Below are 142,878 nucleotides of genomic sequence, written 5' to 3' on the forward strand. Positions count from 1 at the left end.
GTCTCGCTTCGCCTTTTCTTCTAAAAGCCGCAGTTCCCAGCACCATCATCCCGGCTTTGACAGTTTTTATGTCTCGGTTGCAGGGGAATTCCTAGGGCAAGTCTAAATGATGGATCGTTATCCAGGTGGCACTGCATCTACAGTGGAATCCTGCGGGGGGGACAGCGCCTATGAGCAAGAGACAGCTTGGCCTGAAAACAGCAAAGAAAATCAAGAGCAAGAACATGCTCTGCTTAAAAGGTGGGGAGCTGGCCCCTTGGGTATTTCAGGGGCACAGACAGGCACAGAGGGGGAGATGGTCTCTGCTGAGGCGAAGCGTAGAGTGACCCAGGAGCCCGTCTTTCTAACGCTGTCCTTGCACTGTGTAAACCCTGCCCGTGCCGCCCTGGGAGAGAGGAAGGGGGGCGGGGGGGAGGAGGTTGTGAATGACTGATGGGCAGTGCGAACACTTGTTCACACACTGGATCGCTGGCACTGGGCGGGAGGCAGGCCACCAAACAAACGCGCCGGTGGGAAGGTATGAATGGGCAGGGGAGCGGACATCCCTACTGAGCCAGCCGCTTGTCCCAGCTTTGGAAAGGCCCAGGGTCCAGCGTGACTGCCGTAGGTGAGCGGGTCTGGGCAGCACAACTGTCAGCCGGCGGTTCGGACGCAGCCAGGCTGCGACCGGACCTGATGTAACCGTGGGGCCCAGGCTGACAGGGCAGGTAATAGGCAGGAAAGGCCGGGGAAGGAGGGCTAGTTTCACACTGCCCAGGCCTCCTAGTTAGCTCCTCTGGCCCACAGTTCTGGGCAAAGAGCAGGCCTGACGCTGGGAATAGCCGGCTGGCTGCTGCGCTGAACATGCCAGCAGGTTGTCATCAAACAGCACGTCCATCGCCGCCCGCCCCCACCTCAGGACATTGCTTCTCTGACTTGCTGCAGGTGCCAAAATCCTGAGCGCGCAGGCTTCAGGGAGCGGCACCCGGGGCCCTTTGCCATGGTGCTCCGCCATTGCCCTGCCTGCCCCCCCCCCCCCGCCCCGCCGAAGGGCTGAAATGATCCAGAGAGGCCACAGCCCGCAAACAAAATTCAGAGCACACAGCCGGTGATATCCTGGTTTTACTTTGGGAAAACAACATTCGCACACACAGCTTGTGGGTTTGGTTTGTTTTGTTTTTCCCCGTTTCCTCTCATTTGTAACACAATATAGTGCAGCCGGCACTTCTCACAGTAGAATAGAATGGTCAATTTTAGTATAAAAAACATTCACAGAGATTTGTAAATGCACTTAGTGCTTCAACAGGCCTTTTAAGGATACAGTACCTCTTTTCTGAGCACAATCACATTGGCTTTCCTTGGGGTTTTTTTTCCTTTAAACATCAAAAAACGTATTTTCTGTAATGCGGAACCTCTTTTGTCTTTTTTTTTTTTAAATGAATAAATCTATTCAACACAATTACACATACGGAGTAACAGACCATAATGAACATTTCCGAACTGTTTAAAAAAGAAAATAAAGTATGCAGGTTACAGCCCGGTCCACTGGCTACATGCATTCAACGTGATTCTACGTCAAGTCAAGTAGCCGCTACGACAGGACAAAGGGAACAAAAAAACAAATCTCGGAAATCTTCGCATTCACCACGGCCCTGGGATGGGACCTGGGCAGAGGGCAGGGTGGGGATGGGTGCGTGCGTGGAGACAGACCACCCCTCTGAGCAAGGTTCCCCGAGCTTGGAGACACGGGAGTGGCTCTCCAGTCACCTCCTGCTGCTAAAAGGGAAATTGCTTCCTGGGTGGCTCACCTAGATTTTACCTTTGTGCACAGCTGGATTAGCAACCAGCTGTTGAGAGCAATGAAGGGAGACCCCAAGGGAGGGAGAAGGCCAGTGGTGGGGGTGAGGGGTGGATTTGTGAAGCGGGGGTGGATTCTTTTGCCTCGGGTCTGTCAGAGGTAAGTCACGTTTTGCTTCTATCCTCTCAGACTCTCTCGTTATCACGGGGGCTAGGGAACTACTTGGAAAACTGCCAGAATGATGAGGAGGGTAAAATATCCTTAACTTCGTGCCCCTTGCGCTCGCACAAGTCCCTGGCGCCTTCGCTGCATGTCGCTCTCCCCACAGCGCGGACAAGCGGGCCAGGAAACCATTTCACTGAGAAAGCATCAGAACTGATGGTTTAATTAAAGTAAGAGACTAGGCCCAAGCGCTGGGGGCGGGCGGGGGAGGGAGTGGAGCAGGAGACGCTCTGTAGCAGCCAACACATAAATGTACAGTATATTCAACTAAAAAAAATCCGTTCAAGTTTTCAAGTGTTTTTCTTTTTCTTAAATAGCCTCCAGCCTGTCCCCAGTTATTAGCTTTAATCAAAGCAGTGCAAGTTACCGACTTCAACTAGAAATTAGGCCTTAACTCTTTCGGTCATGCCCAAGCTGCACCGGCATGGAATTAGCAGGGGTTGGAGCTGCTCTTTTATTGAAAACGCAGCGCGCTCGGCGCAGGATAGAATGCGGGGTTCTCCCACACGCAGATCCACACACACGCACGCACACACACACACACACGCACACGCAGGCGCACACACACGCACGCACACATGCACACACGCGCGCAGAGCGAAACCTTCTCTCCCTGGATAGCAGCAACTTGTAGCGATTCCCTGTTCACATTCGTGGAACTGAAACCATCGTTTGAGCGGCAGAAAGAAGCATTCCTTCGTCCTTGGCTTCCCAGCGGGTTTCAGGTGCAGCCAGTTCAACAACCCCACTTAATTCCAGCGTCTTTGGGGCCCCACACCCCCCCCGTTAACCAACCCCTCCAGCCCTCACTTTGTTTCGCCACAGACCCTTCCGGTGCTGGAGAGACTGGACGCCAGGCAAGTTCTCAGCGCGGCCCTTGGTTTGCAAAGCAGCGTCCGCCTCTTATCTGTAGACGGGCAGACGGATGTGGGCATGTTGATGGTCCAAGAGCCTTGGCACAGACACCGTCTCGTAGCCCTTGCCCAGCATCTGCTCTTTGATGCAGGGCGGGTGGATGTCGTTGATGAGATATTCCAGGGACTGGAGGCTGCTGCTGAGGATGGAGGTATTGCAGAGCGTTTTGCTGGACAGGCCGTCAGACGGGTGCACGCCGAGTTCGCGGTGCCCGTTGGCGAGCTCCTGAGGGTTATAACAGTCGCTGTTGGGGGTGACCAAGATGCTGTTCCAAGGAGGGGCAAAGTACTGGCCTACCGAGAAGTTGCCGTGCATGCTCACGCAGTTCAAAGGGGAGGAGCTCACCTTCTCTACCGCGCCCGTCAGGGCGTAGGGGCGTGAGACCCCTGCGCACGTCTCCGGGGACTTGCTGACGGCGCCCCCGCCCCCGCTGCCCCCGCTGTACATTCTGAGCTGCTGCTGTTTCTGCTGCCAGACCAGGTAGTCCATGCCGTCCGGGTAGAGGCCGGCCTTGGGGCCGATGGTCATGGCTGGGTTGGCGCCCATGGCGAGGTCGGCCCCTTTGCGGCAGTCCGGCAGCACGGCGCCGGCGTAGGCCACGGCGGCGCCCGCCGTCGCCACGCTCGCGAAGCCGCTGGCCGCGCCGTGTTTGGCTGGGCTGGGGTTGGTCAACACCACCCCCGGGCAGGCCTGCTGGGAGCTCTGGGCCTGGCACTGCTGATTGATCTGGTAGATGATACTCTGGATGGAGGGCAAATTGGACTGCTGCAGGCTCAGGCTGCGGCCCGCGAGCGGGATCACGGACGTCGCCACGGTGACGTTGGGGGGGACCGGAGCCTCCAGCTGCTTCTGAGTACTGTGGTAATTCAACTGTCCGGCACACGAGGGGCCGTGAGCTAAAGTGCTTGACGCTGGGTAGGGGGCGATGCCCACCTGCGCTGGAGACATCTTCGTCCGCTTGCCCTCCGAGTTCTTCACCACACTCTTGCTGGAGGCCTTGACGATGGCCAGGAGGCCCTGGTAGCCACCGGCGTGCAGGGGGTAAGGGCTGTAGCGCTGCCCCGTCGTGTCGTACCCATTGACTGTCCGGTTAAGGTGCTTGTGCTGGGGGACCCTGATATTGGTGGGAAAGATCTTGATGGTGAGGGGGTTGTTGGCGACTTTCTGTGCATAGGCGTCCAGTTCGGCCGGGCTGGGGTAGCGTGGGGAATGCATGGAGGCCGCAGTTTCACCTAGGAGACACAAGCAAGAGCATGGCATTAGGCGGGGCAAGGAACAGCCCCAAGAAGCGGGGGCCAGAAGACGCTAGAGGCCCTGGCAGCGGAGGTTGGCGCATGGCACAGGCACTAGAACGCCCGGGCTGTGTTCCTGGCTCAGGGAGGGGATGCAGACCAAAAGGGGGAAGAAAAGGGCTAGAAACTAGGACTCCTGGTTCCCTTCCCAGCTCAGGGACGGGACGCGGCTAGAGCCAGGCACTCAAGGCTCAGACTCAGCCCGCTCCTGCTGTTGGCTCCCTGGACAAGTCACCCCCCTCCCGCCCCAGCGTCAGTCAGTGGTCCCCTATGAAAGGGGGACCTAGCAGGCCCTCGTTAGTGGCTGTGTACCGAGGTTTGGGATGTGCAGATGAGGGGGTTTGGGAGCATGCAGGAGTATTTACAAGAAGATCCTTCATTTCGGCATCCTTCTGCTGTTAAACACACCAGCACGGACGGGGCCTCTCCTGCCGCCGGTACTCGTGCGAAAGCTCCATTCCCATGGGCTCAGCCCTGGCAACGCAGCCCACCCCAACGGCGAGCTGACTCCCCCCCTGCCCCGCCTCGGCTCAGGGTCGGCTGCCGGCCGCTGGATCATCCAGCCCTGCTGTTCCTCGCGGCGCGGCTGCAGAGAAGCATCCCGCCCTGTGCACCGCGCTCCCTGTACACGGGCGAGCGGCACGGCACCCACTTAACACGGCTGCCCCAGCGCTGCCGCCTCCCAGGGCCACTCCCCGCACGGCCCGTTTGGGACCGGCACGGCACTCATCGACAGAGAGCAAGATGTTTGCAACGCAGCAGGGAGGCGCTGCCATCACGTGCCCAGCCTCTGCAAAAAGCAGGGGAGCCGGGGCTCAGTGTCTGCCCGGGACAGGGACAGATTCACAAGGCTCTGCCGTGCTGGAGCTGCAGCAGCTTCCAGCCCTGCATGTTCAGTGCACGTATTTATGCCTCTGCCCCTCGCCCATCCTCTGGCAGCCCCCTCTGCAGCTGGCTACTTCGGGCTTAGTCAGTTACTCGGGCACGTGTGGCCTGTCACCCACGGCGGTCGCCTCTGCTCATCTTACTGCCTGATCGCTGCCCAGCCAATCACCTCTTCTTCTTGGGCAATTTTAGGCTCCTCACTTGAAAGTTCTTCCGCGTCAATCTGGGAAAAAACTGGCACAGCCCCTACGCCCGGCGGCAGGCTGCAAGGAGCTCGGAGCCCTCGCGCAAGCAATTTGCATTGAGTGCTCTTTGTACCTGATCCTGGCAGAAACGAGGTCACAGCACAAACCTGCCCCCCTTTTCTCTTATAAAGTCACTTCTAAGTGGCCTAAAATAAACTCAGTGTGGAGAATGGAAATGTCACTTTACCCAACGGGAGAATCTTTCTCTGAGATTGGATTTAAACTACATTATACAAGCAATTTCATGGGTGCTTTGCGCTGCTACGAGAACCTCACCAAAAACGGCAAAGCATTCCATTTACTAGCTATAAATCAGCAGTTCCTATAATGAGCACAAAAATGTCACTTTTATGCAATTTTACAGATGAACAAAACTGGTGAAATTAACTGTGGTAACCTACTATAGTCAGCAAAAGCCACTGCAGGGAAAAAAATTATATATGTATATATTTTTGTTCCTCTCAAACTCTTTCCCAAGCAAGTTTCTGCCATTCTGGTGTGAAAACTCATTTGTCGTACCCATTATACTTTCATTTGGAGTTTATCTTGAGTATCCAATGAGCCACCAACTGTGAAAATGATTAAATCTACAAAATCTATCTAATAGATGGAATAAATTAGGTGTTTAAAATCTCCACGCACACAAGAAGGCAGAAAAGGATGGTTGCTACTGAGTCATTCATAAAACAAACCCTTTCAGGCTTAGGTACCTGCCAGCCTTCTCCTGAGATACAAGGGTCACCCAACAACTCCAACCTCTGAGTGAGTTACACAAAACACCAAGCGCCATCCTCGGGGCAAACGTTTTGCTCATTATATTTCCAAAGGGAAATTTCCTCTCGGGCGTCGGGCAGAGAATTACAAGGCTCTGGAGCAGACACCTGACTCCTGGCAGGATACGCTGTGCTCTCAGGGTACAGGGAGGCATCCTAGGTCTCTACGCCCCTTCCTCATGGATGGCTGGGGCACGGGGCCTTTTGCCATCCCCAGGCACCAGTGGGACGCAAACCCAGGTTGGCAGAGATTGAACGAGAGCCCGCACGTGACGGCCAGGTGGCAACCTGTTTGATGCGAAAGGGAGGAGGTGTCAGTTGGACCCGTTCCTCATGGAACCGGTGTCAACCTCACACAAGCCCCGGGGGTAACTCAGAGGGGTTAAGGACCATGTATTCTGAACTCCCCGTCACCCTCCTCAGGGCAGGGGCCAGGGTGGTGTGCTGGGGGGCCATACTGGGAACCAGGCGTTTCCCCTCTCGTGGGTGTTGTCTGCAGGCTGTCTCTTACTGTGTGCACGTACCGCACACGAGATGCGACTGCAACACAAACACACAATGCTCGTGTTCCGGAGACCCGGGGGCCACGTTTGCACCCCGGCTGCACTAGCTTGCACTGAGCCTGAATCCGACGCTCAGCCTCCCCACAGATCACAGGAGATGCAGGTCGGAGCAGAACGAGCTGCGGTGCAGGCTCACACGATCTTCCCTGCATCAAGGCGCAGGGAGACTCGGGGGAAGCCCGTCTAGAGCACGGCAGCCATCTCCCAGGAGCTCATGTGGATTGCAAAGCCAGCAGGAGCTTCCCTGGGTAGTGCCAGAGGAATCAAACCAGCTTTACAAGCAGCTTAACTATCGTGTTCCCGCGACTCAAGCTGGGGGCAGAGACCGGCAGCGCGAGCAGTGGGCGAAAGAGGAAGACACCGGAGCAAAACGCCAAGCGGCCAAGATCTCCAAGTCACAGAGGTTGGGGAACGCGCCCTGCTTCAGGCAAAAGGCAATGCAAACCTTCAAGTGATCCTGCACCTAACACACATGGCTCAGACTGGCCAGCAATCTGAAAGGGCCTAGGGCCCCTTCCCCCCAGGAGATGTAGCAGAGACAACTCATCTGTTATTTAGGCGTTTCAAAGTAGCTGCAGTTGCCGGGGGAGTGGGGTGTGATCTGACACCCCAGGAGACTAATTGCCAGCTTCCCACCTGCTGCAGTGCTGGGTTAATAACAGAAATAAGAGACAGTTCAAAGCCAAAACCAGGAGACGCTGATGTCCCGTCTAGCTGCCCCCGTTTTCCATCAGGGCCTGGGTCCGGGCTCATCTCTGAGGAGAAGCAGGCTGGACATAGCATTAGCAGGGGTCACAGACCCAGCCATCCAGGAAACCGTGGTGTCAAACGCAAAGCAGTCTCCTCTGAAAGTCTCTAACCGCAGCTTCTTCCCCCAGGTCTGAGTTTCTCTTCAGAACCGGAAGGGTCAAAATGCCGCAAGGACCATGGCTCTGCTGAGATTTCCAACACGCTTTTGCAGATGCAAGCGGCCCAGCGGAGGCTCCGTGCCCAGTGCTGATGTTCTGGGTGCGTCAGCTCTCTCTACTCCGCTGTCACCAACAGCCTGGTCACCTCCACGCACGGGCTCGGAAATGCCAGGACAGGGCTCTGCTTTCCAGTTACAACGCACGCGCTGTCTGTGTTTCTTCCCATCCCGGCATGCAGGGTGCTGGGCCGCAGCACGCGCTCCAGGTTGCCGTTTTCCTTTCACTGTCACTGGTAATGGTACGAACTGCAGAGCAAAGGACTGTTACAATAGTCTTACAAAACATAAAGACGAGGCGTTGGGCGGAAGTGGAACAGCAGCTCCACATAAACGGAGACGTTAACGGGAACGTGGTTTCACGAAAGCTCTTTTCTGAACGTGCTGAGAAACGCGTTTTTTTAAAGCCCGTGGGGCCCTTTTTTGAACGAGCACAGCAGCACACGGCGAAGGCCCTGGAGAACACGTCCCTGGGCAGCACCGTTATCTCTGCCCTGGACCATCCAAACAACAGGAGCTGGCCAGAACCCCAGCCAGCGCTCACCCATCTGGGGCAGGCAGAGCAGAGCCTGCGACGGGCTCGAAACGCAATTGCACACGCTCGGTTCCAGGAGAAGTAATGGGATGGAAAAAAGACATCGTCTAAGCATTTCACACATACTTTATGAAGCTGGGAAAATCATTCCACATGACTGGGAAGTGTCCGTGCGGCTCAGTTCCCAAATGGCCGGGCTGCCCTAGCAGCTGTGGGGCTCTACCGGCAGGTGGGGGAAGTTACCTGGCTAACAAGTGGGAAGGCTCCTTTCCCTTTAACCCAGTGGGTGAGGCAGGGTAGCCCACGCCCTGCACAACATTCACTTGGGGCTGGAGGGAGGCCGGGGGGGGCCACCCTCACCTCCCTAGGTGGATAACAGAGATGGGGACTGTCACGTGGGCTGGCATTTAGTAGAGTGTGTGACATCAGTATGTCAGAATCATGATCATTCGTGTGAGCTGTATCATGTCAGGTACTGTTAGCGTGCTGAGTAAGATAATAATACTTATGTTCATGTATTATATGTCAAGTGAAAGTTACAGAAATATCAAATACATCCGTATGTCAATTTGGGCAGGCTGGGACACATCCCAGACAGAGGCGGCAAGACAATAGCCTGCTTAATGGCCCTTTAAGACACTCTCAGAGGCAAGGGGCCCAGGAAGAAACCCCAGGCACACCTGAAGAGTCACCAGGATTGGCCCATGTGACTCTGGACTCCATTTTAGTTCTTGTGACTTTCCACAGGCCGCATGGCCCGGGACAGAGGGTATATAAGATCAAACCACAGAATCCATTTTGTCTATGTTCCTGTCCAGCTGCAGACACACACCTACCTCTGGATCAATTCATTGTGCAACTGAACTGAAGGGCTTAGACCCATCCAAGTACTGGATGTGAACCAGAGGGAACTATACAAGCCTGCAACTCCACATTTCTTTCAGAAACCTGAGGTATATGGACTGTCAATCATTTGTATGCATGTGATTTGCTCTAACCCTTTAACATTTCTCTCATGGTTTATTTCTTTCTTTTTACAATAAACCTTTAGTTTTAGTTACTAAAGGATTGGCTGGCAGCGTGGTATTTTAGGTAAGATCCAAACTTACATTGATCTGGTGCTGTGGCTGACCCCTTGGCTGACCCCTTTTTAGTAAAGAGCACAGAGTTTAAGTAACTGGTCTCTTTACTGGACCGAGTGCTGATTTGGGAGCCAGGAACTGGAATGCAGTAAAGGGGCTGTGGACATTTGTGGACTGGCTTCTTGATAACCAGTGTGGGGAAATCAGAAGCAGTTCATGGCTGGTTGGGAAGTCTGGCTTCAGTGTCACCCACCAGCGCTGGGAAAATCTGCTCTCCTTTTGTAACCTGCACTGACCTTGGCATTCTCAGATGGCTACCTTGGGCACGGACGGGTCACAGGGACATAAACAGGCCCGTCGTGCAAAAACTCTCCCTGTGCAACAAGGCATGCCCAGCCAAGCCAGACAGCGGTGTGGCCCCCCACTGCTGCTGTACGACCAGAGGACACCCTGGGAAGCTGGGAGGCTGCTAGTCCTGGGAGCAGAGCATGGACGGCGTAAGAGGAGCCCTGATTGCACGTGAGCCCGTCTCTGCAGCGTTGCTGAACTCAGACTGTTCCCTAGGGAGCTGCTGCAGTGATCTACAGATCGCTTCCTTGGGGAAGGGCAATGGCGGAGGTCAGTTGTCAAGGCCTTGATAGCTGGATTCCCACCACAGGACCCGGAAGATATCAAGTTTGTTCCAAAATCTGCCTGACGCCCGGTCCCCTTGCTGTGGCCATTTGCCTTCCAAAATAAAAAAGGAGACGATTTATCTGGTTAACACCAACTGGTCTGTGATACGTTCAGGTCACGTAGAGGGGTGTCCTATATCCCAGCTGGGCAGCTATTAAGCTGGGCATGGAAGTCTCCTATTTTTGTGCCCGAGTCCATGAGCCATTGGGGGGAGGGAGTAGAGGGAGTTCCACACGGAGCCGGGAAAGCAGAATTGACCGAATGAGCGACGGGACAAAGCGATGTGCCGCAGAGTAAATTCCAGCGAGCGAATGTGAATTACACGCGCCAGAGAAACACAACACGGGATCTAACCCAGTCCTCCAGCTGTCCTCTCCGTTCGCGTGAGAACAGTAATTATTGAATACACGCGCTCTGCAAAACCTAAGAGAACTGTAAACTGTTCAGAATCCACCACTCTATTAAACGTCACCTTTAATTTCAGCTAATTAGCGCCTATCTAGACAATCTGAAATTCTTTGGGCAGCCATCCCTCTTTGCAAGGCGGAAACGACAGACAATTAGAACGCCCAGCGATGGGCAAAGCCCCCCTCCGTATTTATCAGAACCCAGACAGCCTGGTGCTAGGAAGAGGCTGTGGGTAGCCAGCAGAGGCATCTCACCCACTGTTCAGCAGGTGGGGCCTCTCCGATTGCCCAAACGGAGAGTTTCCCGGCCTGATGCAGGACTCCGGGTGCCGGCTGACCCCTGCTTAAATCTGCAGCAAGATGTCAGCAAGGATCCTGCACCTGGCATCTCATTGCTGAGAAACACCAGAACTCTTTGGCCACTTAACCAGCATCTGGGTCCCCCTGTGAAGACATCGGGTGGCTGCCTTGCGGTAAGAAACATTCCCGTGCAAAGTGCCCGTCAGTGCTGGTGGAGAGGGAGGTGACCGGCCCTGCCGAGCCTACAGGTCTCAGCACGGGACGCTCCAGAGGGAGATTGCTTGGATTGTTACTGCTGATGTCAACAGGGTCAGGATCAGGCCCAACGGTTGCATGGCGGGGCACAGTGAGATCGCCTGCGAAATGCCCATCTGCACGTATGAGGAAGGCAGCTGCCGTTTGCTTCTATTTATGCACCTTGAGCTGCGCTCTGCACCATCTCCCGTGCTGCGTGACCTCCCACGAGCCACTGGGATTGCAGGTGATGTTGGGGGGGGCGCACTCTGCTGACTAACTGGGAACCTCCGGGGTCAGCTACGGTGCGAATGCTGCCCGTGGAGGGGCTGAAATTGGCTCCCTTTGGTTTATCACTGCTTGAGAAAGACACCCCCTGCTCTTGAGGTCAACGATGTAATTGGGGTCTGGGCCCCATGCTGCCCTGGGATTCCCTCAGCACCTCCATGGGGAAGGGAGTTCTGCGTGCAGACGGCTGGCAGCAACGAGTCCTCTACCATCTGTGCCATGAGACGCTCTGTCTACGTCACACGTGGCGCGCACCTGCCCCGCGGCGGCAGAGATTGCAACATGGGGCTTTTCTGTCTCTCCCAGCAGCACTGAGTGTTGGGTGGTTTCAGTTTTTTTCCAGGCTGCGCCAGTTTTTCCAAAAGGGCCCGTCTCAATCAGCCACTACAAAGAGCCAGAAACTGGCCTCTTGGTTTAGCTTCAACTCCTCTGGTTCCTGCTTGTGTGCGTGCAGACGTACACCCACACACCAACACACACACCGGGATGGCCCATTTCCTTGCCTGTTCCATTCAACCCCGGAATGACTGATACAGAAGGCAGGATGGACGAATTCACCGGCCATTTCTCCCATTAAATTAATGTTATGGGCTTTTTACAGGTGTCTTAAACAGACATGGTTATTAATGAATACATTAAGGCAATTAAAATCAGGCCTTTTGAGCAGGATTAAATGTAGCTGCTGGGAGACATGAGAAAGACACTCTGGATCAATGGACACCTTCTGGCAGAATGTGCCCAGCAACCGGATGCCAACGTTAGAGAGTGGGGGAGCAGAGAGAAACTGGGATTGGGAGGGGGAGGATAATAAACCCTTCCCAGAGGGCTTGCCCAGTCCACTTCCCTGCTGCTCCTAGGTGTAATGAATATTATTGCCAGTCTCCATCAGAGATTTAAGCTCCATAATGCCAGTGGTTCCTACCCAGAGAACAAGAAGGGCCACATTCTGCCCCGATTTTATGAGATTCAATGCACCTGATCTTAACCCTGCTCAGTGCTCAAGGGAAAGGAGGAATCTAATCTTCTTGCTAGCATCATTGCTTGGGAAAATGATCAGTCATATCTGGCCCTCCTTGCTAATCACACCAGGCAAGAGAGCCAGACCGGCAGGTCCCTTCTCAAGAGAGAAGGTTTTAACAAAGCTGCTTGGGTGAAATTCACCCGTGCTGAGGATGGGCATGACGCCCGAGACATCACTTCAGTTCTGCTTGGCCCAGAGACCTCACGCTGTCATGTGAATGTCACTTGACAGGAATGGGAAGTTTTTACAAAGCTGTGTAAGTTTCTTCCTTTACATTTAAATACCCCTGCAGGGCCATGAATGCAACAGCAGGGCCCCTGTGAAAGGGAAACTAACCCGGCTGGTCTCTGTGGCTAAGGAAAAGGAATTGCAAAGGGAAATAAAAAGAGAGCAAAAGGGGTTATTTTTAAAAATACCCTGAGCCTAGACCCTTACTACAACACAGGAAAGGAGCAACGCCCTCTCCCAGTAGCGCCGCCTAGTAAGGTTGCCTGACACTTCCCATTATAAGACCTTGTCTTCAGTTGCTTATAACTTTGCCAAACTTTAACCCTGGGGTCTGCCTCAGGCTGATCTTTTTCCTTTTGACAATTTCAGTCAGAACGGTTCAGCTGTTTCTGAGAAGGAAGCTAGAGGAAAGCATGTTGTTTGGCCCGTATTAAAAAAAATTCTGGTGAGCGTTTCTTTGAAAAGCGCTAGCGCCTCCATGCTCTGGAGTAGGGACTTGACGTCTGGCAGGTGAGTGGCCCTGTGCCGTGCATGTACCATTTACCTCCCCTGCAAACACACACACAAAGATAACCAAGTTATAAGCCTCTGAAAAACTGCAGCTCACACAAGCCTAGCAGAGACGTGCTAGACCTCTGCAGCTACGGTCCCCCAAAATTCTGTCCACACTGGGCATGCTGCAGCTCAGGGCTGGTGAGAATTTTCCCTGCAGCTCTCGAGTGCTGGGGTCTGGGACAGGACGGGTCTGGGCACCTGAACTGAGATCAGGGGGACTCTCTTCTGTGCTCCCCGTACCTCCCTGCTGGGCCAAAGGCTAAGTAGTCTGAAAAATCAGATCCTAGGTGTCTCAAATTGGGCATCCAAAATCACTAGACGTTTTCGACTCTCTGTGACTCAGATCATCATAGCTAAAATAGGAATAATAATACCCCTCCCCCCATGTCACGGGGAAGAGTTTGAAAATAAATGCACTAATATTTATTTTTCCTTTTCTGCAGTGGACATGAAGCTGGATATGAGTCAGCGAGGGTCTCTCTCTCTCACATGCTACGGCCCCCAACACCGTCTGATCCTCCCCTCTGCAAGCCTGGCATGTAGATGGAGGATTTTCTTTCAGCACCGGCTAGCTAGGAGCTCTTGGGAACCTCGGTGACCGCAGAAATCCACCCCAGCCAGGGCAGGATGGTGGCACCGAGCCTGCCCCACCCCGGCCCCTCACGCCCCAGTCTCTGAAGCTGGTTCATTTCTCTGAGCAGCGTGAGGCGTTTAGTGCCTGTGGCCAGGCCAGCGAGGGGGCAAGCAGGGACGCAGAGGCCTTTGGAGCCCAGCAGGAGGCATGGCAAAGGCGTGGCAGTAACAGCCATGGAAGAGCAAACCTACCGGGAAAAGCCCCCCGGACTGCAATTTGTGCAATATTTAAACCCAGTTGTTTCTCTAGGGGGAAGGGGAATGCGATGCAGTTTGGGATTAGCCTCTGCTGGGGAAAACCCTGCTTTATTCCACCCTGCCGGGCCAGGCGGCGGAGTATTTAAACCGTAAGGAAATGGCAGCAGCACTGGCTTTGCCGGGCCGGGAAAGGCCAAGTCCCTGAAGAGCAGCGCAGGCCAGAGCGAGCCTGATCTCTGCTTTACAGACGCGCCATGGCCGTGGGGCTGCAATCTCCAGGAAAGGAAGAGCAGGAGCTTTACTGGAGACCAGTTCTAATGACCTCCCCGCTGCCACCCCAACCTTATTCTCCTCCTCCCCTGGGGCTTTACATCGCCACTTTAGAAAGGGGATTGTTTGGCGCTGCTTTTCACGCGCAGAGTCTAGACAGTCCCCGGCTGGAAGCCAGCCTCCCCCAGCTGCTGACTCAGCTCCCCGGTAGGCAGCGTTTTGTATGAAGTCTCCGTTAAATGACGATTTCCGACTCTGTGGCCCTGGACGGCGGCTGAGGGCGTAGCTCTCTCTCTGCCCCCAGGGCCCGCAGGCTGGAGGCTTTACGCCAGAGGCAGCTCCCAGGCTGGGGTGTGGCTCGGAGCCCCTTGGTGGGGAGCTTCTGTCCCAGGACATTCAGCAATGCCCTCTGGTCACGCAGCATCCCCAGCATGGCAAGGGCAGGGGCCTGGGGCCCGATGGACACAAGGGAAAGGACTGCGGATGGGGGAACCCAACAAGGGCCCCTTGGTCTCCGGTGCTGATTTGAGGAGAGGACGTGGTTGAGAATACAGCATCCAGGTTGAAGACGAGGCCTACACAACTCCCCAACCACTTCAGTCCAGCACCACAGCGTGTGCCTGGCCCGGGGGAAAGGCTGGACGCGTTTCATACTCCCTGGGAGGCCTGCAGGATTCAATGCCAGCTCGGCTCAGTCAGAATTCCCCACAACGGGTTTTCCTCCTGAGCGCAGGTGGCAGTGCTAGGCTGGTAGCTGAGGAAAGCAACCCCAGCACGAAGACAACAGAGCTGAGACCCCCGGGCCTCTGCCAAGTGCAGAGGCGACGTTACGGGCAATGACTCCGCGGCTGCTTGGGGTTCGATTCCCAGCATGTGCTCATGATGTAAAAGGGCCTCGTCGTCAAACGACAGCACAACCCATGTGCCGACCAGCGCTCCGGCAGATGGGCAATGCCACGTCTGGCTAGGCAGTGCACAGGTCCGAGCGCTGAAGAGCCCGTTACTAGAGTTCAGCTCGTGGGTGCCTCTTCTTTACACTCACGGAGCTAGATCCACCAGTGACCAACGGCCAGGCCAGGCCAATCCTGGAGGACTTTCCAGGCCAATCCTGGAGGTCTCTTGGGTGGCCGAAATCCCCCACCGAGCCACCGTCCATCTGAGAAGCCAATTTGACAGCCGCTCCAACCCTCCCAGCAGACAGGCGGGATGAAAGACACACATCTGCATTCCCCTTCATGCCAGCACCGCTGTCCTTGGAGGTGGCCGCCTTGTGAATACTCAATTAACGTGAACTAATTAGCTGGTGACACTCACAGAATCCCTAATGAAACTGTTCCAGGGAGCGAGGGAGAAGAACCCGCCGTTCCCAGGAAAAGCGCGGTCCTGCTAGCGGGAGGAAGGATGCAGACGGTGCCTGTGACTGAAAACCCGGCGGCGACGAGCAGATGCTGGGCTTGCCACGCTCCTCGCAACCTGAGGGCCAGGCCAGTTGTAAGAGACCCTGCCCTGGCGGTCGGTGGATGGAGCCAAGAGCCAAAGGAATTTGCTAACTTAGCGGAGGCAGGAGCAGAAGCACCACAGGATCCGCAGCACCAAGTCCCCCACGGAGCTCTCAGAAGAGGGATGCGGTGCCGAGGGAAGTGCTTCCTCCGGGGAGGGCTGCCTAGGAGCTGACAGACTTAGCGGGAGTGCGTGTGTGCGTGTGTGGGGGGGGGAAGATATCCCTTTGGATCGCAGCCCGGACAGGCGGTGTCAGGGCAGCTGAAGTTTGCTCCTGTCTCTGCCTCGCGCAGAGTCAATGCAGGCAAATTTACCAGCCCAGCTAAACCGCTCTCGTTATAAGGGCACAACTCCCACAAGGCAGGCTGGGATAACGGGGTCCACGCGGGCATCCTGCTGGCAGAACCGCTGTGGCAGGAGCATAGCGGCACGTTTCCCCATGCAGCCAAGCCCCAAGTCTCTCCTCACAACGGCGGCAGAGCGGGCCGCAAGAGACAGCAATTCTCCGGAGCGAAGGACGCTGGGGCAGCTGTAGGGTCCCGCTGCAGGGGTCGCTACGTGGCTCCGCCCGGGCTCCATGACGCACGTGGGCTAGGTGGATACGGAGGAGTCCATGGAAAGAAGCACCTGAGCATTGCCGGGGGCTCTCTGGATAACGGGATGGGTGATGAATCTTGCACGCACTCCCAGGCAGACGTGGACAGGACCTTCCTTGAAGGCTGGAGCTGAGAAGGGCTGCGATGCTGCCAGCGGGATCGGAAGCACAAAGAGGAGGCTGGAAGGGCCGTGATCACCCTGGAGCGCTCATTTCCAGGCGTCCCGAGGGGAGGGGCTGCTGGGTCCCACGCAGGTCGGGAAGAGGATAGCAGGCTATTGGCACCAGCATGGCATTGGCTTCTCTCTGCAGCCGGGCACCCAGCCCCGCAGCCACCTGCGCCTGCCCCCCCGCCAGCACTTCATACCAGGATAAAAAGGGAGCAGTAGACACAGGGAGCAAAGAAAGACTTTCGAAGCACACGAGGACGGTGTCCTGGAAGGCACAGAAAGGCTTCATTAAAAGCTTATTTAAGGAGAGAAGAAAGAGCCCTGCTTTGTCGCCTGCTACACACCAGCTGGGTTGGCTATGACAAGTCACAAATTCAGTGTGTTGTCACATATCAGGGTGACGCACCAAACCCCCACTGGGAAAATTACAGAGCTACCAATTTCCAAGAGGTTCCTGGCATGCTCTTGCGCTCCACTGGTAAGCGGCTCCCCCTCTCTGGAATAATTACTGCTTTCTAACGGGCTGTAATTACTGTGAGATGCAAACTCTTCCAAATCAGCGCCATCACCCGTCACGTACAGACAGCCTGCCTGACACTCAGCCAGTCGCCAGCATTTCTTCCCCTCCTCTTCAACTTGAACTGTCAAAGGCATTACAGCACGCCCCCATCTCAGCTCGCAGAACATGCCACAAACTAGGTTCCCTTATGGGGCCCGGTCAGCGGGGAAGACCGAGAATCTGTTCTGTTTAAAAGTTAATCTGTCCTGGAACAATGCACGGCAGGGCTAGATCCCCTGTCAGCTACGCTGCTGTCAATCCAAGTAATTCCACTGACAACGGGGAGGCCATGCGGGAGGCACAGCAGTGTCGCGGAAAGCACAATCGCTGTGCATTAGGCCTGCCCGCAGACAGCCCCCTCAGCCCTCGCCTTCACCACCACTCAATTCACACACAGAGAGAAAGTTAGCGCATGAAAATTCAAACACGGCTGGGTACAAGCGTGGCCCAGTATCTATCTGTCTCATGTCACATTCTGACATCGGCACTTGTAGGGGGAAGAGAAGATCCTGCACATTTTTCTTGAACTACACAACCAAAAGGTAGCATCTCTGTCTCAAGATCACGGTCCGTACTGGAAGGGCCCCAAATAGGACCTATCTTCTTAGATCTGCCTGCAGAACCCATGTAATTCCGGCTGTGTGTGTGTGTGTGTGTTTGTGGGCAAGGCTTGCTCTGCAAAAACAAATCACTTAAAGCTCCTTTTCCAAGAACAAAGCCATGCCAGCAATCCAGCTCCCAGGAGCAACCCTACAACACACCAGTGGGTCCGCTCCCCGTGCTCATTAATCATAGAAATGTGGCGCTGCAAGGGACCTCGAGAGGTTATCAAATCCGGCCCCCTGCACTGAGGCAGGATTAAGAAAAACGAAAGCAACTGACAGGTGTTTTTAAATCCTCCAGTGATGGGGAGTCCACAACCTGGAACTTTACTCCCGAGTTTAACTACCATAAAGTTAGAAAAAAATCTTTCTATCACCTAACCTCAATGTCCCTTGCTGCAAATTAAGCCCATTTCTTCTTGTTCTCCCTTCAGTGGACACGGAGAACAATGATCACACTCCTCTTTAGAACAACAGCCCTTCACATATTTGAAGACTCTTCTCAGGTCCCCCCCCTCAATCTTCTCTTCTCAAGATTAAACGTGGCCCGTTGGTTTAAACTTTCATCATAGGCCAGGTTTTCTAAATATTTTGTCATTTTTGTTGCTCTCCTCTGGACTGTCTCAGTCTCCACTTTGTCCAGACCTTTCCTAAAGTGTGGTTCCCAGAGTGGGACAAAATACACCAGCTGATGCCTCACCAGTGCCGAGTACAGCAGGACAATTACCTCCCATGTCTTACACACAACGCTCTTCATACGCCGCAGAACGAGATTAGCCTTTTTTTTTGCAACTGCACCACACTGTGGACTCAGATTCGATTTGTGATCCACTAGAACACTCAGCCCCTTTTCAGCCATGCTACCACCTAACCAGTTATTCCCCATTTTCTAGTTGTGCATCTGATTTTTTCCTTCCTAAGTGAAGTACTCTGCACTGGTCTTTACTGAATTTCATCTTGTTTAATTCAGATCAATTGTCCGATTTGTCAGTGTCATTTTGAATTCTAATCCTGCCCTCCAAAGTGCTTACAACCCCGCCGACTTGGTGTCATCCGCACATTCTCCAAGCATATTCTCCATTTTATTATCCAAGTCATTAATGCAAATATTGAATAGTACAGGAACCAGGACTGACCCTGTGGGACTCTCCCATTCTGACAGTGAACCACTCATGTCTACTCTTTGAGCACGGTCTTTCAGCCAGTTGTGCACCCACCTTACTGTGATTTCACCTAGACCACATTTCCCTAGCTTGCTTATGAGAATGTCACACGGGCTGTGTCAAAAGCCTCACTAAAATCAAGATACATCACGCCTACTGATTTCCCCGCATCCACGAGGCCAGTAACCCTGTCAAAGAAGGAAATTCGGTTGGTGTGAAGTGATATGTTCTTGACAAATCCTTGCTGGCTATTCCTTACAACCCCGTTATCCTCTAGGTGCTTACAAATTGATTGCTTAATTATTTGCTCTAGTATCTTTCCAGGTGTGGAAGTTAAGCTGACTGGTCTATAAATCCCTGGGCTCTCTTTGTTTCCCTTTTTAAATACATGCTTGCCCTTCGCCAGTCCTCTGGGACCTCACCCATCCTCCATGAGTTCTAATAACTGCTAACTGTTCGGAGATTGCTTCAGCTAATTCCTTAAGTACCCCAAGAAGAATTTCATCAGACCCTGCTGACTTGAATGCTCCTATCTTCTCTAAATACTCTTTCAAATGTTTTCCCTATTTTGGCTTGCATTCCTTTTCCCTTGTTGTTGATATTAATTGTGTTGAGTAACTGGTCACCAGTCAGCTTTTTAAATGAAAACTCAAGGACAATAGGCATTAAATACCTCAGCCTTCTTGATGTCATCAGTTATTAGCTCTTCTTCCTTGCCAAGTAGAGGTCCGACATTTTCCTTGGTCTTTCTCTTGCTCCTAACGCATTTAAAGAAACTCGTATTGCCTTTTATGTCCCTTGCCAACTGTAACTCATTCTGTGCCTTAGCTTTTCTGAGTTTGTCCTTATGTCCCTTTGTGCAATTCTTTTGTCCCCCTCCTCAGCAATTTGTACACGTTTCCACCGTTTGTAAGATTCCGTTTTGATTCTGAGATCATTAAAAAGCCCCTGATGGAGCCAGGCTGGCCTCTTCCTATCTTCCAGGGCATCGGGATAGTTTGCAAATACAATACAAAGGTACTTCACAAACGTAAGTGTAATGACTTTACAGGAACAAACTGTGGGGACTGTCCCAGTGCTGACATACGACGCTACAATAATAAACTAGTGTTCACATGGAGAGGGAAAAATCAATGTTGTTGGGGTAGAACAGACTCTGGTTTCACCCTCGCAAGTGGGGTCTTCTTTTAATTCCCCTTATCCAGTCAATTGGGATCAGTCCATTGTGCAAGCATCCTCCATCTTCATCTGTCCAAGGGGGCGCACAGGTCCACCTGCTTAGTGTCTCCTTGGACGCAATCCATCCATCACTGCCTCAGGGGTGTCTCTTTCCTACCACCTTTTCCTGCCATGCTAAGTGAGCTTATTTTCAGTACCATGACAGCAGCCTTTCTGCGTGAGTGCAGGGATGGGATGGAGCCCTGGGAGGAGATGGACGGTTTACTGGCTCCCACTACCCTTTACTGCCCTTCTCTTTTATAGCTCAGAGGTGGACCGACAGCCGGGGAGTTAACACGCGAGCAGTAAAACAAGGCTGCACAAGCCTAGACGCAGAGTGCACGACTCGAAGGGCAGTGAGGTGCTGCAGTGCCCCAGGCCGTCTCCAGGGGCACTGCAGAGCTCCCGGGCACTCAGGGAGAGCGCATACACGGTAGCCACCCTTAGCCACCCCTGGCTACCACCTCTCCCCCTTTGGGGTGGCTAAGAGGGACCAACCCCAGTGCTCCAGGAATGCTTGCTCTACCCTAACCCCCTCATTGCACAAGATGGCCCATGTACCTTTAACGGGCTGGTAGTTTTCTTGCTGCAATCGGGGCGGGGTGTCCTTTATTTGATACTGACCTGGGACTAGGCCAGATCTTCCATACAGGCACTCAGCGATTGTCCGTGGGAGCCGACCAGCTGTTCAAACTCTTCAGGGCCTGGCCCACACCTTCCCATGTTTGTACAGCACCTGGCACAACCTCGCTTAGAACCTCTGGGCATTACAGTAATATCGATCCTAACCAACAGCAACCTTGGGGATCTCGCTCAACAGAGCCAGCAAGAGGGATGTTCACAACGCAATTCCTGGCCTCCCTTGGTACACGTCAACAATGGCTTCCCCCATAAGACACTCTGGCCCTCCGTGAGCAATCTCTCCCCTCTGGCTTGTTTCTGACTGGATAACAGTGCCGAGCCATCAGCTTCGGATTTCTCCCCGCCTCCCCTGACCCGTGCTATTTTTCCTAGGTTGCACTCAATAACAGCTAAATAATTGAATCTGCTCAGCCGCCACAGATTTGTTTTGAATTTTATTGGAATTTTAAATTGTTTTGTTTCTTCAGTATTTTATTACTGTAAATGGAAAATGCATTGCCCGCAGTAATAATCCGACGGTTTTTTATATTACTGCAAGCTCCTGCTCAAAGCGTTATTGGAAAGCTAGGCAGAAATGAGAAGCCATTATAATGGGCCGCATAGGCTTATAAGATTACGCCTCCAGCGAAACAACTTTTTACTTTAGCAAATTGGCCACCAAACTCAGTTCAAGATACAGATTTAACTCTAGACCCAAGGATATTGCAATATAAAATAAATCTTCATTTCTGGATTGGGGGCACGTCAACCCGATTCTGTTCTGAGCCGTGCAGGCATTTCAAAATGTCTGGCTTTGACGGCAAGTAACATTTGGTAGCCACGGGCAAGAGAAACTTGGGTGCGGTTGATTCTGCCCTGCAGATACCAAGCAGACAAGCTGCCCTGGAGCTATCCCGGCCCCCTGTGGAAGGCTGGGTCCCTACAAAGAAAGGGCACGGATCTGAGGGGGCAAAGTGGGGACAAACATTCAGTCTGACCTAGGGGACAGAAGACGCTACAGGTCCTGGCTCTTGAATTCCAGACTGATTGGCAAAAGCTTCCTTAAAAAGCCCAGATGGTCTGCAGGCTGTGAAAGCCTCCCAAAACGACTCAATAACGTTTCAAGTTACCAGTAACAACCCTGTGTTCTCTGTTCTCCCCCTGGCGGGATGGGTTCTCTTAGTGGCAGAACTCTGGAAGTCCCCTGAGCTGGTATCTGTGCAAACCTTTAAAGACAAATTATACGAGTTAAGGTTGGGCAAGTTATTTTAACTCTGCGTGCCTCAGCTCCCCATCTTATGCCTGCAGGCTGAAGCACGGCCAATTCCGAGCATTCAGAAATCACGCGGCAGGATGGGAAAAAAATCACGAGATTGGCTGAAAAATCGTGAGATTTTAAAATAAACGTGGGGTCTTTTTAGTTGTGGTTCTGAGCCTCAGGGGGTCGTGATCTCAAACTTTTCTCCACAATTGGGCGAGCTAGAAGCATAAGGAATAACACGACGCCAGGAGCTAGGAAAACATCAAATATGGCAAAAACTAGCAACACACAATTGTGTTCCTTCCTCCCACCCGCTCTCTGCCTTGTCTGCTTGGAGTGTAAGCTCTTCGGGGCAGGGACTGAGTCCTGCTGGGTGAACATGCAGTGCCGAGCACAGTGGCGGTCTCCACCAGGAGGCACGACTGCAATACAAATAGTGAGGAATGAAGCATTACCACCTTTTAGGTGCAGTGATGGGGGGCGAGAGCGGGCTTTTAGTTCATTAAGAATATACAAGGAGCACTGGGGCAAACCCTCCATCCCCCAAAAAAACCCACTCCACCAGCTTCCCCTGAAAGCAAACTCTCAGATCTGACGCACGACGAAATTAAAAACTAACACACTCCTTCAGCTTCCAGATTTACCCAGTTCTGGCTGCGACGCTAACTCAAAGGAGCCACGTGCTGCCGGACGAGGGGTGCGTTTGAGCCCTGCTGTTCCCAGCCCTAAGCGCAGAGGTTTGCGATAACCTATTGCATGTGCGGTGGGGGGAAGCAAGACGTGCTAAACAAAAACACCCTCCCTGAGGGGGGAGAGGAACCCCGCACTAATTGGCAGGCTGACAATACCTGAGCTTGTCTTATGCTGGAGCCAGCCAGCACAAACCCACAACAGTTCCCAATTAAACCCGGCAGCGCGGCAAACAGTTCCGGTTATGCTCAGAGACACAATAGACCCTGGAAAAGCCCAGCTGCCAGGCCCCTAATTAACCCTGATTTTCACTGTACACTTTGAAATGCGGGAAGGCAGTTACAAAGTGGAGAACAAGGCAGGGTTAATAACAGAGACCTAAATTGCAGGCCCACGGGGCCTAGGCCTCAATTGAAATAACAGACCTGTCCAGGCTGCTCAGCTGTCAGTCAGTCAAACAATCAACACCAAGGAGCTTAGTGACAGGGAAGGAACGGCGGGCGGCATCTGGGCTCTGACAATCAGGCTCCGCTCATTTAAAACAGCTGCAGGATCAAGCCAGCATTCGTAATGAAGCGAGACGGCTCGGCGTTGGGATCGGCGCCGTTTGACTCCCAGAAAAAGGGAGCGCATTACCAGGGTGTCCGACCCCCCCGGGGGGGAGGAAGATCCCTGGCACCCAGGCAAGGGCGAGCGCAGAGCCAACTGACGGCTTTCGTTTTTGGGCCCCGGAGTCAGGGCGCTGCCTGCTGCAGAAGCGGGGCTGGCTGGCATGGCTACCTAGAAAACATCCAACAAGCCACAAGCCTCCGAGAGCGGGTTCCCGTCCGCGGCTGAGCGAGGTGGAAAAGATAAAGCAGCCGCTGCGCCCGGCTCACCCCCCCGGGCCGGGCTGCTGCGGTGTGGTCGTCAGCGCTGCCCTCAAAGAGCCACTTATAAAACAAAGGGAGGAAATCGTAAACTGGGGGGGGCCTGGCCACCCACGAATCAGGGGCTTCTGCGTCCAGGGGAGGACGTGAGCGTCTCAGCTGGAACGTTACTGGGGGGCAGCTCATTTAAGCAGTAGCTCAGCTAAAAAATGGCTCCAAGTCCTAGATCTGGGGGGGACCTTTGGTTTTGTCTCATCTCCGGGGTTCGGTTACTTCCACCTGCAGCAGTTTCCGAGCCGAGGCACCGCCGGGGCAGCATGGCGCTCGGGAAGGGGCTCCTGCTCCAGGAAGTTGAAATCCAATTGGAGCAGGCCTAGGCCTGAGCGGGAACCTCCGCAGGAGAGAAGCCACTCAGCCTGACGAGCCAGCCAACCGGGGCAAGAACGAGCCAAGGGCCACAGCAGGCTCTGCAGGGCACAGCTAATACGGTCAACGGTAGTGCCCAGCCAGAATCCAACGTGAATGCGTGCCTGAGTACGTCGGAGGAGCACGGGTGCGTGGGAGCCTGCTGGTGTTGGGGAGAAGTCAAGAACCAAAGGTCTCAGTCTCTGCACTCCATAGTCCAGGGTGGGGATACCCATGGGCTACCCAGGAAACATCCCTTCCAGAGCCCCATTTCCCCATCACCAGGGATTTCAGTGGCACATTCAGATGCTCAGCAGGTAAGCGTTCCAGCACTAGCCTAAAGGGCTGCTGAATATTCGGGGTACAGCCAACAGGTACTCTCTGTCTGGGGGTACCTGGACTTTCAGCAGCACAGCAGATGCGTTCTACCTGGACACACCCCACGTTCAAGCAGTTAACACTAGGCAAGCAAACGGTGAGATTAGCTCCTGGCCTACGAAAAGACTTTTCCCCCTGATTTCTGCGCTATAAGAGAAGATGGGACAAATCTTTTCATTCATCTACAGCATGAAAATATTTTGTGACAAACAAATCATAATCTTTGGAGTAAATCTTCATAATGCTCCAGAAGGCAGAGGTACAGACAGTTACAAGATACCTGGCCCTGAGTCAGGGCCAGCTTCCTTCATCTATAAATGAGTTTTTTTTTTTTTTTTTTTTTTTTTTTTTTTAAAAGGAAAGTCGTAACGAATGTGATCAGCAGAGCTCATGCAGCTCACCAAGTCCACAATGAGGTGCACGAGAGCTGAGGCCGAAGCATTCTCTATTAAAGGGACCCACCTACAGACAAACATCCAGAGGAGATGGGGCAGCGTCTAACTGTCTCTAGGTCTCTTTGGAAAAGCTTTTCCATCACAGCAAAGCTGGTGCCAAACATACAAACTCTGCTCAAACCAGCTGGAACAACTGAACCTGTTCCTGCGAGGGGCCAAGCACCCCCAACCGTTACAGTCTGCACCCGGGATCAGGCCTCAAGCCATTGCAGACTACTCACCCAGTTCTGTCACCCATACTCCACTGGCATCATTCGCAGAGCATGGTACTCTACTCTACTGCCAGAACCTCAACCTGTAACCTCCCTGCTTTACCCTCTCTATTCCTGGGGCAGCCTGGTGATGAGCCAAGGCCCCAGAACCAGACGCTGTTCTGAACCAGGCCACACCAATCCCTCTTTCTGCTGAAATGATCAGTCGTGAATTAATCAACCATGGCTCCATCACTAGGGTTCAGAGTCAACGGTCTACTGAAATGACTACGGTTTCAGGCTGCCTGCAGACAGTTCTGCACCTTGCTACAATTCGGGAGGTTTCATTTGTAGCCATAAGGAACAAAGACGCTTATTCGTGTGTTTGTTTATTTTAAACGAAAGCTCAGATTCTGCAGGAGTGGCTGATTCCAGCTGAAATTTGCTGGTACACGGGAACAGTCAGCACTGGGCCAGCACGCCCCCCTGCTAGTGCAGGGGTTCAGCGCACTCAGGCAAAAGCAAGAAATGCAAAAATTATTTGTTTTTCAAACCTCAGAAAAGTGCGTGTTTGGGGATGCGGTTTGAGCAGATTTCTCGTGTGCAGCCGGATCCCCTGATGCAGCCAATATTGGTCAGTAACCCCCTTTGGTGAACAGGCCTTTCCAGGACATCGTGTGCGCGCGCTGCCTGCTCCCACGCTTTGTGGCTCTGGCTGGGCAGGGCGCATGGAAGCTGCAGCTGGGAAGCACTGACGAGCCAGCGTCAGAGGAAGGGGTATGACCAGGGTGCTCACTCCGCAGTGGCAATGCTGCAAGAAAGCAACTGTGTTTCCAGAGCTGGGCTCGTGTTCCTCTGCATTGCCCAGCAGGATGTGCCAGGCCCCAGCAAGATGCAGGGGCAAGAGGGCAGTAATTAATTTGAGGTGGGACGGGGTTTATAAGAAGCCACAGGAGGGAGGCAGGTTTTAAAAGCAGCAGGAATTGAGAACCCACAGCTGATCGATACGGCGGTGATCAGTATGCCAATGGTGGTTATTAAGGGATAATAGCAACTCAGCAGCCTCCCTTCCTCTTCCCCTGCTGCCAGCTCACTCTACCAAAGCAGCACCCGGCTGGAGCTGGAGCGGTGATCTGATAACCTCACACGAGCAGGCTCCATCGCCTGGCTACTATCTCTCTGATCTGTAGCACAAACCCAAGTCTTTGTGGCTGTCTCTAAGCACACGTGACCACATTGCATCTAAGGCAGGGGAGCAGAGGACCAGCCCGGAGGTACAGCACCAAACACTGACCTGGCCGGTCTCCAACGTGAACACTAGCTGTAGGGCTTGGGACATTTGAATCAGACACTTACAAGCCAGAGGCCAGTCAGTTAAGTGATGGAAAGGGGAGATCTTAGGGAGGGTCAGAGAGCAACCTCAAAGAGCCCAGCTACCAAGGAAGTTTGGGGTGCTGCTTCCTTCCAGGATGCTGCCCCTAGACCTTCCTTGAATGGGGACCGTCTTCAACATCTGCCTCTGGCTAACAGGGGCCTGATAAAGCAGAAGGCACTTTCTCTCCCTCCATCCCAGAGCCTCCTGATTACTGAGACGAATTAATTCTCTGCTCCTCCAGCCCTCCCCAGCCTCCTTTTCCATCCCACTCCACTGCCTACCTCTGCTATTGCTGGTTGCTTCCCAAGGGGGCAGAAAAGAGAAACTGACCTGATTTTTAGCAGTTTCACTGAGGCCCAGAGGCTTGGAATAGCAGCAGCCAGGCACCCTGTGAGGGGCCCAGTGCACAAACCTGCAGAGGTCAGGTCATGAAATGGTCCAGAGTCCAGTTAACATCAATCTGCTGCTGGTGGGAGAGCCCTGGACAGCCGGGAAGGAGCTCAAGGTGTCTGCCTGCAGATTCAGCCCCGCACAGAGGGATACTGGGCACTTTCCTTCAGAACTAGCATGACTAGAAAACTTTTTTATTTTTTAACTGAACTTTCAAATCTTGCAGTAACGGATGGCTCAAGCCCCGTCCTTGGCCAGAGAAAGTTCTGTGCTCACCAGTACGGGGTGGATTTTCACTGCCAATGTATTAGAACAACCCATTCAACAATCCCCGTTTCTCTGCCCTGCACATAAGGAACAGATTTGGAATATTTAGTTTGCAGAAACCTTTCAAATAAATAAAACGGGCAATTTAAAAAATAAATAAATGAGACCCTGAAGTAGGCTCCGAATTCCATAGATAGGCACCTACGCGCTCACCTACATTAGAAAGATTTACCTCTAACTATAGTCACACTGGAACAAAAAAAAAAAAACACCCCACCAAAAAATCTCCAAAACAAAAACCCAGCTGTGAGGGGCCAATTATTCTCGTATGAAAGGGCTTATACTGGTATCACTTGCCGTGGTTCAGGGACACAAATAAGCGTTGTCCATATAACCGAGTCAACACTAAGGCGTATGTTGGTATAACTATATCCGCTAAAAAAACCCCACCCTCTAACCTGCAGAGTTAGACTCAATGTTTGTAGTATGGACCAATCCTTAGTAAGAGGTTTGATTTCTGAACAGTGGTGGGCAACCAGCAGCTTCTAAAAGTCAGTACAAATTGTATTGGGCCCAGAAAGAGAAAAAAAGTGATCACCGTTTTATTTTGTACAGCACCCAGCCAGAGGTAGGAACCGTACAGACAACATATCCGGGCTGAGAGTTTCAAAGCTGCCCAAGAGATTGGCATGCCCCATTCCCACTCCAAGTAATGTGAACTAGGTTTCCCTCCTGTGCAGGAGGCTTTGAAAATCTGGTCTCATCCCGGCAGACAACATGCAAATGCAGGGGAAGGGAAGGAGGGGTTGGGCATGAAGCAGCTGGACTTTCACCTGGATGGACACCAGCTACCTGCTACTTCACTAGCGAGGTTTTCACTGGCGTGCGAGCCGGATGGCCTGGTTCATCATGTAGGAGAGAGAGATGCAGCACATTGAGTAATCCCTCCCTGCCTCAAAGCAGCAAAGAGTATCCAGCGACTACGTGGCACTTGTATAGCGAGCGCCTTTCCATTCAAGGGCCTCAGAGCACTTTACAACTGTGGATAAATGCCATTAAGCCCATTTTACAGACGAGGAAACTGGCATGGAGACGGGAAGTGACTTGCCCAATGTCACGCAGCAAACCAGCAGAAGAGCCCGGAACTGAACCCAGGAGTCCTGGCAACCAGCCCTCTGGTACTCAGCACCCTGCCCCCTCCGGGATAGACAGGCTGTTTTATGCCATTTATGCTCATTTTCTGTCGGTTTCAGTGTCTTTTCAGCCCCTTTGAAGTACATTAGTTACTATGGAAACAGTGTCACTGGGATGGGTGGAGCATAGGCCACAAGCACTGTGAAAGTCACTTGATAAAATGGGTTGCAATGCATACCCTGCTTCAATAATCACAGCAGTTTATGCCGTGGGTATCATGCAAACATACACAGTGCGTCTGTATGTGCCATCTTGGCCGACAAACTACAGGAGCTACTACCACACCCGGAGCTAAAGAGCAAAGGTTACATGTAAAAATCATCTGCGGATTAGCACAGAGGGAAGCTGTAACACACACTCCCCTGCAGGTTACTCTATATAATGTACACACACACACGCACAATCCACACAAGTTCGTAACATTTCACATCAGTTTTTCTGAAAGCATTCCTGGGATTTGTTGTACCTCAGGAGTGGGGTGGGACTCTACAGCCTATGTACAACAAAATATTTTAGCAAAACATGGCACGGAAAAGCTATTTTTAAGCAGCTGCTGCTGCAGTCACAACATTTCGCTTGAAGCCCCCTAATGTTGGACCCTTTCCCAGACCCCTCTGTGGTGAAGGTCAGCAACATGGCCTAGAAATAACGAATTTGACCTTGCATAGCTGGGACTCCCTCAGAGCGGCTGGTTCAAAATGAGCACCTCTCAGATGTGTCTGCAGCAAAGAGTAAAACTACTTACCTTACTCACGGCAAGTACCACACATTATTGCAACTGATTAGAGGGCCCCAACTTTCAGATCAGCAAGAAAACGAAATACTCTCCCCCCCCCCCACGCCACAAAAAATAATGAAGCGAACCAGAACAAAAGCATCTCTCAGAGCAGGTCAGCTCTAGGAGCCAGGGGAAAATGCACACTCACTTCAAGGTCTTAAATTAAAACCGCCACAAAAACAGCCGGAGAAATCCATCAGAACAAACCCTGGCGGAAAGCCTCGCACAGCGAAAACCCAGAATCCTTAATGTGCAAAGACAACAACATTCATGACAAAGCACAAAGAGAAGAGCACAGACTTTACCATCCCAAGATATCCATCCATTAACACGTCCTCTTTTTAGGCTGACATGTCATTTCAGACGGGCCTTTTTCCTCCCTTTTATTCTCTGTCTTGAAGAAGCAAGAGGCTTTTCTGAAGCGTTTGCTGGATTCGATCACCCCAGGGCGAGCACTTTATTATCTGCAGTCAAAGCGTCACCACAAATGCCATTCTACACATACACACACACGTGTCACTTTCTATTTGTCTCCTCTGGGAGGTATTCACACTGAGCACAGCGCCACTTAGAGAGAGGAAATGAAAACTAAACATTGCAGGGGGCGGGGGGAGAAGGGTGAGGCTGGAAGGGGAGTGTAGGGTGGGCACTTTCCCTTCATGGCCTTACTAGCAAAGAGCTATTTATCCTCAAAGAACACAACACAGCCATCTCCCCTGCTAGCCACTCCCGAGCGTCCAACCACAGCCATCCATATTCCCGGCCCCCCCAAGAAATTCCAGCTGGCTTCAGCAACATGCCCTCCAAGTTACAAGGGTCTAAACTACAGGGAGGCCCTTACACCTCTCCAAGAATGAGCCTGACTGTACAGTAATATTAAGACACCAACTTTTAAAATCAAAATGACCCGAGTCAGCACTCACAGTGACATCTATAATTCAGGTTGCCTGACACTTCCCCTTGTAAGACCCTGTTTTCAGTTGCTTATAAAGTTGCCAAACTTGAACTGTTTGGGCTGAAATTTTCCTTGCCAGGTGTCTGCCTCCAGCAACGTTTTCCTGGAAAGTTTTAGGAAAAATGGTTCCACCATTTCTGAGAGTGAGATTAAGGAAACATACACGGTTTCGCCCATGTCAAAAAATTCCAACAACTGTTTCACGGAGAAGCTCTATCACCTCCACACTTTTGGACCAGGAACTTGACATTTGTCAGGAGCGCTGCCTTGGTGTCAGGGATGTGCCCTGTGAAAAGCTGCACACATCTGGCTGATTTATACAGGCTTCTGAAAACCGCTGGTTGCACATGCTAAGTAAAGGTCGGTTCGATGCTCCACCCACACAGAGGACAGCGAGCTGGCATTTCTCTGAAACAGCCCCTCCCGGCTGCTGGGGCGGGAGGCAGACTGCTGGGGGTGCCAGGTACCTGAACTGAGAACAGGGACACTGTCGTACATGTACTCCCATGCCTCCCCACCTCTGAAACGCAGGGAGGAGGATAGAGGCAGCCACGGGACTGGACTACAGGGGGGCGTGGGGTACAGGACAGGGGCAGGGGCAAGAGAGAGACAGAAGAAGGAAACAGGCGGCACCAAGGGTTTCTAATTATTAGAGACCACTCCCCTTCAGAACCTGGAAATGAACCCAGCATTCCTCTGCTGTCAGCAAATGCCACGGAACCCAAAGTGCACGTCTCAGTCTCATCTCCCTTTAGCGGCTGGCTCGCCAAAGAGGATAACAGCCTACTACTGCTACAGTTACTCCATTAGCTCAAGTATTACAAGCTGCAGATCTAAAGGTTGACGACACATGTGGGAGTTGGTACGGTTCAATTAAATACTACTCAGTAATTGCACAGGCACAAGAGGCTGAATTCAGGTTACACGGAATCTTTCTGCCTTTTCTCACTTCAGTGTTTGACTTTGCAACCGAAATCATGTTCATTTAATGGAGGGGGTTCTGGTATGTGATAAACAGTAACAGAGAGGAACTTCAGAGGATGTCAAAGGGTTTTGCACACCTTTGTTGAGCCTCCTGGCTCCCTGACTTCAGCATCAGAGAGAGAGGGAAAGAAAGGGATGGGGCAAGCTCTGCAGTGCCTGAAATCAGTAACTAGGGACGTCTGGAGAGAAGCTACTGAACTCAGAGAGCAATTTTGCTGAGGCAGCACTCAAAAGAAAGAGACCAAAATAGCGAGCGCTTGCTGCTAACTGGGGACAACTGGTGTGTGCGATGGAGGGTAAGCATTTTAGGACGAAATCCAGGCCCCACTGAAGTCAATGGCAAATCTCCCACTGATTTCAAAGGGGCCAGGTCTTTGCTGATGAAGTTCACACAGCAAGTTCCTGGCAGAGTTGGAAATAGATGCCAGCATCCAGACGGCCAGTTTCCTGCTCTAAACAATATTGTATCCATAGAAGGACCCCCAGAACGCAGCAGCCTTTACACAATTGCTATTTGTTCTTGGTGTATTTACCCTTCAGATATTGTGCACTGATGTTATTACCCTAGTGAAAAGCACACAACGTCTCCAGGTCCAACCCTGCCCACAGACAGCTGACTCTCATTTCCCCAACATATTCGCTAGTCACCTTGGAGTGACTGTTTTTGGTTGTTAACTCGCCATGCAGATTCAGTATTTGCTGTTTAATCACAACTAGCCAGGACAGCTTGAATTTTGGTCCCAATGCCTCATGACCCCTGATGGCATGAGCAGAATTCAGACAGATTAGGAGCTTCTTCAAGCCCTGCTCCGAGGGTTTTGCATCACACAAGGAGAGGGACTAGGTAAACAGACTTAAAGAACTGTAGGAACCTTTGAACCCTGTCCTTTGGGGCCATACGTGCCTTCCCCCAGGCACTGTTGGGGGCAAGGTGGGGTTTGAAACTGGCACAAATACTTGCCCCAAGTTTTGTGTGGCATCTACTCCGCTCTAAGAGAAATTTGGGGCCAGATTCGATGTCGCTGGAAAGTCAGCCCGGCACCTTTGAGTTCACCTCTCCCGCTCTCTGAAGGAGAGCTCCTGTATGTTGTGCCTGGGAGCTCTCTGGGGGGCAGGGACTGTCTCTCGTGTGTCCGCGCACCACAATGGGGCTCTGAATTCGACGGGGGCTGCTAGGTGCTCCCACAGTATAAAGAAGAATAAACTAATGGTACCTCTGCAAGCTGTGCCGAAATTCCATGCTTACAATTACCAGACGCACATTTAGGGCATTGTACAAGCAAACACACTCATCCAGGGAGAATTCCCGGTCACACTTTTAGATGTTATGACCCTAAGGGACTGTGCCTTTGTGGCCCGTTTTGCACAACGCAGTTACAATGCTATCTAAACAATGGTGTATCGTACAACTCCCCACACGACAAATGCACGAGCCAGCAGGGTGCAGGGCAATGGCTGGAAATTCACCGAACTAAAGATTCTCTGTATTTTATACTTACGCACCCCATGGGGTCAGTGAATTGGTTTCGCTGTCCCTGGTGTGGGGGGAGGTTGGACTAGGTGTCATCCATCTCCTGCTCCTAGAACACCGTCCTGAGAGCCATTCTGCCCAAATTCTGGGGTCAGCGGGCCTAGATTGACAACAGATTCGTCTCCTTACGTCTCCCAGGAATGCCTCAGAAGAGGAACGCGGCAGGGCGCGCGCCCCCAGTGCACTGAGATACAGGTGACACCACGAGTGCTGCAAGCGTTCAGGCTTCGGCACCACACCCGGCTCCTAGTTTTAAATATTTAATCCGTGGTAAGAGATGCTCCCGCTCTCTCGTATCTGCAGGGCTCCCTCTCTTTGGGGGCTGAGCTCCCACCGGGTCTATTTCAAACTGAGGAGTCAGAGGGTGAGGGGAGAGGAGAGAATCAGCCCAAGCTGTCCCAGGGCAGGGCACACGCACAGCCTGTTCCCAAAGAGCAGAGCTGGGGCCAGGAGAGACGAGCGGTGGCCAGGCCGGAGGTAGCAGGGCAGCGGAGGGCCGTTCCCCCCAGCACCCCGCCCCCCACCCAAAGGCCTGGGCTCAGCACAAACGGGAGAGACAGCGGTACGAGCCGCGGCTGGCGCACCAGCAACCGTTGTCAGAACTCATTAGGCAGCCGGGGCGGAGAACAAAGTGCCCGGTGCCACGAGGGGGATTTCGCTCGCTCGGAGATTTACACAAATTAACTTCACAGCACGTCTGGAGTGTTAAGATCAACAAGAGCGACAGGAGAGCCAGGCAGAGGAGCAGGCTGCCAGATGGGATACCCGGCCCCCGGCTCCCGCACCCAGCCTGCCCGCGGCCCAGGGCGTGATGGGAAGGCAAGGCTTGTTCCCGGGCTGCATGGAGTCTCTGGGCCTCTCCCCGCAGAGAGAGACCGAGCCTGGCCTCTGCGCTCACACCCATTTCAGACCAGTGCGACCCCACCACCTTCCACGGAGCTCCCGGATTTCCACCAGTGTTGGTGTCAGACAAGCAGGCCCATGGCCCCAGCCCTCCCGCGAGCCTCTCGCCTGGCCCAACAGTAACAGCCCCTGTTCCATAAGGAGCGAAACCATTCTCCGTGCCACGCAGCAGCACAGATGCTCCTGGGCCTGGGGGCACTGGGGTGGGGAAAGGGACCTTCGCAGCACGAGAGCCTCACAGGCCAAGTCAGCCCCAGCTGATGGCTGTGCAGCGTCTGGTTCAGTGAGCCGCAAGGCAGCGCCCCATTGACAGGCACCCACATCAGCATCACAGATCAGCCTCCCAGTTGGCCAAAGACCGGCTGGGCACGGGGCACTAACTGCGCCCCAACTCCTGCCGAGGTTTGCTCTGGCTCTGGGTTTTGGGGATCCCTTCAGGTCCCTCCCACTGCACAGAGGAAGCTTGCGCTGCTGCTGCCTGTGCTGCTGCCTGCAGAGGTGCCAGCCCTCAAATCCATGGGAAGAAGTGACCAGACCACATGGCAGCCATTCTCTCTTCCAATCCCCCCAAACGCCTTCCTGCGCCCGGCTCCTGCTCCAGGCTTGCGGCAGAGCGCCCGAGACGGCTGGCTGCATCCACAGCGGACTGGGAGCTGCTGCTGTCACAAAGCCAGGAGAGACTTCACAGCGGCCGGCGGGTCAAGGAAACCGAAGGGCCCCGCAGCTCGCCTCCGGCGCTTTCCTGCCCCTCTGTTCTGTCACTTAGGAGAGACGCTCTCGCATGAGCTCCGATTAATATTTGATCCGTTTAAAGAGCCTGGCTTTTCATGTCAACGGCTTCCCGCTGGTCAGCGCGGCCGTGCTGCAGCTGGGGCGTTACCGCAAAGCTGCTCTCCTCACCAAACCATCCCTCCCTGCGGGGCTAGGGAACAGAGCCCTTCCCTTACGGCGGGCCAGCTCCTCGGCCTGCGAACCTGGCTCCCACAGCTCTTGGCCCCCGCCACGACAACACGGAGCGAGGCCTGGTGAGCCGGATCCCGCCCAGAACCCGCAGCCGTCGCCAGGTGCGCCAGTTAGCACGGCAAAGCTACGGGAGGCCTGAGAAGACACCTTCCTGGTGTGAGGGAGAGACAAGAGGGCCTGCCAAAATAAACACCAGGAAAAAATAAAGAAAAAGAAACAAGGCAGGAAAGGGCAGTGGGGTAACCACCCCCGGAGGGGCCAATTCTCTAGCTGGGATGTGTGTTAAACGCAAAGGGTGAAATCCTGGCTCCACTTAGGTCAATGAGAGTTTTGCCATTGATGGATTTCACCCCAATATTCCTCATCTTCCTGCTCCAAGCACCCGCTCTGCCCTCAGCACCCAGCCACCAGCTGGCAGGTAGATGCGATCTGGCCGTACAGCCAAGCGCACCGGGAGCTGTGTCCCTGCTAATGCCTGGAGCCGGCTGGCTCCTGGAGGTAATTGGAAAGAGGGGCAGGGATAACGGGCTGTTTTATAGAGGAGAACAGAGGCATGTCAAAGGGGAGGCAAATGAGGTCAGGCACCTTGTTAAGCAGCCTCAATAAAATGAGACTTCATTGGTCTGCTCCCAGGCCAGCTGCCCCCTCCCTGTCCGCTGTCCAGAGCGACAGATCTGCTCCCCCGAACACACCGGGAACGTAATGGATGTGAAAAACCCCAGCAGAGCAGCCAGGTTAGCCTTTCACACACACATTGCACATGCTGGGAGCAGGAGCGTAGCTCCAATGGGTTCCCCTCCTGTGGATACGGGAGGGCTCCAGAAACACAGGCAGACGCTAATGCAGAGCCAGGGCAGATTGCAAATTAGGGGTGTGAGGGTAAAAGAGAATGCCAGGGCTGGCCAGCCCTGTGCTTCTAAGGCAGGCGCTACCATGTCCATGCAGCCGGCTGGCCCAGCACCTGTGCTTCCCTCTCTGCAGGTCCCACAGCCTGGACGCTCACTTGAGGGACTCAGACATCTGCCTTTGCTCCTCGAGTGACCGGCGGGGCTGCGGGACCTGCACAGAGGGGAGCAGAAGCTCCTGGCCCGATCAACCTTGGCACTTTCTGCCTAAATCTCCAGCCAGCTGCCCGGACGCGATGGCATGCCAAGCGTTGCACGCTGCACAGAACGGGGACTTGAACAACTGCCTTACCCGCAGTGAGAGCAGGGGAGCACGCACGGCTGGGAGAGGTGTCAAGTGCCATCTAGTGCACAAAGCCACAGAGGGCCCTATTCTCAGAGTTAACATCAAATACCCATTTCAGGCACCGAAATAGGGATTTAGACACTGAAGTCGGACGCCTGGGCCCTTTATCAGGGACGTATCAAGCAGGGACCTAGGCTGCATGCTCGGACCCGGAACCAAATGTCCCCCACGTTAGAAGGGTTGGCAGGCCCCGGCCCATCTCCACCGGCTGAATGGGCCTCCATCACCCCCCGGCCCTGGCTCGATGTACTGTGCTGGCGTCCCTTATCCATTCCTCTCACACAAGCACACGTGACCCATCAAAAAGTTGTTTTGCCGCATTTCCTGGCAAAGAAAGTGCATGTCAACAGCACATTTTGGGCAAGGCAGTTAATTGAGCTCCTCTTTACAGCCCCTATATAAATATATAGAGGTAGCATTAACCGATCCCTTGCAGAAGCTGAAAATGAAAAAATTAATCTTATTTCACTCTTGTGTAACCCTTCATGAAATTAAAATGATATTTTATGTGTGTACAAAAGCGGGGCTTTGCTGCAGCTCCTTTAATGAAAATGCCCTTGGAATAAGTAGAACTGTGTAATGAGAAGCCATTAAACGTGTTTTTATCCCATATGCAATTAAACAGTTTTATCACTCAGAGGAGAGTTTCCATTGGTGAGTGTCAGAGCAAACACTGCAGCATCCAGGGGACGAGGAGAGAACACAAGCTAAGTTTTTAGGTCCAACTGAATTTTCATGCTTTAATTACTCCTGTACGAGGCCCTGGGCTATCCGTCTCCCGCTGACTTGCAGACTTCCTCTGTCCTAGCTGCTCTTCTCAGAAAGTACTGGCATCACAAATGGTAAAACTGAAGCTAGAAGACAGGATAACGAGTAACGCAAGATGCTGCAGAAGCACAAAGTGCTGTCTTCCTTTTCTCTTTTACACAGAGCCTTTTCTCTAGCAAAGATCCCAAAGCACTTTCACAGAACTAGAAACAACCATTGTTCCAGCTGCAATTGCTTAACACCGCACCAACAATGCTATACCACTGCAGAGTTATCACTGCTCATGGTTTTATTACATTTTTTAAGGCACCAGCTGCTGGAGTCTTGTGATTTGAGAATTTCAGCTTTCGTTTTTAAAAAAGTCACTTTTTAGCCCTACTATTGTGGAGAAAAAAACTCTGATTTTAAGATTGGAAGAGACCACTGTGATCCTTTAGTTTGCCTTCCTGTATACCACAGGCCATAGGGCTTTCCTGAATTAATTCCTGCTTCGCATCCAATAGCTGTGATTGGACGAGGGCATATCTTTTAGAAAAACTTCCACTCCTGATTTTAAAAAAATGTTCAGTGATGGAAAATCCACCACAGTCCTTGGTCAATTGTTCTAACGGTTAATTACCCATTAATTACCCTCACTGGTAAAACTTTGCACTTTATTTCTAGCCTGCATTTGTCTAGCTTCAACTTCCAATCATTGAATCTTGTCATAGCTCTGGCTGATGGACTGAAGAGCCCTGTGTTATCCATCCTCTGTTCCCCACACAGGTAAATACAGACTATGATCAAGTCACTGCTTCACCTTCTCTGTGTGAAGTTAAATAGATCGAGCTCCTTCAGTCGTTCTTGTGGCTCTTTACTGAACCCTCTCCAACTTTTCAACATGCTTCTTGAGCTGTGGACCCCAGAACTGGACACGGACACCCACAGCAGCAGTCACACCAGTGCCAAAGACAGAGGTAAGACAAAATGCCTGCTTCGAGATCCCCATTGATACATCCAAGGTTTGCATTAGCCCTCCTGGCCACAAGCTTTGCACTGGACGCTCATGTTCAACTGATTCTCCACCATAACCCCCAAGTCTTTTTCAGCATCATTGTTTGCCAGGACAGAGTCCCCCCTCCTGTATGCATGGCCTACGGTCTTTGTTCCTAGATGTATCGATTTATATTTGGCTGTATTAAAATGCATACTGGTTGCTTGTGCCCAGCTGACCAAAGCAATCCAGATTACTCTGTATGAGTGACCCGTCATCTTCATTATTTACCACTCTCCCAATCTTCGTACCATCCACAAACTTCAGCAGAGATAACGATGTTTTTTCCAGGTCATAAACAAAAATGTTAAACAGTGTAGGACCAAGAACCAATCCCTGCAGGACCTACTAGAAACACAGCCACTTGATGAGGATTTCCTGTTTACAGTTACATTGTGAGACCTTTCAGTCAGCCAGTTTTTAATCAATTGAATGTGCGCCATGTTGATTTTGTATTCTTCTTCTTTCTTAATCAAAATGTGTGGCACCAAGTTACTTGCCTTACAGAAGTCTATTACTTCGATATTACCACCTTTATCAACCTAACTTCTAATCTCATAAAAATGATATTGAGTTAGACATCTATTTTCCATAAACCCACGTTGATTGGCATTAACTAACTTTTACTCCTTTATTAGAAGAGTCCCTTCTCAGCTGTTCCATTATTTTGCCTGAGCCTGATGTCAGGCTGATAGGTAAATGAGATGACCCAGGTAATAGACTTTTTTTAAAATACAGGAACAATAGCTTTCTTCCAGTCCGCTGGAGCTTCCCCAGTGTTCCAAGACTTGTTAAAAGTCAACATTAATGGTCAGAGGGCTACTTGGCCAGCTCTTTTAAAACTCCTGGATGCAAGTTATCCAGCCTTTTGATTTAAAGATGTCTAACTTTAGGAGCTGCTGTTTAACATCCTCCTTAATTACTTTGGGAATAGTAAGTATTTCTTCACCATCATATGATATGAACCCATCTGACTTTTCCGCAAATACAGAACAGAAATATTTATTGAACCTCTATTGAATACTCTACCTCTTCTGCATTATTACTGACAATACTACCATTTTCATCTAATAATGGACTAATACCATCATTAAGGTTTCTTTTGTTCCTGATAAAATCCTTCTTATTGCCCTGAACTCTTCTGGCCACAGAGCTCTCCTTGTGTTCTTCTGATTCCCTTATCAATTTTCTACAATTTCTAGTGTCTAATTTTATATTCATCACTATCAATTTCCTCTTTTTTCCATTTCTTACTTACCTATTTTTTCAAAAATATTATAGCTGCTTTCACTTCCTCTTTAAACCAGGCTATTTGGTTTTTTAAACCAATGTAGCCTTTTCTCTCATTTGTGGCTTTGTGATCATTCAGTGAAATCTTCTAAGAAGTTCCCAATTATCATTCACATTTTCCAGATTAAGTTCTTTCTCCCAGCTGATTTAGCTAATTGTTTTCAGCTTCGTAAAATTGACCCTGAAAGCTGGAAAAACAACCCCGAAGGCAAAAAAACCAAATGATATGAACCCTGCTTTTTTGTGCGTGGTTAAAGTCTTATATCTTTTGGGCTCTGAATCAGGGTTTTTGACTGCTTGGAAATGGCAATACTGCAGCAGTTTGGGACAGGAAGTGAAGCACCAACTGTATCCTCCTGGATCAATCCGCAAAGCCCCATCCTTTAACCTGCACTCCCTTTCAAGGTCCTTATCTTGTACTGTGTTTGGTGGAAAGTTTGACAGGGAAGCTGAGTGTCAAACAGGTTGAAACCCATCCTATGTAAGAGCCTATGCATATCTTAAACTGAGCACAAACAACTTCTGCAAGATTTCTCCGCTGGGACGCATTCCACTACTGAATAACGAAGCTTTACCCTGGTAGGAGACAGACAGATGCATGCAGGAGCAAAGCACCTTCCGTCTTTATTTTAAAATACAACCGACGAACAGTCTGATCCTCGGTCTCATTTTGTTACTGTTTTGGGGGTTTCATATCTAGTTCCCTCCTCCCCTCAAATGCTATTTCCTGCAAATCAAAATAAACAAACTGTGAGGATCCTCCAACAGAAGCCAGGATGATGGCTCTCATTAGCATTTTAATAACACACTCGGAGCGGTGTTCAGAGCTCAGCACAGGCCAGCATAACCTTTTAAAACGCAGCTCTTACGCCCTCCCCAACAAACTAATGCGCGGCATCCTTAAGAAGGCAGGGAAATGCAAAGTCACCCCCACGGCGAGTCCGGTAGCATTGATGATGCATAGGCCCCCAGCCTGCTAGAAGAGGTGAGCAGGTTCTAGTGGGCCAGCCGTGCAATCCAGTCATGCTACACCAGTGTTGACTGTAAAAGGCGGCGTTTGATGTTAGCACGTCAAACCCCTTTGTTCCTTGGCAGGCTTTGGTAAACAAATGGCGCTTGTTATCTCATCTTTCTAAAAAGCACCTGCGGAAAAAAATAGAACCTCGCTCAGCAAAGCACTTGGCGTGCTGGGAGCAGGTGGGTTTATTCCACAAATCTTTGATGCAGTTTGTTCAAAGCAAGGACACGGAGCATCGCACTCTGAAGACTGCTCTGCCACGTCAATACTTCGAGCTACTCATTTCTTTCTGTTTTTTGCTTCGCTTACCCTTCCTCCGCCCCTTCCAAGCCACAGCGCATGCAGCAGAACCTGCTAGCCACCAGTCTGACAAGACTTCGCACTTATCTAGCGCTTTACATCTTCAAAGCCCTTTGCACACCATTAACTAATGAACCCACACAGAACCTCTGGGAGGTGAGCATTTTATAGCCTCGTTTTTATAGACTGGGGGAAACCGAGGCCAATGGTTAAACAAGCTGCCCCAAGGGTCTTCCCCTCTTAGATCTCCTGGCTCCCAGGACAGTGGTCAGACCAGCCTTCTCTCCTCTCCAGGCTGGGGAGCTGGAAGTCCTACCGAGTGTTTCAAAAGCAGCAAGGTAAAAGTTGCAATTGCAGCTGCAGTTCAATCTCTGCTCAGAGCAGCGAGGCCCTGTGATTGAAGATATGACACCATCTGAGCCTCTACTGGGTTGGCCAGAAAGAATCTGAGTTTTCATTTAATTACAAATGATCAAAGCTGTGACCCACAGTCACCGCTCACACTTTGAAAAAGCCTCTTTCTCATTAACATGCTCCATGTCAGGGGAGCTATGGGCCCAGCTCTGCCCTGGGAGCTGAATGTGGGTGCTGCATTACCTGCGGATGACAATACAGGAGGCTCTCCAAGTTTGCCCCCTCTCCCCAAATTAGCAGCCTGCGCCACTTCTTTTTGCAGTCTGCGTCTTACCAAACTGGGATCCCTTGGGTTTGAATACAGCTAATTTGCTCTGCAGTAAAAGGCGACCTGGCCAAGGGGTCCATCTGGTTAATCAATAATCAATCTTTTCCATGAGGCCTCTTTATTTTTAGACAGCAGTGGATAAATAAAAATATTTAACAGCTCAATAAAAGGGGCATTTCAAACAGGCACAATAATTACTCCCCTGGATGGGCCCTGCATCTCCTGTGCAACCTGCTGATTCTTTCGCCACTTCTCCACATGCAGCTTGACAAGGCTGTGTTTTATGCATGAAACATGCAGCACCAAAGGGAAAAAGAAAAGCTAACAGCCCTTCCCCCCCACAGCCTCTCCAACATGTACCCCATTTGGAGTGCTCAATCTCTGCCGCCACTGATGGAAGTGACCTTTCTGGACAGAGTCACACAGAACTTCAACTTCCCTGCAGCAACAGTGCAGCTGGGAATTACTAGCTGAGACTTCGGCTGTCACAGCGTCCACAAAGAAGCTGAAAGAGAAAAGCACCAGTGGAATAAATCCTGGCAGAAATAGGCTCTTTAATTCCTTCCCTTGACTTCTCTTTTAAGTCAGCGTGCGCTGAAAAAACCCACCCTCAGATCGCCACATGTCCACTTTGCACATCTGTCCCTCTCCTTCCTTCAGGGCTGGAGGTTCTGCTCTTTGGGACAGCGTGACTGCCAGACACCTGGGGTTCTTGGCTTCATACCGTGAGCCGTGCCAACAAAGCATCAAAGCGGCATCAACCGCTGAGCTGAGGACTTCAGAAGACAGACTGAAAACCTGGGCCTGATAAGCAACCAAAATCCTTTAGTAGCTACACAAAGGCAGTTGTGTCAAAACCAGGTGTGCACTGAAATTTCTGAAAAGTCTTTTAACACAGGCATGATCTGTGCACAGCTCCTGTCAGCACGGAGCTAGCTGCCTCCAGGACCCAGCGGAAACGGAACTCGGCCATCAAGCAGACATCAAAAGAAAGAAAGAAAAGAAGAGACCACATTGGGGCAGGAGATGGGCAGAAATAAACGTGCTCCACTGAGAAAAAGTTAGCTGGGCAAGATGTGGCTTCATGGAGCAGCCCAACCGTCTATCCCAGCCAAATGCCTGCTGCAGGTCTTTCCCTGAGCCACGGGAGCTGTTCTGTGATCGGATCCGCCTGGGCCCATTATTATTTATTAGATCAACAGCACCCCGTGCTCTCATGGGCCAGGGCAGGCAGATGCAAGAGGCTCCTGTTGGGACAGACACGCGCAGAGCACTCCTCCAGGCCAGGGCCACCAGAGCAGCAGTGTCCACCGCTGAGAAGTACCGTATCGTCTGTTCAGAGCCCAGGGTGTGCTCGGCTCCAGACACAAATCCAGGAAGGCGCCGTGTGCAGGGAGTCAAGCCGGTGGAGCGGAGAGCACGACGGTCTCCCCGGCAGACCAGCTGCATGTGGGGGAGGCAGCGGGGCCCCCTTCATTTAGGTGATTCCTTGTGACGTATTTTAGCAGGGCTGCGATTCGTCTCCCCTCAGCACGGAGGTGCCAAATCTCCCCAGCCTGGCCCCTAGCGTGACCAAGCCCATCGGTGCCCAGTGCGCTCGGAGGGAATAATACACCACCAGCGGGAAGGGAGCATTTCACTCCCAGTCTGCACAGCAACCAGTGGCAGGGGAGAAACCGGCCCAGTGCCTGGATACTCTCTGCACAGCAATACACAGCACAGTCTCACAAGTGGCCAGTAAAGCCCTAATTGGCCTGGGACCTGTACGTCTGAAAGACCACGTGCCCCTCCCCCCTGGTCGCGGGGCTCCCGGGTCAGGAGACCCGGACCTTCACAGCAGCCTGCAAGACCCACTTGTTTTCCTAGGCTGAAAGGGTGTGGGTGGGAGAACGGAAGATCTGACCTGCTCCTGGACTAGTCTACCTGTAAGTTACTGAACAACCTGTGATCAACCAGTACACCCAGGTCCTTCTCTTCCTCTGTCACTTCCAACTGATGCATCCCCAGCTTATGGGGAAAGTTCTTGTTATTAGCCCCTAAGTCCATGACCTTGCACTTTCCACTATTAAATTTCATCCTGTTTCTATTACTCCAGTTTACAAGGTCATCCAGATCTTCCTGTGTGATATCCCGACCCTGCCTGTATTGGCAATACCTCCCAACTTTGTGTCATCCGCAAACTATATTCGCACACTCCCACTTTTTGTGCCAAGGTCAGAAATAAAAAGGTTAAATAAGATTGGTCCCAAGACCAATCCCTGAGGAACTCCACTAGTAACCTCCCTCCATCCTGACAGTTCACCTTTCAGTATGACCCGTTGTAGTCTCCCCTTTAACCAGTTCCTTTATCCACCTTCCAATTTTCATATTAATCCCCATCTTTTCCAATTTAACTGATAACTCCCCATGTGGAACCGTATCAACCACCTGACTGAAATCTAGGTAAATTAGATCCACTGCATTCCCTTTGTCTAAAAACTCTGTTATCTTCTCAAAAATGGAGCTCAAATAGGTCTGGTACGATCCACCTTTTGTAAAGCCATGTTGTATTTTATCCCAATTACTGTTAACCTCGATGTTCTTAACTAATTTCTCTTTAAAATTTTTTTCCAAGACCTTGCATAGTCCTGAGGTCAAACTAACAGGCCTGTATAGTTACCCGGATCACTTTTTTCCCCCCCCTTTCTTAAAAATAGGATCTATGTTAGCAATTCTCCAGTCATACGGTGCAGCCCCTGAGTTCACAGATTCATTAAAAATCCTTGCTAATGGGCTTGCAGTTTCATGTGCTAGTTCCTTTAATATTCTTGGATGGAGATTATCCAGCCTCTCCCCCCCCCCAGCAATTTAGTCCCATTAAGATGTTTGAGTTTGGCTTCTACCTCGGATGTGGTAATTTCTACCTCCATATCCTCATTCCCATTAGCCACCCTACCACTATCCCCAAGATCATCATTAGCCTCATTAAAAATGGAGGTAAAGTATTTGTTTAGATATTCGGCCATGCCTAGATTATCCTTACCCTCCACCCCATCCTCAGTGCTTAGCCGTCCCACTTCTTCTTTCTTGCTTTTCTTCCTGTTTATATGGCTATAGAACCTTTTACTGTTGGTTTTAATTCCCTTTGCAGGGTCCAACTCTACTTGGCTTTTGGCCTTTCTCACTTTATCTCTACATGTTCTGACCTCCAAGAGGTCGCTTTCCTTGCTGATCCCTCCCATCTTCCACTCCTTGTAGACTTTCTGCTTTCTCTTAATCCCGTCTGAGACACTTACTCATCCAGTTTGGTCTACAACTCTTGCCTATTTGCTCCGATCCCTCAGACAGAGACGAACACCTACAAGATCTCCCTAAAACATTCTTAACACTCCAATACCCACCTGCGGAGGTGAAGAAACAAATTGACAGAGCCAGACGGGTACCCAGAAGTCACCTACTACAGGACAGACCCAACAAAGACAACAACAGAACACCACTGGCCATCACCTACAGCCCCCAGCTAAAATCTCTCCAGCACATCATTAAGGATCTACAACCTATCCTAGCAGATGATCCCTCACTCGCTCCAGCCGTGGGAAGCAGGCCTATCCTTGCTTACAGACAGCCCCCACCTGCAGCAAATTCTCACCAGCAACCATACACCATACAACAAGAACACTAACCCAGGAACCGATCCCTGCAACAAACCCCACTGTCAACTCTGCCCGCACATCGACTCTAGTGACACCACCACAGCAATGCCCCTCTGCCATGTACATTGGCCAAACCGGACTGTCACTATGCAAAAGAATAAATGGACACAAACCAGACATAAAAAATAGAAACATCCATAAACCAGTCAGAGAGCACTTCAATCTCCCAGGACACTCTGTAGTTGACTTGAAAGTTGCTGTACTTCTACAAAAAAAACTACAAAAACGGACTTCAAAAGAGAAACTGCAGAGCTGGAACTGATCTGCAAACTTGACACAATCAAACTGGGTCTGAACAGGGACTTGGAATGGTTCTCTCATTACAAGAAGTAATTGTCACTGTTCATACATTCTCACCTCCTGATCAGTGGTTGTGAATAGGCCTCAACTACTTCCCCATTGTTGTTTCTTAGCCTTGGATACGGATATATAGACCTGCCATTTGATTTCTATTCCTTACATCTGATGAAGTGGGTTGCAGCCCACTTATGCCTGCAGAAATTAAATTTGTTAGTCTTTAAAGTGCTACATGACTCTCCTTGTTTTAATTCTTGCCTCTGAATTTTTTCCCCTTCCTTGGGATACAGGCTTCAGATAGTTCCTGCAACCTTGACTTGAAGGAATTCCAAGCCTCCTCCACCTTTCGATCCACCTCTCCTCTGAGTCACTTGCTGCAGGAAGCCGTGTTGGAGGAGTCAGCAAGTGGTGCCCTGCCCTTTGCATTAGCGCTGGACGAGGGCCCCAGCAGCGCTGCTAAGGGGGTACACGTCAATGGCGTTATTGTCTTTCAGACAACGCGTATCGCCAGCTGACCACCGAAAGCTGCCTGGCGTGCTGTCCCAGTGCAGAGGTGTTAGCCCCAACAGCCTGGCCTAGCTCCAGCTTGGAAATTACACTCAGCCTCTTCTAAAATTACCCAGGCAGCCTCAAGAGGATGTGGGAGGCCCCTCACTCCTTGATGGCTTTTGTGATCTGTTTACTAAATAATGCACTGAGACCACAAGTTCATTTCATCCCGCCCATGAGGCAGCCGGCAGATACTAACAGTGCGCGGTCCTTATCGACCTGGGCAGGAACTGAGCAGCAACCTAGACGTCAGCCATTTACCAGCCTCCGAAGCTGTCCAGATGTCCCCGATTTTATAGGGACAGTCCCGATGTTCAGAGCTTTGTCTTATAGGGGTGCCTATTACCCCCCACCCCGTACTGATTTGCACACTTGCTGTCTGGTCACCCTAGTCCAGCCCCGCCACTTGCTATGGTTCAGGTGTCCCCGACAATCTGTTTCTAATGATTATTGTTATTTTTTTTTAATATAGAAAGCGAGTGCCTTGCTCAGGAAGCACTCCATAACTGAGCTAAATATTGATCCCCACCAATTACAGTTGTGCACTTCCTGCTCACACCACCACAGATGCACTAACAACCCCAGCCTAGCAGCAGATGCAAGAGCATCTAAAAGGAAGGCACATATAAAGTGACATTTAATTAAATATAAGCCATTGCTACATTACTGCAGAAAGCAAGGGAAGAAAAAGGGTTGGCCACGCTGAGAGTGGTATTATTTGATTTATAATTTAAATAAAGCTCAGAGTTCCTGTAATGCACGGAGAATAAAATCAAAGGGGCCCAGCCTGCTGAAGGTAATTGGATGTGATATTTTCCGAGGACGCCTCCTTTTGCAGTGCATCCTGCTCCGGAAAGGGGGAGAGGGGCGATGTGGAAGGCCAAGGCATTTGCTTGCTGAGCTGGCTCCCTGCTGATTGCCTGCACGAAAGCTGGTTGCCCGTTCAGGAATTTTCTCCTGCTGCAAGTGATCGGCCTCGCTCCTCCTCGTTCACCCACTCGAAATCACGATGCTGAGGGCCCTGGCCAGGCAGCCAGAGCAGGCACTAAGTGGGTACAGAGGGAGGCAGGGACAGGTAGGCGACAGCTCCTTCCCACACAACTGCTGCTTTGGCCGAGGAGATGCGCAGGCGCCGTCGGCTCCTGGAGACGCGGATGAGAAGCCAAAGGCCCAAGAAGTTCCGCACGCAGGATCTCGCAGCAGATGAAGCATGGGTCTGGAGCAGACACTTCTCTCTGCTGTGGGAAAGGATGCCTCTGGCCCCCTAGCCCGTCTCTCCAGCCTCATCTCAGCCTGACCCTTCGCGCGCGCTGGGGATCTCAGCCCTCGGAGCCACGCGCTCCAGTGAAGTCCTGCGCAGGGTCTGGGCAGATGTGCACCAAAGGAAAGAGCCCCCTCCCTGAGGCAGCCCAGGGCCCCGAGACGGCACCCACCCAGGCCGCCCTCTGGGTGAAACGAAAGGCCAGAAAGCCTCAACTGAGACGCTCCAGTCAAGCTCCCGGCTGCCCCTCGCCGCCCGTAAGGCATCAGGAAATGGAGACCTTCTGAGCAGACACTTGCTGCCAATTCTAGCCCTGAGAGAGCCCCCTCGCCCCCACCAGCAATTCTCTTCTCCCTTCAAACAGACAGTGCTACAGTCCTCAGCCTCAACCCCTAACTATGCTCCCCCCCACCAAGACGCTTTCAGAAGCAGGCCCCAGCGCCCACAGCCTGGCCGCGGCTCCGTGGCACATCAGGGACATGCCCTGTGGCGGGCAGGCAGACGGCTGCACCAAAGAACCTGCCCACCACCACAGCGGATCAGCGTCAGGGTGGGCTGCCCTGTGGCCGCGGGAGCCCAGGGCTGTCAGCCTGGCACTACCATCCCCAGGAGAGGGAAGAGGGGAAGGCCCCGAGAGCACTGGGGGAATGGGGTTCTCTCTTCCAACCCAAACGCACCCCTCAACCCCCCCCCGCCTCGTTTTATCTCCTTCCCCCTGGCGCTGGGGCTGCCTGCTCGAGACACCCCACTGCGAGCCCCCTGATTTTAAAGGAGAAGAAAATAAATCACCCTGATGAGACAGAGCAGCCGGCAAAGGGAAGCGCTTCCCAGCAGAGGGGCTTCGCTACAGCGGCCTCCCATTCCTCCTCTGTGCACGTAGCATCCCAGGGTGCAGAACCGCCCCGCAGCCCTTGGCCCCCCATCCTCCCCAGTGCCTGCTACGGGCTGAGAGGCAGCTGAAGCCATTTCGCTGCTCAGGGCTGACGGGCTCATGTCAGCAAAAACAGCAACGCTGCTGAGGTGCGGCATTTCAGAGCATTCCCAGCAATGGGACCCCCACCGAGTCCCCCCGTGCACCAGCTACGCAACTCACGGAGCACGGGTCGCTTTCCAGAGGCCATGGGGGAAAGGGACAAAAAGCAATTAACTAGCGAGTGAGAGGGAGGGAAAAACCCAAGGTGGGGCCGGAACAGGGAGGCCAGGGCACCGGGGCCAGAAACGTCAGCGACACACGCAGCTCCCAGCGCAGGCGGGGACATTAGTCAGCTCACCTTTTACGTGAAATTAATACAAAAATTAATCAGAGGCGCAGGCAGGATAATAGGGTTTCACAGTGGTGCTGGGCCAGGCGGCCGCCGTGCCGAGAGCCAGACTCATTTAATATCGACAGAAACAATGCCAGAGGACAGAAATCAGACCCATAAAGATAATTACTGAGATACTCAGGAGCAAATTAAGTAATCAGAGGCACTTCTAAATTGTGGCTCGTTTTAAGAGAAGGCTATCTTTTCCGATTACCTAAGCAGGCGTTTAGCAGGAGGCTCATCTCCCCCACGCGGCACAGGGCTGGGGCTCGCCTTCCGTTCTGCTTTGCAGGGCTTTGCACACCTTTCCCTCCTCGCTCACCACAGGTGCAATACAGGAGGGGAAAATTATATTCAAAACCAGATGCCTGACCCTGGATGTCACCTGCAATTTACTCTGGAATAGCAGGAGGCCAGGAGGAAGAGGGGCGCGCGGTGTTTTCCTATAACGAGTGGAAACATGCCGTCAGCTGAGCTCTGATTCAGGTGACCTGGGCTGGTGGGCGGGCACAGGCAGCAGGCGCACTGCAGGGCAGCAGGCTAGGAGGAGATTGTTGCTGAGAGAGGACACAGGCGCTCCAAAGTGGCGGAACGCGAGGCAGCGGCCCGCAAGTCAATTCTCTCCTGCCCCCCTCAGACCTCGGGGGCCCGGGGCTGCAGGAGGAGGAGGACCCGGATCAATAAAGCGAGCGAAAGGGACAAGCGAGGCCTCTCCCCAGTAAAGAGCTGCGAGCAGAGAGACGGCCCGTCGGCAGATCACACACCTGCCTGTGCCCAGCACGGCTGCCCGAGGATGGGGAGGACACAGAGCAGGCTGCTCATGCAGTTATCGGGCACAGGTGCTGTCCTTGCACTGATCTCTCCCTCCTGGCATCCCCAGGATGCTCCCTCTGTCAGCGCCTCCCGGATTTCCCCCAGAGAGGGCAGAGCTGCACCCCTACGTGGCCAGGGCTATGGCCCCTGACGGGCCCTCTCAGCAGAGCGGTCCAGGACTGGGTGTGCACGGAGGTCACACGGGGCTCTGGCAGAGGGTCGCTCTCTTTCGCACATGGACGCCTGCACCTGCCCCGCGGCGGTCCTACAGAGAGGGCGGGACTTTCGGGAGCCCTCACACCAGCACTGCGCTCCGCAAAGCGGCCAGGCTAACGGGCCTCGCCCCTCGTGCGGCCATGCACGCCGCTGCGCGGGAGGCAGAAAGGAGGCTCTGACTCAGCATCGGTCACACCTGCTCTGCATGTGCACAAGTGAGGTGTGAGCTGATGGAGAAATCAGGCCCAATCACAGCCCTGGGGAGCCAGGGAAGGTCCCATTCAGCTGCGGCTTGGATCTGAAGTTAGGCAGCCACTGCACCTATTCATCCGATCTCTCGCTCTGTGACGGCCTCTTAGCTGGCTCTTATTACACTGAAAACATTTGCAACGCAGCCCACTAACATTGGGCCACCCGGTTCCAGGTACCTGGGTCATCCCGCCATGTGACTTCACTCAGGCCAGGACACCTGGTAGCATCTCACAGAAGACTGGGTGCACAAAGGCCTAATTAACACCCCCACCTTCCAAAGCGCCTTGGTAATTTAGACACATTGTAGATGAGGGCTCATCCCCCAGCCTGGGCACCCGTGAGGCAGAACAGACTAAGGCCCCCCTCGCTTGTGAGCCTTCTAGCCCCCCAAGTGGATTGTGCACGGATCAATCCACTAGAGAGGCCCTGTGATTCCTGGCACAACAAAAACTGCAGCATCACCTCTGCCCTGAATGGGAGGAGGAGGAAGGCGATGTCTTCCCAAACCTTCCTTTCAGCACCCTGAATGGGACTTGCCCACTGGTCCTGCCTAATGCTGCAATCAACGCATTTCCCAGGATCAGCCTCTATGTTTCAGGGCCCCTCTCAAACAAGGCAGCTTGCAGACGCGCCTGCAGTCAATTAATACTGGAGAAGGACGCGCCATCACCAGGCCCGCCCCAGCGCTAGCCCCCACGGCTGTCGAGGAAAGGTACTCCTGAAGCCCTGCACACCCTTTCCCTTGAGCCTGACTCAGGTCTCCTGACTGGCCCAGCAGAAACGTAGCTCATTACCCAGGAGCGACTGATTAGGAATCATTTTACAACAGCAACACTCCATTTCTTTCCGGACACTGATATGGAAAAGACCCGAGAGACGCTATAAACTGACACAGGCTCAGCTCTCGCAGCACGCTGACCCATCAGTGGGCCGGGCAGACACAGCCCTGTGAGAAAGGAGAGGCTCCCACGCTTCCGGGGAGCTGAATCTTCCTGTTTTGGCAGAGAAAGCAGCTAAAATACTCCGTGGGGAGATCCCATGGCAGCCTTCTCCACTGGAGGGCAAGGAAAACACTGCCGGGGTATTTCCCCTGCAACGCAAGAGGAACAACGAGAGACCAACATGAACCGAAAAACAAAAGGGGTCTTCAGAAACACAAAACCAGCTCATGTATTTTGAGGCCAAATGAGCCCACTGCAATCTCGCTTCCCTGAATTAATTCCTGAGTCAAGTCCGATAGCTGTGGTTGAACTAGATCATATCCTTTAGAGAAGCCATCTGATCAGTTCAGATCCCAGCCGCCTCGACTTAAAAAGGCAAGGGAGAGGGAACGCCCGGCACTTTGTCCAGAATATATTTAGTTGTGCTGGGGTGCAGGGGTAGAGGAAAAACGAAAACACAGATCATTAACCAAATACCTTGGGGCTGTCACACTAACAAGCAGAGCTTTAAACAGTTGATTTGTCTTAAAAATCCAACTGAGACCAGTAGAAAAATATCCACTCCCCTCTTTAAAACACACATTCATCACTGGAGCATCTTAATGCGTCTTTCCCAGCCGGAGAGGTCAAACCCGCCTGCTGAAAGCAGGCTCATTAAATATACATTTAATCATGGTTTGGATTGAGACAAAGGCTGCTCGAGACAGGTGCTTTACTGGAGTGACCTTTTGGAACCCATTTTAATGTAACTAGTTTACAGCTTATCTGAAAGGCCAGCTCATCAGCAACAGGCGAGCTAGAGCAAAACTGGGAAAAGTAATTATTGGGAGGGGCAGGGGGAGGATGGGTTAGAGAGATTTTAAGGCGGCTTCAGAGCAGGTGTCTGCCACAGCGCTTTGTAGACATCTGTGTAAAATGTTCTGAAGTTCGACTTATCAACCAAAGCAAGCCAATTTAATTCGCTTATCGCGTCTCTGTCCCGCTGCCCCTCCCGCTTTTCCTGTTCTTTTTAATTATCAGTTAAATACATGTCTTTTTCAATGAGACAAGACGAATCAAAGCAGCAAGCAGGCAAATGCTTCCCATCAGGCAGGAAGGGAGCTGGATGCGGGCTGCCTTCCATCTCCCATAGCGGGTGGGAGATGCACAACACAGAGAGGAACCTCGGGGCGAAGGCGCTCGAGGGCGCGCCACACAACAGGGTGCTGGGAAAAGACAGCTCAAGAGAAAACGCCTGAGCTTCCTAACCCCCGGTTCCTGCTGTCTAAGCATGACGCCTGGCAGCAAAAGGAGGTTGAAAGGTCAATGAATAACCCGGTGCCAGGAAATGAATTGGGGAGAACAGTCAGTGAAACAAGCCCCCTCTCCATGCGCAGCATACACGGGCCCCCTGGCAACCCCCCGACAGGCCGCTGGCACTTACACTTCCGCGGCTCCAGGGTCTTGTTTGGACACGCGAGGTGCTGGGCTGGCGGGTTCTGGGTTCTCTGGAGACAGGCCAACATGGTCCAAGCGGTGGAGGGGGCAGCTGGAGTCACCACTGCAGGCCCTCAGGCTGTAAACAGGCAGAGAGGGAAGGCATCAACAGGTGAACGGGTCGGCCCTGGCGGCTGAACGTCACGCGGCCCGTCGTTTGCCAATGAGCTTAGTGGGCGGCCGGGAAAGCCAGCCTGTGATTTAGAAAGAGGGCGTGAGGGCTGGGCAGCGTTCATCACCAGTCCGGTGCCTACGACTGGCTCAGACATCCCCTGTCCACGCTGCCTTTTCTAACCGCCATGGAAAATCAAACCTTGAGCAACGCGTAGTTTTAAGATCGAAAAAAAATTGTTTTTCATGTCCCTCCCCCCTCCAAAAAGTCCTTCCTACCCCCCCAAAAATGTTTGTTTCTTTCCAACAATTTCCACTTGCTATTTCTGCTGGTGACACACAGCTGGGCAGCACAAGACACAGCCACACGACTTGCACAAGGCAGCTCCAGAAGAGTGGGCTACCCCAGATAACAAAGGGTGAAAGGAAGACAGATACATACTAATGCCATTCCCACCTGCCCCTTAATCTAACCATCATCAGCCAGCCAGCTCCTTGCAGGAACTCTGGCGAAAGCAGAGCTCGAGGAGGGATATAAACGAGAAGCTGGCGTCAGTTCCTGTTCTGCCTTAGAGCTGCAGCCTGCATCCCCAGAACAAGCCGCTGCCATCCCGGCAACATGCAGGTGCCAATGGCAGAGTGTGGGATCCTAGCAGAGATCAAACCCTCCGTTTCAAGAGCGGACTGAGGGGAAGCCCACACTGAAAACCACTTGGGTCCCGGCGTCCGCCAGCGGTGCTCAGGCTGGCCTCGAAATCTAGCTGACAAGAGTCAGAGTGGGCAGGTCAAAGTCAGCTCCGCCAACGGTTTGCACATTTGGAACTAAGTGTGCATCCTTCAGGAGCCTCGACGGATGGCATAAATTGTAACTAATGCCTCCTGATGGGCTTTCCCTGCCTGGAGGGACTCTTGGACTGATGTTTCCTTCACAGACAGGGTAAGTAGAGGTTGACATAAGAAAGCCAGGCTACAGTCTCCGTCCTTCCGAGGCAGAGTCTCTGAGCCATTACTCCCTCTGGTTGAAACGTACTGTCGGCTGGATATCACAGCCCGTACATCACATTGCTCAACTTTTCGTCCTGGAAAGGAAAGTCTGTCCCCGTCGCTGCTATTCCAGGCACAGAGGGGACAGTTCGTACCACCTTGGCATTCCTCCAACCCAGACCTCAGCAGGGCTTCCTCGAGGGAGCGCCACTTGCAAGGGCAAAGGGCTGTGCATGGCTACAGGGAAGAGGTCTCAACCAGCTGTACGTGCATGGGGTTATTCTGTGTATTGTGCATGTACAGATACGCACAGATTCCTCCAGACTGTAGCGCGCATGCAATTCCCCCCGGTACCTGCAATATCTTCCTGGAGAGAGGGCAATGGAGTGCACGCTTTCCGGTTTCCCAGTTTCACTTTCACCCTTCAAAATATTAATCCCAACCATGGCATTTCAACCTGGGTATGCCCCGTTTACACTAAGCAGGTCTCCCTGCTCGCCAGCACCGCGCGCTAACCGGCCAGCGCAAGCTATCCCAGCTCTCTGCGCCAGAGCAGCATTCCCACCGTCTCCAAAGCATGCCAGCTGCTGTACCGACAAATACGATCTACCCACCCCCCGACAAGTTTACAAGGTAACTTGTAATAAAGTAAAATTAACCAACCCCCTCCCCGCGCCAGTCTCCGGTGCCTTCTACCCAGCAAATCAAAGCACTGCACCAGCAGTAACGGACTAGCCCTGTGCCCCGGGAGCAAGGCGAGAGTTAAATGCAATAGGGTGCATTGGTATGCAATTTACAGATGAAGAAAGTGGGGAGAAGGGGACAGACAGTGAGTGGGTTGGGACCAGAACCTGGGAGACTCCCCCCCCTCGCTGTCTCCTGAGGAAGTTGCTAGAGAATTCACTCCCTTTGGCCATGGAAATCCTTATCGTCTGTGCATGTGAAGGGAACCTTTCCTGGACCAGTCTGCAGTGGGTTTCCCTGGCCACGACCCGATGCTCATCTGAACACTGGTGTGCAATGCCAGGGCAGCTGCCAGCGATCCTCCCGGCAGGCTCTGAGCGCATGTTCCCAGAGGAATCCCAGGGACTCTCTGGGCGGGAAGAGGATGATCAGGCAGAGCATCTGAACGGCAGGTAGCAGAAGGCACCAGAAATTCCTCCAGACCAAAGCCTGGCCACACGCTGCCCCTATTCTCTGCTCACGAACTGCACCCCAGCAGGCTTTGCCGACAGACTTGGGAGGCACACCAAATGGCCTGCAATCTGCGCTGGATAGTTCTAGCACTGGGGAACCCCAGGGGCGGCAATGGAAGAACAACAACTCCCCTTTTGGTTATTTCCAAAGCAGCGAGTCATCACAGGGCTAGAGCCGCAAGCCGTGGGAGCCGAGCTGCGACGAAGGAGAACGACCGTCCACCAGCAAGATCACAACAGGGGATAAGAACAATGCCGCCATCACGGACTTCCAGCTACTTCTCCACGGGCCTCAAGACCAGATGGAGGAGGAGGGGCCTGAGAACAGACAAGAAGTGCCCCCAAATCCCACAACACGCACTTAGCAAGCGAGGGAACCCTGTACCACAGACCTCAGCCACTCCCTGCCATTTGGGTCCAGGATTCAGAAACCGGGGGGGCAGGCACGCTAGAAAGACGTAGGACAGACACCGATGTATCCAACTGCCCCCCAAATACGCCCAGTGCTCTGCAATAAAGTTGGCCCTCCACCCATATCGCTTCTGACCACCACGGCTGTCCAGCCAGTAGAGTTCCTTTTCCTAGTGACTGTGCACTACAAAGCTGTTAAATGACCAACATCAGAGAGAGAATGACCAGCCCATCCATGGTCGGTGCAAACTGTTCTCCTCACTGCGTTCTCCAAAGCTTTGCCCAGTCGAGTTTTGTGGCAGGTTCTTGTGCGCTCCCTTTTACGTCCGGCTCAGAGCACACGAAGGACACCAGGCATAAATCCTGCGCAGAACCTGTGCGTGAGATCGACACGTGGGCGGGTGTGCGGGGAGCAGCGGGGCAGATTCACACGAGCACTTTCCTCGGCTGCGCTGATTACTGTTGTTTAGGAAGGCAGAGTCAGCTAGGCTGGGGTCGTCACCTGACAGCATCACACGTTTCTCAACCCTCCCGGTTCCCGACCCAGCAGCCAGAGAGTTGATTTCTCTTTGCAGTCGGGGTCCATCGGTGCGCTCAGCTGCTGGGAATAAAGTGAGCGACCGCCAGAGCGAAGTTCAGCGAAGTATTCCAGGCACAGCCTGGCCCAATGAGCTGCCTGGGAGCAAGGGGGGAAAAAAACCACCTCACAAACTGGCAGATCTCCTCTACCTGGCCGAACAGGCAGGAGCAAATTAGGGCGGATCGGCAGGTTGCTCTCATTTTCAGAGCATTTGTTCCCATTATTTCATCTCCTGCTCGTGGATTCTACTGCAACCCCAGCAACAAACAGACTGAAGACATGGGAGATGCCTACATACAACATACATGCCACGTACATGCGATCCACGCCTGTCCAGACACAGCCTGCCTCATCATGGGGCTGCCCGATTCAGCGGGCATGGCCCTGCGTCCTGCCACGCTGCAGAACACACCAGGCCAGGGTCGTCTTATGACCCCGCCTCAGCCCGTGAGCCTGGTGCTGTGACTTGGCTGCACATCACATCACACGCGCCTGGCCTGCAGGCCGGATGTACTGACAACAGTGGCCCTGCTCGTGTGACTGGGCTCGTCTAGAAGACACAGTGACGGGGGCTGGCAGTGGGAGAGGGAGCCTTTAACCGGTGCGCCATTGCTCCTAGCGCAGCCCGGACAGGGAGCGCCAGAAACGCATCCTCCTCCCATGGCTGCTCAGAGGCCTGCGTGACGTGAGCTGCAGGGTCCGTTTCCCAGCAGACAGCTGCCCGTGTGCCTGGGACAGCACCACAGCCGGCCCCTGGGTTGGTGGCATCAGCGGCGACACCAAGGAATGAAGGGCCCGGAGAGAATCAACTCCCCATTCCCCTCGAGGGACTGGACCGGAGACAAATCCTGGAAGGCAGCGTGCAGGGAATGGACCCCCAGGGCGGCCGTGCTCACCAAACGTGCTCTCGCAGATGCACTGGAAAGAAGGTGCAATAACTAACGAGGCCCCCAAACTGCCACCCAGGCTTTTCCAAGCCCTGGCTTTATTCCTGCGCTGTCTGTTCATGAAGACATCCACGGGCCAAGGACAGACTCAACATGGAGCATGTCCTGGCTGGACAGGGACCCTGTCGGCGCAGGAAATGGCTCCTAGATATCTGCTGTTGTACACAGATGTCTCCCAGCTCTCTGTTGGCGTTGTCTGCTCCGAGGGGGCCAACCAGGCAAATCCCAGTCAGTCAATCTCCTGTTGAGAGAATCATCTGTCCAGCGGGGATACAAAGGGCAGGCCCTTCCTCTGCAGAGCACCAGGGACAGGCACCTCTATCCTTGCAGTTCCTCCTGCAACAGGGATTTCTCTCCTCCCGCGCCCCGTGTAGACACTTTCCCCATCACAGCTGAATAGCCGCTCAGTCTGCTTTGGCAACAACGAACTGGTTAATGGTTGTGTCGGAGTAATCACAGAAATCTTTTCCTGAGCACAATGAGCAGACGTTCTTGCAAACTGCTTGCTTTCGTCTCTGCACTGACAAATGATCCTGGACCCACGTGGATTGCTCCACTCCCCCCCACCCCTGACGCGCTCTCCCCTCTGCATCGGGAAGGCAGGTTGCCGAGCAGCCTCAGGGTAACCTCCCTGCCCTCTAAGCCAAGAGCAGATCAGACGGGGCTGCTGAGAAGGGGAAACTGGTTCTCGGGGACACGCGCCTGCAGATCTGTCCGTCAGAATCAGCCCCACCTCCTGAGTGAGGCAGTGACACAGAGAAGGGAAATCACCACCTGGGAGTGTCGTGTCACTGAAGGAAAACCTTCCCAAAGGCCGCCCGGCACGGGGCTAACCCAGCCAGCTCTGGCTTCACTCAGGGACAGATTCAACAGCCGGCCCAGGCAGAGGCGCCGAACTGCTTGGCCCACGGGCTTGGGACGGGACGCGCCGCACTCCTGCTGAGGGTTCCCAGTGGTGCATGAACGAGAGCACTGTCCTGCCAGCTGCTCTGTCGGCCCGTCCGGAGCACGGCAGAACGGGGCACCTTAGACGCGGGACGGCGACTGAAGCCCGCACAGCTCATCGCCACCAAGCCCGGCGCCTCCTGGAAGTGACAGACGACGGGGATCAGCCAGCGAGCCCTCTTGGGAGCTAGGGACACAAACCCAGCACGCCAGGAAACTGGCTTCCAAAACCCCACCTTCTTTTAACTTCAGCCATGGCCCCGCTACCTCCCCGGGGGGAGAACACACTGCCCTCTTCACCGGCAGCAGGATGGAGGCAGTCCAGCTGTTAGAGCAGGCCTGGAGTCAGAGGGTGCTTCCCTTCACTGCGTGAGCCTGTGAACCCCCCAGACCGCCACGTGCTGCTACATAAAACAGGGCTAATGCCCCGCACGTGCTCCCTGCCCTCGTTAATGCTGGCTCAGGAAGCCCTCCTACCACGGCACCGTGACCACGGGCAAGGCTGCCGGACCAGCCGAAGGTCCCATTTCAGGACTTGCTTAGTATTGTGTGATGTCGCCTTGGGGAGACGTTCCTTTGTGCCGGCTGGCAGGCAGACGCCCCCCGGCGCGTCCCTGGGGGAGTCAGCACATACCTTGCACACACAGCCCTTGTGTGAGCGTGCAGTCACAAAAGCCAGACTTCTGCACAAGGCAGCAATCAGGAGGGGAGCGAGAAACAGGATTTCACCCTCCGGTAAAAGGCGACTCCCTAGGGAGGGACCTTCAAGCCGTTCACTAGCTCAGCAGAGCAACTTTCCTCTACCGCACAACCCTGCCACTACCGCACGAGACGAGCAGAACCTTGCGGCTCACCCAGATGCCAGTCCCGGTGCTCAGCGGGAAAGCTGAACCCGCAAGCGCCCTGCAAAGCCCACGAGGTTGTTTCGAGTGAGTCCGTGTTTCAGAGACGGCTTCGGTTTGCCTTTAAGACACCTCCTCCGAGACTCCAGAGCCAATTTCAACTGCAACCGTCCCCTAAAACTGTAGAGGCTGAAAAGTTCAGTAAACACGATATTCTTTTCAGAGAAAGGTTATGCCGGGGGGGAAGGAGGGGGAATTATTTAACGGTGAACAGGTGTCTGGAGAACCCAAATTGGGCTGTTTTCTCTTAATAATGAAGTATTCATGAGTAAAAGCCTTTTCACGACTTTCTTAAGATACTAATTTCACAACAAGCGCCTTGTTACCACGCAATTATTCCAATCTTGTATTTTGCTGAGCTTCCATCTGTCCTAGCCTCCCTTTAAATGAAAGACAATCATGTAACCACCTTTCATTATTCACTATTTTACTTTCAGCAGAGGTACCCTGAAAGAAATGATTTCCTCTGAAAGGGACTTTTATTCAGTTTCAAAACCAATTTTCTCCTATTACTGTCTTGAAAAAAAAAAAGGGAGTGTTTTTATTTCATACATTACACATCCCTTGTTAATGCAGCTCACAGTAAAAGCAGCAGTATCCATTTTCTGGCTTTGATTTCTGGTAATTTTAAAATATGCCATTACAATCAGGCAGAAATTATACAGTTTGAAAAGAGAATGAAGTGCTTCTTATTCAGAGGCTGAATGCACTTGACTGCTAGCGCGCTCGCATATCTCCACCGGGACGTGGGGTTCATTACACAGCCCTGCTTGGAGCGAGGTTTCAGATCGCTCGCTCACACACACACACACACACACAAACCACACAACCAGCCCCTGAAGTTTAGTAAAAGCCGGGAGGATGATTGATCTAAACAGGCGCTGAAGCAACAGCGACCTGCTAACGGCCATGAGCATCTTAGCAAACCGCAGCGCTTCACACAAGGCGCCTATCAACACACGCCAGGGAGCGACCTCAGGAAGAAGCCTGTTTTGAAAAGAAAAGTGCCTGACAGTCTCGCAGGGCAGGACTGGGACACGCTGACCCTTTTCAGTGGGAGCCAGAAGTGAGACCTGCCCAGATAAACTCCCGGAAGGAATGTTTGCGTGCACCTGTGAGTAGAGGTGAAGAGGAGAGGACGGTGGGCGTTGGACCAGACGGTTAACGGAAGGGAGAGCTTTACGGGGAGAACAGCCGTCCAGCATCAGAAGGGGCGTCTGAGCCGGAACGGTCGCTGTGGGACAGAGGCCCCTCGCACGAGGGAATGGCAGACCACGCTCAGCGCTCCTCCCTCCTGGTGACGGGCCCACCGCGTTCTCTAAAGGTTCACAGAGCTTCCAAAGTGAGCAGAGGCGCCGCAGGCCTGGCCCAGGCGCCATCCCCACAGCCCACACGCTTTTCCAGCCCGCAGCAGCTCATCAAGGAAGGCTCCAGAAGGCCACACGACACCGGCCCCCAGCCGTGCAGGTGGTGAGACGGAGGTGGGGAGCGTGGGCTTTGCTGCAGAGCGGGCAGAGCAAAGCGACCGGCCCCGCAGGGACAGACGGATCCGCGAGGGACCGACGCGCAGAGCCAGTGGCAAAGAGGGCACTCAGCCGGTCTGATTTAGGGCTATGCATCCAACTTACCTGGCTCTGCCGGGGCTGGGCGCATTCTCCCCCCTCCTCGTCCACGCGGACTGACCCACCCGTGTGACGTTGCAAACCCGGACCTAGCTGTGTCTCCGCTAAGCCTCCAGGGCTGCTGCACAGGTAACCACCATCAGCAAAACCATCTCACCTCCTCTCCCCCACCCCAGAAAGGGCCATCTCTCCGTCTCTCTCGCACACACACCACCCCCCACCCTCCCCAGGGCTGTGCTAATCCCCACACCTCTGCCGGCCTGGCCTCACCTTGGAAAGCGGATTGCAATTCTCTGCTTATCCTTCCCCCACAATTCCCCTAAGGGAGCCGGCTCCCTTCCTGCCCACGCAGCCAGGGCTCCCACCTTTGCATAGGTGTCCTGAACACAGCTGTCCTTGGAGACCCTCCCAGTGGCAGGCTCATGATGCACAAGGGTTTTGGGGGCACAAGGGAGCCAGCGGGCACTGGGGCTGGGCCAGGCCTGATGCAATGCAGGAGAATCAGCAAAACAAGAAATGCTGCCAGAGGCGCAAAGGAAACCAGTGGCATATTGAGGGCTTGGCTGCATTTGCGGGCTCTCCCCCAGGCCTCACGCCCCTCCTCCCGGCCCCTCAGGAACAGATCCCCTTCCCCAGGGCAGCTGGGGGGTGGTGCCAGGACCCCTTCTGCCCTGTGCGGGGGTGCAAATGCAGGCTTGGCCCCTGGGCGCAGGGGACCGATGGTACGCCACTGCAGGAAATAAAGGACAAAAGTAGAGGAGGAAGCTTGCGTCCCTTCTAGCCATCTCATGTTCCTTGCAACAAACGTGACCCCAGAATACAACGGCAGGCTCAAGGTCCTGACTTGGATCTTCAAGGCACTCAACGGTTCGGGCCCAGGACACCAAACAGGCACCGAAAGCTGCGGGACAGGAGCCAGAGCGGATAACTCTGCCCCTCAGACCCAATGCGCACGCCCACTGCAAGGATAAAGGCTCATCTATGCAGCAGTCCAGCCTCGCTCAAGAGCCTGCCCAAGCACCCCCAGATCGAAGCAGCAGCACAGACGCTCCACCTGCCACTCCACAGGCCAGGGGCTCTTCTCAGCCCAGCACATACAGACCCCGAGCCCAACGCACACGCAACAGCTGAAGTCACAACAGCTCCTCCGTGGGGAGAGGGAAGGAGAAAGAACGAACCACCCGTGCCAGCCGCGAGTCGCATCATTTCATGCACGACTGGAAGGTGCTGGACCGGCTCCCAATAGCTGAACTGCAGCCGGGCTCTTCCCCAGGCAGCAGGTCCCGGCCCACGTGCTGAGAACGCCGACGGCCCGTTACCTACCGGCTCCACGGCAGACAGTTGCTGTCCTTCCCTGGGCCCTGCAGGAAGCAGCTAAGTGTCACCTGGGTAACTGACTGCTAGCGAACAGTTTTCTCCCGGCTCCCAGTCCAAGTGACCAGCAAGTGCTCACACAACGGCTGAGAGCGAAGCTCAGCCAGGACAGCCCTCGGCCCCACTCGAAGGCATCATTACAACTGATTAAGGCACTTTCCAAGCCGGGAGGCAGCAGCAGCCTTTCCCCTGGAAACTTGCAAGGCCTCCCCCTAAACCACCAAAGAAATGCAGCATCCAAACGCCACTGGGCACTACCCACCTGCCGGCGCAGCCCCTGGGCCCGGGTTTGCACTGCGCTCTCAGCCAGCGACAAGCCCCCCCCCCCAAGCGTCCAATGGCCAAAACAGCCTGGCTGGACAGTGGCAGCACGGACACAGCCGGAGCAACAACGTGGCAGGGCCTGGGAAGACAAGGAAGCCACACGCCAGGCTAGATAAAGCCAGCGATTAATTGGGATCGCGATTGTGCCCATCTCCCAGCGTCACACCGCTCTTAGCGGAGACAATTTTTTAGACAGCGAAGCTAAGCGACGCTTCGCCCCGTATTAACGGGCAGGTTTAATAACGTCTGAGGTTCCCAGCGCAAGATGCTCGGCCCCACGTGCTAATGATTCCACCAGCGCCTCTGTCCTTATGCGTCTGTCTTGAGGGAAACCAGCTCAGGGAGACCCACCAGCAGTCTGGATTATCCCCTGATGGATGCGTGCTGCCCTCCACCAGTCCAACGGCCGCTCAGACCAACACAGCGGCGCTGGCCACATTCAGACCTGAGCTTCGCTCCTGCCACGAGGATGGAAAAGCCCATCAAGACCTGCAGTCGTTCCCCAGATCAGCGGAGTGGTGAGCGTCCCAAGGGACGGGGCCATCTCCCCTTCTCCAGGAGACTGTGCCAGTCCAGTAGATCTCACTGCTAAGGACAACGTCTCGACCACCCGCCGACCACCACCACGCCTCCTTTCAACTCCTCCTCGCTCCCTCTCCCCTCCGGCGTCTGCGATCTCCCCAGCACCACAGCCCCTCACAGTGATCCTCTGCCCCCCCGTGGGTGTTAAGGGAGGGTCACCACCCGCACAGCACAGATGGGAACGGAGCTACCGAGAGATTCAGTGACACGCCCCGGGTCCCAGCGAGTGAGCAGCACTGCCAGGAATCAAACCCCTGCTCACCTGGGTTCCCGCCCAGGGCCTTCGCCATCCTTCCTGCTGGCCACACCCTTCCCGCCCCGTGGCTTAACAGACGACCAGGCGACCCTACCCCGGCACCCCGGGATGAGGCCTTTCCCGTCAGGGTCCCTGGTTTGGGCACCGCTTCACACGGCGGGCGACGGGCCATCCATCAGTGCCATCCCTTTAATGCAGTATTGATGAACACCACCGCAATCAGCCTTAAGGTGTAAGTTAACTGCATCTGCTAAAATGAAAGGGATTCATCTCTCTCGCTCTTTGAAGGCAAAAAGGCCGCGTCTCTTGACATGAAGCAGCACTGGCAGATACGCTAATCACCAAATGAGATTTTCTGCTACAATTGCCTGTGCATACTAAACTCAGCCAGGGGAGCCAGCCCCCCACCACCTCCCCACCGCCAGCCCCACGCACCCAGCAGGCCCGGGGTGTCTGGTACAAGAGTGGGGGCATGCGTGTGCTGGGGAAGGATCGGGGCCACTGCAGCAACAGAGAGGGTCAGGCCCCTTCGCTTCCCTATAAGCAGGGCATTTGGAGCTTCATGGAAGCCCAGGTTGCCCCGGCGTTTGACTGAGATTTGCTTAACCGGGAGAGAGACGCAACGCCGCTCGGGGACCTGGCCCCTGCTGGTGCAGCGCTGAAGCACAAACAACTGGAATCGAGTGGCCGAGCTGCTAAGACTCCGCTTAGTCAGGAAGTGAAGGCCAGAGGCCCGGGCACTTCCTTTTGTGGGCAGTCCTGAGCTTGGACACACACCGCAGACAAGCAAATGTACGGGGCTCTCAGGACTTGCCCTTCTAGAGGTTCCAGAGGGGCAGCCGCGTTAGTCTGTGCACAGCAAACACAACCAGAGTCCTGGAGCGCCTGAAAGACTGACATTTAATTTCTGCAGGCATAAGCTTTCGTGGGCTGCAACCCACTTCGTCAGATGCCTTCTAGAGGTCTGACCCCAGGATCAAGCCACTGGGACTGGCATTTGAGCCTTTCCAGTGAAGACTGAAATCCCCCATCCCCCTTCTCCTCCACCCAAATCTCTCTGCTTTGAGGACTTTCTGCCACGGACAGTTTCTCTGGATTCCCACTGAATGGAAGAAGCTAATTCTTAGAGCCTTGAACGGCACGGTCCATAGTCCAGACAACTCCACTGCTGCACACAGCCAGCACGCGCCAGCCCTCGTCACCCCACACCTCTGATCGCCCGCCCAGAGAATCTAGCCGAGGGGAAATAGCGCCTCTGACCCGTGTGTTGCACTAGCGACAGATGCTGGATTGCAACAGGCGACCTACAGGAAGCCCAGGAAATTAAGCACTCCAGTCACTTCAAAGGGCAGTTTCAGCCCAAGCCTCCAGTAGAGCCTGGGGTTTTATTAGGGCTAGATCCATGATCCTCCTTCCACTGGAGCGTCACATCTCTACAATGCAGCCTTTGGCTGGGAGAACTCAGCCACACAGCAGGCGAACGCGACCAGGAACCAGCTGACCCTTCGCCCCTCCGGACCCACATCAGCGCAGTTCCCCACTAGAACCAGCATGACAGCCTGGGAGATCCAGGCCACCACCACAGCAACCCCTTCCCAGTCCCGTCAGCCAGCGAGGGGCCCGTGGAGCATAGGCGGGGCTGAGACCGGTCACGACACAGCGACCACGGGCGGGCCCGCTGAGTCGCAGAGCTCTGCCTGAGGGTGCACCAGGATAATGGCTTAGCAGGCAATGGGGCCGTGCCTGCAGGGCCGAGGGAGCCAGCACACGCAGGCGGTGTCAGCCGGCTCACCTTCCATGCAATCGACCCGGCAGAGCCCAGACATCACCACCCTGCCCTGGCGGTTTGATGGGCTCCGCACAGCACGACTGCTGCAAGCCCCTGGCCGGGAGGAAGCCCCTCTTGGGATGAAAGGTGGTGGTGAACAAAGAGTCTCCATGTCCCATTTAGGTCTTGGTCCCTCCGTTGAGCTGGAAGCAAAAGGGCGCCAGGTGGCACCAGCCTGTAAAGATGCCGGTGTGTGGAGGAAATGCCACAGGCCTCTCCAGAAACACCCACGATCCCAGGGTCAGCTACGGCAAGGAATCCGCTTCCCCATGGCGCTGGAGACGGAGCCAGATGCGGGCACTCACGTCTGCGTGACCCCACGCTATGGCATGGCAACCATTGTTCTCTGTGCTCCCCTGGCTGGCACCAGCCCCATCTCTCCCGCAGCCCTGCGGGAAGTGCGGGCTGCCCTTGAAAGCCAGATGGGGCCCTGAACCAGGGCCATGCCCCAACTCTGTGGGTGTGAGGGAGCCTGTCACACTGGACCAGAGGGAAACGGATGGGACACCACCCACCCTCGTCTTACGTAGCAGCGAGGCCATGGTGGGAGCCCATGTGCAACCTGGTCCTGCCCCATCCTGGCCCCTGCGCCTCCACACCGAAGATCTGGAGGTGTCACACTTCAGGCTTCTCGCCATAAACAGGGGTAGGTCTTCTCCCTTTCCCCACGGCTCGTGCCGAGCCCCGCGGCTGAAAGGCTGCCACCTCACCCATCAGGACACTGATCTGCCCATCTGCAGGCCCCTGCAGAACAATTTTGCTGTGAGCCAAGGCCCATAGAATGCCCCCTGTATGCGAGAGGGCGGAGACGGCCCCGCCACACAATAGTCATCTGTCCACGCCGGGGCATTTTGTTAATGCTTTTCAGAACAGCTCTTGAATCAGCTGATGGGAATTGGACACTGGGCTGTTCAAATGCCTCACATTAGCTTAGTTAACTCCATCTGCGTCTGAACTAATTCCAATCAGCAGGATCCGATTTAGTTCAAGCTGCCACGAGAAAGACGACACTCAGCACTTTTGCCAACCTGCCCCGCATTCGGAAGACCTCCGCTGAGCACGGTCCACGTCTCACCCGAGGGGATCGGGGAAGAGTGGAAAATCTGCAGGTTTAAACCCCTTTCCTCAGCCTGCACATTTCCAGAGCCCCCTCTGACGTCAGGGGCTTCGTGAGCATCATGAATTGGGAGCCACGGAAATGTGGAACAGCTGCTTGGTTCCTGGCCATTGACAGAGGGGAACCTTTCCCTGGTGAGGGAAGGGACCAAAACCCTTCATGGAGGCTACTGTTAAGCTCTCACTAAAGACGTTGCCGTGTTCTAGTCCTTATGGCTGCCACAGTAACTTCCCAGTGCGCCTCGGTTCTGTACCGGTCCCCTAGCCTGCACAGTCTGCTCCAGGGGCAGCTCGTACAGCAGCAGGGTGACACTGGCGAGACGCGGGGCAGCTCCACCCCGTACTCAGCCAGGGCGGCAGGAACGCTGAGCGGTCATGTCGGGATCACCCCGCTGCTGCTTTGGAAAGCCCCGAACAGCCGTCGAGGGAGACTCTGGCATAGGTGCTCCCAGCCCTCACAGACAGACCTTCCCTGTCTTTTGTCCTCACCTTGCACTGGGAGAGGCAGGCCCAGTACGCCGGGTAGCAGGCGTCTGCTCTCTTAGATGTCTGCAGGGCAAGAACTAAAGCCCACGGAGCCTCTGGGCCAGCCTCACCCTCCGGGCTGACGTAGGCACCTAACGTTTGCCCATTCGCTCTATCGCACTACCGGGGGGGGGGGGGGGGGGGGGGGGGGGGGGGGGTCTTCTTCTCAGTCCCACCCGCCCTGTCCCACCCAATCTCTGGAGGCCCAGGGTTTCCCGTGGCCAAGGAGGAGAGGCTGAGAAGAGGCTGCGGCAGCAGGTGCTGTGAGTGCGGCTCCCTGCCCCCCTGCCAGGAATCGCTCTGACAAGTTGCATTAGGAAAGGTCACGTCACTCTTCATTACTGACAAAACCGACCAGCTCCTTTCCCAGCCGGGCCGGGGAGGCAGGCTGGCACAGGAGGGCTGCCAGGCTGCCCCTGAAGGTTTTAACCCTCTCTTTCCTGTCTACACTAGCGCCTTCAACCACTCGCGCGCACCAGCACAGCTCCCGCAAGCTGGGATTTGCACCGGAGCTGCTTCCAGGCAGCAGCAAAGAGCACCAAGCCCATGGCCCTGTGCACACGAGGGATTCACACAGGTGGCGCCGTGGCAGCAGAACACCGCAGCTGGCGGTAACCGGGGACAAATCCCCAGTAGAGACGAGGCCTAGGGGGCACCATCAGGGAGGCCGAGGGATGAAATCAGCTGGCTGCACGGACAGGCTCGCAGAGGTTGGGAGCTGCAGGGTTTCTGGTGGGGGATGAGCTGTTTTGGAGACCGCCTGGCTTCCTGCTGCTGCAGTTGGCCGTTGTGGGCTAACCAGAGAAGTGGTACCCTTTCCCGGTTTGACTCGAACTGCTACCGCTGGGCTTTATTTAGGCCAGGGCCAGGCCTCATCCTCTTACATCACAGACACAGCTTAAAGAACAGAGGAGCAGCCATTCCCCATGGCAGCAGGGATCCATCACTGCTGCTATCCTGCCTCTGACACAGGACAATACCTGATACTTCAGCAGAAAGCAGAGACAACCCCCACCCCCTTCCGCCTGGCTACCTGTGCACTACACGTGTCCCTTCCTGACCCCTGCAGCAATTAGCCAAGACCCTGGAGCATGAGGTTTGATCATCCAAAGTACAGGACCAGCCTGCTTTGGAATAAGTGAGGCAGAGAACGGGAGGAAGAGGAGACTGACAAGATGAGGAGTGGGGACTAAAGCACGGCACAACTCAGCCCCGTTTCCCCTAAGAGTAGCCCAGCTCCCCCCAGCTGTAAAACGCCTTGTGATGGAGGAGTTCCGAAACTGCCCCTTCACTCCCAGCCCATGCTGGGCCCTCCCTGGCCAGGCAGCGGTCAGCAGCGCCCTCCTCTCCTTGGCATTTCACAGCGTCTCTTCCCCATGAAGTGGTCCAGGAATTGAGACAATTTGCGTTTCTCTCCACTTCACTTTCAAGGACTCACACCAGGAACAAACAGCGTTTGCGGAGCCGAGCCATCAGCTGATTCTGTTCGGCACAGATGTATTAAAAAGAAAACGAGGGGCTGTGTCTTTAAATGTCCTTCTTGCGATCCCAAGAGAGCCCGGATCTTCCTTCTGTGCCCAAGCTGCCAGAGGCAAACCTAATGTCCTCAGCTGAAAGCAGGGTTTACGCTCTATATTGACTGCACTGGAAAGCTGCCCTGGATGTCTGGCTAGGGTGTTGCTCTCCTTTATTAACTCCGTTCCACAGACTTTTTCCAAGGCCTGCTAATTTTGAAGCCCTATCTCTAAATCAGACTATTTATAAGCCCAAGGTCTTTGTGACTTTAATAAAAAAATCCAGCGCATGTCTAAAGCGCCAATGACAGAACGCTTTGGCACCTTCTCTGACATCAGAGGCTGATAAGACCATCTTATCTCCTCCAAGAGCCTCAGCGAAGGTCCCTTCTGCGAGATAAGGCCTGCGCAGCTGTCGATAGAGGCTTTCATAGGCAAGGATTTAGATAAAAGGAAATGTGACGGGGGGAAATGGGAACTTTCAAAGTCTGAGCCTGAATTGAGTTTGTGCTGCTCGCTCGCCGGGCGAGAACAATGACTAAAAGGATTTTCAAAGCAGGCCTCTTGTTACCAAGAGAATGGGGGATCTTTGTCATTTGTGCCATCCTTGCCAAGACGCTAATAAAGCCATTGGGGGGGGGAGGGGAAGCTAGCATAGATCAACCCAAGGTGGCCCGTTTTGGGGGAAGCTACCGGTGAGAACAGGCTAAAACCCCAGCTACTGCCCACCCCAGTGACAGGAGTGGAACAGCACTTGTCCAGCTCAGCTTCGCAGTGCAGAAAGACTGTGGCACTGCCCACTCCTACAACAGCGCAGACTAAGCATGAGCCGCCTTCCCCTCTCCATCGGCACTTGCACGCCCAGTGGGAGATCACCTGGCACGCTATTCAGGCCCGGGCACAACAGGGGCGGAACTGCACAGCCGTGTCTAAATGGGTGTGGGGCGGCCAGGCCTCTAGTACGGTTTCTGTGACCGGCACGTCTAAGGCAGCTTTGGCTGCGATCAGCGAAGTGACTCGGGTAACACTGGGATGGGGCCAGGATAAGAACCAGAAAAGACAGGAATTCTGGGAACCAGGAGAGATAAAAGGAGCGGTTACAAAACCAAGAGGGAGAGAAATCTTTTCAGGATCTGATCTAAAATATGTTGCCCCTGCGTTATTACGAACTCGCGAACACAACAGCCTCAGGCTCCTGTGCAGGCATTCGAAAGCGAAACGAAGGCACGCACAGCAAAGGCGAGGAAATGAAGCCCAAGAGCCATTATTCATACCTTGACAGCATCTTGTGACTACGTAGGCGTGTGCTCGTAAAGATACAGACAGGCCTCGACGACAACGATAGCGTGCGTGACGACGTGGCCCAGCTCCAACAGCCCGGCTCCTGCGGATTTAAGCCAGGCCTAGAACGTTGAAAAGATGCATTCAGTAACTGAGAGACCGTGTCTGAAACGAGCATAACTCCTCACCCAGAGTAGTGACTGCACAGAAAGAATGGACATGATCCAGCCTATTTTGCTTTGCCGGGGGAGTTTCAGTGGTTTCTTTTCTGTGTTTCTCCCAGCTTGGAGACTGAAACCGGTGCCTCCGCTTCACTTCTACTTACGGCCAGTTTCACCTGCCAGCGCTCAGGTCGGCGTGGTGGCAGCACAATCCAGCAGTTCCGCTCGCTGTGCCTCTGTTTTCCTTTCTAACCTCCTCCTGCTCTGTTCAGACCCTCAGCTCTTCAGGGTGCGATGGCCGGCCCAGTGGGTCCCAGCTTTCAGTAGGGACTTTTCGGGCAAAGGTAACAAACATCAGAGTTCCAACGTCTGAGTTTCAAACAGGGGAGGGAAATGTGCGCATCTGAAGACAGCTCTTTGGATTGGACCTAACGAAGTCATTGGTCTGGGCACCCGGGCCACTCTCCCGTAGTCAGCGTGCCAGCTCCAGCAGACACTTGGTTTCCAGAGGGCAGTGCCCAGGGCAGCCTGGGAAAGGTCCAGCAGACCCTGCAGCACCAACGGCGCAGCAGAGGACCAGCAGCACTGGGTGAGCAGGGAGAGTCTCGCCCCGTTTGGTACCAGCCCCTCCCCTTACACGGGTTGATGGCAACATGAAAGGTGCTGCGCTCCTGAGGCCCCTCGTCAAAGCCACTCATCATTTTAATTGCTTTTCAATAATTAATAGGCATTTCCGAGCACTTTAATCGGAGGACAGAACCCGTCATTTGTGGCTGCAGAAACCAGCTGAGAGCGGTGATGTTCTATCCAACCGGCCACTGCTTGCCCTGGCCATCCTCCCAGCCATCCCACCCCTGCCCGGCTGACAGCCAGGGGCCTGCCCGCTGGCAGGATGTCAGAGCCAAGCCCCTGGCAATGCCTGGCACCAAAGACAACACCAACCCCAGCCCCAACAGGGTCGGTATTCCCACCAGCCGGCTCGGATGTCCCATGAGGCCAGGTCCAGGCTTAGGGGGAGGTGGCTACCTAGCCCAGGGTCACCGAGACACCCCGGGGCCAGCAGGGCCTTTACCGCACTGTTGCAATTATCCGAGGGGGTGGAAGGTGGGAGAGACCCATAGCTCGTTTCCAACCACCACTGCCAGCTGGTGGATGGGGGGGCCCCCGGCAGGACAGAGGCAGAGGGGCAGACCTCACTTTTGGCTCACCGAAGCACCCCCTGCGGCTTGGTGTCAGGGCAGTGACTGCAGCTGGGACGCCGGCAGAGCTACCGCGGAGGCAGCTGACATGGCGACGCGCTTCCCGGCAAAGGCTGAGCCGTCCAAACGCCATTTATCGTCACGAGCCTGGGGCCCAGCAGGGGGAAATCGACGGCACAGTGCCGAAAGCCACAGCAGCACAGCCATCTCCGTCGCCCCGCCAGCATTCCTGACCGTCACCCGCTCCCCCAGCTGCCACCCCCCAAGCTGAGGCGGGGTGCGGCACACCCTGCGTGCGCTCCAGGGCGTGATGGAGCTGGGGGCTGCCCTGCCTCTGTAACCCCTCTGCATAAACACAGGGCAGATTGCACCATGAGGGGAGCACAGGAGACGGAGTGCCGCAAGCAGCCCTTGTGCAATGAAAGGCACTACTGAAATGCCAGGATATTAGGAGGTAGCCACGGTCCAGACAATAGATCAGAGGAGGGAAATCAAGGGGCTTAGGGCACAGAGAGCTTTAGTTCCACCATAACTGCTTCAAGCAGAACCGAAAAGGCGACATTTCCCCAGATACACCCCGTAAGGACAGAGCTCCTTCTAACCTTCCCTCTTCAACGCGCCTCTACAGTGCCTCCAGATCCCCTCCCCCGGGAGGCACAGACCGTTTGTATTTGTACAGCACCTAGCACACTGGGGTCTCTGGGCACCATTGCAGTACAAATCAACGCATTGTACAGAAAAGGAAACAGTCACAGAGAGGTTGAGCGACTGACCCGAAGCCCCCGTGAAGAGTCGTTGCGAGGGAGCCCTGGCCCCCTGGCCTGCACTCGGACCGCTCCCTTGTCTCATTTCAATGCCGCCGCTCTACACGCAGACATGCAGGCTGCTCTGGGGGTGGCAGTGGAGGGATGCCTGGCTTCCCGGGCGGCCTCTCTTACAAACATTCTGTGCTGGAAGTTCCCAGGTAATTGATGCTCAGCCTTGGCAGGGAAAGGAGGGCACGCTAGTCAATTAGCAAAGCTGACAGTTTGGTCCTGGAATGAGTTACCATGGGAAAGGTCACCCCTCGGTAAATTATGGGAAATCTAAGATAAAAATCAAAAAGAAAGTTTGACGACACCTTGCCGAGGGCCGCAATAAAGCAGGGCGCATTACCGTCGGCCGCGCAACGACCTTCCCCTCTTGGCTTGCAAATGTCTCCATCAGGCCTGTCTAATACATTCAGCGCCGCCAGCTCCCTGCTCTCCCCCCTCCCGCACCCCAGGCCTTTCACAGAGCCCTGTTAATAATTAAATGTTAATCTAAAAAGCAATTTTAGCTGCAGTACTGAAGATCTGGTTAGAGATTACATTAGCATGTAAGAGTCAAGGGTAATTTTCTCTAACCCCTCTTGTGATCTTTAAAACCCATAGCTCTTAAAGCAACCCAGGCTCCTCTGATTAGAATTGCAGGCTGCTGGCTGGAATGGATAATGATGCTAAAAGCGATTATTTTCCTGCTCTTTGTTTAGCTGGTTTGTTTGTTTATTTTTAAGGGTTTTGGGCCAGCTGGTGAGGAGTTGTCCTGCCCCCTCACCCATCCCGTGTCCCACCCTGTGACAGCAGGAAGTGAAATGCCTAGGCATGGTTAGCCGGATTTTCATGCTGCTGGATTCCGGCCCAGCTCCACTCTCGCCTAGGCTTTAAAAGATGATCTCTGATCACAGCGAAGGGGGCTCGGATGGTCGAATGGAGGCCCAGGATAACCTGGTTAACTCAGGATTCCCAGCTCTGCGACTGGTGAAAAGCACTAGACAAGGGACGACTATACCGATTACAGCAGCTTTGGACAGTGCTGGCTACACGAGGCATCGGCTTATCTCAGCTTAGCCTGGTGCTCCCATCACTAGTTCCCACACGGGTCGGCGTTCACATCTTCTGGAGAGCCAGCCTGCAGCTCTTCCCTTAAGAGCCTAAGAACGGCCACACTGGGTCAGTCCAATGGTCCATCTAGCCCAGTCTCCTGTCTTCCGACAGCGGCCAACACCAGGTGCTTCAGAAAGAATGAATAGCACAGGGAATCGTCAAGTGATCGGTCACCCATTCCCAGCTTCTGGCAAACAGCAATCCCTGCCCACCTGGCTGATAGCCATTGATGGACCTATCCTCCATGCACTTATCTAGCTCTTTTTTGAACCCTGTTATAGTCTTGGCCTTCATAACATCCTCTGGCAAGGAGTTCCACAGATTGACTGTGCGTTGTGTGAAGAAATACTTCCTTTTGCTCATTTAAAACCTGCCGCCTATTAATTTCATTTGGTCACCCCTTGTTCTTGTGTGATGAGAAGGAGTAAACAACATGTCCTTATTTACTTTCTCCACGCCAATCACGATTTTATAGACCTCTGTCATATCCCCCCATAGTCGTCTCTTTTCCAAACTGAAAAGTCCCAGTTTTATTAATCTCTCCTCATATGGAAGCTGTTCCATACCCCTAATCATTTTTGTTGCCGTTTTCTGTGCCTTTTCCAATTCCAGTATCTTTTTTTAGATGGGGCAACCAGATCTGCACGCAGTATTCAAGATGTGGATGTACTATGGAATTATAAAGAGGCAATACGATATTTTCTGTCTTATCTTTCCCTTTCCTAATGATTCCCAACATTGCTAGCTTTTTCGACCGCCGCTGCTCACTGAGTGGAAGTTTTCAGATAAATAGCCACAATGACTCCAACATCTCTTTCCTGAGTGGTAACAGCTAATTTAGACCCTATCATTGTATATGTATAGTTGGGATTCTGTTTTCCAATGTGCATTTATCAAGACTGAATTTCATCTGCCCAGTCACCCAGTTTTGAGAGATCTCTTTGTAACTCTTGCAGTCTTTTTTGGATTTAATTATCTTGAGTAGTTTTGTATCATCTGCAAATTTTGCCACATCATTGTTTACCCCTTTTTCTAGATCATTTATTAATATGTTGAACAGTACTGGTCCTAGTACAGACCCCTGGGGGACACCACTATTTACATCTCTCCATTCTGAAAACTGACCATTTATTCCTACCCTTTGTTTCCTATCTTTTAAACCACTTACTGACCCAGGAGAGGACCTTCCCTCTTATTCCATGAAAGCTTACGTTGCTTAAGAGCCTTTGGTGAGGGACTTTAGTGACAAGGCTTTCTGAAAATCTAAGTACACTACATCCACTGGATCACCCTTGTCCACCTGCTTGTTGAAGCCTCTCAATGAATTCTAGTAGATTGGTGAGGCATGATTTCCCTTTACAAAAACCACATTGACTCTTCCCCAACAAACTGTATTCATTTATGTGTCTGATAACTCTGTTCTTTACTATAGTTTCAACCAATTTGCCTGGTACTGCAGTTAGACTTATCCACCTGTAATTGCCGGGATCGCCTCTGGAGCCTTCTTAAAAAATTGGCATCACATTAGCTATCCTCCAGTTATCTGGTACAAAAGCTCACCCATATGATAGCTTACATACCACAGGTAATAGCTCAGCAATTTTACATTGGAGTTCCTTCAGAACTCTTGCGTGAAATCCATCTGGTGCTGGTGACTTATTACTGTTTAATTTATTAATTTGTTCCAAAACCTCCACTATTGACACCTCACTCTGGGACAGTTCCTCAGATTTGTCACCTAAAAAGAATGGCTCAGGTTTGGGATTCTCCCTCGCTCCTCAGCCACGAAGACCGGATGCAAAGAATTCGTTTAGTTTCTCCGCAATCGCCTTATCTTCCTTGAGTGCTCCTTTAGTATCTCGGTCGTCCAGTGCCCCACTGGTTGCTTAGCAGCTTTCTGCTTCTGATGTACTTCAAACATTTTGCTGTTACTTTCCGAGTGTTTGGCTAGCTGTTCTTCACATTCTTTTTTGGCCTGCCTAATGATATTTTTACACTTCACTTGCCAGGGTTTACGCTCCTTTCTATTTTCCTCAGCAGGATTTAGCTTCCACTTTTTAAAGGATGCCTTTCTGCCTCTAACGGCTTCTTTTACTTTGTTGTTTAGCCATGATGGCACTTTTTTGGTCCTCTTGCTGTGTTTTTTAATTTGGGACATACCTTTAAACTGAGCCTCTATTATGGTGTCTTTAAAAAGTTTCCATGCAGCTCAGGGAGAAGTCTAGGCACAAGCACGTTATTAAAGGCTGGATCCCTCTCACAGGGGGAAGGTCACATCCTGCAAGGAGCCCCTTGGGGCCATATCAAACCCACTCCCTTTTACAGCTTTCCCAGCCCCCCGGTTCTTTGCTGAGGTAACATTTTGCTGCCATCTCCCCACCCCTCTTTCCTTTGTGTTTTCACACCCTGGCAATAAAAAGAGAAATGGCCCAAGGTTGCAGTACGAGCCAAGAGTTTCAGAGCTTTAAAAGTGGGGAGTTGGGGGGGGGGTGTTATTGTATGCAAAACACTCATCTAAAAAAACCCAAAACAACCCAAACCCCAAAGCAGATCCCGGCTGGAGCAACTCTTCAATTAAAACAGCCGCCGAGGAGCGAGCAGCTTATCCTTTGTCCTTATGGAACAGTTCTTTTAATTAAAACAGCAATAAAGGGGAAGCTGGGCTCTGCCGTGACCTCCTTCGCTCAGCGTTGGACTGACTTTGAAAACTATGCATAAAAGTCAACTTGACTTAACAGGCAGAAGAGTCCCGGGCAATTCCAAAAGCTGTGCATCACCTCTTTGCTCTTCCCCCAGCCTCTTCTCTTGGCAGGGTCTTGAAGGTTGCTCAGCACAGCCTCATTCAGACCAGACAGACGATGCCACCCGGGACGCCACCGCCCCCTGGTCACCTGCCCCTCGCGTGGAGGGGGAGAAGCAGCGCCCAAGGACAAGCGACCCTGGCTTGGTACCTCGCCCGGGATCGAGCGGCAGCCTCGCAAGTGGGCAGCCTTCTGGGAGCAGGGGACGGGCCCTTGAGAAACGACGGAGGCTAGGAGAACAGCTCACAGATCAAGGCACCGCGAGCGACCCAGGCAGGCAGCGGCTGCTCACTCCCGCCACGTGCATCCTCACAAATCTCCGTCTTCCCTCCGCGCTGGGCCGGCTGTACCAACCGCGGCTCCCCACACACTGGTCAGGGCACCTCCGGCTTGGCCCACGTTGCCAATGGAGCCCAACCTGGGCCTGTTGCACCCCCTCAGCTCCCCGGGCACCCGTCAAGGCATCTCAGGCCGCTAATCTGGTCTAGGGCTGCTCCAGAGCGGAGCCAGCTACGCTGAACCATGCCACCTCAGGTGGTCTCAGAGCTGTGAGCACGCCGCATCGGCCCTGGAGCTGGTGCCCCAGAACCGGGAGCACACAGCCAACCTGACAGGAATTCCCACAGACAGCCCACCAGGGCCCAACCCCAAGGAACACCGTTTGCCCACGCCCAGCCCACAGAACGGCCTTTAGGTCCCGTAAGGCTTGGCAACCTCCAGCACATCTAGCTGGGGAGAAGAGACGCTGGATATCAGAGAGCCTCCGGCTTTTTCCTTCTAGGCAGCATTCCCCACCCAGGACAACCACCGCCTCCCTGCCCAGAACCAACGCCCGAGAAAAGCCAGAGTCGCTTCAGCACACAAAACGCTGCCTGAACCGGCAGTGCCACAGCTCCAGCCAGGGGGTATTTCCTGCAGCCGGGGGGTATTTCCTGCAGCCGGGGGGTATTTCCTGCAGCCGGGGGGTATTTCCTGCAGCCGGGGGTTTACACGCCAAAGCATTTATCACCCCCTTGTTCTGAAACACACCCTGCCGAAGGCACTGGCACCCGAGCTCGGGGAAAACAACCAAACGACAAACGAGCCACAATGGACAGCAGAAGCGCTGAGCTGCTGCCTTGCTGGCCTGGCTCCGCGACGCGACTTGCCTCCTTTGGGGGCCGGGTTTTGAAGCTTTTCTACCAACTGTCAGCAGGTAAATGAGTTAAGGAAGCTGCTGACCACTGCACATCCCCTGCAGAGCCGAACCGCCCAGCGGGAAGCCACGGAAGCCCAGGTTTGTTATCTCGTCAGTCAGCTGCAACTCAAGGGAAGAGGAACTGGAGAGGGAGTGAGGTCTGACCGTCTCATTTCACCGTGCAAGGGACAAAGGAGGTCAAACAAGCAGCGCCAGCAACAATGACTGGATGGATTCAGTGTTAGATAGTCTCTAGGTTCCAAGAAAGCTACAGGGGTATTAGCAACAGGTTAGGGTTCCCCACTCACCCCCAAACGATAAGATCTTCGCTAAAACAAACTCACTAACACCCAGGGGAATTCCCAAAGGAAATCTTCCAGGATTTGATCCACGATTTCTTTTTTAAACCTCCCAAAATCATCCCTTTCAGATGCTGATCAGCAATCACCAACCCCACTGATTCCATCTGATCCTGGGCTTCTGACCAGATTTTTTTTTTCCCTTCCAACCCAGCTTCAAAAAGTGCCGGTTTTAAAAGCAAACAAACTCTTCTGCTTCCCAACGAGGCCACGAAAGATGGGACGACGACTTTAAAAATTCAGCCCTGCCTCGAGAAACGGCTGTGACAGCACAAAGAGTAAATTGAATCAGAGGAGGGGAGTAAATTGCCTGGTGACTGCTACAAATGAGCTGATGGAAGAAATAAGGTATCAGATGTGTACATAACAACAGAATTAAAAAAAACAACCACCCGAGTGCTATATAGCATTTGCAGACACCGAGGCGGGGGGCAGGGCAGCCTGGTGAAATTTATGTCAGCTTTAAGGACGCCTCCTGTCAAATGAGCTATTTTGGGTAGAGATTAAAGATCTATTTTAGCTGTGAGCGGGAAGAGCTCTCTAACAGGTTAATAAACCGCAAAACCAACGTCTCAAATGCCTTCGTAATGACTGCAGACCTGGGCAGCAGAAGAACCAGAGCCGAATAACCGAGCTGAGAGAGAGCGATACAGAAGTTGGAAAAAAAATTCCTTCGCTCGGTTACTAGCGACACCTTCGACTATCAAAAGGATCTTGGCTGTCAAAGGCCCCAGTTCTGCAACATACGATGATGCACAGGAGTGCGGTGACTGGATAGTGCTCTGCAGGAGACAGGTTCTTGAGTCCCGTTCAAGTCACCACAGACCCATGCTGGGCATAGGGGGTTTGGAGCCTCACTTACTTTTCGTCTCTGAAGCAAGTTGAGTTTTGTATTGCCCTCATGGCTTGTCACAGGGGCAAATGATACTGGTGCAAGCCGAGGTGTGGATTTTATCGCTTTAGGTTATGCTGGTAACACGCCTGGGTTGATTTTTCTCCCGGAATACGAGTGGCTTTTGGGTTTAGCTTATGTTGCTTTGGAAAGAGGTATAAGCTGAACTGAGAAGAGCCAGGCGCCCGTTGCATTTGCATTCACAGCACTGTAGTGGAATCTTAAAAGCCAAGAGGCCACATTTTGTTTCTTTTGATTGCAAAATGCTCAAGGAAGATGCTTAAAAAAACCCCTCAATTGTTTTTGTAAAGCCACTCCAAGAACACAGACCCAGCAACTCCTGGAGTTGATAAAAACCCCTTTTAAAAAGTGACTACATTCGGTCCTTCACTTCGGAGCCACTTCCATTCCTTTGGAGGATTTGCTGTCAGCCTTCGCTTTGGCACAAACTCTCTCTTTGGCAGGCACCGCAACAGGGTCTGCAGATGCCACCCCCGGTGGAACAGCCCCGCCTTTATTGAGAGAAAAGTGCAATGTGAAAAATGGAGGTGACATTACTTTTGAGACTTGAGAAATCAGCGCACTGCACTGAATCCAGTAATAATGCCTCCAGCCTCGCTATACTGATGAGCTACAATTATTACTTCATTACAGGCAAAATGCACCACCGCCTTCCAGTAGAATGGTTGGGAAATAGCGTGCCCATATTTCTCTAGTCCCACGTCACTCATATGGGGGACGGGCCCAGCTTGATTCCCATGGCAGCCAGTGACACCCTCCCCCCCCCAAACACTCCCTCTGCCTGGAAATCACAGAGGAGATGTTCTGAACACACGAGATGTTAAGGGAGAAGACTTTTGCTCCTATAGTAACCTAAGATTCTTGGAATGTCACTCTCAGACCCCATCCATTTCCTAGCCTCAAACACCCAAACTGGTATAAAGCAAGATCTCCAGTAAAAAGAACGACGGGAGATTCAGAGACCTGAATTAGCAAGTGGCACTGGGTAAGGGACACACTCCCTACATGCCCCGGTGAGCGGCCCTCTGTAAATACCTCAGTGAGAGAAACGTGCTGCTGTGCTGGGGGAATAGAGCCAGTTGGTAAAACTGCACGATGCCACATTGACTTCTTACAAGAGAGACAGACAGACATCTGATGGAAAAATTACACGTGGAATTATAAAAGAGGTCCATCAGCAGTCTATTGATTAGGGAACCGTTTGTTGCAAGAGGCATCTTGTTTCAAAATCAGCGGAATATATCTAACCATCACCACTTTGCATTTATATAGGATGATCCACACTGAAGGATCTGCGAAGTGCATCACAAACAGCACCAATGAAATGCAGCCAAACTCTGGGGAGAAAAGCAACAGCCGATCGGCACATGGTACAGGAGACAGAGGAGAAGATGGAGAGGAGAGATGGCGCTGAAACAAAGCTGAGTCAGCAAATTGTGGGTCACGTTTAAAGGTCTGAGCCCAAAAGGCAGAGTGGCCCAACACCAGAGCTGGCAGGAAGCAGGACGGGACAAGTCACACCTGCCTTGATTGGAACTGGTGGCTCCAGGGAATTTGGATATTTTAAATGGAGAACTCAGCCACTGTCAGAGACTAGACCCTGGACTAGATGGACCCCTGATCTGATCCACTGTAGCCACACCGACCTTCTATTTAGAATAGAAATTGTGGCTCAGATACCACGGTGATGGGCACAGCATAAAACCCTGAGATAAAGGGGCTGTTTCATGCAGGCCCCTACACTTACAGAGTTTGTCCCCGCCACCCTCCCCGATCATCACATAAATGTAAGAATTTGTGCAATTTTCATTTCCACCACGAGCAGGAGGCCTCACGAGTCGCTTGCACGGTTGCGGTGTCGTGAGCAGGAACCCGAGGACCAGACACTAGCCAGCATAGATCTCACCAGCCACGCTGCGCGAGGAGGAGTCAGAGTTGGGCAAGGCTCCTAGGGCAGGGCCAGGGGGATGAGACCAGCTGCCGTGCAGTGGGGCAGCCAGCTGGCTGCAGGGAGGGTGGGGGGTCCCAGAGGACTGGGGGGAAGAAGGGGACCTGGACAAGAGGAGAGATTTCAGGAACATCAGGGAGGAAAAAGCAGCCCAGAGGTGTGGTGTGAGGTAGTGGGGGACGCAGCGCAGGCTGGGACTTCGGCCTCCACAGCCATTGCCCCAGAACCGGATCTGGAGCATGGAAAAGGGGCAGGCCAGGGCCCTTCCTGGCTCGCTTCTGCCTCCGCCGGCTCCCTGGTGCAACTCCGTAATGAGGCCCCCCGTGCGCACAGCGCAGCGCCCTCACCTCAGCAGCCACACGCCGGCGCCGCAGCTCCACGCTAGCTCACCGCACGGAACGGGCCGAGCCCAGGTCCCATCGGCCCTCAGTGGGACAGAACGGCACCTGGGCAACGTGCCGGCCCATGCTTAAATCCAGCACGCGGCGCTCAGCCACAGCTCTCCTTTTCCACTGATCACCAGGGGAAAGAGCAAATACGCCGAGGAGCGGCCGCGTAACCCCGCTGCAGGACAAGTCGTAGCAATACCAACTCCTTGCGTCGGCGGCCGGGCCTGGTGTGGACAGGGGCCAGGGTCGCTTTAATTGGCACGTGAAGAGGATAAACATAGGGCCAAGGTGACACCAGGAGCGGCCACGTGCTGCCGGGGACTAGATTAGACAGAGGGCTTAGCTCTTGCTGGCTCAGACAGACAAACTGCCGGGATGCTGTCTGCTTCGATTTACAGAGTCATCCTCCAGGGGGAGGGGCGGGGAGCAGCTCTGCCAGAGAGGGAAATAGGTGGAAAGCAGCTGAAAGAGGCGGACAGGGGTGTCGGTAATTGGAAGTGGCAAGTGCATACGCATCTCCGAGGAGAAGGTCATTAGGCGAGAGTGGGAATGAAATGTCAGACCCCAACCAAGGGAGCAGACACGTTAGCAAAGGTCAAGCGCCACGTGGGTGGCTTCGTTTTGGGGGCAAGAACAGAGCAGCCGAAGGAGAGGCGTGGGGCCGGCCCGCGCGGCGGTGACGGAGGATTCCGGCGGGGCGGTGTTTAAAACGTACGTATTTCCCCTCGTTTTTACACTGGCGAAGTCACGTCTGATCAGGGCGCGCGCGGGAGGAACGCCGCCTCCGGGGCGGCCTTTCAAAAAGCCTCACCGCCGTGGCTTTGAAAAGAAATCACGCTTGTCAGACGCAATTACGCGGCATTTCAATCCCAGGCGCCGCCCCTGCTCCGGCGGCCGCACGTTTGGAAGAGTTCGATAGGAAGAGGTTTCAAGGCAGCACCGCGGCCCTCGGGGCTTCGCTTCTCGGGGGGGCCGGGCCAGGCAGTCAAATCTCAACTGCCCGGTCCTACATCGCTGCTCCTGCTCCTCGCCCTGGGGAGGTGGGCTTCCCCCCTGCATCGGAACTGGGAGGGTGCCAGGCGGGAATGAAGGCTCAGGGCAGGGAGCCTGCAAACAGAGGCGCTTGGTGGAGCTGCCAGAAAGGGTCAGAGCACCGGGGATCCCATCCGCCAGCTCTCACTGGCCGCTCCGGTTCTAGTGCACGCAGCCCCTCGGGCAGGAGTCTTGAACGCCCCCGGCCCTGAGTGAGATGCCAACCAAGGTTCACACACCCACCCATTACACCCCTTTCCATGCTGGATGCAGGAACTCTACTTCCCAGCTGTGTCGCATGCATTTCAGCCTGCACTGCATGGCTCTTCCACACACGTACGGCCCCGGACGGACTGGCAGGACTTAGCGCTAAGTTTCATGTCAGTGGCGCAAATACCCTAGCCCCACCCCCCCATTCCCCCAGCAATAGCTCATCAGATGTGGCTCCAAGAGCGCCAGGGAGCTCAGCAGAGCTTGGCCAAGCTCTTGGACTGCCACGCGAGCAGGCAGGCGAACTGCGCAGCTCTGCTAATCCCCTGCATCTCTACAGAGGGGGCGAGAGTGGCCCAGCTTTGCTAACTCCACACTCCCTGCACCCGGCTCGCTGGCCGTCCAAGAGCCCCTCACTCTGAACATCCCGGGCGCTCCTGAGACGCTCGGCTGCCCAGACCAAGGGCGGCAGCAGCCAGAGGGCAGCTAGCCCAATCTACACTGTAAGCCAAGGCAGAGCTGCACCGGCTCATGTAATTACAGGCCCCAAGTGCCTGAACTGTGAAAGAATCTAAGGAAGGAATCCAGGGTAGATCACACCGCTGAAATTACTATAATCAAAGGCTTCCACAAAGACTTCAAATGCAGCCAATTATCGTGGAAAGCAAGGGAAAAAAGAAAACAAATTAACATGTTTGCATAGAGCCTTTACGGCAACACACACACACACACGCACACACAGCACAACCTACACACATCCTAGCCTGTTAACGCAGACCACAAATTGGCCCCCATGCTCCAGCCTCCACCACCATCCGTCCAGCACAGAGCCACGCCTCCCCCCACAACCCGGCGGCGACAGAGCAGAAGTCGTGCTGAGGTTACCCTCGCTGGGCGTGCCCTCACTTGCGCAGCTTTCCTAGCACCCTGCCCGCGTACGTCTGCCAGCAGCTGGCACCATCTTCATCAGAACCCGCCCGCGCCGGCCAAGCACCCGGCTCCGACCTACGCAGAGCAGACACACACCTCGCTGCCGACACTGGAGCTGGCATCCACGACGCCCCTTTGCTCTAGCCTTGATGGTTCCGCAGGGAAGTTTGCCATTGGTCTAAGGTTGGCTCCCGCCCGCCCTTCGCCCTCTGCGCACCACGCAGCCGGGTACAATGGAGCGCTCTGTGAATCAACAGCGCATGTTTCACCCCGCTGTGGGCCTTCAGGGTCGGCACGACTCCCCCACGTCCCTTTTCCCGCCCCATCTCCCCCGTGTCCCCTTTGCCCCCTGAGCAGTGAGCAAACACAAAAGCCCTCTCTCCCACATCAGCGCTCTCCTCTCCGTCCTGCCAGTGTGGCCTCTGGAAACCTCATCCTCTCGGGGAGACGTCTCTTTTCACAGCGCGAGGGGAGGCGGCCGAGGCCCGGCATGTAATCAAAGCCGCGTATTGAGGAAAGCGATACATTTACCAGTCGACAGATGGGGAAGCTATTCAAGGCGGTGATCTCCTAAAGCTGCAGCGGCGCCCATACCCACCAGCCTCGCCTAATTAGGTTACGCTTCGTCTGTGCTGCAAGTCTGCAAAAAAAATAAATAAAATAAAAAAAAAATCAACTCTCTCTTTTACTATTTAAGAAGAGTCCATCACCCTCAGTCTATCTGGTAGCAGAGAGCTTGGGAGATTTAAACCCTTCTCACCCGGAGAGGTGGAAATGAATGTGTTCTTTAATGAGCTAGTTCAGCAGAAAAGATCGATTTCTCAGATTACAGGAGGAATTCTTCTAATTTATGTGTACTTTTGTAACAGGGATTATACCACCATCCGGTCAGATTCCAGCTTCCTCCACCCTTCGCTCGCTCCCCTCTGATATCTCCTTCGAGAGGAAACGCACGCACACACAAAACAGCCTAAATTCTGAGCAAAGAGAAAATAATCTCCCTGCAAAAGGGAAATTAACAGGCTTTTCTTATTTAGCTGTAGATAATCTAACAATCACTGAATAGGAAAATAAGGCATCTATCAAGATTTATATATTTGTTTTACAAAGACCTACTTTCTCTTGCCTATTTTGTGAGGCCAGATGAGCCTGTGAATGCAGAGTAATTAAAAGGAACACAGAACAATACACGAGCCCTCTGAAGAATGTGGAGTTTCCCTTTTATGTTTATAGCAATTGTATGAAAATGTACAACACAGAATGGCAACAGCTGACAAACGAGATGAAACAGACATGATTTCAAGTTGGCTTATTCCTGAATCTGATTGGCATTAATTGTGAGCGTTTGCAAAGCAGAACACAAAGTCTGACATTAGCTTCAAGGGAACATTTCCTTCTAATAGTCTTAATGATTACAATGCGTGCTGATGATCATTGTGGCGCGTTAATAGTGGGGCGGCTGCGCTGCCTTCGCTCGCAGCGGATGAGCCGGCCTGTTGGCCCAGGGCCTGACCCACCAGTTTCCCTTCCAGCTGAGTGGCCCCTTGTGACCACGGACGGGCAGACCGAGATGGGGATGGTGCCCCTAAAGACAACTCCCAGGCCTCCCCCGTTTGTGGGGTTGAGGGGGACCCGGGATTTTCACTTCCTGCTCCGGTGGGGGCGCAGGGAAAGGAAGGGAGAGGGTCAGGCAAGCTTAGCCTCAGCCCAGACACCCCGGAGATGGGCACAGCACGAGACCCTAGACAGGCAGGTCAGGGAGCGAGGCGGCACCGCTCAGCAGTCTGGCCCGCCTGCCGCCATGGGGTTTTCCTGCTCTAAGTGGAGCCAGACGCTGGCCTTTCAGCCGCCGCGTCACAGCGGCCTGCTCTGGGCACAGCATAGGCACGACAGCAGCTGGTCTACGCTAGCGCCCCCTCCGGGGCAGCGACACTGGGGAAGCTTTTGGCCATGAGACCCTCGTTCAGGACACTGCTGCCCCACGCGCGTCCGTATGACGACAAATCACCAGCATCCCCGCCCAGCGCTCAGAGCTCTGTGAGCCGAGGGGCCCCCCCAACCCTTGGGCGTGCGGGGACTCCAGACACCACTTCTCGAGGACGGCGTGGCCTGGCTGCACTCCACAGAGACGGGACCGGTGGTGGTGGGTAGAGGATGCACTCTGCGCTGGCTGACAACAGACCCCACGGGCCTTGGCCACCTGTCCTTCGGCAGCCCTGCCAATGCGCTCAGCCCTGGGGGGACCTGGGCAAGGGGCAGAGGAGGGGAACAACCCCCATGGCTCAGTCAATCACTGCCCCCTCTGCCAGCGGGGTGACAATTAGTGTCCAGGGTGGGGGCTGGAGGGAGGAGAACAGCTCATTTATTCTGGCACAGACAAGTGGAAACATTCCAAGGGATTCACCCTCTTCTGCTCCTCCTGTTCCCCGGGAACACCAGCTGTAGGGGTCCCTGCGCCATCACCCCAGCCCGGACGTGGCATGAGACCGTTCCTTGGCACGCCCCAGGAGCTGCATTTCAGGAGTCCTTTTCAAGAGCCACCAGCTGCACAGCACTGACCCCGAACTGGGACAGGCCTGACTGGAATTGAAACTGGCCCCTCTGGATTGCACGCTTGGATTTAGACCTGTCTGCACTGAGCCACAAACTCACCGAGCGCCCTGCTAGCACGCCTGTGTGGATGGGTCTCTCTGATTTCGTTAAGCAAGAGGAGTGAAAAACAGCAAGAAGATAACCCACGGGAACAGACCCCCAGGCTTTACGGCCAGAAGGGACCATCATGATCATCTAGTCTGACCTTCTGCACATTGCAGGCCACAGAACCTCAATCACCCACTCCCGTAACAGGCCCCTAACCCCTGGCTGAGTTACTGACGTCCTCAGACCAAGATTTAAAGACTTCCAGTCACAGAGAATCCCCCATTAACGCTAGTTTGAACCTGCCGGCAACCTGTGCCCCACACTGCAGAAGGTGGCAAAAAATAAACAGGGTCTCTGCCAATCTGATCTGGCGGAAAATTCCTTCCCGACCCCAAATGCAGCGATCAGTTCGACCCCGAGCATGTGGGCGAGACCCACCAGCCAGACACCTGGGCAAGCATTCCCTGTGGTAACTCAGAGCCCTCCCCATCTAGCATCCCATCTCTGGCCGTTGGAGAGATTCGCCGCAGTGGAGTCAGTTATTAAAGCCGCAGATGAATTAACCGAAATCCAAGATTGCAGCACAGATGTTTTCCTAGGCACTTGTATTGTGGGCAACCTGTGAGCCCCCGTTTTCATGACTCAAGTGCGGCCGGTGGAGGGTGCGTTTGGGGCAGTCTAAGCTGAGATGGCAGCATGGAATACAGAAGAATTACTGGGGTGCGGGGGGGCTGAGGACCCAGAAATTACCTATCAGAAGGAAAAGGCTCAGACTGTAACTAAAGGAGAGAAGTGAGAGCTCGCTACATGCACTAAAAAAACCCTCAGCAGTCCTGGCTACTTCAGGTTTACACAGGAGGAAAATCAATTGCCATCGATCAGCAATATAAAGTGGGAACGCCGTGCTATCAGACGGCAGACATCTGGTTATCTCGCTGATACTGTGCAGGGGACGAGACTGTAGGTCACAGAGTAACCGTGTCTCACAGAAGCTGCAGAAAACCCGTATGCCTTTCCCTTAAAAGGAAAAAGCAGTTTAGATTAGTAACTGCCACCCGCCAACCAACCAAAACAAACAGCCTACGCTGGTCTGAATGACAGCAGACTCCCGTGATGGATGCCATGTCTACAACAGCCCAGGATGGAAGTGAACGGCCCTGGAGATCAGCAACCCATTTAACCCGCACCCAGATACCCAGCACTGCGCTGCTGCCGGAGGTGCTCCGGTTTCCCACGGTGCCCTGCCCCAGCTCCTCACAGCATCCCCGTCAGACACCCCGCGTCTTCCAGCCCCTGCTTTCCACCCCCAGCACCGAGGGATTTCACGCTCACCATGGCCCAGTCTGTAAGCTTTTCCCCAGGCAAAACCTCACTCGCTTCCGGTGGGGATTTTCCTGGGTGAGGCACGCCAGTGTGGGCGGTCAGGATCCAAGCATCACTCTGCCATCTCGGCAGCTGCCCCAAAGGAAAGGAAGCTCCCATGCCGCAGGGGCAAACCAACGGTCAGTCGCAGCAGGCAGGGAGCTGGGCCCAGGCGTGCTGGGAGTGGAAGCCGTGCCCTGGGAAGTGCTGATTACAGCCCGTTTAAGGAAGGTCACTGGGGCCTGGAACACGACTATTCAACTCAGCCGGGCGCCTGCAGGGCCTGGCCGGGAAAGGTCACGTCTCAGTTTCAAGCGGCGCTTGAAAGACAACAGAGCAAGAGCTATTTTCAAGCACGAGGGCTTCTTAATGGGGAGACAGCCTCTGGATGCTTGGGGGGGGGAGGAAGATGCCCTGATGCCCAGCGATCAGAGGGCACCAAAATCTATTTACATTGGCACCTCCTGCAGCTGCCATCAGGAGTCAGATGCTAGGTTAGTGACCAACAGTTAGAGAACTGCGCTGTGCCTAGAGAATCAGGGCGGGGAGCTGCCGGTGACACAATCTGGGCCTCATGCCTGGCTATGAAAAGCTGCTTTTCCAAGGCTGAGATTCCGCTATCCCAAGACAGCCCAGCGTTTTACTCCTGGTGCCACATCTGACCTCCCCCAGGACAGCGTGCTGGCGCTGGGGAAGCCTCCCTTCACGTGCAAAGAGGCTGCCTCAGGAAGCAAGTAAAGGATTGCGGAGCAGACAGAGCCCAGCTCTGCACGGGGTTCAGGTTCCCGGGTACCAGCAACACGCTGCTGCATTCATGGAAGCCTCGAGCTTCCCCTCTGCCAACAAAAGCAACCCCATGTGAATTCATCAGCCTGGGGAGAAGACAGACAGGAGCTGCGCCTTGGAAGAAGAGCAGACCCGTTAACGCCTCTAGCCTGAAAGATGCGATCCAGAATCTAACACTGCCAGGCAGTCAGAGATGAGGTCCCGAAGGCAGACCCTGACACAAGTGGGGCAGCGGGCTGTGCTTAGGAGTCCAAAAAACCCCACGGACCCCTACAACTCCTCAAAGCAGCGCCGACAGCAGGGAACAGAACCGGGGAACCCTCAGCCAATGACACTGGGAGATTTGCCACTTAATGGGACATAAATCCTTATCCTACCAGATCAGAAACATTCACTGCACACACATCCCTCGTTTTATTGGCCGCCATCTCATAAAACTTATTGCCCACATGACTAACGAGAATCGTTTTTTAATGTAACCTTAATAGCACTGCAACAAACACACACACGCATGGAGATGGATATGGAGTCTCAACAAGCCGCCTTCCACCAAACCGTTTTCACTGTAAGTCAGCCCGAACCATGCCCGGAGCTGCACTCAAAGCCAGACAACATCGCCATGAAGCCAGAGTCCATTCTCGACCCACTGCTACCTGAGGCTCTTCAGCCCAGAGTGGAGATCTGGTTTGCAAAGGCAGGCAGAAATAAGTAAAAAGAGACCTCACTCGATACTGATTTGAAGCCTTCGACTGCATTTCTTTCCAAGTGGATTTGCTGGGGTGGAAAAAGATCAAGGGGTTTTTTCTTTTTTTGCATATGGCAGCACAGATGTGAGCACAAGCCATAAAACGGTTTGCAATTAGACTCCCACTTTGCATGACTTGATTTGTCACGGAACTGAAATTCAGATTGCACTGTTCAGGCGTTGGCAAGGGAAGATGAGAGCGCAAAGGCGGATTCCATCCACACGCAGAGGGAGACCGAGCCCCAGCTACCAGTACGGCCCAAGGGGGAGGAGATCCCATTTTATGCCCAAAAGCCTGAGGCGTGGGTTTTCAAAAGAAAAAACCACGGTGATCCTCATTCAGAGTGAGAGGGAGACTCAGTCTGTAACCACACACAGGCCCAATGGTTGCCAGCTAGACCACCCAGCCAACATGTGGAAACAGCACACTGGGCCTTTGGTTCTATGGACCAGAACCTGGCCTGCTCCACTGGAACTAACGGAGGATTTCCATTAGCTACAGTCCTATTAGATCTTGTAATTCCCTGTACACACACACCCTTGCCCAGTCCAAACACTCTTACCTAGCAGAGCACAGTGACCACCACACACACAGACACGCTACTGAAGCCAACTGATTGCTGTGTTGTGCCATCCAATACCTAGAATGAGAGCAGTAGGACATCCAGAATCTGGGAGGTAATCAAGCCAAGATGTAAAACAATCAAACACAGAAAGGCAGTGTTTCTTAGTGGATAAAGCACTGGACTTGGTCTTGGAGATGTGGGTTCTATTTCCAGCGTGGCCACCGCCCTTGCCTCTCTGTGCCTCAGTTTCCCCATGTGTAAAACAGGGACAATGACGCTTCTCTCCTTTGTGAAGGACCTGCGAGGTCCATGAGTCTTCAAGATCTCTTCAGAGCATGCATCACAACACCAAGCGTATGCCATGGGGAGGGTTTGAAAGGTGGAGATTTTGGAGAGGATGCGACTCCACAGCCCAGAGGAAGACCAGTGAGAGATTCCTGAAAGGCACAGGGGTGGAACCGAGCCAGCCAAGATGGGAGGGACTGAATAGGCCTGAGCCATGGAGTCAGATGGGTGCAAGTCCGTGCAGGGATTGGACAGTGGATTGGAAAGAGAGCAGAGCTGTGGGACAACGGGTCCCCCCAATCTCTCTGTCCCTGCAACATCCTGGACACTCTGCAGTTTAGCGAGCAAGGAGGCCATGCTCCAAGGCATGGCAGCAGCGGCAACAGGAAGCCGTGAAGGCGCAGCCAAGGGAAGAAGCAGACACACCGTCAAGGTCTGGATGAGCTCCAGCAGTGTTCTGATGAGGTGGCAGGCAGAGCTCCTGACGAGGGACTTCGGGCAAAACAGGGAGTTCAGGAACAGGCCTGGCTACCTGCCTGGCAAAGCTGAGAAGACGGAGCACCTACCATCCCTTCACTCCTACCACGTCACGTGCAGGGGCCTGCAAATGTCACCCCGGGAGCCTAGGAAGCATCTACTCAGCATCAGCTGCAACAAATTCCAGCGAGGCTCAGCCCCCGTCGCGCTGGGAAAGCCACGTGGCTGTTCCCATAGACCTGCCTTGCCGGAGCGTCGGATGCCACGTCGAATCCTTGGCACAGTCACAGGGCATGTCATCCGCTGAGCGTCAGCTCAGCAGCCCATTGGGAGACACCAGCTGCTCTCCGGCGGCATCAAAGTGCAGTGGGGACAACGTTGCTCCGTTTACAGAAGCTAGTAGGAAAACGCAAAAGAAGGGCGAGGGTTATGGGCATGAGTCAGACACCCAGGCGCTCCCGCGACGGCTGTTTGACCCGCAGAGATGTTTCCTGACCCCTCTCCTCCAGTCCAGCTTGAAGCGACTCCAGTGTTGGACAGAAATTTACTGCTCAGCTGATTAGCGTAGCCAGTTTTTATTAGTAAGGCACAACACGAAGTTAGTTACTAAGGTGTGTTCCAGGGGGAGCTCCCCAGAACACACTACACACGTCTCCAGGACCAGTCAGCTCATGGGCTTCCCCACGCTGCCTGCTACCGTGTTGTGTTCTTCCTGCACCTGCCCTACCGGCTCCTTAGCCCGCTGCTCGGTCACAACGCCCCACTGCGTTATTTTAGTCATCTGGGTAACGAACACGTGCTCTGAGTGTCTCATCTCCCTTCCAGTCAGTCTCAGCCACGCTTCCCCTTATGGCCATCCAGACAAGGGGTAACTGAACAGCCCACTTTTTTCCTGACTTGCTTCCCAACTTATTTAGCCCAGTTTTCACAGTGCAGCTGGCCCAATCCACCAAGCCCGAGCTCCGTGGGTAGTTCTGTATATGGTAGTACGGTATATGGAACCTCTGATCCCGTTCTAGTAGCTCCCACATCTCCCTGGGTCACCTTTCCCACAAATGCTGGGCTATTATCACTTTCCACAGCCTGAGAACGGCCCAGCCTGAAGAACACCTGTTCTGTTAGCACCTTGGTTACCAAAGTGGCTGTACAATGCCGAGTCAGGACGGCTTCTCTCCATCTATTAAAGGCATCTGCAGTTACCAAGAGATGCACATTCCCTCGAGCAGTTGTAGGTAATTCTCCAGTACAGTCCACCTGTATTCTTTCCCAAGGGCCGATCAGAGCTTGCAACCCCAACACCAGTGGGTCTGGTGCAATGGGTCTTCTAGCAATAGCCAAGACTCAAGATCAAAGAAGAAAGCAAAAATTCTCTTATGACACGAATACGCCAGCTAGCCCCTAGTGCTGGACTTTCAGCGGTTAGTTATCCCCTGCCGGTGTTCGGCTGACATCCGAAAGCACGAGGCCGTTGAAAAATACCTCTTGAGTACACAATTCTAATAGGAAACAACGGCTTTTCCTGATGGCCTTCCCATGGCGCAGTGCCTCCAGCTACAAAGGGACACATGCAGCCAGCCAACAAGCAGGGCAGAGTCATTTCATACAGCTCACGTGTCCCGTGGGGAAAAAAGAGCACGGAGATCAGCCCTGGGACGGGAACTGGAAGTCCTGTGTTAGCCCGAGTCACCCGCGGCTCCATCCCAGACTGCCAACAGCTATACTTAACCATTAGGCTTTTTATTGTTTTTGTTAACAAATGTATCATTTGGCTTTGGAAATTCCTAGATCACTAATAATTGTTCCCTGGTGAGAAGAAATAAAAGACTTGATACCCCCTTGTTTTTTAAAGTCTGTAAAGAAAAGTCATAAAAATAGCTTGTTATCTCACCTATTCAAGCTCCGACTGTATGTTACTGCTAATTGGGTATAACATCCTTGTCTTGTTCTGCTCTCTGAAGCTAAATCAAGAAAGCACCACTGCTGCGAACTAATTATATCTCTGGACTGCAGACTCCAGCTTGTCTTTCCCTTTATTGAGTTAAAAAATGGTCACCAACCTTAATCTTTCATATCCCCAAGCATTAGGGCTGCTGAAAAACTACTGCTTCCATCTGTGTTCCTGGCACACTCTGAGAAAACAGCACATGGCTGGGAGGGGCGGCAGGTCTCCGGCCATGGCTTTGCCCCCAGAGGAAGTGGGGGCAGACTGGCCCAGGTGGCCAGCAATGGGAACAGGAGCCTTTTGCCAGTTTGCATTCGGCCAGTAGCACCCAGGGGACAGAAGGAGTGAAATCTACAGCATAAGGCTCAGGCACTTTGGTAAGGGAAAGCTTGCATCATCACTGCACATTGTACCTGCCCCGTAGGCAGCTACCAGACTTCAACCCCCACACCTGCAACCAAGGCCCAGGGAGGGAGGGAGGGAGGCAGGGAGAGCCCTGGCAATGCCGAACGGCAGGACTGCGCTGGGGTTACAGACGTTACAAAGCAGCTGGGAGTCCAGAAGAACACAGGCACTGCATGCTGCCAGCCATGACGCCAGAGCGCCTGCTCTTTCCTTGCCTAGCGTTTAGTCCAGCCTTGCATCTCTCTCTTCCCGGCCCAGAGCAGTGCCCCTTTGCTGGATGGCATCTGCCTGGAAAAGGCTGCACCAAGTGTTACGCTGCTACTGCTCCAGCTCCCGTTCTCCGAACACTACGCAGGACGAAAGGCTGTTCAAGAGGGGGTCTGAACTGGGGGAGCGATCCCCGCCAGGACGTCCCAGCCGAACTGGCAGCGCCATGCCACGGTGGGTCAGAGCCAATCGACCTTGGCTATGCTTTTATCCAGAAAAACCTGCCTGAATCGGTCCCACTTTTCCAGAGCGCCCAGGAAGGCGCGCGGTCCTCCCGCTGCCAGAGCGGTCTGCTTTGACAGAGCGCCAACTGCAAAGCAGCTCTCATGCAAAATCCACGAGACCCTGCTCACCGCTGGGCTCCCTTTAGGACACAGCCGTCCAAGGGCCTTGTCGAAAGCCAGAAGGACTGGGAAACTTTACACGCCACCATACAGGGGGCACTCAAGGACCTGGGATCACTATGGAAAGTCCCATATTCACCCCAATACCGAAGCTATGGTGAAGAACAGGGCAGACAGAAAACACTCTTGATCACAGAGTTCTGCTGGGTATCTGTCACTTTTTCAAAAAGCATTTTCATTTATTAACTTCTTCCCAGCAGTTGCTTTTATACCCACCTCATTAGACTACATTAATATATAGCCGTGTCTTTACAGGGCTGGGGCTAGACACTCTCTGGATTGCTATAGATCTACATAAAGTGAGAAGTTAGGGTGTTTTTCCAGTATACTTGTCCTGTTTATTCATTCCATCCTCAGTGATTTATTCTCATAGAAACTCATTTCTGACTGTCTAGATTTTACGGGCTATTCTGGTCTGTTTAATTCCCACTGACATTAATGGGTATTACACAAGAAAAGATAAGCTCTCCAAGATGGTGAAACTACAACCTAGATATTAATGGAGTATTTCTATTACACACACAGATTCAGTACGAGTTACGTTCTACTTCTAAAGCCTGAACAGGGCTGCAGGACCCTGGAGGCAGTGAATCATCAAGAACAAAAGACAGAAAATGTCACCGATGAAGAATATACATGAACAGATTCAAACCATATTAATTTAAAGGATTCTTAACAATTCTGGGTTATTAAAAAATAAATCTCTTCTCTACTTTCCTCCCCCCCCTCCTGTTGTTACAAGTGACCGCAAAAATCACAGAGACGGCAGAAAAGACTGCCTCTGAGTTTACTATGGGCATCTGGCAGAGGCTTGTGTAGAGTCAAATCCGCCGCTGCCCCTCTATGATCAGTTTCCCTTCTCTGTGAGTTTTCCCAACAGCAGCATGGGGTGGCTGAGGGTGGGATGGCAAGAGAAACATTTTTTTTGGTAAAGCTAGGAAAATACAGTGGTGAAAACACCGTTGTCAGGGCACCTCACAGGAAGGCGCTGGACCCGAAGTTATTGGCAACTCATTTTTGGAACTGACTCCATAACACATTCACTGTGGCCCTACAAGCCAGAGGGGCTTTTTAACATGCCCTTTTAAAACTATTTCGCTCACCTTGGACAGAGGAACAGGCAGCTCTGTCTCAATTTGTTTATATTTGCTTTCCAAGTCTCACGGGCCAATGCAACGCTGCACTTTTGAACCACAAGAAAATGCTTCAGATCTAAAAGTCAGCCAGGGTTTTCTTGAAAAGGAAACCAGTCCTGTCCCTGCTCAGGCTCCGTAAACCTCTCGAGGAAAAAAAAAACCCCTATGAAACCTTGGTGCTCCAAATAGCCAAGAGCATCCCTTTAAAAATTGATATTTCCCTGACTACTACTAATTAACCTGCTTCACTTAAAGCCTCTTTCGATTTGTCAGCTTTAACTGCCAACTCAACCCAGTAAATCCAACCAAGCACGTACATATAGGCGGTGTGCATGGGTGGTGGTGGGGGGAACTCGGAGCGACAGATTAGTTCAGCAAATATCACCCAACAAAGTGGCCCTGGCTAGGGCTTTATACACATGGACTAGCATGATGCAGACGGATTGTCTTGTAATTCAGTAGCACTAACAGGAATATCTACACCATGCAACTAGCAACAGTGCAGGCTAAAAATGACGGCCAAACCCCAAGCAGGAACTTGCCCTACAGAAGCTGTGACATACAGCAGCCAGCAGCATTAACAACATTAAAAACCACCCAGCAGTATTCACATCTTTCCTCCCCACCGCTCCCATGTTGTGGAACTGCAGCTGAATTAGAAAGCAATATGAATATTTATCTCTGACAGCTAAATCTCTCCGCTGCAGAGTATTAAGGCTTTATTAGTGTTTGGTTACCACTGATGTTAAGCCAGCTTTAGTTCTAGCCTGAAGCATGACAAAAACTGACCTACAACAGGCAGATGGTAAAAGCTTTGAAAAGTCCTCGGTTCCAGGAGTGGGGGAAGGAGGGCAGCGAACCTGCAGAGACAGAGACACACACGCATCCCATCAACCCGTGGGCCAAGAGCTCCATTTAGACCCATCAATAATCAGTTCAAATCCCCCTTTTTGCTGCTTAGCCGCTCTTTGCCAAGCCATTTCACCATGGCAGCTTCCAGCTGAATTCACCCACAAATCACTTCTCAGGAGCTGTTTTGTTACGAGGGGTTTGGGGGTGTGCGGCTTGCTGCCATTTTGGGTTACAAATGCTGATATACTCTCTCTCCAGCAAGAGGAATCCCAGGGGCTATAAAAATTCCCAGCAGGCTCTTGTCAGTTTCGGGTCATTAACTTTCTTTCATTGGGAGTTTGTTTACAGTGAGTCATAAATAGATGTGCTTGTGCTGCTCACAAGCAAAAAAAAAACAACACACACAAAAAAACCACAACCACCCAGATCCTGAAAAAGGCTTTCGAGATGCCACATGGAAAGGGGGGCTGGGCTGGAAAGAGATCCACATGAATAATTTCCTGCTCTTGTCTTTCATGGCAATTTAGAACCATCTGAGGGAGAGAGAAGCTGCAGAATGCTCCCCTCGCTTGTCCTACAGGATGTCTGCGGGCTCCTTACCCCCCTGAACTCAATCGAGCTTCGCTTCGCGCTGAAGGAACTAGGTGCATCACGGTTTCCACTTATTTTTGTTTTCACCTCCCTACGTGTCAAGACAGAGTTGGCAGAAGCAGGCTAGGCACTGGGTCCCGGGTCTCTGTGCCAGCCACATTCCTCAAATGCCAAAGTCAGGAATTACCCTCAGCCAAGTTCACTCCCCCAGCAGAACCAGTGGCATGACAACAGTCTCTGCGCGCCATCCTTCAGGACCCTACCGCATCCCTGCAGGCCACAGGGACAGCTTGTCAATTACAGGGGCAGCGGGGGATTGTTCTCAGAAACATGGTCAAGTCAGGGCAAACACTCCCACCTTTATTTAGATGCTGGGGGGGGGAGGGGAGGGCTCAGTTGATGCTGTTCATGGAATCGCGGCTTCACTCCCCTCACCCCACACAAACGGTCCAAAGGGCACCAGGCATGTGACGACAGCCAGGATCGCGTGGGGTTTCTAAGAATGCAACAAGGGCCTCGCTGCAAACAGTATCGGCAGGAGGTGCCTTTGCCAAGGGCAGCGCACATCTGCTTTCCCCCAACCTCTGGCTTTCAGAATTACTGCGCTTCTCTCCAAGCCCTCAGACCGTCTGAAACCTGGCTAGGCAGACAGATCGCCTTCCTGGATGCCATGCGCAGACGTAGGTGTGGGGACCGCCATTCGCCCATGTTCTGAGTAGGGGTTGTGTCCAGACCCTTCCCCAAATTAAGATTGCATTCGGAGCTGGCCCAGAACCCTGGGGCCCCAAAGGATCTTTATAACCCGACTGCACTCTCCCAGTCTGTAATATGAAGGACTGTCTGGAGTTCAATGCCAACTGGCCAGGGAGCATGCTGGGACCTATAGCCTCTGTCGGCCTTATGTCCATATTAAAGGAGAAGGTGGCCACAGCTGCATTGCAGAACGCTGATGCATACATGGCCTCTCGAATTTATCTTTGCATTAAAAAAACCTAACCCAAAACGAAGGTTGCAGCCTCTGAGGTTGTAAAGAAAGCCCCACAAATGTGATCTAACTGTAAACAGGTGCCGCTACCTCTGCCCGAATGTACTGATAGCTGAAACAACAACTGAGAGCTGTAAACAGTCCCCATGACCTCCAGGGATGTTGATTCTGAATCCTAATGACGAGAAATTAAATGGCTACATTGTTAACTATTTCACAGCCACTTGTTTTAGAGAGGCACTTACAAAATGTCTTCATTCCACAATCCCAAACCACCACCCTGGTACCAAAAGCCCCTAGTGTCTCCAACTCAGCTCCCAAAACCTCCCGCTTCCCGTTGGCAATCCCTACAGTCCAGTTACGCATTATCGCCACAAAGGCTCGCAGCCATGGGAGAGCGAAGAGGAAGATACACGGACATTATGCAGGGCAGCGGCTACTCCATGAGTCTGAGCTCTGAGAAAGCATCTGGCTAACCCAGCGGTGGTTGGAGCCAACCAGGCTGCGTGCGCGTCCGTTAGCAATCTGAGTTTGCCTCCTGTCGATGTGTTTGCTGCGTTCAGTGTTTTCGCTCCAGCTCGCCAAGGGGGAAACCTACAAACTAAAACCCAAGTTCTGACCTCTCATGGAGGGTCTTCACTCAGTTCTCGCTCCGCTACCTTTGCCCACCGAACAGCTCAGCTGGCTAGCCAAGTACGCTAGCTCTCCCACCAGCAGAGCGATAGCCCTGGCAGCGCCAGCAATGGGGGGACATTTAGAAAAGGGGTGCAGCATGGGCAGCGCAGGGCGAGCAGAGATCTTTCAGAACGGCACTGCGACAGGCCTGCTACCTAGGGATATTTATGAAGAGAGGCTCGTGGAGCGGAGGTTTCCTAACACACAGAGCTTCAATTTGTGAACAACGTTGTTTGAAGGGAAAATCCCTCCCACCAGGGGAAAAAAGATCTTGGAAAGTGACTAGCGTCAGACAGGGGGTTCAAGGCCTCGGTAGGCCAGTCGGCTGTCAGGGGGCCATACAGTACAACCCTGAGCGGGACACAACCCTCCCCAGTTTCACTATAGGCAGAGGTTCACTATAAATGAGGTCACAATTTGCACAAGGGCCGTGACTTTTAGGCTTCTTCTCTTTCTCTGAGGGCCAGGGCCTTGCCTGTCCTAAATTCCCAGGGAGCTGTTTCCAATGGATATGGAAAATAATCTTTTAAACTATATACCCACGCAACCTGTAGTCAAAGCAACGCAAATAGCCTCTTCTCCCTATGTAAATTAAAACACCCATTAGGCAGATTTCAAAAGATGTCAGTAGGCTTATAATTATACAAGACATCCTTCTGAGATAAAAGCGATTACCGGGGATGCAAATCACTTAGCAACCAATCAGTGCCCCCAGAGTGCAAACCACTGACCAGCCAGCCATTTTCGCCTCGTCCTTTTCTTCCCTGCATCGAGCAAATACAAACACAGATAAAAAGAGGCACAATAGCTCTTGACACGCAAATAGGTTAACATAATAAAGCCAGCTTTAGCCGGCTCACTCGAGGGAGAAAAGCAATTCTGAGGCAAGCAGGAGGTAATAAAACAGGGCTTTTGTGTTCCTGGCTGGCGTTCTCACCCTGTGCCAGCTTTGCTGCATTAGCTGATAGGAATCACTGGGTGATTGAATTACCTTTCATGAATATTAGGTTTTTGAGGAATGTGCAGGCAGAAGAGAAAGGAGAAATGTCTTATTTTCGCATGCATGCGCACTGTAGAGGCGCAGGCAGTCTCCATCGTCACAGGCAGTAGGACGGGCTCCCGGTTTGGGAACATGGGTCTCCGCTCAGAAAGACTCGTTCCTACGGGTGCCACCCCAGGTCCTCATGCCCGCAATCAGGCAGCCGGGTAGCACAACCAAAAAGGCCAACCCAATTCCCCCCAACCCAGCTGCAAATCAACCCTGTCAATGACACATCTGTGCGAGCACGAGAGAAGTGCATGTTACTGCACATGATGTATTCGACTTTATGTAAAGACCGGGACCTAGTAAACAACTCTCCCCCCACCTGGCAACTCTTTTAGAAACCCCATTCTGACTAAGATCAGGGAGGGGAAAACCCACTGGCTTTAACGGAAACAAACCCCAATATCTGACATCATTACCCGGGAACCAGAACATGCAGGGACGTGGACTTCCCCTATGATGGAGCAACTCAGACTAGGCTTTATAAAAATAGACACACAACCCTCCCCCCCACACACCCCGTCACAGCTCAGCTCCGTCACACCCGCAGGGTGCATTGTAAGAGCTAGGTATTATTATTAACTATCTTGGAGATTTGGCCACTGAGTGGAGTTACTGGATTTTAGAAAAGACCAGCGTCTTACTTACAGTGGCATGATACACAGCTACCTCTGCATTTGAGGCCCTCCAGAGCGTCAGCCTCGCATTCAGTGATTTGTAAGCCAGCTAGTGCAGGTATGTTCTCAAACCCTTCCTAGAGACCTGTTCAAGCAGGCGGGGAAAGAGAATGAGTTGGGGGAGCACCTGCTGGTCCCCACTGCACATTTATCCGGATCGCCAGCTCACCCAAGTTTGCTGTGATTCTGGCCAGGAGTGCGTGATTCTAGCAGAGTGTGCAAGGGTGAGGCAGCTCTAACAAATGAGTTTGGCCAACAGCTCACTGCATTGAGACAAGCCATCTGTAAAAGTCCAACCACTCCTGCAACAGAAAGGCCCAGAGCACCAGGCCGGCGAAGACGGCAGCATGCATTGGCCCTGCTTGAACAGAAGAGCACAGGGCAACTGCAGAGAAGGTCACAGCACGCTCATTGGCCACTGGTTCCAGGCAATCTCAGGTCATCACAGATCAGGCACCATTCCTCCCTGCACACTGTTTGGTGGTTTGGGAGAGAAGCACCTGGGGTCTCAGGCAGTGCCCACGGGACATCATCTCTCACAGAGATGTCAAGGCCGGAGCAGGCCATGGGGAGTAAACATCCCTTGGTCTCTAAAGGACACCCCCTCTGGGTCAGGGCTGAGGTTGACTGGCTATGCAGGGAGAAGCTGGCGCTGCTGCTGACCACGCTGCATCTGCACTGTAGATCAGTGGGGAACTGCAGACGCCAGCACCTTTCACAAGGGCTAGGTTTCCTCAAGGATACCCATGACTCTCCTTTGTCGGTAATTAGAAGTTCCTAATTCACGAGGCATAGGACTGTTTGATGCGAAGATCTGCTGTTCAGGAGCACCCTCAAACACCTGGGGTAGCTTACTCCTACACCCAGTCTCAGAACTGACAGCAAATTGTGATATTTACCCACCTATATAAAGCCAGGAAGAGAGCATCCAAATCAGAGAGATTCCCTCTGAAAGCTCTAAAGAATCACAGCATCTCTGAAGGACATCACAGAAAGCGGAGTACACAGAGGAGCTACAAATTGGGTTCCACAGCTTCCTAATAGGGACCTTTTGTTCTTGGCAGGTAGATCAGCGAGAAAGAGGTCAGTGCCTAGCTAAGAAAGTGAGCCATTAAAAACATGCTCTACTCAAATTCAGCTATTAGTTTCTATTCCGAGAAACTGACCAATCACATCATTCCATTGGTTTCTTTACTCTGGCCTTGGGATAAATATTCAGAGACTTAGATGTTTAAATTTTTAATGATCAGTCTTATTTCAACTGAACATATCTCGCAGCTTGAACTGAGAAAAGAACTTGCACTGGTATTTACTGACCTGTTAAACTGGCAAGGAAGCGGTATGCAAGGACAGGAAGGAATGCCAAGTTCCTAAAGACCGGGATTGGCTTTCTCCCCTTTTAACCAGTAGGAACTCAGAAAGACAAAAGAAAGGATTGAATGGGTTTTCTAATCTTTTCCTGCTAATTGGATCAAAGCACCCTTACCTAATTCAGACACACACACACACACCCCCAAGCACCTAGGAATCTTCCAAAAAAGGGGAGGGAGTCAGCAAATGATTTCCTAGAGATTCAAACATTCCCTAGTACTTAAATGCTATTGTATATGTTTACAGCTTCTTTAATTGAGATGCTAAGTGGAACCCACATGCTAGAAAGCTGTTTATCAAACTGAAATGCCCCAGCCAATCTTTCCCCTTAATGAGTACATATGACAAGCCCTCCTGTGCATAAATGGGTTCCACTTTTGCTGCATTGCCTGTTTTCCTCCAGTAAGTAATTGGCCATGTCTGTTAGGAACATTACAAAGTTCTTCCTCATCTCTCCCTCGCAGTCACACCTTTTCCGTGAACGCTATTGGCAGGTTTTATTGTCTTCTAATCAGCAATATACTTTTAATAAGTTCACTTAAAAATATCCGATTTATATTATGACGTGACGCTGAACGCAAAGGCACATCCCTCTATTAAACCGATCATTTGCGATTTGGTTATGCATTTATCACTTATGCATGACATTTACTAAGGAATGCACCTGCATACATAGGGCTCCTTGAAGTAGCATGTGGTCAGATTGGGAACCTGAGAAGTGCCTCAGACATGTGGCTTGCAAATACATTTTCTAACATATGCATTTCACTGGGTTTCACTCAAAACATGACAAAAATCATTTGGTCAGAATCAAAGCAAGCACACAAACATCCTCCCTCCCACCCCTTCATTAATAAATTAAAACAAGCCCTCAAAAAGTCTACACCGGAGAGGAGGAAATCCACAAACAGTTAATCGTTCCTCTAAACTCAACATTAGCCCCACTGCAGTAAATGGGGACGCTTGCTACGGAGCCGAAAAAGAAAAGAACCGGACCTTCAAATTTGAAACATTCACGGCTACCACCTTGGGCAACAGAACATTATAGCCATGTGCACTCCGCCCTTCGGAACAGGCCATCGTGGCAACCAAGCAACAAGACGTCACTTGCACGCAGGCTGTGTCAGAGAAGTCACACAAAGGGAATGAGACATGCACAGGGCTCTATGAGACCAAATACCCTCAGGCATTAAGCATCAAGCGCCAGTCATGCCCTGAGTGTTTGATCCGGGCAGATCACCTGCCCAACAGGATGCACAGATTTGGCACAGTGCAAACACAAGATCCCATTTGAAAATGGCACTCCCGTTTCCTCGTGGAACTAAATGTACAGTGATGAAGCCAGTCCTGTGTATTTTGCTTTGGACAATCTAAACATTCCCCAGTAAGCGGCTTCAGCTACCAGCCCCGTTCAGCATTTAAAACATGGCATATTTAGCATTTAAATGGCCTTTACTCGGCAGCTCTCCTCAAAGCCAGATTTAGATGCTCTTACAGGTTCTTTGTCCCAAACACTAGGAAGCCCTCTAACTTTCTGGTCTCTGCTCAGTCAGATAGGAAAGGTATTCAGATCATCCTTGGTCATGTGAAAGGAACTGATCTCAGCTTAAACAGTGGGAAAGCACTAAATGCCCAGCAGTATCATGCATTTAACTCTTGCAGACTGTTCTGCTTTGCCTCTGGCAGTTCCGACTTGCCTGCACTGAAGTTACAGAAGATATGAGGGGGGAATTCTCTCTCTACCCAAGAGCTGGTTTGAATGCATTTCAGGAAATTCGTTTTGTTTGGAGACTGGCCTCACTTGAAAGAGCTACTGACACCCAAGAGGAGAAAGCCAGAAGTGTGAGAATGGCTTCTAAAGAAGAACAGTTCTCAGGTGTTTTGTCTTCCTCCTTTGTTACTGGCAATATTCAGATGAACATAAGGGCCGGCGTTAAATATTTCATCTGTTTCTGCTCCTCTCCTGAATTCTGTTTGCAACAGCCTAAGTGTTTCCACAGCTACAGAGGGATCAGGATTTTAGGCAGGAAAAAAAGCACCAAGAACAGGTGGGTTATTTTCCCTGTAAGAATCCGGTTCCACACCATTGGGGCCAGTGATGAACATAGACACAGACACACACACACCCACCCCTATTTGATGTGAGTCTCTCTCTCTCCTTAAAGGAGCATGTCTCCAGCAGTGAGACAGAGATGGATGTTTTATTTCCACCAGCACTTCAGCCACCCAAAAAGTGTGTGTGTGTGTGTGGGGAGGGGGGAGGATCTATTCTGGTTTCATCAGTGAATGACCAGATTAAATTAAGAGGAAAGAAACATGCACATCATGCTCACTGAGAAAGCAGGTAATGCAGAGTATGCCAGAACTCTCTCTGACACAATCCAAGCAGGTAAATCCGCCAGGGCCCCTGAGCTCTGTCTGCTTGTGTCTCCTAATATGTCACTGGGGTTTATTAGCACTCGACATACCTTTCAACTGCTCCTCATTAAGCCGAGACACTCTTTTCAGAGCTGAGAATACCAGGGAAGGTCATTCCCCAGCCCCCGGCAGGAGGGGCGGAGAGGGGGCAGCTGGCCGGCTGTGACCAGAGTCGGAGCTGCCCCGGCTCAGCCACACAAAAGAACCGAGCAGGAAGAGGACATCGCCGGGTTCACAGCGGGCCACGTGGGGGCCAGCCCCAGATACCCGCCCGCAGCCCGCAGGCAGCCGGCTCCGTCGCCTATGTGCGGGGCGGCCAGGGCCAGGCTCGCCTTGCCAAGCGTCCGGGCCGGGGGAGGCCAGGCGGGGGCATTTCCCAGCCGCGCGGGGAGCCCAGGGTGCGGAGCGGGGGCGGGGGGTCTCGGCTCGGGAGCCGCGGGGCTTCGTCTCCGAGTCCGCCCCGGCTCGGTCCCTGCTGCGGGGGATGGATGGAGAAGGACCCGCGGCCAGGTCTGGGGGGGGGGGCGCCCCTTCTCCTCGCCCCGCTCGCCCCGTGCGGCCCCCGGGGCCAGCCGCGGCTGGAGGCGAGCCAGGGCCGGCCGCAGCTGCAGGGATGCCCCGGCCCGGATCCGGATCCCAGCCCGCTACTCACCCTCCTCGCCTCTCCAGGACGCTGCAGGCCGGAGCGAGCCCCGCGGCCATGAACCGGGGCGCGGCGGGGGGAGAATCCCTGACAACAGCCACCAAATCCTGCCCCGGCGGGCGGGGGGACGGACGGACGGACCAGGCGACTCCGATCCCGGCCGCGGCGAGCCCGGCTCAGCGGGGAAGGCCCATGCCGGGGCTGCCGGGTGCAGAGCGGCCGCGGCGGGGTGAGGCGCCGGGAGGACGAGCGCCGGGATCCCGCCTCCGCCTGCCGCGGAGAGCCGGGCCGGGGGTCCGGGAGCCGGGCCGGGGCAGCGCCTGCCTCCCTCCGTCCGATCCCTCGGCGGGCGGCGCCGCTCGGCTCGGCTCGGCTCTGCCCAGCCGGCCCCGGCGGCGGCTCCGCTCGGTCCCTTCTTCGGCCCGCGCCGCCCCGGGGCTGAGCCGCGGGCGGGCGGGCGGGCAGGCGGCGGCGGCTCGGCTTTAGCCCCTCATCGCCGGGGGTGGCGGGGATGAGACGCCGCCGGCTCGAGGCCGCTCCGGCAGCTGGCGGGGATGCTCCGGCTGCCGGGGACGATGCACCCGCTGGCCGAGCCGGCTCCTTCCCGCACCGGAGCGGAGCGAGCGAGCCCCCGCGGGCGGGCGGGCGGCTCCGGGCCCGGCTGCGCCCCCGTCCCCGGCCCGGCGGCCCCGCTCGCTGCCTCCCCTCCTGCCCGGCGCGCGGCTCCGGCGACACTGACGGACGGAGCCAGGGGCGGGCCCGGCGCCCCGCACGCGGCTGAGCCACGCCCCCCCGCCCCGCCCCGGCCCGTTACCAGGGTGACGCCCTGTAGCGTCCGGCGGGGGGCGGGGCCGCCGCCACGCGCGCTTTTCGCGGTAAAATTCAAAGGGCGCCGGGCCGCGGGCCGCCCTCGCGCCAGCACTACAGGCCCCGGCATGCACCGCGCCGCGAGCCCGGGGCGAGCTGGGAGTCGTAGTCCGGCAGGGGGCTGACCCCCTGGCCTAGGGCCCGGAAGGAGGATGGGGCCTGGCCCAGTGTATTGACAGCACGGGGGATGGCCCTATTGACAGGCTCCTGGGGGAGCCACTAAGGGACATGGAGGCGTTGGGGGGGGGGGATCCTGGGAGTGACCGGCTGGGGACCACCTGGGATGGGAGGGATGCTCCGGGGATGGCGTTTGGGCAATGCCCAGGACATTTTGCTTGGGAAATCTTGGGGGTCCCTTGGGGCCCCCTAGGGTTGCAAGCCAGCTGCCATACTATCCTAGCATGTGGTCCTGTACCTGGAACCCAGGGATGACTAGCGCATCAGACCAGCGTCCCTCTGCTCTAGGCTCCCATTGTCCAGTTATTCCTATGCTCTGTTTTCTAGCCACTTTCTAATCCATGACAATACATAGTCCTGGGGTGAGAGATAGTTGCCTTCATGGACTCTTATGAGGGACTTCTGCGCAGGCTTTTGACAGTCCAAATAACATATCAACTGATGCTCTGTTAGCCCGTATTTTGCTAACGTTCCAAAGAGCTCTAGTAGATTAGAGAGGCATGATTTTCCTGTACAGATGTCATGCTGGTTTGCCCCATCACAGCCTGATCCTTTAGGTACTTTGTAACTCTTCTCTGTAATTATTGTCTCAAACAGTTCTTCACTGTGAAGTTAAATTGATTATGTAAAGATAAAAGGCTCTATAACCCATGCCCAACCCCAAGAGCCAACCAGTTTCCCTTGATGATGTTATAGTCTCCTCTGCAGGTGTCTCTTTTTCCCATGCAACTTCATGTCACTTGCTGGTAAAACACATAAGGTCTGAACAAAGGCTGTAAATCTGCTCTCATCTTACATACAATTCAGATATTAGAAGCAAGAAAGACCTTGTACAAAGAGTCTTGGGTAAATGAATGGCAGCTGTGTGCCCTGATGGGGCCAAGCATTTCATGATAGGCCAACACATTGCTGCTCTATGAGGTTTAGTGAAGCTGTACAATCACTTCTGAGTGGCCAGCATTTTCCTAGACTTCATAGATTCTAAGGCAAGAAGGAACCCTAATGATTATCTAGTATTTGAGTCTGACCTCTTGCTTAACACCCGTGAGAGAATTTCAGCCAGTAATTCCTGCATCCAGCCCAACTAGAACGTATCATTTAGAAAAACATCCAGTCTTGATTTAGAGCCTGATCCAAAGCTCACTGAAGCAAGTGGACAGGCTGCCATTGACTTCAAATAGATTTGAATCATGATCTTGAAGAAGACTCCAAGAGATGGAGGATTTACCACATATCCCTTATAAGTTTAAGGCATTCTAAGCAGGTGCAGGCAAACCTAGATACTGCAAGGTATCTCCACCGCAGACAGTCACCCAAACTCATCCTGCACCTTGATGGAGGTGCTAAATAGTTCAGGTGGCTTTCTCAGTTTTTCCATTATTTTTCATTTTCACTGGAACTCTGAGTTTTCTGTTATAAGTCAGAACAGGAAGCAAAGGAATCAAAATACCTTGGCTTGGCCTCTCAGTCTTTCTAGCTCCTTTTCCCCAGGAAGCCTTGTTCATCTTTGCAGACTTCAGGGCACTAGGATAGTTTGCTACTGAACTTTTGGGTATATTTTTATAAGGACTCAAATCTCCAAATCTCCCTCTTCCTAGTTCTGATCCAGGTAACATGAAGGTTGAGAAATTATAATAAAATAATAGCTAGATATGCTTTCAGCAGAGTGATTCCACTGTGTAATTATAACACATATTATCCTCCCTATGAAAATACATTATACTGAATAAATTATCTCTTTCAGCAGGGCTATTCATCCTATTCATTTGTTTCATTTCTTTTCTTTTTTTTTTTTTTTTTTGTTAACATATTCACTAGGCTCTTGTGCAACTTTATAAATTTGCTGTTGCTTATTTCTCTCCTTTCTAGGTTATAGTCTAGGCTAGAGATTAGAATAAAACTATTATACATTTGTGAATAGCAAATAGATTGTTCAAAGATAATTTAATCCAGGCTATTAATAAGTAAGATAGAAAGAGCTTTTTATATTCAGTGCAAAAAAGGAAACCTCATTTTTCCATAGAAAATGTTTTAACTACCTGCAGTCACTTACTGTAGCTTGGAACTCTGCTGTGTATTTGCTGCGGAAGAAGTCTCTTTTGAATCAAGTAAACATTTTAACTCTGTATTCGTCTTGAACAAGACACTGTCAAGCAGTTTTGACCTAAAAGTTAGACGTGCAATACAAATGGTTTTGCAGAATAGGAATGTTTCCATGATTAAAAAAGAAAGGGGAATTAACTATTTTTTTACATAACAATTTCCCAACAATGTTGGGAACTAACCCACAACATTATAGTGCTAATGAATGAGACAAACAAAGTGAAATTGACTATAAATATTAAATGAAATAGACTAGTTTAATTTCAATGTCCAAGCTGAGTAAATTGCAAAAAACAAGCAAGCAACTTCTATCAGTGGTGAAAGATAAAGATTTTTAAAAGCCTTTCAGCTTCAGCACAAACATGCATGAGTCAGATCCCCTGCTGGCATAACCCCTCTGGCACCAGCTGAGAATCTAGCCCAAAGGTTTTAAACACATGTGGTCAGATTCTGTTCTTGATTACACTGGGGAAGTGGAGTTACTCTGGATTTAACTGAGAGCAAAATCTGGCCAATGTCTGTAAAATGACAGCATCCCTTTAATTTAATATAATTATTTTTGACTGGCACAGGAAATCCAAACTGCTGAGCATTTTCATCTCTCATTGTGACAAATGTGTGTCGTAATTCTTTGACCAAAATGTCAGTCGGCTCTGAAAATGACTGGTCCTGGAATGAGAGAGATTTCCAGGGGATTAAAACCAGGCCATTACTCTCCAGTTTAAATGCATTCAAGTCTCTGAAAGCCTATCTGCTTTGGCTTCTTTTGTACGGAAAGTTATTGGCTTATCAAGGTTAAAATACATTCAGTATGGTCCAATAAAACAGGGATATCTCAGCATTCATGCTGTCATTTGGAGGTCCGTTTTCATGGCAACAGGGCTCTTTTCTGCACATTAAATGGTTCAGTTGTGCAAAGTTCAGACATTACATAAACGGAGAGGTAACAAAAAAAAAAAAAATCAATGAGCGCATAGGCATGGAAAAAGGAGATAGCATTGATTTGTCCCACCATCGATATTTGGGATCACTGCTTTTTGCCCTGTACAAAATCTTCACATATTGGCAATATAGAAACAAAACAAAAGCTGAAGGACATGCCGGGAGAGAATGTGCCTTCACTTCACAGCCCGTCATCTTCTTCTCTTTAATTAATATTGTCTTCAGTAGTCACAGGTGAGAAGCTACCAGCCGGGCTGCTGATTCCTGCACATGCCAGGCACAATGAGAAACTGATTCTTTTCAGAATAGAAATGGAGAGAGACCTTCTACTCTGCTGATTTATTATTAATAATGCAGTGCGCTGCTACAGCGCTGCGTGCTGGAGGGCGTGAAAGTGTCTCCAGGCGCTAAGTCAACCTTGCAGCCCCCCCAGGTGAAGGTGATAAATACCCCATTGTACGGCTGTGGGATCTGAAGCACGGCACAGGGCTGCATTTTCTCCCACCAGCACTGAACAATTAATGTTTCTGCAGAAGTCAGTGGGAGTGGAGAGCACTCAGCACCTCACTGGTGGGTGTCCAAGAGTCGGAGTGTGAGTCTTGTGGCTAAAACACCAGTTTAGGGTACAGATTCAGCTGCCCCATATTTGAGTGGCATTGCCACTCACTGAAATTTGCCCTGGCCGCTCCTCTGTTTTCTGGTCAGGGCCAAGGGGGGTGCCCGGACCCTTCCCCTCTCATTGCAGACCTGTCCCCAGGAGAAGCCTTTTGAAATCTCTCTAATTTCCTTTGGGGTTCCCCAGAAAACAGAACAGTTTTGCACATACCTCGGTGCGTGCTGTAGCAAAGGGCAAAGTGTTCCAAGAACATAGGAGTCTGACATACTTTCAGCCCATCCCAGAAGGCTGGGAAAGTTCAATCAATGGTCTCCCAAAAAGGAAAAAAAAATGGCTCTTTGCATTTTGATTTGAGTGGCATCCGAACTGGACTTGGTGAACTGCCATGAGAACGGCTCTTCACGTGACATTTCCAGCAGGGGAAAACCAGGATAGGCTGGACTGGCCCATGGGGCAAGGTATGAAGTCCATAGGAATTACAGGTATTCAGCACTTTGCAGGATCGGGCCCGGAGTCTCTCACTGTCCTGTTACAAATCTCTCGTCTGCCTGTATTTAGTGCTTGTCAGGTGGTGCTATTTGAACAGCCCTGGAGCCTGAAGCCCTTTTGTTATGCCCTGCACAGTTGGGGCAGAGAGGGCGGCAGGGCGAGCTTCCCTGCAGAATCTGCCAGCATACCTCTGTCCCCTGCTGGAGCAGAGCGAGGGGAATCCAGTTTCCACGGCCCATAAAGTGGCTGATCCACACTGATTGTGCTGCTCTGTGTGATGTGGGCACTTGCCATCCTAGGCACTGGTGCTGAGACTCAGCAGCTCATCACACAGACACCAAAGACCTCTGGGATGGCCTGGGCTTGACCGACACTGCCGACCTGGAAACGGACGGCTGCGTATCTCACTGCCAGCCCGGCGAGCCAGCCAGTCTCCTTTCTCATTATTCTTAATAAGTCAGATCTTGAGGCCCTTTCTCTGCCCTGGCTTCTGCAAAATCCCCCTTGTCTTTTTATACCCATGTGAAGGCTGCCTCTCTCAGCTGTCACCTTGCCCTCTGTGCGAAGAGGATTCATTGCAAAGACTGCCGTGTCCACTGTGACATTGGAGCCCCATACTGGGCTGGACTGGGGACCCTTGCTGGAGCTAGAAGTGGTAACTCGTGCGAGAGGTCCCTTTGGAGACTGAGTGCTCACCCATGAGAGGGAGGTGCCATTGGCCCGTTTGGACCTCGAATAGGAACATCTTCTGCAACCCATCAGCTCTCTGCAGCACCTCCATAGAAAGAGCTTGCCAGCCGCTTTCGAAGGCAGCTTGTGGAGGGGACGTGCTACCAGGTACATGCTGGAGACGGACGGTCCTTGGAGGTGGGACTAGGTGAGATGCAACCAAGACTCCTTCCTCTGAATTGGTTACAGCAATCTCCTAGCAGTGGAGGGCGAGCACATGTCCAGTGTCGGATCTCCTGAGCCCGCAGGGCTGTCTGGAGAAAGGGCATGGGGTGAAAACCGGTGTTTTCCAGGGGACACGGCCCACCACTGGTAGGCAGGCACCCAAAAGTCAAAGGCCTCCAGGTCAGTCCAGTCAGCACGACACGAGTGCTCCAAGAACACCAGTCTCCCCAGAGAACGCCGATGCTGCCGGGCGCACAGGGAGCTGATCTCCAGCAGCGGCTGACAGAAGGCAAAGGGTTTGGGGGGCTTTTTGGCATCTGACTTCGATGCTGCTGATGGATGTCAAGCTTTTGGCTTTCCAGTCGAGGGGGTGAGGGAGATTCCAGTGCTAAAAGTGCCGGTAGAGGAGAGACACCAACAGCTGTTGTGAAAGCAAACGGAGAGCGAGGCGAGGAAACAAGATGACCATAGCGGCCGAGCGTGATGAGGGAAGAAGAGGGGACCCTTCTGCAGGCTGATGCTGCCTCGGAAAACCTGAGCCAGAGACAAGCTACTGTTACTCAGTTCTTACCAGAGGATGGGCCACAATCAGCTCTTAGCTGCCCCAAAGAAGGCACTGAGTAACGCCGCTGGTTCAGACAGAACCAGGGGAAAATCCTATGTGGGGCATTTGCCCCTTTGGATCTTTCTGAACCCCTCACTCCTGCTCCGTACATTTGGACGGTGCTACTGAGACAATCTCTCCAGGCTGCAAATTCAAAGATGTTTCAGGCTAAACACAGCTGAAGAGCCCAGATTTCAACAATTTAATCAGCAGCGAAGGCTGCACGGTTATGTTTTCTAGTAAATATTATGCCAGCCAAATGAGGTGCATGAGTCAGGCTTTTCACACAAGTCCGTTGCATTATTTGCATATCATAACAGCTCACAGATGGTGTGTGTGTGAGCACGCACCTGGATATTAGGGGAAGTCAACGTGTGTGTGTGTGTAAGAGAGATAAATGGGTGAACCCATCTGGATGAAATAAGACCTGACCTGGACTTTTATAGACTCCTAGACTTCAAGATCAGAAGGGGCCATCGTGATCATCTAGTCTGACTTCCAGGCCACGGAACTTCACTCACCCACTCCTGTCACAGACACAGATTCACACTGAATCAGAACCTTTTAGGTGTATGAAAACGTTCTGTCAATGTTTTTATGTAGCATTCACTTTCATGCCCTTTGAACTTCCTGGTTTCATCTCTGACTGAAGCCCTGTAGGCCTATTGAAACACCCCAAGAATCCGAGCAACACTGGGAATCTCTGCCCGGGGCTGCTCCAAGGAGAGTGGAGAAGAATCTGAATATCTGGCTGCTCAGCCAACCCCGAGGCCGCTCGCCCGTCAAGGACGCGTGTGCGTGTGCAAATGTCACGCTCCTGGCTGGACACATCCATCCTGCTGCGTTTAACTATTGCTCCAGTGCAGAGGAGGCTGACGCTCAGTATTATTCCTGTAACATTTCCCGCCGAGAGTCACGGATGTTAAAGGCAGACACCACCTCTTGGTCACCTGGTTCCCTTTCCCTACCGCTCTTGGCAATCCACAGAGGGCTGCTCCCTTCAGGATACCAAACCGAGCTGTGTCTGGCCTGGTTTCCATGTCTTGGGGAACCGCCAGCACTCGTCCTCTGCACTCTGTGTTGTCCGTCGGGTCTGCACTTCCAGTAGCCCTGTCCACCTTGCTGTAGAGAAGAGGGTGCGGAGGATGGTACAGATACCACAAGCTCGCTTCTCCTTGGGAAGAGCTACCTTTCAGCCTAAGGCCTCCGCCTTCTCCCTGTGTACGTCAGACCCTTGCTGCACACTCATAAAGACAGATTTGGGCCCTTACTTCTATTAAGACAAATTCCCATTGGCTCTAATGACGTTACAGCAGGGGTGAGTCGGGCCAGCCGTTCAGATCTGCTATTTCTGCATCCAGTGGTGGAGGAGTTTTGCCCACCCCTCCTTGCTGCTCTTTGCACATTCTCTGCCTGGCAGGAAGCTACATTCCATCATTTTCCATTTCTTATTTTTTAATTTGTAAAAAACCTGGATCAAAACCGCAGGTAAAAAACCCTGCGAGAGGAGAAGAGAAGAGCCCCCCCCCCCCCCCCCCCCCCCCCCGGGGGAAAGGGAACACAACCCTGTGATATATTTGCTAATCCTGTTAGTCGTGAACCTCTGATGCCACAAGAGATACAAGGATGAATGACAGTTGATTTGGTCTTATCTCACTTTGCTACATTTCATATCCTGTACAGGCCCATTAGATGGTCTCTCTGTACCACAAGTGCCAGTGGAATATAATATTGCTCTGAGAAGGAAAGACAAGGGGTGCGAGGAACTGAGGACGCAAAGACCAGGTTTGCAGCCTCCCACACTGCCAATGCTAGCCAGAGAGAGGAGAATAATGCACACAACGCCCCAAAGGGTTTGCGGGATGGAGCTGAGCAGCAGCGAGAGGTTAGTTCCTAGGTCAGACGAGCACTGATCTCAACATTTCATCATTTTTTTGCCAGGTACCACACTGCAGTTCTTGGGGAAGTTGCCTGAGGTTCTTTCTTTTAGCCCAAGAAAAGACAGTAGCAGTGCAAGTTTCACCCTCATGGTCCCCTCCAGTCATCCTCAGATATACCTCTTGCTCGAGCTGGGCTAGAGAGGGCAGGCCTGTCTACACGCACCATTCTGGTTTTGCCCCTCTGCTGAGATGGCTAAAAAGGGGGAAAAACTAAGACTGAGCCTGATGGCAATTTTTGTGACGTGGTCATTTTCTGACATGGAAAATGAATTGAGACCCACCCCACTCATCTTTGCATAGGCCACCAGACAGCCGTCAGGGGGGTGATATGGCAAGCTAGAAATGGACATTTTCCCCACCTAAATTAGGGGGAAATCTTCTAACATCATGAACCCCCTCAGTCATTATATATTTAAAACACTCCTTGTTTGCTTTTCTTTCAAAAACGCTACCCATAAGAACCTCTGGTTCACAGTTATTTTTCTATTTTCACTAGGATGCTCTTTAGACACTGGAGTGAGTGTCCTTTAAGAGTGGAGCATTGTGGGAGCCCCCTCCCTGGCATAAAACCCAGCCTTTCTGGCAGCAGTTCAGTCTAGCAGAAGGACCTATAGGAAGTGAAGGGACCTAAGGCCTGGCTGCGAGACCAGATATGCTGCCAATGGGTTGCCATTTGATTTTTGTTGGGGTTTTTCCCATCGTGTTTCTTCTGATCGCTGATAGATCAGAGCTGATTCTAACCCACAGAGTTCGGGTCAGTGCAATTTTGCCAGAAGCGCCGGCGTCTCATGCCAACAAGATGGCAACAACTTTTGGTCCTTCGCAACGATGCATACAGCTTTGAGCAGAACGCACATGACAATCAAACGCATCTAAATAAAGCCGAGTGAATCATTTGTCCTCTCTGGTGAATTTCACCTCAGTGTTTTGGTCGCAGCACAGGTGCAACCAGGCTGAGATTTTTCTCAGGTCCATAATTCCAAACCCCTCTGTGAAGTATTTCTTGAATTTCCTTTGCTCAGGGGCTTGTCACATAGTTGTGATTGTGCATGTACCTCCTAGCCGGGTTGTTTCTCTGGCAGTAACCAGGGCTCTGATGAAAATGCAAATGTGAAGCAAATTTAAATTTCACATTCTGCAAATATTGGGGCATACAGGGTGAAAATCCCCTTGCTAAGTGCCTGTGCTCATCAAACCCACCAACACAAGCACTTCCAGAATCCAACACTAACGGGTGTGAACCAAGTGATTTGGGTTAAAAGTGAAAAAAAGTTGCAACATTCACCCATCTCCATATCTAAACACTTCGGGTCTGTGGTCTGCTGCAACGTCACAATGTCAGCTGGGTTAGAGGTAGGGGTAGGGCTAGGGCCTAGTGTTTGATTTAGGCCAGATTTGAGCTAGCTCCCATCACTCTAAAGGGGTACCACATACACCTCCTTGAGCTGCAGAATTTACTGATGAATCTCCGGTTCCAGGGATTAAACTGGGTGCAAAAGGTTCCCAATGTCAATTGCCCAGATTGTTTTATTTTCCCTTCAGTTGATACGAAATTAATTTCTTTCTCCCCAGAATGACTTGGTGACACTGATTAACTGTCTTGTCTAGACCAGTGCTAGCCTGGGCTGTCAGCGTAGATTAGAAGGTGGGCTCTGTGCAGAGCGGAATCTGATGGGAAGCTCTCGGTTATGAGGAGTTGCTATGTGAGGCCGGGACCCACAAGTGGTGTGTGAGTGAGTTAGAGAATCCCAGAGGAGTTTCACCTTTAACTTATTTTCTTTTTTCCCCTCCAAATCTGCTGACATTTGGAAAAGGGAAATAGTTGTAATTTGCTTGTTTCAGCAAGTTGCAGGCCCATTTTTTCTGCATGTGCTGCCTCTTTAAAGGCTGTGCACGGCCCCTGGCATTAATTACAAGCTCCCAATATGTGTGCAGCCTCCGTGGTGGCAGAGGACTGTGTCTTTAGAGGACTGAAAACCACGGAGTGGTGTAACACACACAATCCACAGAACGCCGGGAGATGGGACGACATGGGTCCCACGTTTACTCTTTCGTCCCAGTGCTGGACTTACAGTGGATTTTGAACGAGTGGTGAAACTCAGCAATCCTCAGCCTGCAAAAGTGGAATAAAAGATGCCCGGGGGAAAGCACCAGAAATCGCAACATTTCAGAGTAGTGGTTCTCGTTGCCTTCCATGCAAGTGGCCGCATAGTCAGGACACGCTTCCTCAGGCTTTAGGAAGCTAGTGGGTGGGGGTCTAGGTAGGGCCTTCTGAGACCTGTGTTCAGTTCTCTGCTCTGCCACAGACTTCCTGGGTGACCTTTGGCAAGTCACTTAGCCTCTCTGGCCCAGATCCTGAAAGGAAATTAGGTGCATAGCTCCCATTTGAGTTCAATGGACTAGCCTTCCCAGGAGAATGGTTTAAACCGAACAGGACAAAGCACTAGAGAACAGGCCTTTGGGAACAATACCACAGGGGCCCCAAGAATGCAGACTGGCTCAGGCCGTGATGATGGAATGGGGCGTAAAAGACTGTGACTCGGCTTCTCTCTTTAGGCTGTAATCCATTTCCAGCCTGTTTTCTGTTATTGATTTGTATTTCACCAGCACCTAGAGGCTGCAGCTGAGATGGAGGCCCCAGTGCCTCGGGAGTCGTGCAGACTCGTAGTATAAGGTCCAGGGAGAATTATTATCTCCATGTTACAGATGGGACACTGAGGCATAGAGAGACTAAGTGACTGGCCTAAGGTCACACAGGGAGTCTGTGCCAGAGCAGGGAACTGAGCCCAGACTCCAGCCCAGTGTCTTAACCAAAGAAGTTCTTGCCCTTTCCTCTTATGTCTCTCCGTGGCTTGTTTATCTACAGTTTTGCTCTCTGTGTATTGGCTAGGTTCTTGTATGTTTATCCTCTTTGCTTGTCTCATGTCATTTACTACCCTGGGAGCTTGCTTCTGCACTCTCCATGCACCGCAGACTAGTGGGAGTTTGGGAAGTGGGGACCAAATCCCTGGTGTCATCTTCCTCTGTGAGGCACTTAATTTTCTGCTCAGTGTTTTTAATTTAAAAAAAAAAAAAAAAGATTAAGAAAGAGGTTGGACCAAGAAGGGGCGAAAGGACGTTCTGCGGCTAAGCCACAAACGGAGGGGGCGGGTCATAGCTGGGTTCTGTTGGCTGCTCTGCCGCAGCCTTTCTGCGGGACCTCAGGCAAATCCCTGGTTCTCGGTAGAAGAGGGCTAACCAAATGTACCGATCTCTCAGGGGGCGCTGGGGGGCTGAGCTCACACCGGTCTGTAAAGCAGGGATGGCAGGGTCTGGAGACGGATGAAGTGTCAGTGTGATTAAAGGAGTGGGGCGAGAAGGCCCTTTCCATGTGCTGGGCAGGATGCACGGCACCGTCCTGGGCCCACGCCTCTCCTCAGAGGCTCATCCACATCTCCGACATAGGCAATTGTCCACTATAAAAAAGAAGAATCAAATAAATAGCAAAGGGGCTGCACCAATTCAATGTGATCTATTTCCCCGAGTCAACAGGTCATTACAGACCCTCGCAGTCATGTATTCTCCTCTGGATAACAAACGTAGGAAAGACGACGTCTATTTCCAGGCTTTATGATATTTTTGGTGCAGGGGCGTCACGAATACCTAACGTATGAAGAGCTTTTCTCTTCCTGTCTTCTTAATCTCATAAAGCCAGCCCTGTCCCAGGTGCGGAGCTGTCCAGCTATATGCCATGCAGATGGAGAAGGTAATATAGATGGTAATTTTGTAAAGGTCTTGGCAAATGTCCTGGGGAATAAAGCAGAACGGCTTCACGTGGCTGGAATCAGGCACCCCTCTTATTCACGGGGGCGTCTTATCCAATGGGAATCTTTCCACTGCCCTAAGTGGACTTTATATCTGGCCCTTAGACCCTAGTTCAGCAAAGCCACTTACGCAGATGCTTAAGACTGCTTGACAATCTAAGGTGCAATATATGGCCTCCAGCATCACAGATGCGGAGCACCGCCCACTTTTCAACATATTTCTCCACACACACCGCTGGCAGGAAGGGCAGCGTTATTACCTTCCTCTGACCGATGGGAACCTGAGCTACAGGGAGCCTAGGCGACGCGCCGAGGGTCACACAGGCAGATCAGAGAAGCAGACGCAGATATCACAAGTGCCGGGCTAGCCCCCGAACACTGGAACTTCTCTCCGCTCTCAGTTAAGCAAGTGCGTTGCTGAAGCCGAGTCTCCTTGGAGAACGTCGGGGCCGTGGGATTTGTATCTGCAATGTTTGCAAGCTGCCAACAGCTGGTGGAGTGGACTGGGAACAGCTCCGCGCAATGGGGTCAGCGCCGGCTGGTCTTGTTCTTTCCCCGTCACTGTTCTGGGTGTTCCTGGATAACTCGCCATCAGGAAAAAAAGATTCCTGTTTAGGTAACCGAGGTCATCCAATCAGAGACGGGAACGTCCCCCGGGACTTAGCTGATCGGTCACACAGCACAACTGACAAGCAGCCGCCCGTTCAGCTCAAACACATTGGCATAAACTGTCATCAGGTTACCCAGTGAAAGACAACGTGGCTGTGAAACGTCCCCGAGGCTGCAAACGAAACTCTGCCCCCCCCAAGCAGGCGACTGATTCTGTTCCTTCTCCTTCGACTCCCATGGAGGCAGGCCTGATGAGCGGACGCAGCTCAGAGTCCCTGGCTATCCATCCCACCGGGTCAGGACCTCCAGCCCAAACCGTCCTACATCCTGCTGTGTGACCTGGTTCCGAGCAGCAAGTGGAATGGCTCATTCTCGTGGGAACCGCGGGGCGCCGTGGGGACGTGCGCAAACACGCCTGTCTTCCAGCGGGGAAGCACCTGATTTCATTCTCTTGACAGTAAAGGATTTAATATGATTTATTAAAAATGTATAAAGCCCGGTTGTTGGTGTCTCTTCTCTGATAAGAGCATTGTCTCCTTCGCCGCTGCCGTGTCAGATATGCTCAGCTTTGGTTTATGTACCCCTCACTCAAACGGCTCCTGAAATGACATCTTCCTTGGATAAGACGATCCCGCCACGGCGCATATTAATTTTCGGCAGAATGCCTGAGGCAAACAAATTCAGACTTCAAGAGTCATTACGGCTGATCTGCGACCTCTGGGAAGGCGGCGTTCAGATTCTGCCTTGGATGGCAGCTAATAAAAGCATGCATTTAAAACAAACAAACAAACCAACCAACCAACCAACCAACCCGCACCCAAACCTTTGGCATTTCTCTTCAGCAACCCCTCCTGGGACTGGCTGATATTGGCGTCTCCTCCAAAGCGCCTGCTCCTGGCCGGACGGTGCGCTCACCCGTGACTCTCCGGACCTGTGTGTGGCTGACAGAGCCCATTAGGGGTGCACAACGAGGAGTTCATCACAGCCCCTTGTTGAGGCGAGAGGCGGAGGGCTGCCGAGGCTGGGGGCGGGCGGGCCACACCAGCAAGTCGTAATTTCCCTCTCCGTGGCCCGGGTGCCAAGTCTTTTAGCCCAAGGGATGACAACTGAAGTGATTGCGATTTGCCGGGAAGGCACTGAGACAAGCTGCGGTGATTCCCTCCGATACCAGCCCCCTCCCTTCCTGACAGGAGATCTGTCACAGTAAATTTGCCCTGCTTATGTGCCAGCCCCCCTCCCTCCCCTGAACACACACGATAACTGCTGCTTCCAATTAAATTGCAATATCATCTAATGGAGCATATGATTAGCTAGCTGAGAGATACGGCTCTGGCCACTGCGTGCTGCTGCGCTGGGGTGAGGCACCCATTCCACGTGGGAATCGGCTGGGACCCCTGCGCCGCATTTCCCGGCAGCTCCGTTTGTTCCGTTTAAACATTGGACAAACAAGCGTGATGTCGCCTGTGCTACGCCGTGCTGACAAGTCCTGCCGGTCTCTGCCTGCGCTTGCCCGCACGGGAATGCACAGCTCGGGGGACTGAGAAGGCAACACAGGGTATTTCAGCCCTAGGGACGCTGTTGGCGGTCAATGGAAATCCTTACAATGCCGCTATCCACGATGCATAGACAGTCACCTTGCAACCACCCTGATGGAGGCAGGGACAAGCTTCCTGGAGGCCCCCGCGTGCCAGATGAATCTGATGGCTCTCGGTCCACTTTCCAGTGCGGCAGGTGTCCATGCCCCTGCGAAGTAGCATGTCAATAATAGCGCACACAGCCGCATTCGCCATTGGCAGCCGCATCAGAGAGGCCAATGATTAAACAGGCCAGGGAGACGCGACTCTCTCCTTGGCAGAGATGGTCCCTGCCAGGTGGGGTTAAGACTCAGTGGTTGGACAGGGTCGATGGCTTGCATTGCTGCCCTCTGTGCTGTGTGCTGCGGGCTGCCCTCTTCAGAGCCATCAATCCCCGGCCCCCACGCGGCCGTTTTACCTCCCCTGCTTTTCTAGCTCCAGGCCCTCTGGGTTTCACGAAAGGCTCTTGTCGCACGTTTGCTGGGTGCGTTTGCAGTTCTCATGGAAGTACTCCAGGGCAGCGTCTCGGACGGATGAGGCAGACAGCTTGGACTAGCCAGTCATTTAAAACAGATCAACCTCCCGGCCAAACTGAGACCCCGCGTTCCTGGGGTTTGTCAGAATATTTCAGACACTGTTAGCACACAGATTGCTCTGGGGGGTATCGTGGGGTAGGTATATCCCACCACCCTTTTGGGGCAGCACGGCCCAGCGGCCAGAGGCAGTGGGAGCACCCCACCCCCACCCCGGGCAGCATGGCCCAGTGGCCAGGCAGAGGGTGGGCTGCCCCCCAGGAGTGGTGGCCAGGATAAGGGGACACACAGGCCCTCCTAACTCCATCGGGTCCCAGCCCAGGGCCCTATCAGCAGAGTGTATCCACCATGGGTCAGCATGGATCCCTCTGAAATACGCTGACTCTGTCCCCTGTACCACAACCAGATCAACATCTGGTTCCCCTGGGCTACTTCCTACCCCGTCTTCCTGTTCCGTAGTCCACAGGTCCTCTGCTTCTCCAGGGTCATCAGCAGACAAAGTCCCTAATGACTCCCTCGTGGGCAGCCAGCCAGGTATTCGGCTGGGTCTGGCCTGCCTGGCCTGTGCAGTCTGGGGCTCTGGGGCAGAGTGAGCTGAGCTGCTCCCTTTTATACTGTGGTTCCAGATGGAGCATGCCCAGTAGGGGAAAGGGGGCGTGGCTTCCTCAGTTCATAGATGGGGTTAACCCCCTTCTGGCCCAGTGTGGGGCAGGTATACCCCACCACAAGGGGCTGTTACACGAGCCTTTAGTCTTTCAGTTAGGGTTCCTCTCCCAAACAAATGCCCCAGGAGGTAGAAGGTACCAAGCAGTAGGTAGGAGACGGGCCCCATATTTCTCAGTATATCTTGCTGTCCTCGATTCATAATTCCAGAGCCAGAAGGGACCATTGTGATCATCTGGTCTGACCTCCAGGATAACATAGGCCAAAGACCTTCCCCCAAACAATTCCTAGAACAGATCTTTTAGAGAAACATCCAATCTTGATGTAAAACTTGCCAGTAATGGAGAATCCACCACAACGCTTGGTAAATTGCTGCACTGGTGAATAACCTTCCCTGTCACAAATGTACGCCTTATTTCCAGTCTGACCATGTCTCGCTTCAGCTTCCAGCGGCTGGATCACGTTGTACCTTTTTCTACTCGACTGAGGGACCCATTTTCCTCCCAGATTCATTTCCACAGGTGGCAATTTGCCATTCCCCCCAGAGAGAACATCACAAAGGTGGGTACATCTCCCCAGGGGAATCTGGCTGTTTTTAAGAAGCTGCACTCCTGGATGGGAAAGGGCAGAATTTCACCCCAGATCGAAATCCTGAATGCTTGTGAAAATGGGAGCATATGTCCAGGAAGGAACTCGTGGCCTAAATCATCTGCCTCTCACAAATCTTCAGACCAGCATAGCGAGTGCTCATTTCATAATGGAAACGAATAGGTGCACCTTCCTTCTCTTATCACAAGTGCGGGGGTCCGTTTCCAAGGAATTGTTCCTGCTGACCCGGAACATCCCAGGAAGATTAATGAAAATGTATACAGTGTATGAACGGCTGGGTCCCGGCATGATGTATTCCAGCCTTCAGCCATAAATCCAGTTACGGACGTTCAGCTGGATAGCGGAGGACAGCGAGACGCTGGGTTGCTGGCTTCCCTAATAGAGGAAAGGTCAGTGGGGTAAGGCGGCTGCAGTAGTGCTGAAGATGGATTTGATTTGATTCACGGCCAGTCGGTCTCTGTGACTTTTTCGAATAATGTTTATTACGGGCTTGAGGCTCGAGAAGAATTTATTACAGAAAATTGGGAAACAGAGTGAAAGGAATGAAAAACCTCTTTGGTTTGCAATATTTTAGACGGGGCCATTAATGGACGAGGCGCTGGAGGGGATCTATTATTTTCTCCGGGTGACTCGTCTGTGCTACGTGGCGTCGCCCGGTGCCGTCCAAGGCTCTGCCGGGCTGCACTGTGAGCAGACGGCTGTAACCCCCTGCGGGGAGCCTGGATTCAATAGGAAGGGGATTTGGCCCCTGGCCTGAGCCCCGGGACGTGGGGTGGCCTGCGTGGGACTCGGTGACTCGCAGCGAGGACCGGACTTGGAAGGAGACTGGCCGCCTGGGAAGCGGGTCTCTCCCTTGGCGCAGGGGAGGCCACGCTCAGCCAAAGCCGGTGCAGCCCAAGAAGTGGTTGAGATGCGCAACCTGCGTTACTGCCGCCAGGTGCCTTGGAAGAGACACCAGCGCGGAGCATGCTCCTTCACCGGGGCGCATAAGGCAATTGACACAGGGACCGGACAAACTCAGCTGCACCTCGCCGGGGAGAAGGCGCTCGGGTCTGCCCTGACTGCAGATCCGGGCCCAATGCAGGGCTGAGCAGGGGAAAGGCTCAGGCCTGGCTTAGAGAAGGGCTCGGACAATGGATGTAAGGGGCCCTCCTGGCCTTGAGTGTATCAAGCCCCGGATGATACAGCCTCAGGTTTAAGAATATTTTGTGCTCAGCTCCCGCAGGCAGGGAGGTTCCCCTCGGCTCAGCAGAGTCTAGAGTGGTCAAGTCTCCTGGCTGGCCCTGGGCTGGATCAGCTCTACCTCAGGCCATGTAAGATTTTAGTTTTTAAAAGTGTCTCGCTCTTGTGAATGGGAAAAAACCTCCTAAACGAGCCCCACGCGTAACCAGTGCACTGGCGTCTTCCTGACCCTGCAGACAGGCCAAAGCAACAGCTCAGAGGGGACAAGAGGTGCTCCCGTGCCAGGGTGTTCACTCTGGAACTTAATGGTGTCCGTTTACAGAAGCCTGTTTTCAGATAATCCCGGCGTGCGCTTGCAGGGGCGCGCGAGGAGCCAGATAAACAACGGGCAGCAAGCGGGCCGGCTCCAACAGTGCTGCTGGCAGTGCTACCTCCCCGGGGCAATGCTGAGTACAAGGGTAACTTTTCGAACCCACACAAGGGCCGTCTTCCTCCGGTGAGCTTGGTATGAGCCCCCCATTGCCAGCAGAGAAAGCAGCAACGGATGAGCAGGGCCCCCGGGTCCGAGCCCTGACTGTAATCGCAGGCTTGCTTTGTAGTGAGTTTGCTACACGTGCACTCACGCTCCAGACTGGCTGGTCTTGGAGAGCTCACGAGATGCTCCTGGTCCATTTCTAAGACGGAGCCTGGCTCTGTCCGTGCGGGGCAGGCGCCGACATCGCCCTGGCACGGGCCTGGCCTGGCTGGGTTTGCCAGTTGGCTCTGTTGGGAGGCAAACCCAGCCAGGCCAGGCCTGTGCGAGGGTGATGTCGGCGCCTGTCCCGTGCGGGGTCGTGCAGCCGGTGCCCCTGGACGGTCCCGTTAGGTCACACCCACGAGACGGTCGCGAGCAGAAATTCCTCGGCATCCGCTCAAGGCCTGGGGGCGGAGAGCTGAAATCTCTGCTCCTGCACGCGCAGCGGAGCTGCTGCCGGGCGGCTCGCTGCCTGCCCGTGGCGCTCCGTTAACGCACTGCGTGGAAACCGGCCCACCTGCCAGATGGCTCCCACCCACCCGGTGAGCGATGTTGACATTTCACAGCAGCGCTGCGCTGGGCGCCGAGGCCCCCGCGACTGGCAGCGGGACGGGAGTTCAGCCCGTGTTTGACAGCTTTAAGTATGCGCTGTCTGAGTTCGGTCATTAAAAGCACGGCGGAGATGAAAGGCCTGCAATTACAGTTAGCTGCCCCCCCCTCCACCCCCTGTAAAATGCATTTGAAGTTATAAATACCTGGGCGCAGAATAATAATGCAATAAGGCAGGCGTTGGAAATCCTCGTGGCTGCCGGGCCCATCAACACGCAGACAGGTCGGGGGTGAGCGACGCCAGCCAGGGGGAGTCCAGAGGTGCTGCAGGGCAGGGCAGGGGAGGGCAGCGCAGTGGGGCAGGGCAGGGGGGCAGAGCACGGAGAAGACGGGGAGCAGGGATGCTCCTACGGTTTTGCAGGGCAGGACCGAAGCAGTAAGCGGAGAAGGAGCTGGGACAGGGATGGGGAGATGCAGACACGCCCGGCTCTGGAGATGTGACGCAGTCGCTCAGATGAGGGGAAGTGTGAATCTCCGCAAGTGCCTGCAGGGCTCCATGGGGCTCTCCTTTCTATCCTTGCTTCCCGCCAGAGGCTCATCCTCTCCTGGGAGGCACATGCCAGGGCTCCAGGACCACTTCGTTTGGAACCCCAGCCCCTTCGGGCACTTTGCTGCCCTACTTCCCCGTCCCGTCCCCGCACTCACCTCGCCGGTCTGGGCGCTGAGCCGCGAGCCCCGGAGGCAGGTTCAGAAAACACGCCCACGCCACAGGATGATCCCGGTGTATTGCGTCAGCGTTCGCTACACAGAAGCCCTGGCGGTGTCAATGATAAAGTCCCTGGAACTGACAGGACCAGCCGGCTCTCTGGAGGTGAGCAGACCCCATTCCCTGAACGTTCCCTTGTCTCAGGCTAGCGCCTACCCCAGGTGCCTCCAGTTCCTCTGCCCATGTCCCCTGCCGTCCCCTTCCTGCCCCCGTGCACCACCACATTGCTTGTGGGCGACAGGCCACCTCCCCAAACAGCCAATGAGGTGGCCAGTCCCTTCCTTTAAAGACGAGCGTTAAAAGTTTGGGCTGGTGTCAAAAGAGCATGGCGGAGTGACACACATCCCAGCCTGACCCCGGGCGAGCGTCTCTCACCCACGCACCCACACCAGCAAGACGCTGGCCCAGCGGCGCGGAGGAAGGAGAACTGGCCGGGGGCCGTGGGGACGGGCAGTGAGGACGATATAGACGTCCTGACCCCTAAAGAGCTGCGCATTCATTTCGGTAGCATTATGACCGCTTCCCGGCCTAGCCGCAGCATCTGCCCTGTTCACAAGGGACGGTGCAGGCAGCGAGAGCTTGGAGAACTGCTCCCGGTTCGTTGTGGTGCGGTTCTTTCCGACGCGGCGCACAGCGCCGGGAAAGCAGGAAGCTCTCTGGTTGGAAACCTTTCTCGGTTCTGCTCCCCGAGCAGGGTCGCAGCACAGGCCCGTGGTCGGAGAGGTCTGGGTGCTCCTCAGAGCTCTGTAAGTGAAAAGTAACAGGAGAGCCCAGCTCCATTTCAGCCTGGTGCAGCTGCTTTGCTTCTCGCCCCATGCCCGGAGTCTGGTTAACCCTTCCAGGCCCATGGCTGATTACAGGACACTACCCGAGATGGGTTACTCGGAGACACTGGGTCGTTTGCATGCAGCCCATCCCCCTGCCCCCAGTGGGTTTGGGAACACGCCAAGCCCAGCTGCCATTCCAGTCTGGGTTCCTTCACTGCGGTCACGTTACCCAGGAAGCTAATACAATACAACAGGCCTTTCCTTGGAGCACCTGGTTCCGGACCAGCCGGATGATCTCTGACCGTAGTCCATCCCCTGCGCCCAGTTACCCCCGTGGGATCCAGGGTCATGCCGCTGCTGTTACACCAGGGTCACGGAGACCTGAATTTAGCCCTCCAGTTTTTATAGGCCACAGGGCATCGTGCAGTGCGCTCCGCAGAGCAGGGACGGAGTCGGGGACTCCATAGCACCGTGCCAAACGGGCCTGAGGTCATTTGTCTCTTTATCACCACTGCTAAATGCTGTCCTGGGGGATCTGAGCGTGGGTGGCCCTTTGTACCACCCGCCTCCAACCAGGGCTGGCACTTCCTTGCTCTGCGTGTTACTGCTCCTCTCTTTGATGTTGTTTAGCCGTCCCTTTGCTCCAGGTGTCCCAGGCCAGATGGTCTCCAATCCTCTCTGATGGAGGCCCGTGGAGAGAGAGCTTCCTCCACACACAAGCACCTGCTCCTCCCCTGCTCCACGGCTGCAGTATTGCCATAGTTCTCATCTTCTCTCCACCCCCTATTCCTGCCACCCCTCCGCAGTCTCTCTCCTCCTCTCGTGAGAGCATCTCTGGGGTGCAGGGCCAGGCGTCCCCCAAGGGATCTGGACCTGAGTTCTCCAGCCTGATGCCCTGAGGACTCCCAGTTCAGGCCCTCCCCGCACACGCCAAGCTCACTGTTGCCCTGCGTCTTGGGCAGGCATTTACACGAGTGCAAGGTGTGCATGAAATGCTACACTTGACACCCAGCTTTGCTCTGGTGTAAATGATGGCTGCAGGACCCGGGGTTAGGAGGAGCTGGACTCAGACTGCCTCTGTGGGAAATAGAGCCGGTGCAATCTGAGTTGCTGAATCATTAAACCTTGTCCTTGCCCTCCAAGAAACTTCCTGACTCCCCCTCACATGCTTGGCAGCGATACTGCACATCCCCCTGGGCCAGCTGGACACAGGCTCCCAGAATGTAGCAGGAAGACTTAGAAGAGAGACTAAAAGAAATCTCTGGCCCATCCGGAGAGCGGCCCAGGAGCAGTGATCGAAATCAATATTTTCGCAGGTAAAAAACAAAAAAGCCTCATCACGCTCGTCTGTGGAAACATTCGGAAGAAAGAAATCAAAGGCAACGGTTCAGCTGACGATGCTGCTGGCGAGAACAGGACTCTGTCCCCTCGGCAGGGCCCAAGCAGAATTTTTTCGGGGCCAGTACAAACGTGTAACACGGGCCCCCTCCCATGTTACAAATCGCCAGGATGTGCAAATCTCACAAGATCCGGACAATAGAGACACAGATACAGGGAAAGAAGTTTCTATAAATATCCTCAGGCAGGATCTACAATTTAGCCTCACTTTTTTCCTCATGGTAATGGGGGTTGCAGCCTGGGCCGGGCCCCCCAGAGCCTCTGGGCCCTGGTAAAGGATACCCTTCCCCCCCCATGTGGGGGCCCTGTTCCTCGGTGTCTGTGCACACTGGGTCAGACTCAGGCACCGAAACTAGTCATTACCTTCCCAGGCAAGAGCAATAATTGATTCACATTGGGAGTTTTGTGGGGTTTTTTTAACCCTTTTCTCCTTGGCAGTGTTTGATTCATTGACCAGCGATGGCGGGGTGGGGGTAGCAGACGGGTCGAATTCACAGAAGGGGAAGCACGCCAGGGGAAATTCCAGCAGGGGAAAGGGATCGGGGAGGAGTTCACCTGCGGGGAATGAGCTGCGCCCAGGCAAACGCTCCACTCCGAGTGGCTCAGACAGGACCAACCCCAGTCACTGCTATGTCCTGCAAAATGGGTCGGTTATGAACACGTCCCGCTGGGATAACCTGGAAGAAGTCTGTTCAGCTGTCAACCCGACACGGGACTAGTGAGTAAAACTTAGGGTCGCCTCCTCTGTTTGACCCATTAATCCTTCCTGGCCTGGACTGAACTGTCATGCTCAAAGGAAGCCGACAATAAGAGATCCTGTTCTGAGCGTCTGCAGGGGCTGTCTGGGTTATAGCTGCCATGGGGATATAATCAGGCGCATTTGTCTCCAGGGGTTCGAGAAAGGGTGTGAGAGTCAGCAGACCTAGAGTCTATTCCTGACTCCGCCACTGACTCACTGTGAAGCCTTAATCAACTCCAAGGCTTAATCTCCCCCTTAGGATACCTGCTCAGTTTCATAAAGTGCTTTGAGAACCGCAGACCCAACATTTTCTGCGTGGGCAAAGTATCATTTACACAACTACTTGAGGGCCTCAGGTACCCCCCACGTCCATCCCTAAGCTCATCGATGCAAGGCTGATGAGATGCAACCCTCTCCAGGGTGGAGAGCAGCCCCCACTGCACCACAGAAGGGGAGGGGACTTCTGGCCAGGACACTGGTGCAAACGCCCACGCTTGTGTAAAGTGCCATGGGATTGCGAATGTCCACACAGAGCAGACAGGACCGATTGCTGAGGTCACACCCAAAGGGCTCCTCCGATAGTCAGCTGGATGGAACTGAGACTGTCAACTTAAAAAGCATGGGACAGCGCCTTAGGACCGGTGCACCTCGAGAAAGGGACCCCGAGGGCCAGGTCTGTGGCTCCCAAACCCTCAGGCTGCCAGGTGCTGGACAAGTATCAAGAAGCAACTTTGAGCAGCTTGAAGGTTGCTCTGAATTGCGTCAGCTGCAACTTCTCCCCAGGGGCCATTTCTCCCTGTCCTTGGCCACGCCTCTGCACAGCTGAGTTAGCCACGTAAGCTGCCAGAGCCATGCAAATCACTTACTGGGGCAGCGGAGTTACCGGGAACAGAGACAAAGGAAAACCTCTGTAACGAGTCCCTTTATTTGTCACTGGTTCTACTTTTTTCCTTTTGTGTTGCAGCTTAGCCTATGCAAATCAGTGCCGCCAGCTTCCGTTTTGTTTATAGTCAGTTTCACTTCTCGACTCCCTGCTCCAGTTTCAAACACTGCAGGCAAAGGGTCATTCGTTTAAGAGCCACTGTTTCCATTGGAGCATTTGCTTTGTTTTGTTTTAAATCCTGGAAACGTTCCTAGGGGCCTTCATTTTCATAAAAGTTTATCTTCAACTTTGGGCCAGTTTTCAGTTGACAGTCTCCCTCTGCGTGGAGCTGGGAACCTTAATCTGCCCCATAAAATATACATTCATTCCTTGGCAAAGGACTTGGGTTTGAAGATAAATTTGATGGAAAGATTTCAAGAGACAAAAGCATGGCAGGGTTTCCAGGAAGAGGAGACTGCCAAGGTTCTGATATTGGCAGAATTAGCACTACATCCAACAGGGACTGTAAACCCCTTTGCACTGCTTTTGACATGTGGGCTTTCTGGGAAAGCTGGATGAGGAATTTATCATTGAGGTGAGATATTTGCACTCGGGACACATGATTTCCTGAGTTTTACACAGCTCTTCAATTATCACATTGAAACTAGCACTATGCCCTAGTGTCTGATCCCAATTAGGCATTGCCTTCAAAACAATTTAAGCACCATTATAACTTTCCCATTTCGGCTCAGGTTATCATCCGTATTTATTAACCAGAGACTCTTTGCTTTCAGGCTGAACTCGTTAATTAGTCAGATGGGTGCAACGATTCTCAGGGTGGAGGAATGGAATGACACACATCTGAGAGAGGGGCACCTGCAGGGATCTGTGTGGGTGTTGAGTCTTGCCCAGCCATCGGAATTGCCCCTGGGATGGATTTAGCCCAGTGTATTCAAATTCTTAGAATGGAACGTGTCGCCAGACCCGGCCTGGGAAGATTTAAGCGTCTCTTTTACTAGATGGAGGGGAGTTTGGCTCTGGAGTCCAACCGATGGCCAATATTCACTGTTTCCCACTGGTTGGGCATCACCTCACTTCCCTGGTCACTGGGGGTTCTGAAATGGACCACAGCAGCTCCCTGATCAGCAACCCCGGAACCACCGCGACCACGCAGGGTCGTGCGCTGCCAGGCAATTACGCAACAGGAGTCAGAGAGCAGCGGCAGCATTCGAATCCTAGCTCGCGCCCGTAATCTAATGTACAGTTCTGTAAATGCAGGCGGCACTTGGCTGCTAATTTGCTTTCTCGTTAATGATGGAGCACCGGTGGCAAGTCTCTAAATGCCGTAATTAGAGACGACTCAAAAGCACTCGCATTTTCACACGGAAACCCAGTTAGTCTGGAAATACTTCTTCTTTCCTGGGAGCTCATTTGACTGCGTGGCAGGAGGACAGTCCCCTTCTTGGACTCTTCTCTTTGGGTGGTGCTGCCGGGGGGGGATCAAAGAGAAGAACGTGCCAGGCTATTTCACGATGGGTGATCAGACACTAAGGTAATAGGCCCAGATAGAGAGGAGAGCCCTGCACCTAGACCGTCATTCTCCCGGGCCCTCAGCTCCTCTAGCGTGTCAGTACTCAGGTGGCAGTGGGACCCGGAGGTTTCTGTAGACCGCTGCGTTATAGGCACCTGCTCCTCCCCCACGCCTTCGCCCATATTGAGACTTTGCTCCACCTCCCATCCAACCATCTCAGTGTGCTTTGCAGTCATTGACCATAGAAGATGAGGGCTGGAAGGGCCCTCAGGAGGTATCTAGTCCAACCCCCTGCTCCAAGCAGGACTAACCTCAGCTAACTCATGCCCAGCCAGGGCTTTGACAAGCCACAGCTTAAAAACCTCAACACCCAACGCCCCTGTGAGTCAGGGAAGCATTAATATTCTTCCCATGTTAGAGACGCAAAACCGAGGCAGGGAGAAGACAAGGAGGAAGCTTGTCACATTGATCCGTGACCTTGTTTCATTCCATTAGCGGCAGCATCCGTCCGTCCGTCCGTCCGTCCGTCTGAGAGGACCACGCCCGGAGCCCAGTGACATGAGGAATGCTAGGGCGGTGCAGGCTCCCTCTGGAAGGTCGAAGACAGGACAGGAAATAACAGTGACAAAAGGCAAAGGCACGCGATCCCAGTGAGTGAGCTGCAGAGTGGACAGCAGAACCCTGCGGTCCCGATTCTTCACTCCTGCGATAACCCATTGGATCGCCCTCTGCCTGAGAGACAGCTACGCTTCACAGAGAGCCGCCCACCATGGTGCATGAAGCTCTCGGTCCTTGCTACTCACAGACGGCCCCAAATCTTGAGTGTGCTCGTAAACGTTGGTCTCTTTTCGGGTCTGTCCCGGGATTGTCTACAGGGCTGGTCCCTGCGCAGTGTTTCAGGTTTGGTTCCACGTTGCATCATGTCACACAGGCAGGATATCCTGACCTAAGCAAGGTACAACGCCATCTACCCGCGAGCCGACTCAAGAGCCCGGGGCCGAGGCATGGAAGGAGTGGCAATTCCGGCTGGCGGCGGGAGATTACAGTAAGGAACTGAACCGTAGTTGGGCTGAAGAATCCGCGTCCTGCGAGAAGGATGGTGCATTTGACTCACAGCATCTGTCAGGATCTGGTCGCCCATGGAGCCCCGCCTGATAAAAGGAGGCTTCCAGCATTGCCCTAAGCCCAGCACCCTTGTGGGGAAGAATTAAGAGAGGGGTTTTCGGGGGATATCTGTGGGAGACCATCTTAGCCCCAGCCCATCCTTCCTGCACAGGCCCCGTGCTGTGACAGAAGGCGTTAGTCTGCATTCCGTTAAGCAATGAAAACGCTACAGTCTAAACAGCATCACCTGGTATTTTCATTTCATAGAATCATAGAATCATAGAATATTAGAGTTGGAAGGGACCTCAGGAGGTCATCTAGTCCAACCCCCTGCTCAAAGCAGGACTAAGCAATGAGGTAACCCATTCCGCTTCACCACCCTCCTAGTAAAAACATGTCTAAACAGCATCACCTGGTATTTTCATTTCTGTAGCTCCATATCTTCTGATCTCCATTATGAATGGCATGTTAGACTAGGCCCCTGCAGGGGGACTCATATCGTTACCCCCAGGTCCCTTTCTGCAGAGCTGCTGCCCTTAGTTCGTCGGTCCCAGTTTGTTTAGGTCAGTCTATACCTTGGCTGCTGCCCAGTTCGTCGGTCCCCAGTCTATAGCTGTGCATGGGATTCTTCCTTCCTAAGTGGAGGGCACTTATCTTTGTTGAACCTCTACAATGAGTTAACCCTGCACACAGGAGCACTCAGCCATCCCAAGTGTTTCCCTTATCTCAGGGGGAGTGGGGGGGAAATACCACTTCAGGTGACTTCTCCTTTAACTTTACAGGGCGCTGAGCTTTTATGGGTGTTATTTCTCACATGAGGCTTTGATCCGGGTCATAAAACAGCAAACACCGCGTGCCATTAAACGCCTGGGGGCTAGAAGAGGCTTTGAAGTCTCTTCAGCGCAAACCTGAGGCACCAAGGGGGAAGGCGTTTTTCTCTCTCTTCCATTTGCTTTCTCCCGTTTTATTTGCTGGCACCAGTTAGGGACCGGCCCAGCCCTCCATGATGGGATTCCTGAACCTTCCCCAGCTGGGCAGCTGGGCAGCTCACTCCGGAAGCTCTGGGTGAGGTTGTTGGAGGAAGCTGGGGTGGGGGTTCAGCTAACGCAGGTTCCCTTCCATCCACAGCCCCCTCAGAGGGTGCCACTCCTCACCCTTTGCCTTGTGTCACTGTTATTTCCTCTCTTTGATCTTCCGGAGGGAGCCTGCACCGCCATAGCATGCCTCGCGGCAATGGGTTCTGGGCCTGGTTCTCTCAGACGGACGGACGGACGGACGGACGCTGCTGCTAATGGAATAAAACAAGGTCACAGAGCCACGTGACAAGCATCTTCCCTCCCTTCAGTGCCGCCTGAGCGGCCAGACGCTACGCCTCGATCCCGCAAGCCCACGCCCGATGCACAGCCGGGGGGCGCGCCTGCGGGACGCAGGGATAACGGCGGGCAGAGGATGTGCGCGGACGGGAGGAAGGGTCAGCGCTGGGCACAGCCCTTCCCGCTGAGCTGAGTTCTCGGGGCCTCGTGAATCTGCTGCCTCGCTCTCCAGCAGACGGGGGTTCACGGGAGAGGCGCTGAGGAGACACGGCTGTAAGCCAGACACGGCTCTGTGACCTCACTGGCCCCACGAAGCAGGACCCTCCTTCGTGCCGGCTCAGGGCCCCTTTGACCTTGCGCCTCTCTGTGCACTCCTCTGCACCCGTGCTGTGCGGCTCTGAGCCCTATCAGCTAATACACAGGGGCAGCCGTGGAGCGAGCGTGGGGCTGGGAGTCAGGACCCGGGCTCTGTTCCCGGTTCTGCCACTGATCCGCTCTGTGACCGTGAGCAAGACACTTCACCTCTCTGCGTTTCAGCTGCCCCGTCAGTGAAAGGGGGCTAATGATAAGGTATGCTGAGGCCTGTGGCAATAAGGTGCTGGTGCTGCCGGGCTGCCCAGGGACTCTCCCCTGGGTCTTCCACAGGGATGTGTGGACGTCCCTCCCCACGCCCCCTGCATTTCCGGACACGTGATGTTGTCTTTGCTGTTAGGTTCATTCCATGAAGATTTCATCGCAGGCTTTGCTCTGTGAGCTGGCTGCATAGGTTCAAGAGTTGAGCTGGGTTGCTTCCTTGCAATGGGTCAGGCAAGTCACACGCTCTTACCTCCGAGCTCCCCGACAGGCCTGGCAAAGACTTGCCTGTGCAAATTTAAAATTCAGGTTCTGCAAATATCGGGGTGCAGGGCTTTCAAATTTGCTTTCAGCAAACGTATTTGCCGGTTAAAAATCAAGAGCTCACGTGTCTATGGGCAGTGACTGGAGCGGGGGCAAGAACACGGTCAAAACAAGTTCATTCCTCCAGTGAATTGGCATGCGGATCTCTTTGCAGTATTCACTCAGCTCAGGATTTATGCTCATACAGAATATTTCCAGGGAGGTGGATAATTACATTGAGATCCGATGGGTTTGGGAGCCAGGGCTCTCTAGGTGATACTGTCAAAGAGCCCTTACTTTCTCTTGGTGTTGAGTTACTGAACTAAGTAGCCCTGCTATGGTCCATTTCAATGGGTATGTCTATTAAAGATACCAGAGAAGGTATTTAGTAAGTTTTTCCATACCGATCGGCTAAAATACAGGACAGAACTAAGCCAAGTCTCACAACAAAGGCTATCAAAGAGCTAACGAATTAAACTGACACAAAACCTCATCTGCTGGGCGTAAAACTAAGCCCTTCCCCCATCCAACCACGGCCGATAGCTAACTTCAAAGCCACATGCAAAGTTGGGAAGAACTTTTGGCTTTCAGTTGCTTGGGAGACAGGTCTCACTGGTAGCCACAGGCTCAGAACATCTGTCTGGCTTTGTTCTAACTCTCTGAGGTGCAGCAGGAGAGGGGGCGGAAAGGCGAGCAGAGACAACAATGACCTGGAAAGGATACCGGAAGGGGTATTGTTTTTCTTACGTTTGCAAAATTCAGTTTGCAATAAGCCTCTGGGGGATTTTAAACAGCAATCACTTGTGTGAGGGCAATCCCCGAATTATGGGTTGGAAAGGCTTTTCTTTTAAGTTCAAAACTACTCGATGAATCTCAGGTTAGCAGAATGGGGCAGGAGGGAGTGAATGCAATACAGACATGAGCACACTAGGGGCTGCTTAGATAAGGAGGCAGACGGGGCTGAAGAATCCTGTTTTACCCCAGTAACAATCTGCTTCGTTCAGTCAAAGTGCAACAGCCGTACAAAAGGTATGCAGCCAAAGCCCTCGAGACCGGAAATTTGGCTCGAGTCTCAGCTCAGGTTCTTCAAAGACTTCATCAACCTTTCAAGAGAACCAGGATCCCCGTTTTGTGCAAATCGGGGTCTGGTTTAAACATGAAATTCACCGTTTCTTAATGGTTGCAGTGTGAATCCAGGCGGTTTGGGCTGAGATTTGTTTTGGGATTTTAACCAGGCTTTAAGATGAAACACAAAGCAAAGCCGCGGCATGTGAATTCCGTCTGGATCGGAACCAAAGGAGTTGCTAGCACAAAGCCCTGCAAAGAGAATGGATGGGGTCTGGCCCAGCTGGGCTTGTATTCATTCCTGTCTGAACCGGTACCCAGTCATCTTCTAGAGACCCTGCCTGCTTTTCTCATACCCCAAACGGTATAAAATCTGACCGGATCCAGCCGTTCTTGGACGATTTCAGTGACAACCAAACCAGAGATGGAAATAGGCCTCGTTGGGTTTGGATTCTGACTCAGCCCCAGGGAGTCCAGTGCAACCTTTCTCTCCTTGAAATCCAAAGAACAAATGCCTAAAGTCACCGCTTGTCCCATGGTTGTTTGCGGTGGAAGCAGCCAGTCCGTCAGGCTGAAGCAGCTGCAATGTTCAGACCATCTAGGGACATGGCTAGAGGCCTAACTCGTAGCCCACAAAGCCACACGGGAATTTCCCCGCCTCGTTTTTAAATATTCAAACTCTGAACTTTAAGGAATCACTCAGTCAAGACCGGTTAATGTCCTCCCGGCTCAATGCCATTCGACTGCGTTCTCCTGGGGCACAACTGATGAGTCCGCAGATTTCGAGATGAGGCCGTGCCTGAATATTCGCAGCAAGGGGAAGATGTCCCCTGCCTATTGTACATATCCAAATACAGCTCCAGATCCCCGGCGTGACTCTGCACAGCAGAGCTGCGGCCCGCGTCACAGAACTGGCTGCTGGTGTCACTAGACACCCCATTTCCTTTGTCTCGTAGGAGATGCCCAGGACTGGCCATAGAGAGCGCCCTCTCCCAGTGGGGTGGGGGCAGACTGAAGCACAGGGTGCAGGGAGCTTGCGCCTTGTATGTCTAAGAGGCCTTCACTCTGCTGGGCTGCCCACATGCGGCCTTCCGCTGGGGCTTACATCATTTCAAGAGGTTTAGCAATCAAATGAGCAGCAGCTTGTTTGGCTGACTTTGCCCCGGGCTAACGCTGTGTGCATTTACTGTGCTGTACAAATGCAATCATTGGCCAAGTGAAGCGAGGCCTGACCCCCAACTCAATGGCGTTTGTGTTTGTCTGCCCGCCCTCCGGTAGCTTTGAAAACCACATCCAAACCAGTCTGCTCACGCGGGACACAGGGTGGGGGGGGGCAAGGGCCTCAGGGTTCGAGTGAGTGGGCCCCTCCAACTCGGTGCTGGGGCCCCAGCAGCCAGACCCTCACGCACACCTCCCCACCTAGTCCAAACCCGATTTATTGTGGTGCCAATCAGAAAAGTGGCAAAGCCGATCTCGGCTGGGGTCTCGAGGCGCTATCCCAGTGCACATAACAGAACTGCTCAGCCAAGGCAGCCAGACCCCCTTAACTCTGCCCTGCGGGGCCCCAGGCATGGTCCCGATCGCTGCACAGTACCTGTTTGGCATCCCAGAATTTATTAGATGAAACTGATCTTTTAAAGACACGTCAGCCGTGCTGCTACCCCCAGAGGATCAAAAATCATAGGTCAGACCCAAAAAAATCATTAAAAAAGGATAATATTTAGGCTTGGTTTTATCAGTTGATTTCACTGTACCCCACACAAACCAACACAAAAAGTTTTCCATCAATAATAATCAAAATTCACAAAAGGGAAGCATTACTGAGATCTGCTCAGATAAGCCTTTCCCAGTGGGAGTAAGAAGTAGAAGGGTTCCTGAATGCGATTTGTATCGTTATATTATGTATAATCTGGTTATGTTGAAGTCTAGTGTTTTCAAACCAGTATTTGGAGGCGTCGTCAATCACTGGGGTTTAAAGAGGTGAGAGGACCCTCGAATAGAGTTAAGAAAAGCAGCCAAGATCACCCGATATTCACAGGCAAGTGTCCTGAGAGGATGCTGAGAGGGGAAAAGAGCTGCACTAGCGCCTCAGAGATGCTGATGTGGGACAAAGTGTGAGTCTAGGAAGAGATTGGTCGTGACACAACGTGGAAAAGTTAGCGTGTTTCAGACAGACAGAGAAAGCTCTCCAGCTGAGTACAGGGCTAGCGCTGTGCAAACGTTTTCTGCCAAACCTTTCATTCAGCACAAAAAAATGCAGGTTTGGTGACACCGTGTTTTGTGAATCCTGTCGGTTCTGCCGAATTGGTCACGTCAGGAGCGAGCGAAACAGACAAACCAAAAAACCCAATTCGGAAAAAGTCAAACCAGTTGGATGTTTCATTTTGAAACGACTTTTTTGCTTTGAAATTTCCTGCAATTTTATTTATTTTTTAAAATTTTAAACATTGAAAAACAGGGTCGGAATTGAAACAGAACATTCCATGCGACCGGAAATGATTTTTTTTTTCTTTTTTACTCTTCAATTCACTGTAAAGCTTTGAAAAATGTTGTTTCCGGTTTGACCCGTAACGGATGTGCCCCCGGCCTTTTTGGAATTGTCAGTGCACCGAAAAATTCATTCATTGCACAGCTATGTGGAGGGCCCCACTCTGCTTGGCTGCTGTTTTTAGCATCTGTTCTCTCTTGCCTGCTTTCCACACTGCCATGACACTGACTCAGATGTTGTTGTCCCAAGAACGTTGCTTTGCACCAGCCTCATGCGGGCTGTCCAGTTTGCCCTCCTAGTACTCTGGGGCTCCTCATAGGGGGTCACGGGGAGGGGTGCTAGAGAGATTGGCTGTGAGAAGACAGGAATCCCTCCGACCCCCAAGGCAGGGGGACTCTTTCTGCTCACGTTCCCTTGTTCGATCTGTAGTGATGAAGCCTCTCTCGTGCTTGGCAGAGATTCCTGCCTGTTGCCGTGTTGTGTGACCATCAGCAGAGAGGGAGGCTGTGAGATTCTTGCATCTAGATGGGCTCTGCAGTAGACGCTAGTATACCGGAGCTGTACCGAGTGTAGAGCAGCCAGCATCGCGCGTGGCTGGCGTTGCAGAGATACTTGCTAAGCCTTTCCACCTCTAGTGTGGTGGACGGTATAGCGCTATCTGTAACCAAATGCTTGTCAGATGAGTGATCGCGCTGGCACCGCGTTTGCTGGCCTGCCAAAGCTCCTACAGCAAGCAGCATCCCTGCAGCGTCCCGCTCAGAGGTAGCTCTGATTTGGGGAAACTCCTGTACCCAAAACGCCTGTGAGCACCGGGATAACGTCGCACGTATGCTAATTGTTTAGTTCAGTTTAAACACAGTTGATCGGTGACCCACCAGCTGTCACCGTGACTACACTGCACCCCTAAGAACACTGTACCAGAGACCCCCCTACAGCAGGGAGCTAGTTTCTTTCCAGAGGCTGTCAGCTGTCATGCAATGGACAGGCCACACCGGACAGTGATACCGTGACAACATCAGCCGCTGAAACACAGGTTTGGCTGTAACGGAGCAAACCGTTGGTCTGCCCAGTCTGGCACCTGCAACCGTCAAACCCCTGATTCTCCAGAGGAACGCGAACGCCCTCCCATAATGCACCTGGCCCCTTGCTCTACCTGGTGGGCATCTCTGCCTCGCCCACCGACGGGATTGGTACCGTATCTGCCACGGTCGTACCGAGGTGCTCTCTTGACTCCCGTCGCAACCAGCTGCCCCCGAGACGCAGGAGAGGTTCATGACGTGGGAAGAGCTGGGAGGACAAGGCAGCTGACGGATTTGTCTGGGGACGTACTGCAGTTTTCCCAGATGTGTTTGCTCCTCATCCTGGCTTGGCAAGTGTCTTGCGGGAATGGATCCCTCTCCTCGTGCTGTGATTTCGTGCTGGTGGATGGCGTTGGCTGGGCTGGCCTGGCGTCCAGCCAGTGCCAATGTGGTGATGAGCTCGCTTGTCTGTAGCCGGAGGAGCCTCAACTCATTCTAGATAGACCCCTGATCAGCAGGCCTTGTGGGCGAGGGGCGGCTGAGAACCGGCAGGATGAAGAGGCCGCAGGAAGCCCAGCTGCAGCGAAGCGAATGAATACACCGGGACGCCCCTCCAGGAGCCGCCTTTCCTGGCAGTCAGACGCCGCGCTGATCAGGCAAGCCACTGTCTCTCCCACTCGCCCGTCCCTGGTTCTGTCTGCAGCCGCTCTTTCAATGAAGGGGGTCGTGAAAGAAGAGGGCCAGCGGAGAGGTGTCCTCAGCCGGCTGGCGCTTCTGCAAATGTTTTCCCTCGGCCGGGGCATGTGTCTTGGCAGGAAAACCCTTTGCTCACTAGATCCCCTTTTGGCAATGCAAAGCCTGTGTGCTCTGTGCAGTGGGTGGCCTCTCCACGCCTGCACTTCGCTGACACATCTGCCCTATTGAAACTGGCAGAACACCACGGCATTTGGCACCATGTCTCCCAAGCAGATGGCCCAGACACGAACGAGGAACCAGCAGGTGTATCCACTCTGAATGTCCTAGGCTGAAGCCTTGCCCAGCAGTGGTCCGTGTTGGCCCTTGACATGATTTTGCACCTGGCATGGAGGAGCTCTGTCAGAGTTAGCTCAGAATCCATCCCTTTCTTCCTCCAAATCTCTCTCCTGGCCATTCCAGGGCGCTGGTGAACCAGGGTCAGCGCTGCGCGATGGCGGGAGAGAGGTGACGATGATTGGGAACACTCCTGAAATTCAGCTCAGCCAGTGTCCTTTGTATCAGAGAGCTGCCTATTGACACACCCTGGGGAGATATTTAGGGTCCCCCTACAGTGGGTGTAGAGTCAGATGGGTGTGAAATATCTCACGCCTCGCTCGTATGTAGCATTGCAACCTCGTCAGCCCTGGAAACTATCATCCAGCCCAGCTCCCCGTCAATGCAGGGTTGTTCCCCACAGGACATTTTTCTAATGCTTTTGGCCAGTCTGGTTTTAAAAGTCCCACCACGTCCTTCGGGAGACGGTTCCACAGCCTGCTAGATCTTGCTGTCCAGCTGTTCCCCCCCACACACCCCCCGTCCCCGATACACAGCCTAAAAACATCTGTGAGGTGCGGCGTTGCCTCTGTCTGTTTGTGGCATCACTGTCGTGTTCACTGCAGAGGTGCACATGGAGGAGGCTGACTCCAGGTGGGGGCTGAGCAGTAGGGAGCAGAGGAGACGAAGCGTCTGTCTTCCTGGGAATGGACCTTGGTGGAAAAGAAAGGAAGAACCACACACCAGGAAAGGGAGGAATTAGTCCCGAGTGGAATATACCTTCAACCTGGCCAAGTGACACTTCAGTCTGAGCTTCCTGCTGGCTCCGATGCAGCTGGTGCCATTCTGGGGGGGCTCTGGGCGTGGCAGCAGGGAGCTGTATTTAGTATTTACAGGGAGCAGGGAGCTATTTAGAGATGAACACGCATCCGGCCCCATTGCAAGTGAGGGGTTACAGCTGACGGGGAACTGAAAACTCGCGGATGGAGGCATGTGAAGGGGGAGAATCAACAGGAACGGCAGCACCAGGCCATGTCTATCCGCCTCTCAGCCTTGTGTCCCTAGACTCCCTACAGATTTCTGCCCCCCTGTGTGTGTAGGGAGATCCCGTTCGGTGCCGATGTGCGGTGAGGTGACTATGTGTGGAGTAGGGGGTGTACGTGTAGGCAAGGCAGGCGACAGGGATTATGTTTTCTCAGACATAAGGAACAACCATCCACTTACAGCAGGACTTGACAGAACAAGAAAAGAGGAAGACAAAACCCCAAGTTTCCAGGAGAGAGCATAGCATGTGTGTCTCCCTGGAACAGACTGTAGCCCTTCAGAGGACAAAATGGCTGCTGTCTCTGCAGAGCTGTTAGGAGTTTAAAGGTGCGGCAGACAGAAAACAAAAGCATCACTGGGTGCCCCACTGCGTCGGCAGGGCTGTGTGTGTGTGGAGGTGGGGAGTGGGTGTTTGTCTCGGTGTGAGAGTTGGGAGGGCGTTTCCATTGCTAAGATAGGGTTTCGGTAGAAAGGGGCATGCCTGCTGCACAGTGGTTGAGGACACGGCTTCCTGCTGCGTCGTGGGGGCCAGGGCGTTCGTTTGTCTGTCACATTCGGTGCCATGGAATCCCCTGGCGTATTACCCGGAGCTGTGCAGAGGATGAGCTGCACCGTACAGCGTTCACATGGAAGATACAGAATGTGTCGCATTGTGTTGCTAATGCCCAGGGTCAAGAGAGGTAAGAGAGGAGCTTCAAACGCCAAGACAAGAGCCCAGCTGGGGCTTGTCCAAACGGCCCTTGTGAAATGCTCCCAGACTTGAACGGGGGGCCCCGATGTGCAGAGACCAGTTTGTTCAAGGCACTCAGCCCCTTTTCCATTTGTGAATTGTCCCTGAACCAGCGCCGGCCTGTACCAATCCACTCACCCAGCGCATGTTGCACACCACGAGACCCTGCCCTGTACACGTCTTGCAAATGATATGCTCTGGCTAGCGCCCGGCTAATTGTGTGATTGGTCACGCAACTCCCGTGATGTTATTTCTGCCTCTCGATTGGACAGCGGAAACAGGGGGAGGGCTTGAACAAGTCACTGGTGGTGCAAATGTTTGGACCAGCCTGGCTTTTCACACGTATGTGCTCACGAGGCAATCATGCCGTCACCCCGGAAAGCAGCCAAGACAAAGCAAATGAGGCCTTGCAGAGATTATGCAAGGGAACGAATGCTCATGGATGCTTTATTTTCAGGATTCGCTCAGCTCTTTTCGAAACAGACACGAAGCCCCTGACATCCGAGTCTTGTAAGAGAGGGATTCAAAGTGAGAGCGCACTTGGAGAAAGACAGGGAGTGAGAGCTGGCCCAGGGCAAGAGAATTCAGGCAGGGGCCTCACAGATACCCACCATCTTGCCTCTGAAGCCTCTTCTGGTCCCTTGAAACTGTCCCTGCGTTCACACTGATCTGACGCTTCTGGGAAAGGGAGTGTTAGGAAAAGGGTAAAATATTTAGATAAAAAGGCTTCCCAGCTTGCTACAGGTGAAAAGGAGAGCAGGTTCCCAGCACTCCCTTCTTTTCAGCCTGTGATTAGGCTGATTATAGTAATTAGCTCTGCCCCTAATTTTCACCCACTTTTATCTTTTCTCTTTCAAAAGCAACAGAAGGAGGAAGCAATTTTTTTTTCCTTTTTAGTGTCCCCTTTTAAACCTCTAAGGGGAAAATGAGCACTGTGTATGTGTGCGTGTTTTTGCAAGAAAAATATGCATTGATCATTTCTGGGAATCAGAGTGTGTTTTTTACTCTGAAGCATCCATTATACACAGCTGCTTAATTGACAAGTGCTGCCTAGTCACCTCGGCTGCTGGAGTAAAACAGGCTAAAAGCTCCAGCACAGAGGAAGTCCGTGCTTTATAAATTGATTCACTGGGAGAAGGGGGGGGGGGGGGGGAGATAAAGCATTAATTACAGATGCTTCTGTGGGCAGCGCTTTATGGCAGCAAGACCAGGATGTGGGCAATTCTCCTAAATGTGTTGATTAGGCAGCACTTTATGTCTCTGAGCATATTAAATGGGCTCTGTAAAGCTATTAAAGATGCAGTGCTATAAAGAATTGACGAGAGAGACAGAGAGAGAGAGAGAGCGTCTAGGGTTCCAGCCAAGACCAGGCATGGCCAGATCAGCGTCAACAAGTCCTCGGTGGCACCGGAAAGCACAGCCCTCCAGGACACCGCAGCAGGGAAGCTGGGTTTATAATCAACCTTGAGCCGCGTCTTGCTTATTTCCCTTCCCTGCCCCTGGGCATTTTGGTGCTGGCTGCCACGCCTCACGCCCTGGTAGCGCTGACCGAAATTTGCCCCTGTGCACAGGGCCAACCGGGGTGGGGGGGCAGATTTTTAAAAACATCATCACCTAAGAACGGCCACACGGGGTCGGACCGATGGTCCATCCAGCCCCCTGTCCTGTTCTGCCGACGCTGGCCGGTGCTGGATGCTTCAGAGGGGATGAACGGAGCAGGGCAATCGTCAAGTGACCCATCCCCTGTCGTCCACTCCCAGCATCTCGAAGTCAGAGGCTTCAGGACAGCAGAGCATGGGGCTGCGACCCTGACCACGGAGGGTTTCAGTCACGAGCGTGTTAAATCCGGAGTCAGGCATTTAGCCCAGCTCCGCAGGACGTCTCCATCCTCTAGCCTGCCTGTTGCTGTCTAGGGAGTGGCTCACCCACATGGTGGATGGTCCAAAGGCGGCTGGCTGCTGTGTGCTAGCCCCAGCGTCTTGGGACTGTGCAGGGACTCATTCTCGCTCTGGATCCTTCCTCACCGGGGCTCCCCTGCCGGCGGGGCTGGCGGCTTTGAGAATTCGCCCCCACAGTGTCATCCACGGCTGGCACCTCTTAGCTGCTCTAACTCCCTTCCCGGGAGGACTGGAGCGGCCAGTGGGCAGAGATGATTGGCTAGGGCCCACGAAGGGTGGACGTTGTCCAGGTCCTATTTCTCAGTGAGCACAAGTAAACCCTGCTGTGGGATTCCCCGGGCCTTATTCACACGCAATAAAAGACCCCTTCTCCCCGCGGCATGTGAGCGTCAGGCCCGAGGGGGAGCAGCAGGACTGGCACAACGGTGCAGCCTTGCGCGGTGACAGGCCCTGCCGCGGCGAGCAGCTCCCGATCAGTGGCAAGCGACTGGCTGTTGCTTTGCATCCGTCGGCGCAGCCTTCCCCCGGTATTACAAAGCCAGTTGCCGGGCGAGGACAATCGCTGCCTCGCTGCAAGCTCAATTGAACAAATTGTCGTGGCATCTGAACTCAAGCAGACAATCCCTCTGCATTTCAGAGGAGCCAGCGAGGGTGAAATGTGGAGAGGGGAAGACAGGGTGCAGCTTGCTGAGCATCCCAGTACTGCAATAAGTGCAGAAGGGAAGGGTCGGGGGATGTGCACCAGGGGGCCAGCTGCCGGGGAGACGAGGAACCAGCCAGGGCTGTGTGATGGGGCTGGCCGCCAGGCTAGTGCGTAGGCGTGCGAAGCCTCGTTCACGTGGCTGTTCTTCACTGCATCCCGTGGGCTTTGGGCCCATATTTGGGACCAGGGGGTTTGTCGCAACAGAAACACACAGCAGGTGTGGGCTTCCTTCTCTTCATAACTTATTGCCCCCAGCACTTCCGAGTCCCCCCTCGCCCGGGGGCTGTGTGTGCACCAAGCATGCTGCGTGTCTGTCACCTGACGTGGGTCATGCCCTGCAGATGCCCTCGTGCGCATTATTCGTGCCCTCTTGTGCGCAGCGCCAGCCTTGCCCGCTTCCTGGTGCGCACGGTGGATTCCCCACCCGGCCCCTGTGCCCGGCCCGTGCCGTAGTGAGCAGATGCTATTAACCTTTCACCAGCGTTTGCACAGGGCCGGGGACGACATCTTCCATTGGTCTAAGGACTCCTCGGGCCGCTCTGCCGGCTCTTTAAGAGCTGCTCGCACCCGGAGGCGCTGGTTCTGAAGTCCAGCTCAGAGACTGCCAGGCTTCCGAGCTCCCACTGGACCAGGCCCCTTTCTTTTGAGGACTTTTGCCCTTTTTTAATCTGGCAAACGTGATGGGGACTTTTGTGGATCATTTCCATTGTGCCCCCAAAATTCCCCACTGGAGATGGCTCCCGGTTCTCAGCTGAGCCGGTTTTGGGAGACAGGGCGCTGTGTCCTGGCCTTGCAGCCTACTTCCCCCACTAGCTTCCGATGCTCATGATCATTCTCAATAAATAAGTCTCCTGGGTCACCTCCGAGCAAGCAACGTGGCTGAAATGACACAGAGTCACGAGGCTCTGCCCTTGGCCCCACTGTGGCCCCAAGTCCAGCCCCGCTCTGCTCCCCGTGTTTGCACTCGGCTGCGGCTCTCCCATCCAGTGTTAATTCCTTCTGACGGGGAGTTTACGGGGTCTGTAGGGCGTGAGATGTTAACACCGGGCTGCCTCTGAGTCGTGCGGGCAAATCAATTTGTCAGAACGCAGCTCGCCAATTAGCATTAGCTGGCATTATTATTCATTCTCGTGCTGCGGATTTCTGGGAATTAATCAAATGCTCGGTGGGCATGCAAGGGCAGGAAGCAGGAAGGATGCAAAATGCAGCTGGGGGCTGGGAACCCCAGCCACGCTTTTGTGACTGCAGAGGGGCCCTGTTCCTGGCCCCATGCTCCCCTCCCTCCCCCCATCTAGCTCTGTTATGTTACATGTGTGTTCTTAGTAGGTACAGGCCTTTTGCTTTGTGCTGCACCCCCCAGAGGGGTAGGCAATGCCACGCTCCCCTTGGATCACGGGGGAATTTGAAGCACAGGGGGTTATGGCTGGGCGTTCCTATGGCGCCAATGCTATTAGGAATTCAGTGGGATCTGGGGGTCCGTCTGCCTTGCAAATCCCAGCCTGAGTGGCCTGACCTCGGCTGCCCAGCCAGAGCTGGGACTAGAAGCAGATCTCCGGAGTCCCAGCGGGGAGCCTTAGACCACATGACCTCCCATCCGCCCTTTGTGAGTCCCTGCAGGCGCCTGGCAGGTGAAAAGCGGCGCGTGGAGCCAAACGTGCTTACGCTGGGCAAAATCCAGCCCGGTGCGGAAGGCCAGAGTCAAGCCCTGCGACGCCCTCACGGGACGGGCTCGGTGGAACGTAAGCATTTCATCCAGAGCGGGTGTTTCACCCGTCAGGCAGTTCTGATGTGCTCACTCCACAGGCCGGGGTAACAGACCGTCACCCAGGGCCCCACTCAGCCCTGGCCTGCCCGCCCGGCCGTGGAGTGAGTGACAGCCGGGGGGACTTCGTCCCAGGACGTGTGCCTGCTGCAAAAGGCACTGGCGCTGCCTCGCTCCGGACAAAGCCGAGCTGGCCTGGGCTGCAGCCGCAGCGTCACATGCGCGCTCGGTGCCTTGCCCGGGTGCCGCGAGCCTGGCCTCGGCTGGAGCGAGCGAGCCAGGTCACGGGGAGGAAGGGTGACCCTGCGAGAACCCAGGTGTGGGCGGTGGCACCCTAGCGACCCTCGGGGAAGGCCTGGAAGGAGCCTGGGGCGCCACGTGATCTGATGAGCGTGCGCAGACACGTGCCCTCGTCCCATGATCGCCCTCAGCACCGGCCTTGGTGCCCCACGGGGCTGGAAGCCGCCACTGGGAGATCCCCGAAGTGGTGCAGTCCTTCTCCACTGGAGCTGGGGCCTGCCGGCAGGGCCGGGGCGATCGGAGGGAGGGCACCGTGGGGCTAATGCTGCACGGTGCTGGGGTGAACCGGAGAAGTGTAGACTGCAGGGAGGAGGGCCAGGTAGCTTGACAGACAGAGGGGTGCGTGTGGTGGTAGACAGAGGGGTGCTCGAGGCGAACGAGAGAGGTTAGATATTAGTGCTAGCTATCTCTATCCATTGATTTGTGTCATGGGAGCCTCCAGCATTTGCTCCTGGCTCTTCCTCCTGCTGCCTAGCTCCCAGGCCTGCTGCGTTTCCCCAGGGCATCATCACGCCAAGGACTATAATGGCATAACACCCAAACACGCCGTGACGTTTGTAGTCGCCATCAGTTTAGGTCCAGCACCGTTTCTAAAGGCCGGGGGGAATTGCTGGCGGCATTAACATGATCTTCCTCTGCTCCGAGGGCCTGGCATGCTCCCCCCTGCGAGGTAACAAACTCTCTGCAGAGAGAGGCGGCTGCCATGCGGGGAGGGGCCGTTGGTTCCCATTTCCCACTGGATTAGCCTGGCCTGTTTCCATCTCCATCCGAGCGCCGGGAGATTGGCCGGCCCCTAGCCCTCCGTGCTCAGTGCTCTGCTTTTCCCATCTCGGGGCGCAGAGGCAGGGTGTTCGCTGGAAAGGAGGAATGATCTGCAGGCAACGTGACACATCCCATGTAACTCACTGAAGGTGACGCTTAATAATACCCATTCCGTGAGCGCCTGTCGGAAGCACGGTGTGACCAGGCTGTGTTCTGCCTTTGACACGGCCGCCCCTGTAGGCAGGGGAAGTCACTTCCTTCGTCTCGAAGCGCAGGACTGCTTTCTGGGTTTAAAGAAATGAAAGAGAGAAGAAGAAGAAAAAAAAAAAAAGGACGAAGGAAAACAAGAGGAAGTTTTTTCTGCTGGCTGCAGATAAAAATTCCGGGGTATGGAAACCACATGAGAAAAATCACAGACGTGTGAGAAAACAGGACAGGAATGTGCAATCGAGGCCATTTAAAAAAAAAAGCGCTGAGCGGTGTTAGCTTCTCCCGGGCGGGGGTGGGGGGGAGTCAGGCTCTGAGCCATCTGAAAGGGCGCGAGAGATTGATTCAGCGCCAGCTGTTGAGCTCAGACTTGGGAACCCCAGTGACTCTTTGAACCTCCAAAGCGTGTCAGAGAATCCTCCAGGCCCCGGCCGTGGGGGTAAATGGGGAGATCAGGGCCCTGGGTGTGGGGACGGCCTCCTCTGCATGCTGTGAGCAGCAGGGAGGCCCCCAGGCCGAGCGAATCAGGGCTCCGTGGGTGGGTTTCTCTGCGTCCGGCTGTTCTGCAGCTCTCGCGTGTTCTCGCTGCTTCTCCCCACGCTTACTAGATGCTGGGGTCGGGGCTGAGCGCTCACGAGCAGCCGGTGTCCTCCCTGTGATGCGCATATGGGGGATACCCACCCCAAGAGACCCAGACCCCATCCATGCAGGCTGGGGGAGGGATGGGAGTGGGGGCAGGGGGGCAGGCACAGCTGGCAGAGAGATTTGGCCTGTGGAGGCGTGAGGCCTAGAGGTGGTTGCCGTGGGGTGGGAGGTGTCAGAAGTAGCAGTCAGTTGATGCCTCCAGCGTCAG

At 53.2% G+C, this 142,878-nt stretch overlaps 1 protein-coding gene across 3 annotated transcripts; it reads right to left on the reverse strand.

The window, feature by feature from the left end:
- Positions 1–608: 608 nt before the first annotated feature.
- Positions 609–101,584, reverse strand: FAM222A (family with sequence similarity 222 member A). Of its 3 annotated transcripts, XM_067539450.1 has the most exons (4): positions 101,025–101,584; positions 81,275–81,383; positions 51,170–51,301; positions 609–4,146 (listed from the first exon to the last, which is right to left on the reverse strand). In XM_067539450.1, the coding sequence occupies exons 3-4, from the start codon at positions 51,249–51,251 to the stop codon at positions 2,903–2,905; spliced, it is 1,326 nt and encodes a 441-aa protein (XP_067395551.1). In that variant the 5' UTR covers positions 51,252–51,301; positions 81,275–81,383; positions 101,025–101,584; the 3' UTR covers positions 609–2,902. The 3 variants fall into 3 exon arrangements, with proteins under 3 accessions (XP_067395551.1, XP_067395550.1, XP_067395552.1); XM_067539449.1 differs by lacking the exon at positions 81,275–81,383; XM_067539451.1 differs by lacking the exons at positions 51,170–51,301; positions 81,275–81,383.
- Positions 101,585–142,878: the final 41,294 nt, after the last annotated feature.

Source organism: Emydura macquarii, unplaced genomic scaffold, assembly GCF_026122565.2.
Source record: "Emydura macquarii macquarii isolate MOO-44397 ecotype Brisbane River unplaced genomic scaffold, CSIRO-AGI_Emac_v2 contig_554, whole genome shotgun sequence".
Taxonomy (NCBI): domain Eukaryota; kingdom Metazoa; phylum Chordata; order Testudines; family Chelidae; genus Emydura; species Emydura macquarii.

Bases quoted from the DNA above. Each gene is read 5' to 3' on its own strand.
- FAM222A (XM_067539449.1), bottom strand. From the start codon at position 51,251: ATGTTGGCCTGTCTCCAGAGAACCCAGAACCCGCCAGCCCAGCACCTC. The intron at 4,147-51,169 runs GTAAGTGCCAGC...TGTGTCTCCTAG, and splicing joins GACCCTGGAGCCGCGGAAGT to GTGAAACTGCGGCCTCCATG.